This window comes from Haliotis cracherodii, unplaced genomic scaffold (assembly GCF_022045235.1).
Source record: "Haliotis cracherodii isolate W230 unplaced genomic scaffold, xgHalCrac1.p SCAF_15, whole genome shotgun sequence".
Classification (NCBI taxonomy): Eukaryota; Metazoa; Mollusca; class Gastropoda; order Lepetellida; family Haliotidae; genus Haliotis; species Haliotis cracherodii.
Genome location: NW_027266270.1, coordinates 16,282,842 through 16,413,618, shown reverse-complemented (window position 1 = coordinate 16,413,618; position 130,777 = coordinate 16,282,842). Strand labels below are relative to the sequence as shown.

Sequence of the window (130,777 nt, the reverse complement as noted above, 5' to 3'; positions counted from 1 at the left end):
GTATTTCAATTTATACACTGTTTCGTCATACGGTCTGTTTACCAAACACACGAAAATATAATGAATATTCACCATTTGTTGACAGCATACAAATGTTTCTTTTACTTAATAATACTCATGAGCATGCTTAAGCAAGTCTTCAGCAACCCATGCTTGTCATAAAAGGCGACTATGCTTATCTCAAGAGGCGACTAACGGGATCGGGTGGTCAGGCTCGTTTACTTGATTGATGCATGTCATTGTATCCCAATTACGTAGATCGATGCTCGTGGTGTCGATCACTGGATTTTCTGGTCCAGACTCGATTATTTACAGACCGCCCTCATATAGCTGGAATATTGCAGAGTGTGGCGTTAAACAACAGACAATAAAAAAATAAATATGTTATAATTATTTAAGCGACTTTTTACGTGTATGTGGGAATAACTATGATAAAATAATAAGTACATTTGTCATACACCTAACGCCATACACTAGGTGAATGCTCAAAGCGCTACATAAAGCAGGGGGAACTCTGCTGGTACTAGACCACAGATACAAGACAAATAGATGTGGTGTTGATTTTAGATTTGATAAAAGAGTCTGAACAGGATTGTCTTGAGAGTTTCTGCATCTTTCACATGTGAAGGGATATGGTCCCATAGAACTGCAGCATTGTAGGCAAATGACCTCTGCCCGAACCTCGTCAGTTTTGTCATTGGTGTACAAAGGAGATGTTTCTTAGCAGAATGGAGGGATCTAGGTGGTTGATATACCTGGATAAGGTCAGATAAGTTACAGTGGGTGAGTGAGTGAGTTGGGTTTAACGCCGCTTTTATAGATAAGTTAGAAGTGCTCACTGGTTATATCAGTGGTACGTTAAGGTCAGGATCTTGTACTGGACTCGAGCATCGACTGGGAGCCAATGCAGATCGATAAGCTGGGGTGTTATATGTGCTGACCTTATGGGTCTTCACACAATCCTTGGATCCTTGGATCCTTGGATCCTTGGACCCTCCCTGCCCCATTTCCGATAAAATGCTACTGCATGTACTACGTACAACACATCAGGCGTCCTGTCATTCAAATACCAATTTCAATAACTATAGACATCCAATTACTTTTCCAGTATTTCATGATTTATATGTCGTCCATCCATCCATCCATCCATCCATCCATCCATACATACATCCATCCATCCATCCATCCATCCATCCATCCATCCATACATCCATCCATCCATGCATGCATGCATCCATACATACATACATACATCCATACATACATACATACATACATACATACATACATACATACATACATACATACATACATACATACATACATACATACATACATACATACATACATCAGAACACTTGTTAATCCGGACGATATCTTGAGGGCGGTACCTTCTGGATTAAGGGATAGTACATATTGTTCCGAAGAATATAATATAAGCTGTATATAAATAATTTATGAAACCGTTAACATTTACTTAATGGGTACCGTCGAAACAGAAAGGTAAAATGTCCTTTTTCCATATATATTTTAACGACTTATCTATATTTCTACGGTGCATTGATGATCCACTTGGGAGCCTCGTCCACAGTGTGGTTTGTTGACGAGAATACAAGCCATTCTCAATATCAAAGCTACATTTTACCCACACGCTCGCTGCATATTACGAAACGTAAATGATATTCTGAATACATCACTAAAATTGTCACAATATAGCCTACCTGTATTTTCACCACGCGTCCCCTTTAAACTTGAAACAGATCGCCAAAGTTTGAAATTGTTTCACCGTCGTCAATGGACGCCGCCAATCTGCCGTTACGTCAGGTAGCCTCGCATGCCACTGTAACGACGGGCACACCTGATGGTATACACATGGGAACGTTACAGGCATAATGCTGTGTATTATGTGTACCTTCGCAATCACCTCATTATGTCCTATCACAATGTCCCCACAAGTACGCCGAACACATAGACTACCCCTCAATACAAATCAAGCCTTTATGAGTTGATTGCTATACACAATTCAACATTCTTTAGCAATTCGAGAGTACAAAACTTTGGGTTAGAGGCTATGCTTTCTTGAGGAGCTCAAAATTCTCTTTTATTGTGATGAAAGGGAACAAGTCAAGCATGTCGCTCCGTGGCTGGTGTGATAGTATATTGAGATATACAGCAGGTTCGCATTAACATGTCCCCGCTCGTATAAGGTAACAAAGGCGAGAGCACTGATCGGTTGACTAAAGATTCTCACTATCTCTGCACTCGCGTCCAGGAAACAACGGCTCCGCCCACCGCACTAGGCTGCGCTTTAATCGCCCTGAGCGATACATTCAGTCATACCGGCGATGCAAAGAGTGCGTGTACAAAGGGTTTACGACTGATCCTTTGTAGATGATTGTGTTTGTTGTTGACATTAATAATACTAGCATGCCAACGGTGTCGCTTCTTCAGTCACATATTGCCTAGTTCAAAGATTACTGGGGTCACAAGGGGGCGATGAAATAACGGAATGGATATAGAGCGAAAGTAATTGGGGAATTTATTATACTGAATGTTAGTTTTGCTGAGAACCACTCTTCGACTTGTTTGAGAACATTTTATTACATATTTTATCAACTAAAACTGAATGGCGGCACGAATGACCTTAGGTGCACTTTGCTGTGAGGAGTTGTGCCCCTTAGCCATGATAGGATCTACTGATCGCTGTTTGAAATCGATGATTCTCTATTGTTATGATCTTTGTTGTACACCATACCAGAATGAGAAACGACCATGACCTTCACTTGGGGTACTAAAGGTTTTCCTCCCACACCAAGCCACGCCGTGATATAACTGACATACTGATCAATCCAGCGTTAAACCAAATCGACAGCAATAAAAACTGACTACAAAATTTGAGTATTCTGCATCCGCTAGTCACAGTGTCGTGAATGAATATCCAAGATCCAGTGGCTGTGACAGGAGGCAGTTACCATGGGTACCTGGTCTGGATGACCTTGGAAAGACCTGGCGCAGCGCCAGGAAGCACAACCCTCAGCAGTGACCTAGGTCCTAGCTTTATACTGAAACATCGAAACATCTGCGAGAAGCATAACGTCCGTAATAACGAAGTTTAACTGTGTATGCGACTCCAAAGCCTGACACCAAAGTGTGATCGTTGTTGATTGTATTTTGTTTGGTCCATCCCTGAAACAGATGTATTCCTGCATTTAGAAACAGATGTATTCCTTCATTTAGAAACAGATGTATTCCTGCATTTAGAAACAGATGTATCCCATGTATCCCTGAAACAGATGTATCTCCTGCGTCTCTGAAACAGATGTATTTCTTGCGTCCTTGAAACTAATGTAGTCTTGCATCCCTGAAACAGATGTATCTCCTGCGTCTCTGAAACAGATGTATTTCTTGCGTCCTTGAAACTAATGTAGTCTTGCATCCCTGAAACAGATGTATCCCATGTATCCCTGAAACAGATGTATTCTCTGCATCCCTGAAACAGATGTATTCCTCCGTCCCTGAAACAGATGTACCCCATGTATCCTTGAAACAGATGTATTCCTGCGTCCTTGAAACAGATGTATTCATGCATCCCTGAAACAGATGTATTCATGCATCCCTGAAACAGATGTATTCCTGCATTTAGACCTGCATCCCTGAAACAGATGTACTCATACATCCCTGAAACAGATGTATTCCTGCATCCCTGAAACAGATGTACTCCTACATCCCTGAAACAGATGTACTCCTATATCCCTGAAACAGATGTATTCATGCATCCCTGAAACAGATGTATTCATGCATCCCTGAAACAGATGTATTCCCGCATCTTTGAAACAGATGTATTCCTGCATCCCTGAAACAGATGTATTTATGCATCCCTGAAACAGATGTATTCATGCATCCCTGAAACAGATGTATTCCTGCATCCTTGAAACAGATGTATTCATGCATCCCTGAAACAGATGTATTCATGCATCCCTGAAACAGATGTATTCATGCATCCCTGAAACAGATGTATTCCTCCGTCCTTGAAACAGATGTATCCCATGTATCCCTGAAACAGATGTATCCCATGTATCCCTGGAACAGATGTATTCCTGAAACAGATGAAACAGATGTACTCCTACATCCCTGAAACAGGTGTATTCCTGCATCCCTGAAACAGATGTACTCCTACATCCCTGAAACAGATGTACTCCTACATCCCTGAAACAGATGTATTCCTGCATCCCTGAAACTGATTTTCCTTGCAACCTTAAAATAGCTTGGTTTGGATTACACAACGAATAACCTGTCGTATAGAGAACCAGTGTTGGACATCGCTTCCAATACATGATAACGGCTCTTAAACTGTCAAGTTTTGTCTACATTCTGCAGCGTAGGGAAACATCCATTTGACAAATATGGAATTCGTACGTGCCTCCGTATATCTTTACATACCGTAGTCAATGTTGACTGTCGCCTCAAGAATGAAAGTTTATGAAAGACCTGGGCCCCCATCCACAAAGCCTTCGTAGCGCTACGAACATCGTAAAACCCGTCGTAACTTTATGACAAAAATCTTGAGCGATCCACAAAGCTGTCTTACCGAAAATATCTCGTAAAGTTAAGAGAAAAATTATGAGTGGTCAGTACCTATCGTAAATCAAGCATTTCTGTCGTAACTTTAGCATCAAGATGGCGACATATGTTTTGCTTGGCTTATTAGAAGAAAAGGCAACACGGTCACCACCAAGGGTGTACAGCAAACGCATGGCCAGAAGTATTGGGCTGAGAGCAAGTCTCCGATACGAACCCTACTGACTTAAAGGGGGACCAGACTCTGGTCAGTTGGCAGTCCCAGCCAGCTTGATTCAAGACACTTTACAGCTTGTCTGTAAACTCATTATATACTGAACAACAAAAGTTCCCGTGACAATTAATAAGATTTAATGCAGTTATGTTTTTTACCAAATTTGAAACAATTTCGGTTTGCAACAGATACAAGATTCCTGTAAGTGTTCAAATGGTTTAATTTGCCATACTGACTTAAAAATATGCGTGATTTCATAAATAAAACATGAACATGCCAAAACGTCAATCTACAAATCAATAGCGTTTGTGTCCACCTCTGGTTCCGGTGCAAGCAACACATCTTCGTCTGATGGAATGGACCAGGCGTCGCACAAAGACCTGTGTGATATCTGTCCATATCTGCTGGAGCATGTTTCGAAGTTCTTGAAGTGTCCGTGGAACACGTGGTTGACGTCGAAGGCGCCGGTCCATCTCATCCCACATGTGCTCGATTGGTAAGAGATCAGGGGAGCCAGCCGACCAGGGGATGACATTCACGTTGTTTTGTTGAAGGGATTCCTGAACAAGTCAAGCAATATGAGGCCGGGCGTTGTCATGTTGAAAGGTAATGTCTGGGCCATGACGACGCAAAAACGATAGAACAACAGGGCCGATGATCTCGTCACGTCTCCATTGAGATTTCCCTCTACCACTATCAAACGGGTCATCTGTCTTGCTGTAATCCCACCCCATACAATAACGCTACCGCCCACGAACCGATCTTCTTCCATGACACAATGATTGACGTAACGTTCACCTCGACGTCGGTACACTCGAATCCGTTCATCACTGTGGCTGAGGTGAAAACGAGACTCGTCAGTGAATAGAACTTGTCCCCACTGCAGACGCTGTCTGCACCACTGTAGACGTGCTTAACGGTGGTTTCCTGTCAAAATGGGACGTCTGGCGGGGCTTCTGGCGACAATACCGGCACATCTGAGGCGACGACGTACGGTTTGTTAAGATATTGATCGAAGGCCAGGTATGCTTCTTGCAGTCACTGTTGCTGGCTGGAATCGATTTCGTAGGTGTGTTGTTCGAATCCAGTTGTCTTGTCGATTATTGGTTACGCGTGGCCTGCCACTCCGAGGATGGTCTCTGACTGCATTCGTCTGTTGCCAACGTTGCCATAAACACCTAATGGTGTTTCTGTGGGCGTTAAATTGTCTTGCAACATCACGTTGACTCGATCCTGCTTCAAGCATACCAATGGCTCGCAGACGCTCATTTTCGGACAGGCGTGGTATTTCGTAATGTTGAATAATTGCGTAATTTTGTTGTTTTTCTAAGTGGTTGTTGCCAGCTCGATGCTAATCAATGCATATGGAATCCCGTTAACGCAAATGTTTTTATACCCATTCTTGGGTAGTGAAACGCATGGGGCTTGCATAAAAGTCAACCTTTGCATGGAATGCATGCTTTTCTGTAGCAGTTGCGTTTTTGTGACTTGATTCCATACATGTACTACAATATTGAAAACCGAAGTTTACTTGTTTGAAAAATACACTAAAATATTGGTGTCACAGGAACTTTTGTTGTTGAGTATATATTATGTATATTTGGATGGTGGACCAGTCTGCGTTTTTTAAAGATATTCGACACCAAATACAGCTTATTCTATTATATGGCTCTGATGTGTTGGGTACAAACAGATTTGAAAAGATTGAAACTGTCCATGTAATTGCTTGTAAGAAATATTTCAACTTTGGTCCTCGAACACCTAATGCAATTGCATATGGAGAACGTCGTCGATATCCGTTATACATTCTTCAAAGAAAGAAACGCACAGGTAGTATGTAGTCAATTGAACCTGACTTCACAACAAATCTGGTATATAAATTAGATATATGTTTTTGAAACATTTTGGTGGTCTGATATTCGACAAACGGTGCGTCAAAACGCAGCCATTGTCGATTTGCAATGTTTTAAACGGCATTGTTTTCACACTTGTTCAAACATGTCATGGAGGAAAACAGTAAAGCAAAATGCATGTGCAAGTTATGACATTCGTAACATTCGCAAGCATAGGCCAATAATTTGTCATTCAATTGTCAACATTTTTCAAGTTCGAAAATGCCGAGACTCAGCGCTGCCGGTCGGAAAATCGCCATAGGACGTATCCCTGCCTTTCTTACGCCCACGCCCACGCCCACGCCCACGCCCACGCCCCCGCTCCATCCCCCACCCCTTCCCCCCGCACGCACACACGCTAAAAACTGTACAAGGGCTTAAAGTCTGTCGCACAGTCCCTGAAAGAAATATATCCAATACAGCCCATGCAGGTCTGTAATGTTTGGCAAGTCTAGATTGCTGCAGTGTCAGGAAATGAAGAAAGTCTCTGGGCTCCTTTTTATTATATTTTAAAACTACTTATTAAATAACTGTTTTTTTCTGTCAAATATGTTCATTTCAGAGACTATATAAATGTAAGTCTTAACGGCTTACTTACCAACTCGAGAAGAGATATCATCCATACTGCTTCTAAACATTAAGTACAGAAACGACGACTTCCACAAAATGAACACAGCAACCCGACAGATCACAGCAAGGGGTATTCCAGTACAACAGAAACCCTTTACCCTTCACGGGAGCCGCCGGGAGCTAATGTGCCGATCATAATTGCCGACAACAACAAAAAGAGTACAAATGTAAAATGTAAAACCGGACAAATTAATTAATTATCCTGTCATAGTAAATACTGATTAGACAGTGTACTTTGTGTGGGAACTTGACATGTAACGCGAGGACCGTATAGCAGAGCGAAACTCTACCCGGGGTACATAGGGGCGGTGTGTGTGGTTTTGGGGGATTTGGGGTTAGAGAGATAGAGAGAAATTCGATGGAGTGTAAAATAGGAGTGTTTAAACTCCATGTAGATAGGTGCTTCAGAGGGAAGGCATTTGTAGTACATGCAGTTCATGCCATAGACACCGCTAGCTAGTCTGAAGGGAGCTGTTGACAATTTGGATATTAATCATGGTGTAAATACGAATATCGCTCCCGTGTAATACCAATTTTATGACACGAGTGACTAGTTCTGGAATCTGAGGAGCGAAAGCGAGTCTATACCTGAACTATTCACACGTTTCATCAATTGGTATTGCACGGGAGCGAGCTTAGTATTTTATTTATTACTTGCCGTTTATAACTTTTTCTAAATATTTCACTGTCGTGTGTGAATGGGCAGATATTTACGCCATCCACGTCATTAACCATATGAGTTTAACAGAATAATACTTCAAACACGTCAAACATTGTCACGTATTAATTTAATACCATACAACGGTCTACCTTTAGAATTCAGGGGTCCGTTCCACAAAGCTATCGTAGCGCAAAGGTTATCGTAACTCTCATACTTTAACATAGACTTACGACATGCGCTACGATCGCCTTGTGGAACGGGAACTAAGCTGGGCTCCGTCTCTAGTATCACAACATAGGAGCCGGTACAGGCCAGTGAGACCACGCCCATAGGGTGCCGGGAACCAGCTTAGAGCGGGACCCTGCATCACGAAGTTTACAATCACGTCACAATACCCTATGACGTAATTTGCGGATTTGTGTTGCAAGATGCACCGACGAAACAATACCATGTGACGTCAGCCTAGTGACAGGATTGCTGGAGTCATCGAGTGTGGATAAGCTCCTCTCAGTGACCTATCATCTCTACACGCAATGTCGTTGAATAAGACCAGGGATGTTGGGAGTTTTTAATATTTGTTAATGAAATTTGTTCCCTGCAGTAAATAAGCACGCGCTTTGGTATTACACAATGTGTAATACAGCTGTGTGTTTATTAAACAGGTGATCTCTTCACGGGCGAGTAATAAATGTATTAGTTCATTGTGTGTCTTCTCTTATTGCCTACAGTGTTATCAAAACAACTCCATGGTGCAGGGCACATAATAGCAGAACCATCATCCCTATATAATGTAATAAACCTATCCATGCAATACCATTGTGAAAAAACAAGGAATAATTTTAGACTTGTAGCAGACTTGCAGTTTATTTCATATACAGGCTATATTGAGTATACATATAAACAAAACTCTCAACATCGTTGGGCGTATTCAATGACATTGCGCGTAGAGATGATAGATCATTGGGAGGAGCTTATGCACAGTCGATGATCCCTGACGTAACTGGCATTGTTTTGCCGTTGTCACTGGCAACAATATACTACAAATACCATAGGGTATTGTCACGTGTTTGCGTTACTGTATTCTTAAGGTAGGCCGCGAACGCTTCAACCACGAGGCTACCCAACCGCCCCTATGACGTTTATATTTATGTAATGATCATTCGACATCAGCTTCCAAAGCAGCAATAATCTGAGAGCTTCTGACATGCCACACTCCGGCGATGTGGTGATGTAGCGTAGCAAAACGTAGTACATTTTGTAGTAAATTTGAATGTAAATTTCACATAAGGATAAGCATGTTATCTTTATTTTCTGGCGGTTTGAAATATAATGACGTTTGGGATTATCTGCCCTTGAGCAGAGGTGAAGGTTGAAGATTGAAGAAAAAAATATGGCGGCCAAAAAGACAGCGTCTTTTTGTCTGTGGTAGCCAAAATAAATTACACGACGTAGAAGACAGGTCCTACAACGCAACAGTGACCTGGCGGCATGGAACTATGTACGAGCAGAACTGTTTGCATTATTTTCCATTGTGACGTCACTGCATAAACATCGTTCTATTGTCATGTTACTGTTTCTGACGTCACAATGCTTCCGCGCAGTACGTGGATGTTAAATGACGTCATAGTTGTGTCTATGATGTCATCTACTCTTTGGCATCTTTGCATCGTTACGGCCGCGGCATCAAGATGAGCAGCAGGGCGTCTATGTCGCGATCACCGATCGGGGTGATCTCTGAGTCCAGTGAATGTCAGGGGAGTCCGGTGTCTTGGTCTCCTCGCAACGAGACACAGCCTCCCAATGGCAACGACGATGAATACGACACAGACCTCGAGATAGAAGAAGAAACGGAGACCTTTGACGTGACAGGAAGGAATATCTACATCAACGCCTGCAAAAGCCATGGGATAGTTCCTGCTAGTTACTTCCTCCGTCACATGCAGGACGAAGAACTCAACATGCAACACCACGGCCTTGGAGCTGTCGGGGTCAAGGTCATGTCATTTCCGCTACAGACTAACACATCGGTTGTGAGTTTGAACCTGGAGGACAACTGGATGGAGGGGAGAGGGGGGGTGTATGTGTCCGCCATGATGAAAGATAACTGTTTCATTTCAGAGTTGAACATCGCCTGGAACAAGCTAGGTCGACGAGGAGCTCTAGCCGTCTGCGATATGCTAATGTCAAACACCACGCTAGAGGTGCTGGATTTGACAGGGAACCAAATCACTGATGCAGAGGCGCAATACATAGCTGATGCTTTGAAGGAAAACAACCGCGTAAGAATATTAAAACTTGGTCACAACCAGCTCGGGGATGCTTCCGCAGCTTTATTAAGTCCAGCAATTTGCGAAAACGACACGGTTGAAGAAATCGACTTCAGCTGGAACTACTTCCGACCCAAAGGAGCCAAGTACCTTTGTGACGCAATCAAAGTAAACGCCAGACTAAAGATTGTGGATTTTTCTTTCAACGGATTTGGCAACGAAGGAGCAATTGGAGTTTGCGACATTCTGAAGTTGAACCAAGTGCTGACCGATCTGAGACTCAGCTACAACCGAATATCAACCCCCGGAGCACTGCTAATCGCTAAAGGCATGGAGGCAAACGAAATGCTGAAGAAACTGACATTGGATCATAACCCAATTGGAGTGGATGGTACGAAGGCTATTCTAAGAGCCATGATGTCGGAAAAGTGTGCCATCACCCACCTCGACATATCAGGTGTCGAGGTGGACAAGGAATTCATAGCTACAAAGAAGGAGTTCCAGGAGGGCAAAGACGTCACAGTCCTGCACGGGTTGGTTCTTGGGGACTACGTCATCAAGCCACGCCCGAAGAAGTCGGCCATGTTGTTTAGCGTTCCCATTGCGGAGGTAAACGCAGGGAATTTATTCGAACATCTAAAGCGTTATTGCGAGGAGAAAAACGTCAACGTTGTTGACGTTCTGTTGTCGTTGGACAAGCGACGTGAACAACGACTCGCGGCGACAGACGTCATCAGCACCATCGTGACATCGGGACTCCCGATCACGGAGGAACAAGTGAACATCGTTTTGTCGCTGCTCAATGAGATGGAGAATAGCGACGGCTTCGTGGACATCAGCCCCCTCGTCGGTGTCGACAGCTGATACGACTACTACATGGTCACAGTACTTGTAAATGCGTTATATTTGTTGATGTTATTCATAAATTATTGCCTTACAGTAAGCCGATGGTTTAGCAGCAGCGGGAGGAAGTGCTTTTGTTGTTGGTAAAATATGTCCAAAATGGGGGTTGGATGGTCGCGATGGTAACCACCTTTGATAACGACCTTGCAGCCAATGGATCCACTTGTACAAAGCGATCTTAGCGCTACGACTATCGTAAGCATAATTAGCGCTAAGATGGTTTTTCTGTAAGTGGAACCCTGGTCTCTCACATTTCGAACAATGACTAAACCGTACTATTTGTATATTTTATAAATATTATTATAGATTTGACGTTGATGATGGTCACTTCGGTGCCGTTATATTGGCCTTCTGGGGCATGCATTGGCCATTGCGTTGTGACTGAGTGCATTATGCATATTGTATGTTTTCGTGACCTGTACATAAACTGCTCATTATCAACTACGTGCGTACCAACGAAATATGCTTATCTGTTTCTGTTTTGATAATGCCACCGCGCTTACACACACACACACACACACACACACACACACATATATATATATATATATATAACATTGTTAGTACCTGTAAATCATGTCAGTCTGTACATACCGTGTCTTCAGAGTAAATACCCAGACGATTCGTGTTGTGTATATTTCAATAACATGCATAAATAATTATTTCTACTGACTTAGTCTTGTGCTTTTTAGCAGTGGGTGAGCAATATGAAATTATTCAGCACATCACTCTAAAGAGGTGAGGTGAAATGGGGCTTAACGTCGCGTCCAAGATTATTGCACTTATATAGCGACGTGCATGTACGTGTGTGTGTTTGTGTGGCTGCTTGTACTAGTCTGGACTGATGCCGATTTATAGTGCTAGCTCACTGAGATTCCATGCCGTAGTTTAACATGAATACCCCACTCAGACACAGTATACTGACTCCGAGCCATACCAGGTATGACGCTCTACCACTAGACCACGGAGGCGGTCTCTCTATAAAGAAGAATGAATGAGTGTTTAGACTCGGCAATAATATTTTATTATCAATAATAGAGGCAGGTCCCGGGGTAGATAGGTCTTCGGCAACCCATGCTTGCCGGCGACTATGCTTGTAAGAGGCGACTAACGGAATGGATGGTCAGGCTGGATGACTTGGTTGATGCATGTCAATGAGCCCAACTGCGATGCTCATGATATCAATCACTGGATTGTCTGGTCCAGACTTGATTATTAACAGGCCACTGACGTTTAGCTGGAATATTGCCGTGTGCGACATTAAACAACAACAAAAACAGCAAACAAACATATTAATATTCCCAGTACTTGGTTTCCACCCACAAGATACCATACAAAGTTCCAATATATCAATATTGGGGAAAATATTAGTGGGTCCAATTTTAATGGAATCCCTGTATGTTGCGTGGTTCATTGGTGCGTTTAATAACAGTTGAAAAAAGTCGGGTCTGGAACACAAAGTCAATTCACAAGGCTAAAAAATCTGGTTCACTTGGATCAGGATCAACACATGTGCTCCACAAAAGTGGAATTTCAGAAAAATTGGATACAGACTGGGTTAATACTAAAACAATGAATAGCATTAATTAATTGAAGCCCAGGTAAAATATCTCCAAACACATAAACAGCTATCACTCTATAACACTGTATGACCATTTGGTTTTTTCCTTGAAATTGTAAGATACTAACTTGAAATTTGAAGATGCTATGTTGAAATTTGAAGTTACTAAGTTGAAATTTGAAGTTAGTATCTTGAAATTTCAAGAAAAAATAAAAAACAAATGGCCCTGAAAAGCTTTCATAAATTTGTATCCATAGGATGCATGTATTCTCGTCTATGGCACCTTCTACTGCCTGACACTATACACTATAAAACTGACCATGCACACTACTGTGTACAACCTTTTGGTTCTTTGATGCTGGTTCATATTGTTGTATTCCAGATTCAATCTCCTTCACAGAATCAACATAAAATACTTACTTATTTGTCTTCTTTGTCAGAAATATGCCAGCAATATGACAATGGCATGTAAATACTAGTGATCATGTCTGGACAAGACAATCCAGTGTTTGATATTGTGAGCAACAAGTGAGTGAGTGAGTTGTGTTTAAAGCCGCTTTTAACAGTATAACAGTTATATCACGGCTTGTCACCTTAATGTGGGAGGAAAGCCTGAAGTGATGCAGGTCTCAGACGTTTACCACTTCAGTGAAACCAAAGAGAGTGGGCATGGTGCTGACAAACCTAGAAACATAATCAGGGCGAACCGGGATTCGAACCCACAATCATAGCTTTCTGGCGTGCCCAAGGGACGCAACTCTGAACAGCGAATTGCGGCGCCTTAGATGACTGGGCCACCCGTGCCCCCTGTGAGCAAAGATCCATGCTGTCAGGATACATGGACACACAATCCACCAAGTCATTGAGAGTGAGTACCCAGTCCATTTGTTTGCCTCCTACAATCTGCATAGGTTGTTAGCGTCCTATTCTCACATGGAATCCCTATGGGGTAAAACACATCATCCTGAGGCAAGGGAGTTAACTGACCATAAAAGTCCAGTGTCTACCCTTGTCAAGCTAGGCTGGAATTATGGAGTTACATTTTGACTGGACTAATGAGTCCTATGCATAGTCCAATCAAAATCGCTTAGTGAAATCGATACCTCGATTTAGTCAATGCAGTATCTGCAAAGCATGTGTACCACGAACTCAATGTCCACAGAATTATTTCCCAATCTTTTCAAGTTTGTAATCAAGGTACTCACAAGATTTGATTCACTTCACAAATAAAGTCCTGTTTTTTCACAATACAGATATTAATTATCAATCAGATCATCTTGACTGGGTCTGCCATTTTGTTTGAAACAATATCAAGTGATAGGAGAAAAAGGAGGGACATAGAAGGGACATAACTCGTAAAAGCCACTGGTGGCGCATGGATCAATCCCAGAAATCCCAGCCTAGTTCAGCAAGGGTGGAAACTGGACTTTAACAGTCAGTTAATTCCCTTGCCTCATGAAGATGAAACGCCTGATGAAGTGCTAATCCTCGAGTCACTGCACACTTTTATCTAGGATCACACACCTCCTGGGATTGTCTGTCTGTAGGTTAGTTTAGTTCCTGCTGGGACTTTGGTACTGGTGGCCTTGAGGGTAGACTGGGAACCTCGGGGAGCTGGCGCCGTATGCGGGGGTGGGGGATCCCTGGTCGCTACACTACCCCCTGAGGTCAGTTGTGACGGACTCCCACCAGGGTTGGATACAGTCAGTGAACTCCTTTTCGTGGGAAGATGGGAAAAACATTAAATAGATTGATACAAATTCACAACAGAACAATGTCTAATGATACAGTGTTTATTTAATACATGCATATACAATTACATCTTAACAATAACAAGCATGATTATCAATAAAACTGTAACAAAATCAGTGTTCCTCCACAAATCCTGTACTATATGCAGGACTGACTCTCTGTCCATGAACATGTTGAATATATTCACATTGTGTCCACGTATGATGAATCGCGCTATGTTTTCTGTACAGTGCTACTTCATCATGATGTTGTTGACAGCTGATGTTGGCTTCTGCATCCACAGCATCATCCACACCATCACACTCTGTCCATGCTCCCCCACAACACATCAGTGTCACGAGTAGGACTGGCCAGAACTCTCAGATGCCTACCAAAACATAAACAATGAAGTTCTTGACAGAATTACAACATAGCTATTAGTTGATTACTAGTAATTGAAGCAGGGATCTATCAAGGGTCATAACCTAAGCGTCTCAAGTAAACATGGCAAATTAGGAGAAATACCAATACTCATTATTTCGGAAAAGTGGGAATCCTATAAGTTATTATTTTTTTCTAATTTCAGCATGTTTAAAGATATATTAACCCCGCATTTAATGCAACAATAAGACACCTGTGCAAACAATGGCAATGCTAAAAGAATGAGTCACAATTATGACAATCTGAATTGGGGAATAGTAATTCTGGAATGTTTACTGAGATTTCCTCTCAACCTCAGGCCAATGTCGGCCTCATAAAATCAGTGGTAGAAACTAACATTTTTAGTCCACTAGTCCTTACAATAACATGTAGCAAAACCCTTAAAAATGGCAAATTTCTACTAGTACTTATGATACCTTAACTACCATGACTACTGGGCAGTTTGGCAAGGACTATAGGACTAGTGCCAATTTCTAACATGTCTAATGCTGAAAATGCTTCCATAAATCCCTGTGTAAAATATTCCATACCATATGTTCTCAGCTTGAATTGAATGCTGATCGAGGATAAGATATATAATTACTACAACTAAATAAACTTGTGTGTCTTTCAAAGAAAAAGTACATCTATGATCCAAATGACCTGCTTTGTCCAGACAAACCTGTGATTGATAATACAAATAACATCCTACGATATTTTGGTATAATCACATAGCACAAACCAAGTAACCAAGCCTGTCCACATGATCTATTTAGTTGCCTTTCATGACAAGCAAACATTCCTGGTACTTATCCTAACAGGGAACATCTTCACAGAGGCAAGGGAGTACATTCACTATCTGGACGAAGTTACACTGCATCATTACCTTGACAGCACTTGACTCCCGGAGTAACTCTTGAATGACGAGTGCCAGGGCTTCAGGGTTGACACCACCCTCACATAAACGTACACAAGTCGCCAGCGTCTCCCCGTCAAGTCCTGTGTTTAACAGTTTGGAGATCTCCATTAGGGCTGCAACAACAAAAACCCTATTTCAGAACATGACACATATAAAGGGAAAACCTGTATTAGCCATGTAAGACTTATGTGTCAACATGTGGTCAGATCAAGGCTACCTAAGGAGAGATGCATGGTACTGTTATGTTGCCAATACTGATTATGGTAAGTGAAATGAATGTGTATTTTCACATTTGATCATGTCTCATTGTAGACAAAAAGGTGACAGAATAATGGAGAGACATGTAGTTGCCCAGTCCCTCCCATTGATGGCTATCTTGTGCATGTGATGAAAGACTGTAAAAATTCTTAGATTGTGGCAATTCCAGATTAGAAATGATCCTATGCCTGTGCTGGTTGTACAAACGACTTAGAAGATTGGGTGGTCAGACTCGGTGACTTGGTTGATGGCATATCACTGTGCACCAGTGTTGTGGATCATTGTTCATGATATCAATCACTGGATTGTCTGGTCCAGACTCATCATTGTCACATAGCCAGAACACTGAAGTGTATGGCCCTTACTCTATGAAAGTTCATACTCCAATGAACTCACACAAAGTGAAAGTCAATTCTTAAGTTTTGATCAAGCTTATCCTAACCACTATCCTCACTTTGCCTTTGGAACCCCTTTCTAATCAAGCTCCATCTTTTCACATGGCCCAAGTCTAGTTTGAACAGGGTCAGGCAGACCTTCGAAATCAACGGCCTCTTTACAATCATTAGGATTAGTATGTGTACCTTTCCAATCAAATACCCCATTCTGTCCTTTAGGGTAGTTGTGACTTTAGGGAAGAGGTAAGTTATCTGCACATGCATTTAATGAATGCTGATTAAAAAGGTAGCATGAATAATCAGTGATAATGTGTGATAGCTTTAGGTAACGTAAATTTGTAATAATAAACTCATCTGCCATGCCAAACTGGAAACATGAGTTTGATGATCCTCTACCACCAACAATGCTTACTGGAATATGAAAAGGTCCCTCTTCTAAAGTGCTGTACTACCCCAAGTTCACTATTATGTAAATGACATAAGACAAGATCCTGGACTGACGGGTTACTGTTCAAAGAAAACAATGATAAGCAGGTACGTCAGAGTGTTGCTGTCATCAAAATGAGTTTCGCAGTTTTCGAGTTTAACTCATTAGCCTAGCTCATATAACACAACCAGGGGCAGGATATCTGAATGATCCGCTAAGTTGTCTGTGAAGATACTGAATTGCTGAAGATTATCAGACATTAGCAACTTAGCTAGGACAACGTCAGATGGTCAGAATTGTTTTGAACAGCAAGGTTATTCTCCCCAAGCTATGTCCCCAAGTGATTTTGCAGATATGGCGTTAAAACAGGGCTTACTTTCCATGGTTTCTCGAGCAGAGGGAACTCTCGATCTACCAGTGTCCGCCATTTTTCAAACAAGGACTGTACAGCAGTAAATTATTTGTGAAAATAAAATTGACATCTCCATGCGTTGAAGTTTTCATCACTTACACGCAAAAAAATCAAGACAAAATAACGTAATGTTTATAAGTGCCCACAATTGCAGAAACAATTTATTTCAGAATTTATCAACGCAATGTCCCCACACATACTTTTGCAAACCTCATCGATATTCATAAATAACACGTGAACACTTTTCAAATATAAAACTCGTTGTATAACTTAAGCGTTTCTGTGTTTTTTCCTAACTATTTCTTTATCTAGTTTCAATATAGATGAGTATAATCTTAGAACATCAAGTATTGAGGAACCCGGAAGTACAATTTCATTGGCTGCAAAAGCAGCGGCAGTTCAAAATCTGACGGGAACCCTGGAGCAAGTCTGGACAAATTCGCCGTGAATGTTTACAAACGATACGCTTAAATGGTACTTCATTTCAACTCCTGTTTGAACAAATTCACTCTCAATTCTGATGAAATAGTCTATTTGCTGATGATCTGTGATAACCGTGGCATTATCTTCAGTGAAAGTGTAAAACTGAACACGTGAATGGGATTTCTGAAGATCATGCCACAGGTTGAAATGTTCCCCATGTAAACAACTAATATGCTCTACGAAAGGTGACACTCCAAGGTGGAGTTTGGCATGTTATATGTAGATGTTCATGATCATGAAGACAAGAAAACCTAAGTATCATAAATTGTATAATCGTTTTCTGTTTGATCTACCAATAACATTACGATAACAAACATCCACACGTGTGTGATTTATTCGGACTGGAATTGGAACATAGAATTTATTTGTCTTTTCTGGCCACCTATCTACCAACGTGGCAATGTACCATTGTTAGATGCTACTAATTCACTAGTACTGTTGTGGCATGCTATAAGTCTGCTAATAATATTCAACACAATTACAGTAAATTCTACAGACCCAAAATGATAAAAACGTATCCTAAATATATATATATATATATATATATATATATATATATATATATATATATATATATATATATATATATCATCTGAAGGTACTGCTGTACAGAATATTGAAGGGCTATTTAGACTTTTTTTTCAGTGTCATTTCTTATATTGGTAATTGTTCTGCTTTGCCCATCTTATTTTAATTTACGTCCGAGTTTGGTGTGATTAGTCACCGATTCTAATTCTAATATTTTCTGCCATCACCCAACATGCCCAAATGTACTTCAATTTCAATATCTCCAATATATGTAATGAGATACTAAATAGTTACTCAACCATTTTGTCAACTGAACAAGATCTTCATAACTTAATGTATGTAACAAAGTAGTATCACATCTAACACTTAAATCATTCAACCCCCTCAGTGACCTAGCGGTAGAGTATCTGCCGGGGAGAGCAGAAGGTCCAGGGTTCGATCCCCGGCCATGTCATACCAAAAGACGTTAAAAGATGGTACTTGTTGTTACCCTGTCTGTCGCTAGGCATTAAGGGGCTAAAACATGGACTTGTCGGCTCGAAGTCAGTATAGTGTGTCTGAGTGAGGTTTTCATGTTAACATGGTTAAGCTGTGGCGTGGTATCTCAGTGTGCTAGCACCATCAAATTGGAATTAGTCCGGAATAGTACAAGCAGCCACACACACACATATGCACACACATCACTATGTAAGTGCAATAATCTTGGCATGATGTCAATCACTGGATTGTCTGGTCCAGACTCGATTATTTACAGACGGCATCATATAGCTGGAATATTGCTGAGTGGGGCGTTAAACAACAAACCAACCAACCAAGCAATAATCTTGAACACGACATTAAACCCCATTTCACCTTCACCACCTGTTCCAGTTTCCATTGTTTCCAATCTACTGTTATACAGCTAAGAATAGGCATTATCCACTCACCAAGAACATTCCATTTTCAGAGAGAAAGCTTGCGATAATATGGAAACAGAGTCTTGTACCAGTGAAACTTTGGATACCAGATCAATTTTCACCCCTGTGCCCCACTTCGATCTCAACAATGTGACCCCGGACAAGAAAACTGACAGTCCTCACCGAGGATGTCCTGTTCCATTTTCCAAAACACAGGACTCCAACACTCCCAGCACATCTCAAAGAAGTCCAGCCCATGTCAGATTTGGAACCTGTGGACTTCGTTCAGACACATATCTCCGGCATGCACTGTCTAGTCCATATCATAAGACTGCCTCCATGATGGCGGTTCAGACTGACTGCAGCAGCCCGCTCTTGTTCAAGACTCCGATCAGAAACACTGGGTCCACTCCCAGCAGCAGCCGTGCCAAAACTCCCAGTGGTTCCAGGCTGCATCCCGGAGTAACCAATCATCTCACACCTCAGAGTCATGTGATCAGCAACCCCTTTGACATGACAGGTGACCGTGTACATTTCCCAGGATTCAGTCCTGGTTTGTTTACTGTCATGTCTACACCTGCAGGAGAAGATGGAGTAAGTAGCACGTATGAGATGTCATTGATGTTATTAGGCATACCAGGGGCACAGGTGACCCAGTCATCTGAGGTGCAGCAACTCCCTGTGCCCTTGGGCACACCAGACACTTATGACTGTGGGTATGACTGCGGGTTCGAATCCCGGTGAAGTCTGAAAGTATACCCCCCAACTCCCCCTTCAAAGTATACCTGGGGAGATTCTTGGGCCATTTGGAAGGGCGGTCAGGTAGCCTAGTGGTTGAAGCTTTCGCTCGTCATGTCGAAGACCCGCGTTCGATTCCCGACATGGGTACAATGTGTGAAGCCCATTTCTTGTGTCCCTCGCCGTGATATTGCTGGAATATTGCTAAAAGCGGCGTAAAACCATACTCACTCACTCACTGGGGCCGTTTGGAATCGATAACAATTTATTATGATCTACATCTGGGTAGATTCTGGGAACTCCCAGATTATACCCCCTGGGGTAGATTCTGGGAACTCCCAGATTATACCCCCTGGGGCAGATTCTGGGAAAGAGGGGTAGATTCTGGAAAGTCCCCAAAATCTACCCCGGTATACCCTGAAAGGGGGTGGGGAAAGTGGCATAAAACCATACTCACTTAAGGAGGGGGATAGATTTTGGCAGCTTACACTGGTTTTCCCCGATTACGTTTCTAGGTTTGTCAGCCCCATACCCGTGCTCATGGGTTTCACCGAAGTAGTATAATTTGTGAGACCTGCATCACTTCGGACTTTCCTTCTACATTAAGCTGTGATATAACTGGAATATTGTTCAAAGCGGCATTAAACCCAACTCACTCTCTATTATGCATATCGCAACATTTAGAATACACAACACATGTTACAGTTTGAAATTAAACATGAATGTCAACAATGGTCAAGTTGTCCTTGTCATAACCTTCCAGTTAAAAGTTGAAAATTTGGAGGGTTACCAGATTCAGTACTCAATTCAAGGCCCGAGGAGCAGGTCCCCCTTAATTATAAACACACGTCTGTGACAGATTTCTTTACCACAGAACATGCAGAGAAACATACAGAATATAGCTTGTTCCAAGACTTCTGTACCACACAAAAATATTTGCCTTTAACATGTGTAAGCAGAAGAACTTTGTGAAACACCATCAACACTAGGGATTAGGGGGATACACCAACTGTGCTATCCAATACGTATCACGATACCTTTCTCGTGATCCAGTATGTATCATGATACTTGCATGTGCTCTTATCTGTGGTGCATAAGCCATCTTTTTGATAGACAGGATGGTCCAAATACCTGGCACACTAACAATTTACAGTTGTTTCAAGTATGGCGCAATGGATGAAACTATTTATCTTTTCACTAGTAATTAATGTTACATTTATTAAAGAATGCATTTAAGGTAAGAATCAATACTTTTTACTTAGTGTGCGATTGTGATCGATACTTGTATCGAGAAGTAGAAAATCGCGATCCACCAATGCGTCGGTGTTTAGCCCCACTACTAATCAACGCCGTTGTTTTTTATCGAAAATCGTTTTTTGTATGACATGAAATACTAAGCCATAGGATTGGGGGTGTCAGTTCCTTTTTTGGGTCTGATTATTTCCCAGAGCCACAGATAAGCAGCGTATTTGCATAAAATACCCCTAAAAAATATTCAAAACCCTATTTCTTTCAATTACTTGCGTACAGAGACGCATGCATTAAATGAAAAACTCAAACGTATCAAAACAGCACGGGTAAATACCCAATGAAGCTTTTTCAGCATGCGTACAACGGAGCTAATTTCCCAAACAAAATTACCAGGTCATTTACTTTCCGAGGCAAGCCTAGATCTATGTATTTAGAACAGTTATATTATTTCATTTTTTTCAAAATCTTCCAATGTTCACAAATTTGGGGAAAATGCAACAGAGTGATGTATAGATGGGTGAAAAAATATTGGTTACCCAATGAAAAATGTAATTACCCAATTAAAATATAAACCCTAGAGTAAATACTCAATTGCTCAAAAAGTTATCTGAAGCTCTGATTACAAAAATACAGCTATCAGCGGCTATTATGCAATGTTTATAATCATGATGTTTACACACCTCAGCAAAGGAAGCGTCTAGTTAACATGTTTAAAAATCTCAAATTTGCCTACCAATATAAACCTGCAGCCATGCTAGAACAGGTGGAATGGATGCACATTTATGTACGGATGGTGTATCTTTTAGTGCCCGGTTATCATAATTTGTGTCTGGTGATTTTGACACAAAAAGCTGTAAATAGGTTAATGACTTAGACGAAAGACATGAAATAAGTCAATGGCAAAAGTCAATAAGTCATATCAACAAGAATGGTCGAGGAACTATAACAAAGGGATGTAATATGAGGAATATATATACGATCTGGCCAATGAACGTCGTCATATGATAAGTGTTTGACTAAGTCATTATAGTTCCTGACTGCATTTCTCTATGATGCAAAGACATGCTGCTCAGAATTCAATTACATTTTTTGTGTGGCTGTGCATTGTTTTATTAAATCAATACTGTAAGTAGGTCTAATTTACTTATCAATTATGAAATAATGAAACGTGTGTGCATTTCTATAGGTCAAAAGTCCTACTACATGTACTTAAATTGTGGTTGGACTACCGCTAGAGTAGGGTGCGCATTATACATGGGTGCGCACTATACTCGAGAAAATACGGTATATGCCAATGCATCAGTAGATCGCAATTTTTACTGCTCAATACAAGTATCAATCACAGTGGCATGCTAAGTCAAAACTATCCATACATACTTTAAATGTTTGCTTTAATAACTATTGCACCAAACACTATTTAGCATGTTTAATAATGAAAACCTAAATTATATTGTCCATTGTGCCATATTTGACAATACCAACTGTATATTGTCAGTGTGCCAGGTATTTGACAATACTGTCTTTGAAAAGATCATATGTATCCGATCGTGAGCAAATGTATCGTGATACGTATTGAATCACAGTTGGTGTATCGTCGCAGCCCTAGTTATTACTGACATTTCATCCAGACTCGAGGCTGACATAGATAAATCCCTGCATATATGTTTTATTTATTTGTTTGTTGTTTAATGATTCGCTGTGCAGAGTTATGTCCCTTGGGCACCCCAGAAACCAATGATTGTGGGTTTGAATCCCGGTTCACCCCAATTATGTTTCTAGGTTTGTCAGCACCATACCCGTGCTCGTGGGTTTCACCGAAGTGGTAAACGTCTGAGACCTGCATCACTTCGGGCTTTCCTCCCACATTAAGCTGACACGCCGTGATGTAACTGGAATACTGTTAAAAGAGGTTTTAAACCCAACTCACTCACTCAATCCTGTTATCAGTCGCAAGATAACTGGAATAACTTTTAAACCGTTCGATTTTATGGTCATGTTTTCCTATGATCAAACAGTTAGGCCTCAGTTAGGGGACACATTGTTTTCATGGCACAGGAAGTGATTAGTTATGTTAGTTGACAGTTGATCAATGTTTTATGTATATTCTGCAACTGTTGTGTTTCAGAAAACGTTCCGTTGGTCAATAGAACACATTGCTGCCCTGAACCCTGCGAACATCGAGGACATGCCGGAACAGCATGATCACGGGTTAGTGAGTCCGATTACCACACCCAGGAGAATCACATGACCCTCTATATCTTTGCAATATATGTCCCTGGCACTATGTCGTGAAACCAGGTCATTTGAAACCAGGTAATTGACAGTTACATGTTAAGTTTCAAATCAATCTGAATATTTGTCAGACAGACTGCCTGTCTGTCTATAGCTTTTTAAACCATGGCTCCTTTGTCGTGGTCGAACTAACTGAATTGTTAGTCAAACACCACTTGGCAATGACTGAACTTCTTTTTTTCCCTATCATTTATCTTGATGACAGGTGACAATACTCATTGGATAAGCAAGGATATACCTAAATAATCTAGTAACATAAATTGCATCATTGTTTGAATCACAAATAACATGAATAACAAAATTCAAGTAGTTTCCACTAATATACAATTTCAAAGACTAGTGCTATAACTTGTATATGTATTATAATAGTTATTTGATAAAAGATAATTTCAAATGCTTTTGGCTACCTACAATATTGGCTTGACTTCTTGATTTTACTCCTGGCTACCTGGAAAACAATACTTGTAGCCATATGGCTTGGTATAAATTTAAACTTTGAGGCCTGGGTTTAAGTATGTTTGACCACTCGTGGTTTAATTAACCATTTCAACGATTGGACACTAGGTCCTTGTGGTCTAACCTATAAGTAGCACCTCGTGGAGCTGGCTTATTGGAGGTCACATTAGCAGGGTTTATTGTTTCATCATTAGAAGTATCAAAACAGAGATTGTTTTTATTTCTAGCAAGTGTAAGTACTGATTGAAATCGTGAAATGTCTGCACTTATGTAGTAAAACATATCTTTTATTTCAGATATAGTTCATTTTTAAGTATGTGAGGTGAAATAGTTACAATATCCCTTCTGCTGATTTTGTATGGGGTGACATGACAATTCCTGACAGGACAATCATCAAATGATCATTTCTTGTATAAAATTACTTAATGCTGCTGTACATGACAATATACAATTTAAGAATGTGATTGAAGTGATTCAATGCGTTCTTGTTGCATCTTCCCTACAGACTGGACCGAGAGGCGGAGGAGCGAGCACAGCAGGCCATCTCTCACTACTTTGCCTCCCAACTCATCGTGCCCTCCCCCTGGAACGCCCCAGAGAGGAAGTACATCAGCCCCTGCACCCCAGTCACCCAGTCAGGTAGGTCATGTTAGTGCCCCCACAGTCAGTCAGGTAGGTCGTGTTAGTGCCCCCACACCCCAGTCAGGTAGGTCGTGTTAGTTCCCCCACACCCCAGTCAGGTAGGTTGTGTTAGTGCCCCCACACCCAGTCACTCAGTCAGGTAGGTCGTGTTAGTGCCCCCACACCCAGTCAGGTAGGTCGTGTTAGTGCCCCCACACCCAGTCAGGTAGGTCGTGTTAGTGCCCCCACACCCAGTCAGGTAGGTCGTGTTAGTGCCCCCACACCCAGTCAGGTAGGTCGTGTTAGTGCCCCCACACCCAGTCAGGTAGGTCGTGTTAGTGCCCCCACACCCAGTCAGGTAGGTCGTGTTAGTGCCCCCACACCCCAGTCAGGTAGGTCGTGTTAGTGCCCCCACACCCCAGTCAGGTAGGTCAGGTTAGTGCCCCCACACCAAGTCAGGTAGGTCGTGTTAGTGCCCCCACGCTCAGTCAGGTAGGTCGTGTTAGTGCCCCCACGCTCAGTCAGGTAGGTCGTGTTATTGCCCCCACACCAAGTCAGGTAGGTCGTGTTAGTGCCCCCACACCCAGTCAGGTAGGTCCTGTTAGTGCCCCCACACCCAGTCAGGTAGGTCCTGTTAGTGCCCCCACACCCAGTCAGGTAGGTTGTGTTAGTGACCCTGATCTCCTTGATAAAAAACGGAATTTATGGTTCCAGCAATAATAATGTTTTCACCATCACATATGTGTTTCATATTTGAGCTTATTGTTGTGACATTGTGATGCAGGACAGGGTACTTGGGACCTTTTCTGCCCTGAAATCCTCTAATGACCTTCAATAACTGTTGTGACATTGAGATACGGTACAGGGTACTTGGGACCTTTTCTGCCCTGAAATCCTCTAATGACCTTCAATGACTGTTGTGACATTGTGATGCAGGACAGGGTACGTGGGACCTTTTCTGCCCTGAAATCCTCTAATGACCTTCAATAACTGTTGTGACATTTTGATCCGGTACAGGGTACTTGGGACCTTTTCTGCCCTGAAATCCTCTAATGACCTTCAATAACTGTTGTGACATTGTGATGCAGGACAGGGTACGTGGGACCTTTTCTGCCCTGAAATCCTCTAATGACCTTCAATGACTGTTGTGACATTGAGATACGGTACAGGGTACTTGGGACCTTTTCTGCCCTGAAATCCTCTAATGACCTTCAATAACTGTTGTGACATTGTGATGCAGGAGCACACAGACCGATGCAGATATTTCCGGAGGATCTGCAAGGCTCCATACAGAAGGAGCTGAACAAGCTCCGCAAAAGTCAGGAAGGTGAGTGTCTCCCCATCCATAATACCGATGTTACCCTTCTCGCTACAAGGGCCGCCTCTGTGGTCTAGTGGTAGAGCGTCCACCCTGAGAGCGGAAGGTCAGGGGTTTGATCACGAAAAGACATAAAAAGATGGTACTTGTTGTTACGCTTGGCATTGAGGGGCTGAAACAAGGACTGGTTGACTCGGAGATAGTATACTGTGTCTGTGTGGGGTATAGCATTATAAAATCGGCATTAGTCCAGACTAGTACAAGCAGCTACACACACACTCACACACACATGTGCATGCACGTCACCATATATATAAGTGCAATCATCTTGGACACGACATGAAATCTGATCTCACCTCACCTCACCTCACCTCACCTCACCTCACCTCACCTCACCTCACCTCACCTCACCTCACCTCACCTCACCTCACCTCACCTCACCTCACCTCATATACTTACTATAAAGGGCTGAGTTTCAGTAAGGCTTTCGTGAGAGGAAATGGGGGCATGGGTGTCCCAGTTGCCAAAAGCACTGCTATTTGCTGTGTAGAGTTCCATCCCTTAGTAAGGCCTGAAACCTATGATCATGGTTTCAAATCCAAGGTTCATATTTCTATGTGCCTTTTTCTTATTCCAGTGTCTTGTCAAACAACCTTGTCCCTGCCGGTGGACTTTGACATGCAGAGCGTGCTGGGTGAGTCCCTATCTTTCTTTTACGTAAGTTTCAACTCGACCACTGAATTTTAAGTCCTTGAGTATCCAGGGCTGAGAATTTGCTGTGGATCTGCAGAATTCAGTGACGCCAAGGGTCACTTTTGTGGCACATGCTATTACAATATACACATAAATCATATAATCACCCAGAGCCCTTAGCTAACTATCAGTAGGGGTGAAACGATACAGCAAGGTCATGATACGATACATATCATGATACATAGGTCATGATACCATACGTATTGCGATACGCACATTGCATCAGATGCAAACTTCTTGACAATAAATATTTCAGAGCAAGTTCAAAAGGAAAAGCTAGCTGTGGACACATGTTTGTAGCTGCTATTTTTATTAGTGAACGTGAAATGCTAATTACAACACATTTTGCGATATCTGACTGACAAAAACGTCAGGGGTCATTTAACGAGTAGTAAGTAATTTACATCAGCAAGTGTATCATCTTGTATTGATACAGAAAAAAATGGATCGCATATCGTATCGTCACATGAAAACTCACGATGCACCGGTGAACAGATGTATCGTTTCACCCCAAACTTTCAGGATGTGATTACCCAGTGTCGTGGTTCATGGGTCTGAGTAGATGTCAAAATGGAATTGATGATTTAGGATGTGAATTCAAATGAAACAAAAACTAAATAAATTCCAATCTAAGCCCCTCATCATGTACATGCCAGATGTGCATCTATCATGTCTACCGGCCTCCTTAATATAGCTGGAATAGTGCTGACTTAGGCGTAATAGTACATTAGCTCACTCCTTAATAAATGGCTTCAATCATGCATACAACTGACACAAGCATTTGCCACCCAGGAGAGTACATGAACGCTGAAGCGACCGAGGAGACTAATCAGGAAGCTCTCAGCACATCCTCGTTGCGACGGAAACTCTTCTTCCAAGGGGAAACAAGCACAGCTCTAAGTCCTGTCAAGTAGGTTTATTGACCACATTGGTGAACACCTTTCACTTGCACCACTTTTGGCTTTCCTCCCACATTAAGCTGACATGCTGCGATATAACCAAAATATTGTTTCTGTCAGTTCTAAAGTGGAACTGAGGTAAATTTACGTTTTAGTAATTATTTTTAAAAAAAACGTTTAACTAATTTAACAAGATTAAGCTGACATGCTGTGATATAACTGAAATACTGTTCAAAGCAGCGTAAAACACTACTCACCTCACCTAAATTACCTTAATTCTTGCCTTGAATCCTATATGATGGCGTGCTATGTTGTTACCATGGTTACAGGAGTGAAACAAAGCTACTAGAAGAGTCTCCACCATCATCACCTCTAGCGCAGACCACACCAGAATGGGACAAACAGACGTACAGGACGTCATCATCGGTAATATATGCCTCGTGTAGCATATGACTTGTTAGTGATGTCCTGATGATCAAATGTAGTCAATAGTTGGGCAACACCAACCAAGCCATTGATCATAAAATTACATAATTGTTGAGTCAGAAAAAAACAATAGAAAAAGATTTCAGTTTGAAGAGAGAACTTTTTGATTTCCTGTTACTGGTATTTCCACCTATTTTTTTGTTCATATTTCTCGCTTTGTTCGTTACAGGGTCAGTTTTCGTCAAGTCCCATCAAAGGTCCTTCTGAACCATTCTTCAGGAGAACATCATCAGAAGCTGACTTCCTGGCCTCACCAGAGTTATCTCCCATTAACAAAAAGCGCTCAAACAGAGGTAATAATACCATTTTCAGAAATTGTGTATAGATTAAGCGTGTACTCTTTTTGTTTTGGTAACATTTCTGATTCGAAAACTGTGATGTGCTCTTCGTGTTTTTGAAGTGTCAGTTTGAATCACACAATTTAAAGACCCGTGAAGATCTGGGGTAGAATAGGTCTTCAGCAACCCATGCTTACCTCAAAAGGCGACTGTGCTTGTCATAAGAGGCAACTAACAGGATAGGGGGTCAGACTGGCTGACTTGGTTAATGCATGTCATCGTATCCAAATTGCGTGGATCGATGCTCACTGGATTGTCTTGTCCAGACATGATTATTTACAGACCGCCATCATATAGCTGGAATCTTGCTGAGTGGGACGTTAAACAACAAACAAACCATCTTCCTGCGGCAAAGATGTTAAGAAACTGGACTTTCTTATAAAGTCAGTTAACACCTTTGCCGCAGGAAGATGGAAACAAACAAATAAAACAAACCCACAACATTAAGCTAAAACACAGTTCAGATGAGCATTAACTAATTCTTTCTCCATGCTCAGTCACCTCTCTCTTGTTTCCAGGTGCCTTCTGTCGGTCGTCTGGATGTGGAGTGCCAAATGTGGAAGAAAGCTTTTCATTTAACTGTAATACCAAGCGACGGTTGTCTCCCTTGCCAATGCCAGACATGTCCCCTATAGGCTGTGATCCTGATGACGAATATGACATAAAGAGACAGTTATCTCCCTTACCCATGCCGGACATGTCTCCGATTAGTTGTGATCCTAAGGACAGAGGTGATGTGAGACAGAGATTATCTCCCTTACCCATGCCGGACATGTCTCCGATTAGTTGTGAATCTGGGGAGGGAAGTGGCTCACACCGACGTCCATCACCCCTGTCTGTGCCAAACATGTCACCAATCTGCCAAATAGCGAGAGAAACACTGGACGAGCAACACCAGTTGCCAGATGTGTCTCCCATCACATTCAAGCCCGCTTCTGAGGAGGGGGATAATCTGGGTGCTTCATACTTGCCAGGTACAGTAATTAGGGGTTTAATAAATTCTGATTTTTTTTCATAACGGACAGCATATTTTTTCGGTACTTGCTTTGAAACATTCAGTTATTTTCTCTGAAAGCGAGAGCAGAACAATTAAAGTTAATACACAACACAAATTTATTCAGAATATTCAACAATTTTGTTCATGTTTTTTTAAACCTTGAGGAAAATGTATTTTATTCCAGTATTTTCTAGCACAATTTGTGTTGGGTTTTAAACATTTTCAACCCTTGCTAATTGTAGCTTTATCCCTTGGATTGTTATCTGTTGTCAACACTCAGCTCACCTCACCTCACCTCACCTCACCTCACCTCACCTCACCTCACCTCACCTCACCTCACCTCACCTCATTGCTTATGATAGATTTAGATTACCTGGTAACAGACTTCTGAATACATCTAATTTAATTAAAGATTTGTTTTTTGTTAAAGAACCCAGATCCGAGCACCTAGCTGATGAATCGTCAACACCACAAGCGGAAGACTGCAGACAACTGAACAGAATTCCCTCCCTTGGTGCTACAGATCCTGCCACTAGAGGGCCAGTGATGGCTTTCAGGAAATCCATTGCTATGGAAACCGACTCATCCAGTCAGGATGGGTTCTACTTCCAAGTAGACAATAAGACCTACACCTTCAACTATGGTCAGGACATCTCAATTGACGACATGGACACAACTAGCGACTATGCACCCCAGCCTAGTTCAGCCAATCAGGACACAGGATACCAAACTGCAAGTCTCCAAATGACCAATCACGATACAGGACTTCATACAAATCTGACCAGTCAGTTTAGCTCTCTGCCTTTCAAATCCGAGTCCAGTATAGATCAAAATGAGTTGGAGGACAGTGTGACCTCTAAAGATTGTCCACGTGTGTGTTCTGACTTCGATCAGCCCAGTGACAGTGATCTCTTACAAAGTGACTCAGGTCTGGCAGAAGACAGAGTGTTAGAACGTGCACGGAAGATTTTAGCTCGCACCAGTAACCAGTGTCCAACTCAAACATGTGAACTAGACAACAGTGTTAGCCAATCAGCATCGCTTCCAATCCAGCCAATCAGCTCCTCGACACCAACAAAACGATGCAGACGGCGAATAGAAAGAAAAATCGCTGTCATAGATAAGCCATCCAAAGGGAATTGTCAGCTTGCCAGTAAGTAGACCCATCTTGATTCAGTGTATCATTGGTAGATTTCTCCTTGCACATAACATTGTTTAGTTGGTAGAAGTATAAGGCATAAAAGAAGTAAAGAATTGTTTCTCGGGCCATGCAGGCAGTGACTTTTGAAAACATAGTGAGGGCAGCGGTGGTTTTTTTGCATATTCAAACTTAACTAGTATGTAACCAAATAAACAGTTGTGTACCATCAACCTGGGAATGGGCCTCCCTACATAAACAGGCATACAAACTCCTATTGCTGCCATGACCATATTACAAGATGCGCATCAAAGCAGTGCACATGTACAGGGAAGTAACTGCATGCTATATTGGATTGCATAGTTTTTAAATATTAGGATTTTAATTTTTTTGAAAATGGAATAAAAAACAAAATGTGCAGCAGACTTTATGATGATGTGGTCACGGCCTGAGAACCAAAACTATTATTTTTTTAGCCTGAAATGCATTATGTTTTCAACCTCCATATATTGTACATGATCATGATGATACTTAAATGTGTGTATGGCAAAACTGCAACAATATAACATTCAACATGTTCATGACCTGTAAGATTTTCATAGCCATTATTCACTAATACTATAGATCATGGCTAGACATGCCCGCTTGTCCGTTGGTCAGAGACTAGTAACAATCTAGACCGACTCATTTTATCCTAAAATCTAGGTATCTTATTTAACCACTTGTCCCATCTTCCCGAGCTAGTACGAGTTATGTCCCTTCTATATCGCTCCTATTGACCAATCAGATTCCAGTCTGATATCACTTGCAATTGCTTCGAATAAAATACTGGCGCCCAGTGAAGACAGTATGATCAATAATGAAGATCTATCTTGTAATAATTGGGTCTTACATAGCTTAGTGCATCAAATCATGTGAGCGCCTTGATTAGAAACACAAAACGATATGTGAAATATCTGTCCATGCACAGTTGACGGTACACAGGCAGTTTACAAACTGGACTCGTTAGTCCACCCAAAATATAACTCCTTAAGTCCAACCTAGTTTGGCAATGGCGGAAACTGGACTATGATAGTCAGTTTACGCGGGAAGATGACTTCCGAAATGAGCTGCAGACAACCTGGATATGGCCAATGATGTCTACCCTGGTTGACTGATCAATTCTGATTTATCAAGCTGTACTATTTACGATTCCATGTTTTTATGCACTTTAATTCCATGAAAGGTTCCATATTATTGCCATCAACCAGTTTGTGTAATCTTTAGTGATCATGAGTGATCTTCTGGGCCTCTTCCACAAAACTGTCATAGCGCTACAACTGTGGTAACTCTGTTAAAGTGTGAGAGTTATGATGGTCTTAGTGCTATGATCGCTTTGAGCAACGGGGCCCTGGTGATTGTTATCTTTTGTGCTTGCCCTAACCATAATAAAGCTGATTCATATGTAATACCCATTTACCCACAGGTTTAGAAATAACCGATTTCATAGAAATTGTATGTGCACCAGTGCAAATGCTTGTCGTAGAGGCAGCTGACAGGATCGTAAGAGGTGGTCAGGCTCGCTCAATTGGTTGATGCATTTCATTGTATCCCAATTGCATGGATCAATGATCATGATGTCAATCATTGGATTGTCTGGTCCAAGATCGATTATTTACAGACCGCCGTCATATATCTTTAATATTGCTGAGTGTCATTAAAGGGCAAGTTCACACGGAAATGAACCATTTTTTGTTGTATTATTTCCACATTAAAAGTGTTAACATAGACATGATAGAAGTGTCATAGACAAAAATATAAAAACATCATATTTAATTAACATATTTTTTGCACTAAAACGATTTATATTTTTCACATTTACCAAGTGTTCTATTTCCATAACAAAAACACCATGGCTTATGCCCCTTGCAATATGACGTCATTGGTGCCAATTGATAAACATTATGACGTCATCATGCTTTGCCGCTTCACTGGTGTAGGTACAGTTTTGTGATTCTAGCATCTCAGATGCCAGCCAGAATTGTGTTATGCTGAGTCACCACTGCGTCGGAGTACGTCGTAGACCATGTTGTTTTACCGCAAATCAGCAACTTATTTTGAAATTATAAACGGGCATTCCGCCAACCTTGCCAAACTCCACGATGACAGTTACATCATGATCATTTGCCATCACCCTTTCTTTTGGAAGTATCGTGGTATTTTTGAGTCCTATAAAGCTCTCGAACCCACACGACACCAGTTCGCAGGGACTAGATGAATAGTGTTTTTAAATATTTAACTTAAATACCCACATCTGTAAAAACTAGTGGGTAACAGAAATTTGAATACGCAGATAGAATTACTGATACCCAATGATTTTAAAATGCATGGGTAAAATACCCACAACACCAAAGGCTTATCTGGAACTCTGGAATAGACAGGGACCCAGTTGAATTGGCACCAATTACGTCATAATCTAAGGGGGATAACTCAGGCCTATTTCGCTCGTAAAACGAAGGCCTCATAACGTTATATCACTTTCACACTATTGTGAGCTTCCTACTTTCACTGTGAAAAAAAATGAGTGTATATTTTCAAACACAGATACTAACTAATTCTAAAATTGCGTTTTGTTTAGAAAAAGAAAGAAAGTGATTTTTGCGTGTACACTTCCCCTTTAAACAAGAAACAAACAAACATTGTGATCATAAGGATAAAACAGGTTGACCTTTTGTATCTAATGAACTCAACAATGTACATTTTCAGGTGACGTGGCTACAGAGCTGTTGAAACGAGCTGGAGAAGACCTCGCGAAGTATTGCCCTGAAGCGAAGCCCATGTCTGCATCATGACGATGTGTCAGTCATTAGCCACGACATGACGACATGATCAGATGGGACACATTTTGTCTGTTTGTCATGTCACTCACTCACTCACTAACTCAGTTTTGACTCAATTTTCTTGATGACCCACACACATTGTTTAAAGACTGGAATCTCCTCAGCACATGAGTGCTAAAACATATAGCCATATTATTTATACCAAATCATTGCAACAGAGCTCCAGATAACTTTTGGAGCAATTGAGTTTTTACTCAAGGGTTTCTATTTTAATTGGGTTATTACATTTTTCATTGGGTTACCAATATTTTTTCACTCATCTATTCATCATTCTATTGGTTTTTTTCCCCAAATTAGTGAACTTTTTAAGATTTGAAAAAAATGAAAAATGTTTTAGATGTATATAACTGTTCTAAATAAATGGGCTTGACCCAGAAAGTAAATTAGCTCGTAATTGTGTTTCGGAAATTAGCTCCTTTGTACGCATGCTGAAAACGCTTCATTGGGAATTTACACAAGCTATTTTTATACATTTGAGTTTTTCATTTAATGCATGCTTTTTGGTACACAAGTTAATTGAAAGTAATTGGGTTTTGAATATTTGGGGTGGGGGGTAGGGTTATTTTACACAAATATGCTGCTTATCTGTAGCTCTGTTGCAAATGCCAAACCTATTTGCGAAGTTAGTCTGTGATAGAGCATTCAGAATACATCATTAGCTGGAGCTAATCTACTTTTTGTTTGAAAACAGAATCAGGAAGTTTTACAGTGATGAGGTATCCATTTCGCCTTACAATTGGGATCTTTTTCTTCAAGTTTGTAATTGAGAATCTGTATTGATTATTAATATGTAGAGTTATCAATGTTGAACTAACAAGTTAATTATAATATAAAAGCATTAGAATTTACAACTCCATACCTCAATGCATATATGATCTCATAACGGTTAACCCCTTCAATGTGAAAATGGAATCACCCATACTATGTATGGGATGGTCCAAGTTTGACCTGAAGGGGATAATCCACTCATATCAGTGATTGGTTGGTTATCAAGACCCATTTAATTTATTACCCAGTGGATTTTTTCACTTTTGTTTAGCCATTGTATCTGTTTTGTGATAGGCTCCTGCAACCCGTTCAACAAAGCGATCTTAGTGCTAAGTTGGTCGTAACTCCCATACTTCATCATAGGCTTACGATCAACGTAGAACTAAGATCGGTTTGTGGAACAGGGCCCTGAACATTAGACCACACTATTCTTATTTTAAGGTGTACAGACTTTTCCCGATTAGCTGTGGTCATTTGAAATGAAAACACATCTGAAATTTTTTTAGCACATTTTTTTTTTTTTTAATTGTCATAATTAATTTTTTTGGTTTGGCATGTTTAGTGGGCAAAAACATATATGGTATAATTGCTTTAAGTGCAGGATGTTTCGTATTGTGTTTGTTATATACGTACATACCGTTCTTACTTCTGAGAGGATTTTATAAGAAGATTACAGTGGCCAGAGACAACAGACAGTGCATTTGATAAATTATTATATGAAAAAGTTTATATGATTTTTGAAGGTGTATCATGTTATTTTTCTAAGCCATCAAAGATATACTGAAAAAGAAAAGTTAGGGATCATGAGTATTTTGAGGGATTTTTTTATGAAATTGTGCGCTCAGTCTACTCTACAAAAGAATATTTTGTTCAGTATATATTTCAATTATAAGTTTTTCTTTCTGGTTTTGGACCTGTCACTCAATACTGTAAACACTAAAATATGATAGGTTCTGTGTAAAGCACCCTTCTTGGAGGTATATTTAACAAAAGAGTTTGGATAATTATTTATCAGAACCCTTTATTTTCTAGTGTTACTGTAGTGTTGGGGTGTCAGAGTGGTGATAAACACTTACCTACCGTTTGTGGTTTAAACTGTTTGTGGTTTGTGTTGGGGAAATTTAAGATACACGGTACTCTTGCAACACTAATTGAAGCTGTATTGCAGAGACTCTTGGCAAAGGTCAACAGTAGTAGGGTCAATTTTTATATTGTGTTCTCGCTCCGATTGTTGAGTGAAGAATAGGATTGGAAGAATTTACAGTCTCCATTTCCACGTTTTGTTTTGTTCGGTTAGATGTGATAGCACCTTTGATGCAGACCTATGTCATCCATTATGTTCACCATGGAACAGTTTTTCATAATGGTTTCATTTTTATTCATGATTAAGATTCTACCGAGAAGTCGTACATACATAATCATAATAACATGATCACCAGGGTTTGAGATTTATTTTTAAAATATTAATTTCATGTCGACAGTTTTAATTCATAAGGATAAGTCTGTGTTCTATTCACTGAAAAAGAATGGCATTTTTCATGATTTTTAAATGTGCAGGGGTGGAGAAATGTTGCCAGTATATGTCAGTGATTTTGTGTTCATTTTCTTTTTGAATAATGTTGATAATATTGAGACCAAAGCAGGGAGAATTTATTCGGTTTACCGTCAACTTTGACCTTTAACAAAAAATTGTTTTTAAAAATCAATTGTGGAGTATATCAGGTATATAATATATTTTGGACAGTAACTATCTTGAAAATATTGCTCAGTCAAACAACTTCACCATGCTGACTACACTACAACGTAGTCTTGTGTATTTATTCCGTATTTATTGGATGCTAGACTGCCGCAAGTCTCATTAAGTTAGACAATGTATTCAGTAGCATGGCACAGGACCCTAGTACGTTAGCATGATAGATCACACATGATGGAGTAAGGTATACATCATTTAATTCATGAGAAATAGGGCTTTTGGTGTTTCTTAAATTGTAGGCTTTCCCTAAGAACACACCCTTAATGTGACTTTCATCAGAGATAGTGTTTCAACGTAATGTCTCGAGAGGTGCTTTCTTCTTATTTTTAACATATTGTTAACATTTAAACATCACATGGTTTTCATCTTCAATATATTTACAGTTTTTGATGACATAGAAATCATAGAATTGTTCCTTATGAGGATTGTAACTGTTGTCTTCCAAGCTTCACATTTAAACGGAAATTATTACATCTATACTTTGAGATATATAGCTTAATGTCCTGTGGAATTTATTCATATCTCTTCGATAGCTCTCAAGTTTTAATTTCCATGTGTCATCAGATTCTCTGATATTTTCACCCCGTGTTAGATTCTTTTATGTAAATCTTTTAACATGGAAAGTGAATTTGTTTATCAAATTCAGCATTACTGAAAATCATCAATATAAATTTATAAGAAAGATGAGGATTTTTCATGTACTCAAATTTTATTACAAAAGAGTTTAAAATAAAAAAAATTAAGTAAATGAACATTTTACATTCACATTAGTTTATATTTTTAGAACAGACATTTCACCCCAAATGTTCCCAAACAGTAAGAAATATGTATTTTAATAATCCATGGCTGGCTGTATCAGTGGTGTATGACCTGTGCCACATTGTAATTGTAACAATGGTTGGTGTAGCATAGATTGTAGTTCAAGTGCTCAGAAATCCATGGAACTCTGGGTTCCATCCCTTGGATGTATTTTAATTTGTCTGAAGGACAAGTTTCATGGACCATGAAGAAGTCATTATCATTTCTATCAATAAATATACAACATCATGTGTATCATTATTATCATTATTAGTATTGTCTTTATAAGATGGCATTTTGTCCATTTTATGCAAATTTGAGTGAGAGTTGATATATTTATCTTTTGTCTATTATGACCAGAATTGTAACTTTTTGTCATTTTATTTGTAATATATTTTGAAAGATGACAGAGAGAAAAAAATATGAGAGAGGGAGAGAGTTGTACATGCATTCTACATGAGTTTTGTCAAATCAGAATGACACATGCTCGTAATATTATCTCTATTTATTATCCCCCGCCCAACAAAGTTGGCGGGGGATATAGAAACGGGCTCCGTCCGTCACGTTTCATTTCTGGAGCATAACTCAGAAACCATTCAATATGTTTTCATGAAACATTGCACGTCTGTCAAGTACATGCTGAACAGGTGCCTTTTGCTAGTGAGAAATTTTAGACATTTTATTTTTTTACGTTTCCATGGCAACATCATGGACTTAGGTTCCAAACTCTTCTTTTTTTACATTTTCCATGACAAGTTCCACCTTGGATAAAAAAGGTTAGGGTTTGTTTAGATTTAACTATGTCATAAATTCTGCAACAGGGGCGGGGGATATCGCCACGTTAGTGGCAAACTCTTGTTAGAACTAACCGAGTTAAAAAATTTATGTGGACTAGTGGAGATATCACATCTTGTGCACCAGTATATTGTTTCCGGCATCTGGACGGCATTTGAATCTTATTGTCATGTAAGGTCAAAATGACGTCACACTAGAAATTACGTCATAGCTGAAGATCGTTGTCATTTGACAAATTTTGGTGTTCTAGGACAGCTATAATGATCAGTGCATTTTTTCTAAAGGGGAGCTCAAAAGAATTAAGGGGGCACGGGTGGCCCAGTCATCTAAGGCGCCGCGATTCGCTGTGCAGAGTTGCGTCCCTTGGGCACGCCAGAAACCTATGATTGTGGGTTTGAATACCAGTTCGCCTCGATTTGTCAGCACCATACCTGTGCTCGTGGATTTCCCTGAATTGGTAAACATCTGAGACCTGCACCACTTCGGGCTTTCCTCCCACATTAAGCTGTCACATCGTGATATAACTGGAATACTGTTAAAAGCAGCATTAAACCCAATTCACTCACTAACTCTCTCAAAAGAATTAAGACGATGGATAGTAAAGAAATTATTACTCATATGTGTGTCATACTGATTTTACAAAACTCATGTAAGAATTGAAGATTTTTATGTACTCGGTTATTTCTAACGCTATGGGTAATAAATTGGGTTATGATTTTATGCATGTGCATAGTTTACAAAAGGGTGCAATAAGATGTATTTACTGTATGTGCAGTCGGAAGTGAGCTGTGGTATGAATGAGTCCGTCATTGTCCATGTTTAGTTGTGTAGGGACTATTGTGCACCCAGGTCCATCTCGAGTATAAATAACCTGGCGATACTTTGACTTGAGGTAACAGCAGATGAGCAATATTTGCCTGTAGACAAAGTATTATATCCATGTATGCAGTGAAATTTGTGTCACTGACAAAGGATTACTTTTCTGTTAGCAAAGTATTTTTATACTCTGAACAAGGGATAATTTTTTCTAACATTTATGATTATTGTTATGAGGGTCAATAATGGGAAAAGGGTTATATGATGTGGGTAAAGGGTTATTTCCTATGGTCTGAGGGTTACAATACCATGGGCAAAGGATTATTTTAGTTTACAGAGGGTTCTGTGTGTCTTCTTACATCAGACCTGTGAAGATCCAGGGTAGAATAGGTCTTCAGCAACCCATGTTTGCTGTAAAAGGCGACTATGCTTGTTGTCAGAGGCGAGTAACAGGATCGGGTGGTCAGACTCGCTGACTTGGTTGATGCATGTCATCATATCCCAACTGCATGGATCGATGCTCATGATGTCAATCACAGGATTGTGTGGTCCAGACTTGATTCTTTACAGACCGCCGTCATATAGCTTGAATATTGCTGAGTGCGGCATTAAACAACAAACAAACAACCAAACTCTTACATCAGAATGGAATGCTACACAGTGCTTGGTCAGCAAGTTCTGCTCATGTCAACCAGTAGTCATCATATCTTCACTCTTTAGCTCAGCTGAATGTCGCTCAACTCCTGACTAATCCGTCTGTCTGTTTATTTATTTATTTGTGTACATGTACAACAGCAGTATTGACAGATCCATGTCATTTTATTCAACTTTTTTTTCCATGCATTCTCTCACAAAATATGATTTTCAGTTATAACCATGAGTTTGTAAACAGTAAATGTCGTTTTGGTGAAGTCATTCATGTGAGGAATTTAGTTGTGTAATGTTTTATGGTTTTATGTATGGTACAAGATGAAAGAGTGCTGTGTATGTCTCTGATGTGTGAATGTGGACCTGGATGGTGTCTGGACGGACACTCACAAAGTATTCCTCAAAGTATGTATTCCCTGAATCATGTTGATCATGTTTGTGTCATGTCATGTCATGTGTATAATGCAGTGATTGTTCCACCATACTGAAGTTATCAACACTCCTAGTACTAAAGAACTGGTCAATCAGTCATGTGATTGAGAAACTTCAGATGTATATTTTTGCTTTATAATATGAGCAAACTTTGCAGTATTATAAGCTGAAGTTTCTCAAGGTATTGGTAGACTTGGGGTTGTTGATTAAGTTCAGTGTGGCAGTATATGGAGTATGTTATTGAATAAAGGTTGTCAACATTATGCAAAGTCTGTTTTATACTCTTTGGGTCCAGCATGTGTAAAAAGTGTGCTGCAAGGATCCTGTTGTCCTGGGTTTGAATCCCAGGTTTTCCCTGATTGTGATTCTTGGTTTGTTGTCACCATGGCCATTCATCTAAAGTGCTGCAAGGATCCTGTTGTCCTGGGTTTGAATCCCAGGTTTTCCCTGATTGTGATTCATGGTTTGTTGGCACCATGGCCATGAGGTAAACATGAGACCAGTGTCACAATACTAAGCTGGCAGCAGAGATGTTCAAGGGGGACCTCCTTCGTTTCGCTCTTGGATTGCAGTGTATACTGTGATGATGGAATTCTGGGGATATTCTGTCAGAAACTGTTAGGCAGAAGTTCTCATGCCTAAATAGTTTACAGCATTGTGGTAAGATGTTAGCACTAAAGAATGGAACTGTTTGGGAAAATACTGTTATCTCGGGAACCTATCCTTTTCATGAATGACAAGCACTGAGGACTCTCTGGGTGCCCTGATTTATATTCTAACTGTGAAAGCTTCCAAAAATAAAGAAATGAGATGACAGTCAACACAACTTCAGGTCATTGACGTCAAGGGTGCCACGGGTGGCCCAGTCGTCTGAGTCCCTGAATCTGTCAGTGTTAAACCCAACTCACTCATTGACGTCAAGGTGAGCTAATACCAGCGTTAAAAGGAGTGGCTTGGTGTCATGTTACTGAACTACTGTCAAGTAACATTTCACTCACTCATTTGCTCGCTCACCTGCCATTGTACACCAGCAGCATGGGACAGTGCTCATAATGTCAATATAACAGCCAAGATTCTATTTGCCATGTGTTTACATTCTTGCTGTAATGTTGCTGAATGCTGTATTAAAAAACAAACATGATATACTCTGCAAAAAAGAAAAGCAAATGTGATGTTTAGATGTTTATTTTATATATCATAAATAATCAACAAATGGTATTCGATTGTTCAAAATTGGCACACATCATTCTTACTGACCCAGGTTCCATATGGCACACATGGAACAGATTTTCAAGATGAAGGTCATATGTTCTCAATAACTTGTATGGCCACCATTAGAGTCCCATCGTCCACGGGAAGCAATCAGTTCCCGAATTGTTTACCCAATGTTTACCCACTCTGCCTGCAGTGCTTGTGCCAACTGTCGGAGGCTCTGTGGTTGTGGGGCGGTCGGGTAGCCTAGTGGTTAAAGCGTTCGCTCGTCACACCGAAGACCTGGGTTCGATTCCCGACATGGGTACAATGTGTGAAGCCCATTTCTGGTGTCCCCCGCTGGAATATTGCTAAAAGCGGTGTTAAACCATACTCACTCACTCTGACGTTATCTGATCGCAGTCGTTCATCCAGTGCATCCTATAAATGTTCGATTTGGTTTAAAACTGGAGACCTGAAGAGTCATTGCAGGACCTTGATGTTGGGATTTCTGAAAAAGGCTGTTATCAGTCTTGCCGTGTGAGGACCGGCGTTGTCTTGTTGGAAAATGACGTTCACTCATCCATGTAACGCTGTGGCGTTAAATTACCAGAACTTGCACCAAGTCTGTTCTGCCAATGTGGAGATGGCTGCACACATCATCACACTATCACCACCAAATCTGTCCTGTATGCAGTTTCGTGCATAATGTTCGCTGTGACGCCCGCAAATACGAAATCTACCATCCGCACGGTGAAGCATAACCAAACTCGTCATTGACAATAACATTAATTCGTCAACAAACCAAACTTATCTCCATCGCAGTTGTACCCATACTCTGTGACCTTGACACCATTTACGTCGCTGCCGACGTTTAGGTTCGTCGAAATGACACCTCGGAGTGGTCGTTTAGCTCGATTACCTTCAGTGCCTAAACGGTTCCACGTTGTCTGGACTCATATCCCACGCAATCCTGCCTGGTATTGCCATAGTTGTAGAGGCCATAGTAAGTGACGTAGCCGTATGAATAGGTCCCATGTTGTCCATTGTGTCTGATAACGGTTCCAGTCTTGTAATGGTACTTGGTGCTACGTGGAAAAACCTGGCTACAGCTGAAGATTATTCTCCTGTTTGCAGTCGGCCGATGAGTGAGTGAATAAGTGAGTTGGGTTTAGCGCAGCTTTTAACAGTATTCCAGTTATATCACTGCGTGTCAGGTTAATGTGGGAGGAAAGCCTGAAGTGATGCAGGTCTCAGACGTTTACCAGTTCGGTGAAACCCACGAGCACAGGTATGGTGCTGAAAAACCTAGAAACATACTCGGGGCGAACCGGAATTCGAACCAATCATAGGTTTCTGGCGTGCCCAAGGGACGCAACTCTGCGCAGCGAATCGCGGCGCCTTAGACGACTGGGCCACCCGTGCCCCCCAGTCGGCCTATGGCGTTGTTGGGTTGGGCTTTCGTCAGTCGTTGCATGTTTTCGCTGTTCACTTGCTGTAAGATTGTGATGACATCCAAATGAAAACCCAGCGTTTTAAAACCCAATAAGTGATGTTGGACGTGCATGTTATGTTGATTTGTTTCGGCGCTAAGCTCTCACGCGGTTGTTTTTGCGTTGTTTCATCTTTTCGCCAAATTTCTGCAGCACCTCATTCTTTCCACACATATCAACCCCAATCCATGCAGAAATTACCAATTCATTTTTGGTATTAATTTTGTATTGAGGTCGGTAACACGTGTCAGATATTTACGATTTTACTGCTTTTGCGTTTCTTTTTTTTGGAGCGTAATACCCGTGGTCACATTCTAGGCATTTTATGAAAGTCTCATGGATACAACACCGCTGTTACACCTTTAGATGTCTCTCGAAATGCGTCTCCAAAATAAGATTGAAAGTTAAGAATGTAATGGACTTGTCCAGTGAAGACAAACTTAAAGCCTCGTGGTTATGTTCCAGATAAATAGCGACGTATTCATGACACCCGAAACGTGTTCAACGGAGAACGGAGAACGCATATTTTTTTCCTCTACCACAAAACTGGACCGTTACTTACTTCACTTTTCTGTAAGACCCGGGACCCGTTCCACAAAGCGATGTTTAACGTCTCCCTCAGCAATATTCCTGATATATGGTGAGGGTCTGTAAGTAATCGAGTCAATCCAGTGATCGATATTGTGAGCAGCGAACCACGCCCGCGGAGTACGATGACACGCAATCAACCAAGTCACCGAGTCTGACCACCAGAACCATGTACATGGTCGCTTCTTAGGACCAGCAATGGTCGCTTGGAGTATGGTATGGTTGTATGCCGCTTTTAGCAATATTCCAGCAATATCACGGCGGGGGACACCATTGTACCCATGTCGGGAATCGAACCCGGGTCTTCGGCGTGACGAGCGAACAATTTAACCGCTAGGCTACCCGACCGCCACTATGGTCGCTTGGATCCAATTCTAACCTTGAATCCCCAGGGACGTGTGCTCTCTGTAGACATGTAAGACTACTTTTAAAAAATAACATATCTATTGATTTCTTTTTTCTGTTCGGTCTTCTTCCTTCTACTTTACTATATACTGACTGTGGTATCACTTCAAAATAGTGTTTGTTTGAGCTCTTTTAAGATTTTTTAGCTGCTGAACACCATATAATGTTAGGGACAGGCCTATATAGGACCTTACCATTCACCTTACAGTCTTTTGAATAACAAAACAACCTCAACTGAGATTAAAGGGAAAATGCTTACCTTTCTTCAAAGAAACAATCTTATTTCAAACGCACGATGCAGATTACGAATCTCGTTTCAGAAAGATTTCCTACTTTCAATAAGACCGCCTCTTCACTTTCAACCAATCAGATCAAATTAATTTTCGAGCATGCGCGCATCTTGCATATCTAGCAGACGATGGCCTCAAGACGACAGACGTGGGGCAACAGTAAGAATATTTTATGTTTTAACAGCCTGTTAATAATTCAAGGAGCACGACTTCAACAACTGTAAAAATATTTAGCATGCATTATATGTAGCAAATGATGACATTTAGGCTACAACAACGACACGACCATAACAAGCCGTTGGTCCGATAGCACTTAACATTCTCATGTCAAACGTGTCTTTGGCCCAGTTCTCGATCTATGAAAGTATCGACTGGTTGCATGTCTTAATTATCTCTTTTTTCAATCTTTGTGGAAATGAAATATTTTGTCTCAGTCTAGGCCTATTCAAAAGTTTATTCGAAGAAACCAATGGTTATTTGCGTTTCTGTTTTGTCATGCATGTCTCATATGCCTAATTCATTAATTTTGTTGAATTCTTGATAATCTATTTAAATAGGATAGGCTAGACACCACACACACCATAGGAATCAACATGGAACTCGGACGGAGGGAGAGAAAGCAGAAACATTATGTTCGAAAAAGAATAATCACCGAAAATGAAGAATTCTTGGAAGGAACCACCACTGCGAAAATGCATTCTTTTGATGCGAACCACCAGAGTCAACGTTTCGTACAGAATGTGCACAGGAGGAGAAAGGATGCCCAAACAAAGCCGTATTCAAAACAGGAAAAAGTGGACAAGCACTTTAAACAGTCTAAAACAAGTAAACATTGAAAAGATAATAGTTGGTTGACGTATATTGTACTAAAGTAGTAACGGGCATTTGGGTACATATGGCTGTTCTCGACCAGGGTAGCTCTAAATTAAAAGACTAATTGTCAAATTGTCTTCCAGGCTCTGTTGGTTTAGATGTGAATATTAATAAAAATATATTTTCTTCCGGCCATGTAAGGGACAAACATTGAAGTCTTCTGATGCTAGGCCTTGAATTGACCTGCACTAGACCATTAAGCTTAGTTCATTCAGTCAAATAAAATGGTTTTCTGTAGTTCTTTAGAACACATGTAAGCAGGCTTGTTCTATTTCTATTGTAGATTAGTACTTAGTGTTTCTTTTTATATGATAATGAAAAATGAATTTAATACTACAGCCCAAAGGACAGGGATGGCAGGTAGAGAGAGAGGCAGTGTTCTTCAGCCCACTTTCACACTATCACTTGTGGAACCATCACTAGTAGAAAGAAGAAGATTTAACATCAAAACAAAGCTGATCACATCCTCAGATACATGTTTTACTAGGGTAAATATCTGAACCCATGGATACATTTCTCAGAAATTACTGATATAAGTAACAAAAATGGTATACATAGTAGCCAAGATCCTCTACCTAATCAGAAGTTAAAAGGAATTAATTTATGTCATAGTTTGTGGATGGAGTATCAAACATATTTTTTCTTTAATTATGGATTGGTTTTGAGGATGATGTAATATTATTGTTGGGATATCTGCATGTTTTGTGAAGTTTAAATATTTGCCCAAATTTAAAATAAAATGAATATGTTGAAACTATGGACTTGTCTAAAAGTGTCCCGTGCTACACACTGTATAGCTTAACTAGGAGTGTAGGTATTGTGTGTATTTTAAATTCAAATCATGCCTCACTTCCAGCTTGAAGAACAAGAAATAAACCAGAGAGCAGAGGTGTATGCACTGACAACTTTGGCAGAAACTGATTTCTACATCCTACCAGAGAATGTCAACAATGAGGAATCTCATTCCGCCAGTGGTGGAAAGTCCAACATGTCACAAGGAGCAGAATCCACCAAGGAAAGAGCAAAGAGAAAACGCAGATCTTACAGTAATATTGACTGCTTTGTTACACAGTCAAGGAAGGAAGATGGCTGTGGAGATCGTCACTTTCTTCCAGCGGGTATACTATTTTATAACAGTGTACATGGGATTTGATAAAATATGAAACTTGTTATTGATGTATACAGTTCATAATTCTTTTTTTTGTCCTGCATGTCTTTCACATTTTCTACTTGCTATACCTGAAGCAAGTTAAGTTTGATCTATTTTTACAATAATTACCATATTAGTAATAAGTTGTTTGATATTTAGGACAGAAATATATATGATGTTTAAACATTATAAGGTTTTGCAAAATACTGTGAAGGTTAGTTCATCATTAAGCCTAATTCTTAGATTTTTATTCAATTTTTCAAAATACGAGGCAGGAGGCATTTTATTTTACATATTTCTATTTCAAACAAACTGTTCAAGACATCTGACAACTGTCCACTGATGTGACTGATATGTAGCATGATTAAAAAGGGAGATCATTCCATGTTCTATGAATAGACAACTTTATTACAATGAATGTGACGTTTTGGTGAAGATACTGACACTTTTATCAAGCGAGTGCTGTACAGAAATGTCAAGTAGGAAGGTTATATACATGTCATGTGGATAACTGATGTTTAAGTAGGAAGGTGTACTCCCTTGTTCATCAAACCAACTTCTCAAAGCCACTTAAAGAAGTCATGAAGCATGATTTTTTGGAAGGACAAGGATTATAGTGTACTTCATCAAGTAAACAGAAGGGAACACTCACTGGGATTTTCTTTATGTGTAGGTACAATATAATGTTACAAGGCAGGATCTGGGGTAGTAAGATGGGTGGAGATGAAAATCCAAAACTTAATTTCATGTTTTTTTTCCCAATTTGTTATGACAGCGTTAGAAATTGGCACTAGTCCTGTAGTCCTTACCGAACTGCCCAGTAGTAAAGGTATCCTAAGTAGAAATTGGCCCATTTTAAGGGTTTTGCTACATGTTATCATTATAAAGACTAGTGGACAGAAACTGTTAGTTTCTAACCCTGTATGACCTGTTGCTTTTTGTTTCCCCTTTATGTGGATGTTGGCTCATGTTCTAGGTACAAAACTACTGAAACCTCCCAGAAAGCTGGTGGAGCTTGTGGCTGAGGCCATTGATCAGAGTCCAGATGGTCTTTTACAAGTCCAACAGATCTATGCTGTTTTACAGTATGTATTAACCTTGTTCATTTGCACATTTCTGTCCAGCAAAAAGGCATTGCGCATCTTTCTGAGTGTTCCCAAATTTAGACCAATTAATTGATTTCTTTGTAAAAACTAACTACAGACTATTAAATATTTGGTTATGATAAATGATATTGTCCAAAATTATAAAGAATAAATTCATGGACACCCTACTCCTAAGCTGATTTGCCTGCAGCCAAGATAGAGATGGTAACACAGTGGTGTCACAGTCGGGTGAGCTTATAGTCTTCACAAGGCACCTAACCATACCAAAATTTACTTGAATTGCCATGCTTAATATATTTCATTTGTTTCAGCAATGTATCTAAAATTTGTTTAAAAAAGATATGTTTAACCCAACCTTTCCCTGGTCCCACCCAAAATCGGGGATGAATTACACCCATCCAGGATGATTTTGAGAGTTAAATATAATCAGCAATGAAAGATATATACCACAGTTAGAATCAGCAAGTTTAAAAGATCTGTGAAGTATAAAAGTCTTTCCTGTCAGAGATCATATTCATTAGTAATCCCAAAATTATATGATGCATTACCGGTACGTGCTAGCAAGTCAGAGAATGATAATATTTTGATTTAGCTGGCAGATGTCATATCTTCAACATCTTTGTTTCAGAAACAAATTTCCTTACTTCCGGTACATTGATAAACTTGCCATTAACAGTTGGAGGGTAAGTTCTGCATGTTAATATACCTGAACATTATAAACTCTAAAACTGCACCTTAATGAGCACAATGTAATATGCTAGTTGAAAATCATTGGTTGATATCAGTAATAAACAAATTAGCTTCCAGTTACCATCAAACTTATGCAGTTCCTGATAGGTAACAGAGTTCAAACTGTACGTGTACAGTATGTAATTGAACATTTTCTGCTTATGCTTTCTTGAGAGAGTGAGTTTAATTAATGAAACTATTGTGGCACAAAATGCATGTATTGTTTGTTTCCAGAGTTCAATTCGCCATGCTCTGTACCAGAAGTGGTTCCGAAAGATTCGCTTTTCAACAGAAGCGATAAGCACAAAAGGTTGTTTCTGGGCCATAAACCGCTCCCTTGCTCCCAATGAATGGATTGTACCCTACAACCCAGGTTAGTCATTTCTTTAGGAGTACTAAAGTTCCTTTTTTTATAATGAATATAGGTATATTATTTGATTCTCAATACATTGAGATATACACTTCATTTGACATTAGTTTTGTATATTTACCAGACCATTACATGATATCTCGAACACCCAAGCCCAAATCCACTACACCTTTTTTGGACATGCTGCAAGAACCAAGTGTTGAAGATGAACATCTCAAGGTAAATGTTTGCAACATAATTTCATTAAATTCTTGGCACAGCAAAGTGAAGTTGGCAACAGCAGAATAGATCTTGAAAACAATTACCACAGTTCCTGAGTTGTTGTCATGTATGTTAATGTTATTGTTACAAATTTTGGAAAAACAATCTGTGCAAAAACATTCAGTAGACTGTAACTTGTTAATAAAGCAACTATTATTGGCTGAGCCTACCAAGTCACTCAAATCTCAGACTTATATCTATATAACAGGCTGATCATAAAGGATATTTTTAGGTTCTTATACATAGAGCTGTTATGTTCACCTGCAATAATGTAGTTGAGATTGTCTTCCTCAAGAGCAAAGTGAATTATTGTTATTGTTACTTAAATAAGTGAGTTAGTTGAGTTATATGTAGAGATTTGAACAGCTAAACTTGTGAGAAAAGCCAAATGTGATGCATTGTGTAGTTGTTTACCACTTTGAGCTCGAGCACTGTGCTGAAACCAAGTATCATAATCAGGGTGATTCAAATCCATAACCAGCCTATCCTGGCATAAGTGAGGGATGTACCTAGTGAACTCAAATGCTTTGAAACATGTAGGACAGTGAAAAGATCCATCTTTCTCCAACAGGATGTAATTCAGATAGCCAAGGAATATGGTATCAGCTTCCCGGAGTGTATTGCAGAGGCCAAAGGCGAGTTCCAGTCTCTCCAGGTTCTCAATGTCCCTTCCCCTGTCCGAGATCCGGACCCAATCTTGGTGGCATGTGTACCAGAGAGATCAGCTAACACGCCCAAGGCTGTAACATTCCCAGCATGCTTTGATACTGATGAAGGTAAGCCTCAGTTCTCTGGTCACCAGATTTATGGACACTTGTATCACTGGTGTTTTGAACTTTTATTAATACACAGTGCAGCAATAATCTATTACCAAGCACAAATATTTGGGTTAAAACCTTTACGTATTAAGAAGGCTGGGGAAAGATGTACCTGGATACTGACCCCTTATGACTATGCGATCAGTTTCCGACTGCATCGCTATACTAGAATGTGGTGTTTTCTTGATATATCTTGAATGAAACACTTCCAAAAATAGATCACAGGGCTGACAATGAAGTTATCAAAAACTAAAAACAAGTTCTCTCATGAGTTCTTTCATGAGTTCTTTTCTCAATCATTATATTCAACATTTTATTAAATGCCTGATGTCAACAATGACAGGATTTGATGAACTGCCCTTGAAATTGACTCCTCTGAAGATAAGCCCAGTGACTGGCAACACCTCCGACGGCAACACCAACTCATGCTGCACATCCCCCAATGACAGCTCTCTACTTGCCTGGACTTCCCTCAGTTTTGATGACCTGCCAAACCTCTTCTCTCCATCATTCAGCAACCACCCCTATGGCATGCCAGTCTTCCCTGATCATTAAATCTAGATCAATCTATCACAAAATAAGTTGCAGTCATATCTAGTACTGTATCACACCTCGATAGATTGACTTAACATTCAATCAAATGTGGCCATGTGTGAGCTACACACACTATATTTTACTTCATGTAATTATCAATATGAAATAAATGTCATCCTAAACATTTCTTTCTAGAGCAGAGAGAGTATTATAGTGTCATATGCTTGTCATTGCTGGACACTTTTTATCACTTGAGTGGAGCCAATATGTCTTATCATCAACAACACTGCCAATTAATATGTCAGATGGCATGCTCTCTTGAAATGAAAATGTATATATCAAAGCGATTCTTACTAATGTGTGATGATGTTGGTTTTCAGTTAATTCCGAATGTATTTTTTCCCATCCATCCGTATCTTTGCCAAGACAATTGATCATTATATACATAGGTGAGCTCTTATTTTATACATGCATGTGTATGTATGTTATTTGGGAGTCATTATTTTTTCTGTATCTAAATTAGAAGTAAAATGGTCATCAAATGTATTTTTTTAAATATATTTTTTTATGTAGGCAGTGCCTGAGAAACATGAATATATTTTGGTAGCTTTGCATGTTTTACAAAATTACCAAGTAAAAAATGGTCCATGCCAATGAAAATTTTATATGAATTCCATGTGCTCCATGTAATCTAATGCATTACTGAAGAATATTATCAATGAAGTGTAATAACTTCATGAATCTAATGATATTTTTCTTGCATTTCTCTTTGTGTTGTGTATTGATTATTTTCATAATACATGTACATGCATATTTCTTAGTCATAATAAGTTTGACATTTTTTAAAAATAAACTTTCCTTATACCTGTATACTGAGTTTCGAAAGTGTCATTACATGTATTTTGCTTGGAAAAACAAAAACAAAAACAGGGTCTATCAAAATATTTTAATAAACAGTGATATAGAAAACGTTAATCATAGATAATGCTGCAGCTGTCGTAGAGCAAGAATTTTGCTTGACATTGACATAATTATCATTGTGGACAAATATATTAGCTATCCAGATGCTTTTGGACGACTATGACCATGTGGTTCCTAAAAATGTTTACTCAATAACAAATAACAGATCCATCAACATATCAACGCCATGATCGATTCTTAATGAAGACAACACACAGGCTCACAACACAGTATCAGAAGCAATCAGATGGTGCCAAGATTTCATATCACTGATACTGTGGCATTCATATGGTCCACTGCACGCTCTCATGTATCACAAATTTGTTAGGCCTTCTCCAAGATAACAGTGATTCCCTGCCCACCTCCAATACAGGCACTTCCAAGAGCAAACCTTGCATTTTTCCTCCTGTAATTAAAGAATAAATTTATAAAACCTAAACATGTCAACACTCCTGTTTACCACATCATACTTAACACTACATTGGACTATCCTTTTCTTAACCTAAATTTACAAATATTGAATCAACATCATCAAGATTGCTCTGAATTGTAAATTGTGGACTTTAATGTGTAGACAAGGGATTTTTTGCCCCAGTAAGTTCTAGGTCACCAAGTGATACAATTTTTACTCTCACCCTTAAAATATGTTTGAAAAGACTATCAAATATTTGTACATGGCAGTCTTACATCACTATTTTGGAATTTCCTAACTGGACCATTAACATTTAAACCTTATGGCAAACTTTCAAGGATATTAATCTGTTATATATAGTAAATTTTTGAAGTTGTAGATTTATACACTTATCCTATCTCACACTATACATTTCTTCTTTCTAATTTCAATTTTTATGTGGAGAACGTGCTTGAACAAAGTTTCCAGCTTCTAGTTCTAAAAAAATTCACCCGAACACATCTCAGTATCACCATGGTCACCACCCAAACTGTGTCATGCACTGTAATCCCATGCCACATGATCACGTGACTACCCCTGTCACTTCATTCTCTTGCCTGGAGATGACAGGCTATCGGAGCTGACATGCAGTGATAGTCGGGAGGGCATATAGCATGTGACATAGGATAAGTATCTAATATACAATTTAATGAAATATTTACAAATTCTTAAACTTATCCTAGCACACAGTATGCATTTATCCCACGTTTGGACAGTGGGGCACAGATACCCTAGCCTGTAACAACTGAGACAAACACACAGAAGCTGGTGCTTAACAGTGATACGAATATAATAATAATCTATAACACTGCCTCGTGTCAAAAAGACAAGAACTTTAGTGGGTAAAATTACCATAACAGGCAAAGTGATCCCGTAACACTAGTCAGAAAGTGGTATGAAGAGTCTTTTCCGGGCACACTGAAGTGTTCATGTGCCCTTGACCTTGAGGTAGATGCGGAGAGCACTAACTGGGCACAGCGAGATGTCTTCATGTTCATCTGGGCTCAGGATGGATGCCAGCGAGGGGATGGTGAACAAACGGTCTGGCTCTCCTGGAAGCTGATTCTTCGCTATGAAGGCCAAGAAAACCTGTCTGTCCTGTCATATCTTAAACTGGACCCTGGTAACATCATGTGCATGGATCTCACTTACTCTAGTTGCTGTGGCAAGGACCAGGAGAAAAAAACGCAATCGATACCACTGATCAGCAAGCTTGAAGGACCAAATGAGGCACTGTAGTTCAGCAGCCGTGGAGATCTTTGATCTGGTTGTAGTGGAGAAGACTTAGTCTGTATGATGGTAAGACTGGGGGCGGAAGTTCCCCGTCACATAGATGATGCAAGTCACTTAGAGTATGAGTCGCCTAGCTTGGCTGACTCACCAATGTCCATGGAAGCAGTGAAGGTGACAGAACGCATGGTTGAAGACTTGTAACCATGTTAGCTATGATGACCATGGCCTCGGCCATGAAAAGATCTCGGCACCTCCTGGAAGTCTTGCTGTGAGGGAAAGAACTGTGGTCGACTTCACTCCCTCTTTTGTTGGTCCTCCAGGTGCGGTCTCTGAAGCCAGAGTAGGTCCATGGATACCTGGAGATGTGTGTCCCCCTTAACACCCAGGACAACTTCCTGAATCCTGTCAGCAAACAGGTACTGGGTAGACAAAGGAAGCTGCTATAAACTTGGCTTGAAGTGGTCGTCCCACTGACAGTGGTGGAGGAGACACCTACGGCGGAGAGCTGTGATGTGGTGATACCCTTAAACTTCTCTTGTATCAGTGTAACGGAACCTCTAGTTAATGCGTCTTCTGAGAAATTGGCAGGGGACGTAGACGTAATGACGGCTTCTGTTGCCAACAGGATGTTAGAAATAAGCGTGAACATGAGAGCCAGTATCGTCTAAGTTGAATCAAAGAGTTTGAAGTCAATCTCGGAAACATAGGAAAGTATAGAGAAGGCCTTGTCCAAATGGATGAGCCTGGGAGGTAGTGTGATGGCTGAAGAACTGGCGTTGGGTACGACGATAGCTGGTCATCCGTTAAGTACTGTGCTGAAAGTTGATCAACAATCTAAGGTAGGAAAATCACTAGATTGGCGTTGTCGAAGCTCCCTGTAGATGTCAATGGGGAAGGCTGTTGATCCAAGATGACATCTGGCGATGCAGTAAAAGTATCCAGGTTGAACAGAATTAGTGGATCAAGGAGGAGTGAACGAGGGAGTCGAAGCGGCATGTTAAGGCACTATCATAACGGTGCTGTAGAGCAGAAGTCGTGTCCAGAGACGAAGTACGAGTCTGGTCATGATGGTCCCATGAGGTAGACAAAGGCAGAGTAGGTGGAGCCAACACAGCCAAGGTCACTTGCGCAGGAACCGAAGATGGAGATGGCTATGTGGATCTACTGGGAGAATGTTGATCCATACGAGTGTCTCCTTCAGATGAGCTTTGATGTGAAAGAGTGGGTCGACAATCCTCTTGTCGACCGTGACCCATGGACCAATCGCTGGGAGGTGCGAAACCATAGAAGTCGGCCCAAGAGTGATAGTCAGGATAAGGGTAGACAAGCATAGGATGATACAGATCCAGATGGGGGGGGGGGGGGGGGGGGGGGAGGAGGATCCAAGCCATGTAGACTATCCTCGTACGTATTCACTTAGTCAAAGATGATCCCAGGATGAAGGCGGAAAGTCTTGTCGCTCAGGGTTTGAGTCATAGGAGCGGAAACGATCCTGAAGATTCTGACGATCCGAATAACTTGTAGAAGGAGAGCAATACTGAGCTGATGATCGATCTGCGTTATAGGAATAATCTTTCGAATGATGGCAATCATCAGGAGTGGTGTGTGACAAATCAGTAGCACCATTGTGATGTCGATTGGTAGAGCAACAATCCCGAGAAAGTCAATCTCAAACAGTGATCCGTAGATCTGGAACATTGAACCTCCGATGGGTGATCAGGAGAGCGTCAATACCGACTCTTAGAGGAAGCCAGCTGATCTTTATCAGAGGCACAAGGTTCTTAGAGAGAACCATGCAAATGTCAGAGCTGCTCGTTGCTCCAACGGAGGCATAAACACGGGCGCAGTGGGGACAGACAGCTGGGCGGACTTGGCGGGAACATCGTCAGTGAGGAAGCTGTCTGAAACACCAATAGCTTACACTGACAAGGAGGGTATGGTTGACGCTGGAGGAGGTTTCATGACGGACCTGATGGAGGGTACAGCTGGCTTGGTGTCCCATTTGGGCTTCATAGCAGAGAAAGGCCCGTGCTCCATGTCATTGGACTTTGACCGGCACACAGCAGAGATCATGAGGATCCGCAGTGGAGAAAGTATGGCGGCATTTTAGACAAGCCGGGTGTTGATCACGTTCTGTACCCATCCTCTGTCAAATTAGTGTTGTAAATGTATTTACAATCAGGAGGTAGCCTTTGCAAAAACACAGGGAAATGTATTCTCTAAAACTCAATACACTTCTCCACAGTTTGGTGATGAGAAAAAGAATTAGGTTGCAGGGGTAGTAGGTGATCGTATCGTGTAAAGTCACAACGCACGGGATTACAGTGCGTGACCCAATTGATGGGGTGGTGACCATGGTGATGCTGAGATGTGTTATGGTGAAATGTTATTAGAAGCTGGAAACTTTGTTCAAGCATGTTTCCAAATGATGATCAAAAGAAGGAAGAAATACATTGTTTGAGATAGGATAAGTTTAAAAATTTGATACATGTCAGTTATCAAACATGATAACAATAACTTGTCCACTTCTACATGCATAATAGCCTGGCGATATCACTTTGCATGCTGTCTTGTTACATAAGATCTTCCCTTAACTAGAAAACTTTTCTTCCTATCTTTATTTATCACTTCTGATTCAATCAAATATATTGAAGGCTTGCTCGGATGAGGCTGTCTATAGATTTTGCAATGAGAAGGGGGCGTTTCATTGATTGTTGATTACAAGCTAAGATGGTGATAAGAGAGACAGAAATGATGACATCACTTTCGAAACAAAGCGATGATGGCATATGGGTCCAAATATATACCGGTACATATATTCAAATAAAATGGAGACATGACACACATTAAAATTGAGGATAAAGACTGTCACACAGCTTACCCCAACTCATGTGCAAGATGAGCTGTTATCCTGGCTCCAGAGGCTCCAAGAGGGTGTCCCAGGGCTATAGCTCCACCACAAGCATTGGTGATCTCAGGGTTCAAGCCCAACTCTTTTATCACAGCCAGGGACTGGGCAGCAAAGGCTTCATTCACCTGAATCAAGAAAGTTACACTATAACAGTCTGTGCAAGCCCAAACTGTAGAATTTGGTGTATCATAAGGTAAGGTGAGGTGAGGTGAAATGGGGCTTAACGTCGCGTCCGAGATTATTACACTTATAGAGCAACGTGCATGCATGCGTGCATGTACGAGTTTCGACTGATGCCGATTTATAGTGCTAGCCCACTGAGATACCATGCCTCAGTATAACATGAATACCCAACTCAGACACAGTATACTGACTACCAACGACAACGTGCATCATGAATAATGCCACTATTTGCAAATACGAACAGAACAGAGATAACTTCAGATTGTAGGTGTGGTGAAATGGGGTTACAGATTATTTCCCCTTATATAGCGATGTGCATACGTGTGTATGTGTGTGTGTGTGTGTGTGTGTGTGTGTGGTTGCTTGTTTTAGTCCGAACTTATGCCAACTGAGATACCATGACATAGTTTAACATGGACACCACACTCTGACACATTATACTGACTCTGTACTATGAATGCCAGGCAGGATAACAACCATCTTTTAATGTCTATTCGTATGAGGACAGATTGTAATAGGGTAACCTCACTTTCACAATATGAACCACCAATAATACGTTTTTGCCGGTGTCAACATAACAGACACTCTCAAAATGTCTGGGCATCAAATACTCATGAACACAATACACCAAAACCATGATGTCCACAAAAGGCACACTATCAGTAACATATAGCATGTATAGTCACTAGTCTCGCAGCCTGACAACCGATCCAATAACAAACAGTGTTGAAACTTAATTCGTCTCTTACAACCAGCTAAGCTTCGCTTTGGACTTATTCCAACCCAGATTGCCCGCAGGGATTTTCTGGCATGTGTACATGTTTGAACTTACCTCAGTGAGATCCATGTCTTTCAATTCCTTCCCTGCAGCCTTGAGAGCAGCCTTAGAGGATGGAACAGGACCTATACCCATAATATTGGGGTCACAACCTGCAACAGAACTCTTCACGCTCACACCCAAACTAATAACATGTACAAACTAGGACGAAGTGTCCGCATTGTTGGGTTCAACACACGCTTTGGACTTGCTTTACAACACATATCTGTTAAAATCTCACGTTTACAGTTCAAATATTTGCAGGGGACAATGCAATTCAATTCACTGTGCTGAGTTGCATCCCTTAGCTGTGCCAGGATCTGTTGATCACAAGTTGAAATCCCAGATTACCCATGATCCTTTGTCTGTACAATACCCATGATTTTCGTTGTCATATAGTGAATACATGTCTACAACCTATATCACTTTGGGTTTTCAAACATTCAGTTGACATAACTGAAGTACTTTTAAAAGCATTGTTTATATATTATGAATACGCTACTCTAGGGGGCGTGGCCTAAATGCAAATGTCCGATTGGGATTTTAAATTTTCCGGACCCCTGATTAAAAGTGCTGATAAAACCAACCCACTACTTGAATGATGCAGTAGAGGGGTATATACGTTTGTGGAAATAGAAATCACATGAAGTGAAACATGGGGTCATGGATTAAACAATATTGACTGATGATGTATTCTGCAATGTTACAGCTGTGTAAAAACAGCCAATAGGACTGCACCAGACACAAAGTCGGTAGCATGATAATCAATCTACACCATCGAGGTACAATGATGCAGTTTGACAGGTCACAACAACTATATCTCATTTCTGGAGAGCATATTCAACAAGCATGGTGTATTAGCCATCTACTTTGTGAAGCAATCTAAAAAGAGTCCATAGCCAGTGTACTTGAAATCAGTCCAGTGCAAAACTGGCTAAGATCCTATGAAGTTTTTGTTTGTTTGTTTACTTGTTTGTTGTTTAACGCTGCACTCATATTCCAGCTATATAACGGCGGTCTGTAAATAATTGATTCGGGACCAGACAATCCAGTGATTGACATCATGAGCATCAATATACACAGTAGAGAAACGATGACGCGCATCAACCAAGTCAACAAGCCTGACCACACTTTAGTCACCTCTTACAACAAGCATAGTTGCTTTTTACAGCAAGCATGGGTTGCCGAAGACCTATTCTACCCCAAATCTTCATGGGTCTCCTATGAAGTACGGAGATCTACCGAGTACCTGAGATACCGTAGGACACAAGGCGAGCCAGTGGGGTGAGGTTGTGTTTCTTCACAGCTGCCTCGCTTGCCAGGATCAGAGCTGCTGCTCCATCACACACACCCTGTAAGGAGAGCATACTGTCAGACCAGCCTCCACAACGAGCATTACCATAACGACTATGTGTAAATATAAGATAGCTACACGATAAATCACAAAGAAGAAATAAATCACAATGATTTGTTTGGTTGGTTTTTTTGTTGTTTAACGCCGCACTCAGCAATATTCCATCTATTTGACAGCGGTCTGTAAATAATCAAGTCTGGACCAGACAATCCAGTGATTGATATGACCATCGATCCACGCAACTGGGATCGATGACATGCATCAACCAAGTCAGCGAGCCTGACCACCCGATCCTGTTAGTTGCCTTTTACAACAAGCATAGTCACCTTTTACAACAAGCATGGGTTGCTGAAGGCCGGAATCTTCACGGGTCTAAATCACAATGAAGAACGAAGAAAGGTTCATTTCATGATAAAACACTGTTCTATCGTGACATCATTTCTGGAGATTTGAACATGCGCTTGCAACTTGATGGTGTCAAAATTTGGACAACATTATTTTTGAGAGGGAGGTGTTGGGTGAGTTCTTCAGCATAGATGTAGCAGGGCAACGTAGATAAAGGCAATGGCTGAACGATTGCATCCTAAAGTGGAAAAATAGGTCAATCGGTATTGGGAGAAAAGGTACTGATAATCGACGTGCAAATTATGAGAATATGCAAGAAAGACCAAATTTAACCCCCCTGTTCATGAAATAGACTTGTCTGACATTGCCGAGGACAGATTCTATTTAGGGAGTTATCATTATTAAAATACGGGTAAATATTTTTAAAGTTTGTACAATTTATTATCATCCTTAAAGAGGCCATTCATAATATTGATATTTCATATAAGAAATAAACATCACGTGGAAGTTGTTTATCATACAATAAAACACTGCAGGGAAAATAAGCCACAAGGGGCATGCATAAAAGATCTCCAGAAAAGTGTTGCAGTACTTGCAAAAAGAAAAGCAGCTCTTTCAATGACATTTTCTCAATGCTCCTTGAAATCTTTACCTACAACCATCCACTTCCATTCACTTTGAATTTGAGGAAACAAATGCCCACTACAGCACAAGCTCTAACCTAAAATAACATGTCTGCAATTGGCTCCATAAGGAATGTAAAAACTTGATTAAAACTCACAGATGCATTTCCTGCAGATACTGTTCCATTCTTCTTGAAAACTGGAGGTAGTTTAGCAAGTGCAGCTGCAGGAGCGAGACGTGGGTGTTCATCTCGCTCAAATATCTCCTCACCTGTGAGGACCAGAAGAAAATTAACTGATGTGTAAACATGGTCTGAGATCATTCAGACCAATTTTCAAATATACAAGGCAATAGTCAACGATAAATTTGTTTTATATCATTCATATCTTACCACCTTACGGCCCTGCTCCAATAAGTGCCTCATCCTGTCCAGAAAAGAAAGATTCTGGTGTCCTTCAAATAACAAGTGTAGTAAAATCTAGATATTTTCTATATATTTATACTTATCCCGCATTACTCCTTCATGCATTTACTGATTGTTCTTGACAGAAAAGAGCTGTGTGAGGTCTTGCTGAAGAGGAAGTTGCTCCAACTGGTTGAGTGGGTAACCCTACATACCCATCACTGAATACACTAAATTCAGCACAAGATTTTTGTTATGACCAGTCACCAAGTAATCACCTTTCTTTCCTTTCACTTTCATCGGAACAGTTTCAGCCTTGAAGGCGCCCTCTTCAAAAGCTGAAAGAATCATCACATCAGTTATGCAATGGTTAGTGAGTGAGTGAGTGAGCGAGTGAGTGAGCGAGTTGGGTTTAACCTCTTTTAACAGTATTCCAGTTATATCACTTCGTGTCAGCTGATTATGGGAAGAAAGCCCAAAGTGATGCAGGTCTCAGACGTTTACCACTTCGGTGAAACCCACAAGCACAGGTATGAGGCTGACAAACCTAGAAACATAATCAGGGGGAACCGGGATTTGAACCCACAATCATAGGTTTCTGGCACGTGTGTGTGTGGCTGCTTGTACTAGTCCGGACTGATGACGATTTATAGTGCTAGCACACTGAGATACCATGCCGCAGTTTAACATGAATACCCCACTCAGACACAGTATACTGACTCCGTGCCGACCAGTCCTTGTTTTAGCCCCTTAATGCCGAGCGCCAGACAGGGTAACAACAAGTACCATCTTTTAACGTCTTTTGGTATGATGCGGTCTGGGATCGAACCCCGGACCTTCCGCTCTCCGGGCAGACGCTCTACCACTAGACCACGGAGGAGGTCCCAACCCCATACGACTTGTGATTTGGGTAAAATAAATCTCTTATGCAACAAGTGAAAAAATAATGGCCTAATACTCAGTGAACAGCCTCTTATTTTGGAACAAGATATTCCACTACCACCCACCCTTCTGCCAGCGTGTCTGTGAGGCGAGAGCGAAGTTGTCACAGTCCTCCCTGGAGATGTTGTACTTGACCGCCAGGTTCTCAGCCGTGATGCCCATGGGGGTCTTGATGTGCATGTCGGTCAGGCCTGCCCACAGCGTGTCCTCCAGCTGTGGAGGGAAATTAGCTTCTTCTCATGGGGACAGACTTACTCCAACATGGGGACATTTCTTCATCAATATGCTAACAAGTATGAGGAAAAAAGATGAAATAAATATTGTCAGTATTGATTAGGGCATCTTCCCGAGGCAAGAAAGTTAACTGACTGTAAAAGTCCAGTTTCCACCTTTGCCGAACTAGGCTGGTATCATGGAGTTACATTTTGGCTGAACTAATGAGTCTATGCATTGTCCAATCAAAATCGTGCAACGAAATCGGAATCTGGTTTGTAAACCGTCAGGCAAAGTTTGGTCGATTTCAGGATTTGCAAAGCATGTGCACCGCCAACTCATTGTCAACAGATATTTTCCAAATCTTTTCATGTTTTTAATCAAGGTGCACAAATGATCTGATGCACTTCGCAAGGTAACAACCGTTTTATCACAATATAGATCTTGATTGTCGATCAGATCATCTTGACTGGGTGCCGCCATTTTGCTTGAGGCGAATGCAAGTGATACGAGAGGTGGAATCTGATTGGTCCATAGGCGAGGCATAGAAGGGGCATAACTCCTAACAGCCATTGGCGGTGCTACAATCGAGCCCAGGAATACCAGTCTAGTTTGGCAAGGTTGGAAACTGGACTTTTGAAGTCAGTTAACTCTCTTGCCACCGGAAGATGTGATTAGGGTTGTTTTTTCCCTATAAGACTTGAAATAACAAATTGAGCAAAAATTCTTACATGAATTGTTCTTGAACATCTGTAATATTAGACTATAAAGATCCGTCTGCTCACCTTGATGTCTGAGCCAAGTTTGGTGCCGAAGCGGATGTTGCGTACAGCATACGGAGCCTGCGTCATGTTCTCGGATCCCCCGACCAGCACAATGCTGCTCTCTCCCAGCTCTATCTCCTGTACAGAGAACAGGTACACTGACGTCAGTAACACAGTATTACAGACTTTGGCTTACACTGTCATCCATTCTTACAAGTGTGTGCACAGATTTATCCTCAATTTTTATGTTCCATCTGTGAATAAGATTGAACAAGCCCTACCATTCCAGCATTTTTATGTTTTTTCAGCCTTTTCAAGGGGTTTGTTTATTGAGGTTTTCTGACATCTCAAGGTACACCCTCCTCCAAACTGTCTGATACAGATGCATTAAAATATAATAAGAGACAAGTAAAAAATTTAGTAAAATCTAAATATTTTTTCCATTCGTATACTTATCCTGCATTACTGCCTCTAAGGGCCCACCTATAGCAGACCTGCCTCCCCAGAATAGCTTCAGAAACCTTTGTTTGATAAAGTAATATGATTTGATGTGACGTCACATTCAGTCACATGACAGTGGCGAGGGTCCTACAAAAAGCAGACTTAAGATGAAAGCAGCCTTTTCTTTTTACACCAAGAAACATCGCTAGGTGCTGTCTCTTTTCTTGTACATGTTGTAAGGTAAGCAGTAAGTGCATTCAGGCGTAATGCAGGATAAATAAAATATTATATGTATAATGTAATTCAGATGGCGTATCATGTTCTCGTTTTATTAGTTATTTTTTACAAAGTTCTTATTGAGTGCTAATGTGCACTTCAGGCTGTAAACATTTAAACACAGAACTTGTCATCCAAATCACTGAATCACACCTGTAGCCGCCTTGTCACGCTGTTCAGCGGTGTACACACATACTGCTACAATTGTTTGGCGTAACAGTTATTAAAGTAAACATTAAAGATAAGAATCAACATTTTTTTCTTGGTGTGTGACTGTGATCAATACTAGTATCAGGAAGTAAAAAATCTCAATCCATCGTTACACCAGTGTACAGTAAACTACAGTTATAACAAACTCATAGGGACCACTAATTTTAGTTCGTTATAACGTTTGTTATTGGCATATATACAGCAAATGGACGAGACCAAACAGTTTGTCTATCCGTTAGTTCGTTATAAGCATGTTCATTATAAAGGTAGTTTACAGTATATCGTCCTACCACTGGCAACTATACCTGAGCTCCGTTAACGACAGCCTGGAAGCCAGACCCACACAGTCTGTTGACGGTCAGGGCCGGCACCTCCAGGGGCACACCGACTCGCAGCCCGATATGACGGGCGATATACGCTGCATCTGCTGAAGACTGCAACCAAATCACAAAGTCATTAACTTTCTTATGTATAATAGAATATCAAGTACATCAAGTGAAGAAAGAAAGGCGATATGATTTTTAAAGACTGCAGAGTGTTTTATAATGAGTGAGTATGGTTTAGTGCCATTTTTAGCAATATTCCAGCAATATCACAGCGGGGGACACCGGAAAATGGGCTTGACACGTAATACCCATGTGAGGAATTGAACCCCGGTCCTCGGCTAGACGAGCCAACGCATTAACCACTAGGCTTCCCCACCGCCTCTGTTTTATAATGAGGCAGTATATGGTGCCACTTGTTCCCTATTATCTAAAAGTGTGGAAGTCCTTTTTCTAAAACTACTTACATGTAAGTAAATATTATTATATTCATGTAAATATAAAGCTGTGAAGAATTATTTTTATATTTAGGATTCTTTTCATCCGACACAAAACACAACTTCTAGAAAAGCTATCAGTCTGTGAAAAATTAGAGTGAGTGTGTGAGTTGGGTTTAACACCTATTTTTACATTACCGTATTCGACGTAATAAGCGCCTAGGGCGCTCTCAAAATTAGAAATAGGGGGCTCTTATCAAAACATTATTTTGTCGAAAAAAACAGTTGACAGTTGAATTTCGAGGTTTATGCTGACAGCCTGGAACGTTTATATACGAGAGAGATATTTTTCCAGAATTTAATTGCACATAATTAAGGGTGCATATAACACACGAGCGCGAACAAATAAGTATTGTGTACATTGATCAATCGAAAAGGGTGCTAATTTTAATTGTTCACGAGCCAATATATTAGCAAATATATTAGCGCTTATTACGTCGAATACGGTATTCCAGTTTTATCACGGCGTGTTGGTTTAATGTGGGAGGAAAGCCTGAAGTGATGCAGGTCTCCGACATTTACCTCTTCGGTGAAACCCACAAGCCCGGGCATAGTGTCTGCAAACCTAGAAACATAATCGGGGCGAACCAGGATTCAAACCCACGATCATAGGTTTCTGGCATGCCAAAGGGATGCAACTCTGCACAGCAAACCACAGCCCTGTGCCCCCGTATAAAATTAGAAGTATCCACAGCAGATCTACTCATCTTCACCAGCGGTTCATTCAAGTCACTTTCTAGTGTACATAAGTTAGTTATCAAGAAAATTTTATGTTTTACTGCAATCATTCTTGTAAGTGTGACGCAATAAGCCTGTCCAAATACTCTTTCAAGTTGCCACAACATTCGATTTTAATAAAACAATGCAAAGCAATAAAAAAATAATTAAAATTTAGAGCAGCGCATTGTACTTTCTGTATCACCGGGAAACGCTGTTAGGAGCTGTAGTGACTTAGCCAAGTGCTTTTCTTATCACGTCATTCAATGGTCACATCATATATATATTTATCCAATCACAAACGGTATTGCATTGATTTGTTGTTACGGTTCATCTTTTCTAATCTTTCAGATTTATTGACCATATTGACTTTTGCCATCGACCTGTTCACAGATTTATTCATGTGTCAAAATCATTGCACTTGGCTGCCCAAACATACTAAGAAATAAGATTTTTCACAAATAAAGTACCTGTATAACATTTCCAAAGACAACAGAGTTGATGAGTTCAGGATTGACTCCGCCGGCTTCCAGAGCTCCCTGGGCTGCGATTGTGCCGAGGTCGGTGGACGTGAAGTCCTTCAGTTTCCCTCCATATGTCCCGAAGGCTGTTCTCCTGGCAGCAACAATGAACACGCCCGACACACCTGCACATACCAAGGTGAGGGCAAATCATGATATTGACAAAAACTTCTGTGGGATGGGGATTCGTCAACCAAGAGTGAACACAAAAACAGATTCTTACATCACTTAACAGTATATCTACTGAAGTTCAGAACCTCTCAAAATGTTTGTCAACTGTTTTCACAATACTCCACAACGACAACAACAAAACAACAACAAAATGCACACGATGTTTGTTATCAGGAAATCACCCAATCATATTTTATCATATTGAGTATTTCAGTAATTTCAGGGCATGACTGCTTATTGTGGGAGGAAAGCCCAAACTGGTGTGGATCTCAGGGGAAGGGGAGGTAACTTTTGGTGGACTATTTGGCGATGTCTTTTATCATGGTTGAGAGAGTCCAGTCGTTACATTATACCATCAGTGCTTAAGGAAAAATGTTTTGAAATTGATAGCAACCATGAACTACAGGGTAACAGAAGCATGCATAATAGCCAGTGGGATATTTTCAGGAACTTTTATCAAGTTTAAATATGGGTCAAATGAAAAATTGATGGTAAATTGAAGTTAATTGTGGACAACACAGTTCTAACTGGGACTATATCATTGTCAAAGGCCTAAGACACATTATGTGGGTGGAAACTCAGGTCATTACTTGGGACAAGTTCCATAAATTACATAAAAAGGAAACCCAACCCATTTCCATTAGTGGTCTGCAGAAGTTATGACTTTTGCACAGTTACTTCCCTTTGCTGCTGGTTGACCAAAATCCTTCCCACCGCATGACGTCTTGGTTACACTCTCGGTAACATCAGTGTGGGAGCGGACATTACCAGAATCTTGAAATTTGCACTTTAACCCCAAATGTAGTGACATTTATACTTTTGTTTATGTCTTTGGGAATACCATCAAAGTTCATTTCTAGAAAGGTTACGACTAACCATATTTCCCAGATGAATTTAACATTTGGTTTGTTTGATCAGATTGGTTCGAGATAATAGACAAACAGAAAATCACCCATCTTCCCCTTTACATTTTTACAATACCAATTACATGATAATAGAAATGAAGTAGAATTCAAACTGACAAACAAAGAAAATAATTTAGCTATGCCATTAAATCACCAGAGAATAAAACATATGGGTCAGTTATTCTCTAACAAAAAAGTAAAGACACTGGACAATGATGACCACACGATGCCAAATGGTGACAGATTCCGGACAATTAAAGGCGATGGGAGTGGCGCGGTCACTAGACCGTGACTTGACTGGGTTTACAACCCGGTGACAAGAATATTGACAATACAGATGTCAAAGGTAACTGCATCGCAGTATAGGCTGTATCATCAAGGTTATTATGAAAGCAACAAGAGTTTGCCACTAACATGGCTATATCCCCCGCCCCTGTTGCAGAATTTATGACATAATTAAATCTTAACAAACTCTAAGCTTTTTTAACCGAGGTGGAACTTGTCATGGAAATTGTAAAAAAAAGAAGAGTTTGGAACCTAAGTCCATCTTGCTGCCATGGAAACGTAAAGAAATAAAAATTTCTAAAATTTCTAAATAGCAAAAGGCACCAGTTCAGCATGTACCTGACAGACCTGCAAAGTTTGATGAAAAAATATTGAACGTTTTATGAGTTATGCCCCGGAAATGAAACGTGACGGACGGACGTACGGACAGATGTAAGGACAGCCGGACGGGCGGATGTAAGGATGGATGGACGGACGGATCCCGTTTCTATATTTTTGTTGCGCGGGGATGAAAACCAACTCCCTTCCTTGTACAGGGGGCAAGCATAAGTTGGGGTGGAGGTACACCTCTTTTACTTCAAGCAGTGTCTAGAAAAAGATGATTCTGGGTATGATTCCTAACTCCAGCCATTCAACCTTTAGTATCCTTGTAGAACCAAGTTTATATCTAATGTTGGTTGGTCGGTTTGTTGTTTAACGCCGCACTCAGCAATATTCCAGCTATATGATGCCTTTCTGTAAATAATCAAGTCTGGACGAAACAATCCAGTGATTGATATCATGAGCATCGTTTCATGCAATTGGGATCGATGACATGCATCAACCAAGTCAGCAAGCCTGACCACCCGATCCCGTTAGTCGCCTTGTACACGCATAGTCACCTTTTACGGCAAGCATGGGTTGCTGAAGACCAATTCTACCCAGGACTCTTCACGGGCCTTATATCTAATGAGTCAGGACACAACACCTGTGAGAATGCACGGGCCGGTGTGAGGTCATCACCTTGGGACAGGTGTTAGGTAATTACCTCAGGTAATAGGCCGTTTCATACATGCATGACAACACACGAATACTTTCTAAGTTTATCATCATTTTACCTGTAAAAGTACATTTTAAGGGTAATCAAAATGCCAGTAAGGACAGGCTAGATTAGGTCAATTTGCGTTTAATATTTTGATATAAGATCTTTTCATAGTCGTATGACTCATATTTATTAAATGAAGCGATTAGGTCAATTTGCGTTATTTTGATATATGATCTTTTCATAGTCGTATGACTCATATTTATTAAATGAAGCGATCAGGTCAATTTGCGTTATTTTGATATATGATCTTTTCATAGTCCTATGACTCATATTTATTAAATGAAGCGATTAGGTCAATTTGCGTTATTTTGATATATGATCTTTTCATAGTCATATGACTCATATTTATTAAATGAAGCCAGAAAAGGAGTTTTCTAGCATTTCTGACAGTATTTCAGTTTGGCAAGGATGGAAACTGGAATTTTAAACTGGCATATTGAAGTTTTTGTCATTACTGTAAGTTATATTCCTTATGGCCGGATTAGATTGTTTTGACATACAAGTGAGCATGCACAATGAGAATGAGAAACCAGTCAAAAAGGTGACCTTTGTACCATGCAGGGTTGTTGAGGTGGCTGGTTGTGCTACAAATGTTAATTACTGACCACTGGACCACCATTATCTAATTTTACAGGTCCTTAAGATTATTTACCAGACTCGGACCAGCGGACCAGTGTTAATTGTTGAACACTGCTCAGGAGTAACCGTCAAGTGTGGTTCTCCCGAAAACATTCATGACTTTTGCTTTCAATCTCTCTCCCGAGCAGAAGAAAACTTTTCTGTATTTTTTCACACAAGTTTTGATCTGTTTTTAAACGATATTTTCTGCATAAAAAAAATCAGCTATGGTTCAAGTAGAAGGAAAAACTGTGTGACTTGTTGCTGGAAGGAAATTTTAACACTGTGGTTTAATTCCAACATCTATTGTTCAGTGTGCTTGGGATATTCTTACGAGTTAGGTCACTGACGGTCATTCTGTTTGATGTTTGATGAACCTAAATACACACTTACTTGGGTTGTCATAATTTATGACACCTTCTATAGTGCTTCAAATGCTACTGTCTAGCGACCAGTCATCAGCAAAGACCATTTATCGTCTACTCCTTGTTATAGCACACATATGATCACATCTCATTTTAATTTTGCACATTTTCAGCAGAAGAAAAAAATATTTATCCGAAAATTAACAACAAAACAGACTCTAGTGAGGAAAAAACACATCATATAATCACCTAGCTCAAATACAACTTTAGCAAAGACATGCTGATAGTGTCACATGACTAATTCATGCTAATATAAATTTCAAACAACACATTGATGTACTTTCAGTTCTGTCTTTGCATACTGTCTGTCTGTCATTTCTTCCCCAAAATACAATTCTAAAAGCTATTTGAGACATTTTTCCAAAAATGCATAACCTCCCATTCAGATGATTTACGACGAGAAAGTTGTAAAAATCGCCAGCGCCAGACTTATGAGCGTCTGTTCCACCAGTCAACAGGTTCCCCACTACAGCCAAAAATAATCCAGACAGACTTTGAAGTTGCAGCTATTGTCATCTTAACAAGGTCGTCCAGAGAGCCCATCCGAACATTTTTGCCTTCATCAAAATGATCCAGAGACTAGAGAAGGCGGAAAGAAACAAGCTTGCTCAGTATCTCCATGGCGCCCGTCCACCACCCGACAAGAGAATCTACCTAGAGATCAACCAGAGACTAGAAAGGCTACAGGAGCAGTTTTGACTTGGTATCAAGTCTCCTCTCCTGTTCCTTGATGCAGCTGGAGGTGTTGTAAAACTGGGCTAACAAAGCAACTAGTTTGTGCAACTTTGTGACACATGTAATATGATAAATGAAAATGAATGATACATATGGATGATGTATGAGATGATATATGATGAATGTAAGTCTGATATGTATATAATGTTCATGACATATGATAAATGAAACTGAATGAAATGTATATATGGATAATGTAAGATGTGTGATAAAATGGGAGAGTGAATGTGATGTTTGAATCATGTACATGAAATATGCAACTATGGATGATGTATGATATATCAGAAGAAATGTATGAATAAAGAAAAACCACTAAATATCATTTGCTAGTGTTTGTCATTTGTCACTGTAGGCAACAGTACACTAAAATGGGCCAGTTCAACTCTGCAGAGAGGTAGCAGGGTATCACGTGTAAAACCACTGAAGCATATAAATGTTTGTTTTAGACTGTAGGCATTTTTCACTGTAGGCATTAGTGGACTCCTCCCCTGTATATATCGCGAAATCCCTTCAACATGAAGTGTTAAGGACAAGCATGTGTAGTGAGCGAGTGATTTGGGTTTAACGCCCCTTTCAACAGTATTCCAGTTATATCAGGGCGTGTCACCTTAATGTGGGAGGAAAGCCCGAAGTGATGCAAGTCTCAGACGTTTACCACTTCAGTGAAACCCACGAGCACGGGTATGGTGCTGACAAACCTAGAAACATAATTTGGGCGAACCAGGATTCGAACCCACAACCAGAGGTTTCTGGCGTCCAAGGGACGCAACTCTGCACAGCGAATCACGGCGCCTTAGACAACTGGGCCACCCGTGCCCCCAACAAGCATGTGTAGATCGGATTTGGGGAATATTGATTTATGTATGCCTGCAGAGGATAAATTGATAATAGCATTTCTTGTTAATTTTGATGAATAACAACATTGAGTGCGATACCCGAGATACTAAAAATTGTAATTTGTTTCACTGAAGCAGTGCGCGTGATCACCAGGCACATGCTGTAGTGACGAAGGGGATAGTTATTGGTACAGTAAGACCATGGGAAGGTTCTATATCCACTGTTTTGATTCTCTATACAGAAATCTACTGAAACTTATTCCACGGATAGAAATAAGCGCATTTGCTCATAGTTTCACAAAAATCAAAGCCAACTTTGAACACAGAATATGTCATAAATAAAATGAAAAAGTGGCGATAACTGGTCGAGTATATCATGGTATAACGTATTATAGATCTTTATCAACAACATTTGAAATTTTTTTATTTCACAAATTAGCTGAGCAATGTTTAGACTAACATTTAGTCTCTGAAATCTTATATTACACAATATCCTTCTTGACTCTAAAAATAATTTTTTTAAATTCCCTATGCTGATTTCATAGAGCTAGCTAGAGCTGGCTAGACTTGCTTTTGTATGCGTTTCTAGATAAATTTTTTTCGTAAAATAAATGAATTCCAGTAATGGTGCAGGACTAAGCAATGCTAAACATAACCTCGAATAATGGATAATACGTGAATAAGAGTGACAGTCTGTCTACACTAGACTTAGGCCCATAACAGAGGACAAGGAGTATAGAGCGCATGCACAGTGCTGATACTGACACTTTGGACTGACAGACAGTCGAAGTGCAAAGTCCAACCTGCAGAACCGTCAGTATTTGAGCTTTTATTTACAGGTGATAGGAAAAAAACCTATTTCGTTTAATTGAAACACAAGTTGCAACTTTTCAAAAAGCATATTGTTAGTGAAAATAATATTGATTTATGTATGTTTGCAGAGGACAAAATGATAATAGCATTTCTTGTTAATTTTGATGAATAACAACATTGAGTGCGATATCCGAGATACTAAAAATTGTAATTTGTGCGAGTGATCACCAGGCACATGCTGTAGTGATGATGGGGATAATTATTGGTACAGTAAGTCTATGGGAAGGTTCTATATCCACTGTTTTGATTCCCTATACAGAAATCTACTGAAACTTATTCCACGGACAGAAATAAGCGTATTTGCTCATAGTTTCACAAAAATCAAAGTTATTGATACAGCCAAATATGAACACGGAATATGTTAAAAATAAAATGAAAAAGTGGCGATAACTGGTCGAGTATATAGTATTATAGATCTTTATCAACAACATTTAAAAAATGTTTATTTCACAAATTAGCTGAGCAATGCTTAGACTATAATTTAATCTCTGAAATCTTATATTACACAACATTTGCTCAATATCCTATTGACTATTAATTTTTTTTTTTGAAATTCCCTATGCTGATTTCATAGAGCTAGCTATGCTATCTAGACTTGCTTTTGTATGTTTCTGGATACAATTTTTTTCGCAAAATAAATGAATTCCACAGTCATGGTGCAGGACTAAGCAATGCCAAACATAACTTCGAATAATGGATAATACGTGAATAAGAGTGACAGTCTGTCTACACCAGACTTAGGCCCATAACAGAGGACAAGGAGTATAGAGCGCATGCACAGTGCTGATACTGACACTTTGGACTGACAGACAGTCGAAGTGCAAAGTCCAACCTGCAGAACCGTCAGTATTTGAGCTTTTATTTACAGGTGATAGGAAAAAAAACCTATTTCGTTTAATTGAAACACAAGTTGCAACACTTCAAAAAGCATATTGTTAGTGAAAAGAAAGCACATGTTTAAGTGACATATTATCAATGAAATGCTCGAATGTCGAGAGCATGTTTTACGTGTTGCTTACCCCTGGACAGCGCCATGATGAACTTTGAACTCCAAGATTGTTCCATAGAGTTATGTCCCCTTGTGAAGTACACCGTGAACGCCTTTCGTTTGTCGGTAACACAGACCTAATACAATTATACCATACATTTCTCTTGTAAAACTGTGACAGTTTGGCATAAACATATTTTTTTCAGCTACATCTGCTGCAAAATAATATATTTTTTAAAATTAAAACCATGAGCCTAAATATCTTTTATTTTAAAGAAAAACACTTTGCGACTACATTTTCTGGCAATTGTTTTTTTCATGTCATGACACATTTTTATTAAACTTCAGGAACATTTTGTTTTCATCAAATTCCCCACCCCAAGCATATATAATTATTTTAAAAATTATTCATATATTATGCACTGAGAGATTGCTTCTGTAATCTGGTTAATTCATAAACTGCTACTTGTATACATTAACACATTTGACACACACCATGGAATTGAATTGCTTGAAAGAAGCTTGCTGTTCCTGCCTCATAATGTCAAATAACAAATAAGAGGAAACCAGACTGTCCTAGACCAGCGAAACTGTCGGGGGGACTTACAGTGTGAGTGAGTATGGTTGTACGCCGCTTTGAATAATATTCCAACAACATCACGGCGTACTCCAGAAATGGGATTCGCACATTGTACCCATGCGGGGAAGCGAACCCGGTCTTTGGCGTGACGAGCAAACGCTTTAACCACAATGCCACCATATACCGCTACAGATCAGGATTTTCAAGTATCACGGTTGACCATCAATGTATGTGTAGATCTAAGATAGTGAGAATTCCATTTCAATACAGAACGGCGAAATAGTGGAAGGCCCAAGTATCACCAACTCGGTGATCCAGTCGAACACGGGTATCGTGCCAAAAAAACAAGGATTGTAACTGTGGCGAATCCTGCCTCGGGGTAAGGGACGCAACTCTGCTTCACGGTGAAATACAGCGTTAATTCACTTGGCTACCCAGACTTTGGGCGTGTCATCAATACTATCTCATCCTCGATGATCCAGTTAAAACGACCCATGAAGATCCGGGGTAGAATAAATAGCATAAATAGGCGACTATGCTTGTTGTAACTGGTGACTAATGGGATCGGGTAGTCAGTCTCGCTGACTTGGTCGATGCATATCATCGTATCCCAATTGTGCAGATCGCTGATGATTATGTCAATCACTGGATTGTCTGGTCCTCGATTATTTCCAGACCGCCGTCATAAAGCTGGAATATTGCTGAGTGCGGCGTTAAAAAACAAACAAACAGTTAAAACTATTATGACTCCATCAAATTCTGCTCAGCAACGTCGAGTCATTCGCTAACGTAACGTATTGTATGTGACGTCCATTTCCCGAAGACCGCCTACGTGGTCTAGTGGTCGGAGAGCGGAAGGTCCGGGGTTCGATCCCCGACAGCGTCATACCAAAATACGTTAAAAGATGGTACTTGTTGTTACCCTGTCTGGCGCTCGACATTCAGGGGCTAAAACAAGGACTGGTCGGCTCGGAGTCAGTATTCTGTTTTTGAGTTGGGTGTTCATGTTAAACTGCGGCATGGTATCTCATTTGGCTTGCACTATGAAATCGGCATCAGTCCGGACTAGTACAAGCAGCCACACACACATACAAACACGTCGCTATATAAGTGCAATAATCTTGGACGCGACGTTAAACCCCATTTTACTTCCATCTCCCGTATCAGTAACCTCCATTTGTTACTACTCAAAAGAATTTAAAGACAAATCCTAACCCTGGCAGTGGTTTTATATATATATGTCATTCGCTACATAAACGCCACATGCAATACGTAACGGTATCGAATGAGCCCATACATATTATTCTTCAGCATGTTCTACTTAGGGTCTGCTATCCTGTGTTAAACTTTTATGTATAATTAGTGATTACGATAGCTTAAATGTAGTTCATGTGTCCTTCATGTTGTAAGCCTATAATCTATCCAAACCATGACATACTCAACCGATTGGCCAAGCTAACCCTCTACAGATATGCTTTGTCTCACTGCATGTACTCGTTCTGCATCGACAACTTGTCAGCAAACCAGTATAATCAGGTTATTTTACTATGTTTATGCTGTAATGTATGTTATTGCATTTAAATGTTGCAGGTGAAACCATTATATATTTTCCTCAATCTCATTAAAATCATATCTAAGTTCTCGCTGCCGATAGCGAGAACCAAGATCTGATTTTAATGAGACTGATATTTTACTTTACCAAACAAATCAGCATGTTATCATGGTAGGCAATACGCATACAAAATGTCAGAAGATGGAATAAAAAAGTGGGGAAGGGGTTCAGAGAAACACTGACAACTCGTGTGACCAGTTTCTTACGAATCGGAATCAAAATAAGTAACGAATAAAATCTAAGCTATGGAAGCGAATAGTCCATGGTATTTATCAAATTTACACTGGATATCAGAGACGGTATTAAAAGAGTATGTTATGGTCTCTGTGGATACGTACCGAAATGAAAAGATTAAAATATTGATATTATACATTGGATTATGAGTGAGTGAGTGAGTTGGGTTTAACGCCGCTTTTAACAGTATTCCAGTTATATCACGGCGTGTCAGCTTAATGTGGGAGGAAGGCCCGAAGTGATGCAGGTATCGGACGTTTACCACTTCGGTGAAACCCACGAGCAAGGGTATGGTGCTGACAAACCTAGAAACATAATCGGGGCGAATCGGGATTCGAACCCACAATCATAGGTTTCTGGCGTGCCCAAGGGACGCAACTCTGCACAGCGAATCGCGGCGCCTTAGACGACTGGGCCACCCGTGCCCCCTTGGATTGTGAAGGATGAACTTAAGGTATACTTCATGACACAATGCTATTATTGTAGTCCCTGAACATCGATGTAGTCACTGACGGATCCAGACGGGTTCGGGAGTGCGCTCCCCAATCTAATTCAAATAAGATCTTAGTTCTCGTTACCGCTAAACAAAGATGTTCGGACGCCACTGCCTCGGACTCTCTGTTCCCATGGGACACATTACGTCAACATGTAAAACACGACAACACTACTGGCTCTTCCAAAACGCATCCATACACGACTGCATGTATCAGGTCTTGTATGTGCATGCCTATCCAACCAGGTCAGATCTCACATTTAGTTGGCCATTTGAAAACTGCCACGCCTTGGCGATGTGAAGAGGAACCAGGCTATTGTCAAGGAGAGGCAACAGAGATTTGGCCATGGCAGCCGGAGTTGCCGTACTATATGTACAGTGACTCTGTCTGAAGGCAACACCAGAGATATAGGACATGATGTTTGGATTTGCATGCGACCACCTGTAAAATGACAGTATCTGAAGGCAACAACAGATATATATAGGACATGATGGCTGGGGTTGCATGACTATCTGTACAGTGACACTGTCTGAAGGCAACAACAGATATATAGGACATGATGGCTGGGTTGCATGACAATCTGTACAGTCACACTGTCTAAAGGCAACAACAGATATATAGGACATGATGGCTGGGGTTGCTGGACTATCTGTACAGTGACACTGTCTGAAGGCAACAACAGATATATATAGGACATGATGGCTGGGGTTGCATGACTATCTGTACAGTGACACTGTCTGAAGGCAACAACAGATATATAGGACATGATGGCTGGGGTTGCATGACAATCTGTACAGTGACACTGTCTGAAGGCAACAACAGATATATAGGACATGATGGCTGGGGTTGCCGGACTATCTGTACAGTGACACTGTCTGAAGGCAACAACAGATATATAGGACATGATGGCTGGGGTTGCATGACTATCTGTACAGTGACACTGTCTGAAGGCAACACCAGAGATATAGGACATGATGGCTGGGGTTGCATGACTATCTGTACAGTCACACTGTCTAAAGGCAACAACAGATATATATAGGACATGATGGCTTGGGTTGCTGGACTATCTGTACAGTGACACTGTCTAAAGGCAACAACAGGTATATAGGACATGATGGCTGGTGTTGCATGACTATCTGTACTGTGACACTGTCTAAAGGCAGCAGCAGAGATATAGGTGAGGTGAGGGGAAATGGGGTTTAACGTCGCGTCCAAGATTATTGCACTTATATAGCGACGTGCATGCACGTGTATGTGTGTGGCTGCTTGTACTAATCCGAACTGATGCCGATTTATAGTGCTAGCCCACTGAGATACCCTGCCGCAGTTTAACATGAATACCGCACTCAGACACAGTATACTGACTCCGAGCCGACCAGTCCTTGTTTTAGCCCCTTAGTGCCGAGCGCCAGACAGGGTAACAAGTACCATCTTTTAACGTCTTTAGGTATGACGCGGCTGGGGATCGAACCCCGGACCTTCCGCTCTCCGGGTGGACGCTCTACCATTAGACCACGGAGGCGGTCAGCAGAGATATAGGACATGATGTCTGGATTTGCATGAAACCACCTCTACAGTGACATCACAGACCTGTTTGTTGGATGATGTCCCATGCTTGTCATAAGAGGTGACTATGCTTGTTGTAAATGGTGACTGGGATCAGGTGGTCAGGCTTGCTGTCTTGGTTGGTGCATGACATCATGATCCAATTGCAAAGATTGATTCTCATGATGTCAATCACTAGATTGTCTAGTTCAGACTCGATTATTGACAGTCTACTGTCATATACCTGGAACATTGCTGAGTGCTGCGTGACACAAAACAGATGAAGATGTCCATCATTTATAACAAAGTGACATTCAGTATTTCAGTATATTTTTATTTCATTCATTCAGTTTTAAATATTTTATAGATAAAGATTTGAGCAACAAAACCCTTGAAACAATCATCATATAACCAAGTACTGGAATGCACAGCGGAATTCAGTAAGTACATATGACCAATCCAAACACATCCAATGCCACTAAAAGCATCTGGAATCCTACTGCACGTGAATCAACACTTTGACCATCCTTACCATCGTTTCATCCACATCAATGCTCCTCTCAAGTGTAATAACAGAAACATAATATTGGCTATTGGGGACAGAATGACTTCAAGTCTATTTGACATGAAATAGCTATTTTCACACAGATACGTGATGCAGGTACTTATCCATTAATACTAGAAGTGGTTAACATATATGGATTAACACAGGTTGAAGGGGATCATATTCACACAAGGGTAAGTAAATATTTCTTTTTATCTGCAGTGTGTGGTCACAGTATAATCATTAGTACAGAAAGAAGACTTATTTTCTTATTTGTCACATTTGTTCAGATGTCAGTCGAGAGATTTTTTTTTATTTAAAAAAAATAAAAATACAGTATTTTACTGTCAAAGCTATCACATGTCATAAGTGTGAGACCTGTCAGCTTTACTTCAAGGACAAAAGGAGTTACCTTTAGCATATTTGATATGTCAAGGACTGGGGTCGAAACTCAATAATGCCGGAATTGGTTACCACAGCAATTTAGTACTCTGTGAAAAGATGGTTCTAAAAACACTTAGGTAGGTAATAAGTTATCTTTGTGTTGGTCGGTGGAAGAAATAGTAATTTGGAAAAACAGTTCTTTCCATTTTTGATGAAAATAGGTTAGGCAGAGAGACCCAGCAAAATTGGCTTAATATTGAGTTCTTTCCCTGTACTTTATCTATGTGAGTACAGTTTGCTGCATACTCCAAGAACAACCACACTGACTTGGGTGTCCTCATTCTTGTCTGATTGCCTACAGGGTTGCTCGCAAGTTCTAGGAATCAAATTAGAACGGTAAATTGCTCGCAAGTTCTAGGAATCAAATTAGAACGGTAAACCGATTTTACTGTTAAGGTTTCAAGGGATTAGTTCATGAAAAATTATGGATCAGATGTTGACCTCAGCTGGGTTTATATCCTTTCATGAAATTAGGACTTGAACTTGAGTCTTAAGAAAACAGAATTCACATAAGTTATGCTGTACTCAACAGATGCACCTTCTCCGTATTACACACGAAAGGGTGCATGGTATGCAGCGAATATAAAGAGAATCAGCACCTTGGGGTTGTACTGGGCAGGGTGCTGACACAGAAAGCACCCTAGTAGATACCACTTCTAGACTGGAATGAATGAATAAATATCACTTTATGCCACATCAGCAAATTTACAGCTATTCACAACAGTCACAATGCTGGAAGATATTCAACCTGTTCCTGCATCAAATGAAGATCTGGCAAACATATGACCAACATCAGGACAATGTGTCCACTAACAAGCTCATTCTACTGCCTATTTACAAGTCCAACCATACTAAGACGTCTAATTACCTGGAATCTGGAGCTACTTACTATTTGGGCCAGACCAAATTAATAACTTGTTCCACAGATTTTTAAACCAAAAATACTTAAACATTGTGGAAGGCAAGGGCAAATAAAATAAATCAAATTCACTTTTTAAAAATAATATTTAATGTAAAAAAAATCACTGATAAATGGAATTAAATCAAAATATATTACAGTAAACTACGTTTATTACGAACACACTTATAACGAACTGACCGATATAACAAACTTATTTTTTAGTCCTGGTCATTTGTTGTATATATGCTGTATGTATATGTTTATAACAAATTACAGTTATTGCTAACTAAAATTAGCGGTCCCTTTGAGTTCAATATAACCATAGTTTGCTGTACTTTAACTGTGGTCTTTACCATATTTCTATATACACAAACCTTTTGGGGTTACTGGTAACCATTCACTTCACTTCAATACTGATTGGGAGATCTGTAAATTAAATTGGTCTGGCCAAATTAGAATTTGTTGTGAAAGCCATACCAGGCAAGTTTGGCATAGTTACCATTGTAGCTGGTATTGATGGCGGTTAAGTAACAGCCGATCTCGAACAAGTCATGTCACAAAAACACCTATATGAGACAACTGCTTACATATTGATCAACAATTTACATGAAACTGTCTTGATATGAATTCAAACCATCCTCTCTCTCGCCTCCTGATGGAGACTGACAATATAACAACGCTAACAAATTTAGCTGGTCATGATTTTAAAAAAAGCTGTTGACCCTTTGAACATTGTGTTTCTTAATACTGAACAAGAAAATACATCATTCGTCAATAAATAAAAACCACAGCAGTTTGAGAAATACTTGAACACAACGTTGTTTTGGCATGGCCAAAGAAGCTAATTGTTTATGATGATTAAGGCACAATACTGAAAGTATATTGTGAGGTAAGTGAAAACTGATAGTGTGGGGTTGGATGAATTTATCTTCAGAACATCCTTTCTGGAGCATACATATTTGTTTTGTTGTCCTTGAAACACAGGCATGAGAGAACAGGCAGTAGGATAATTTGTACCTTTACTGCATCTAAAGGACAACTGCTTTTCTCCGTAAACGCCACATTTTGTAATATCTGTTTTGTATATTTGATGATATTTAAGAAGATTGTAAAATGAAATATTTACTGCTTAGCAAATGGTCAGACAGGATGAAAAATACAAACTGGAGAGAGATCAAAACATTGTTAAAACATGACCTATCCATTCCTTGAAAAAACATATTGGCCATATCCTCCAGCAGTCGAATTTCATCTGATACAAGTTTTGGTTTGACGGAAGAAATGATTCCCTGAAACAGATGAAGCGGACATACCGTATTCGACGTAATAAGCGCCCAGGGCGCTCTCAAAATTAGAAATACGGGGCCCTTATAAGAGTATTATTTTGGTTGAAAAAACAGAGTTGAAAGATAAATTTCGTGGTTAATGCCGACGGCCTGACTGTTTATATACGACAGATATATTTTTCCAGAATTTAATTGCCCATAATTTGGGGTGCATATAACACACGAGTGCGTATTATACACGAATGAATAAGTCTTGTGTACATTGATCAATCGGAAGGGTTGCTAATTGGGATTCTTCACTTGCTAATATATTAGTAAATATTGCCTTGGGCGCTTATCAGAGCGGGGCGCTTATTACGGCGAATACGGTAGTTCAAAATATGCACAGTTTGTTTGTGAATTGAACACTTCTTATATTGTTTTACATCCTTGCAGAAAAATATCTTGCGTTCATACAGAAGAGTACTCAAAAGAAAGATAACATCTTGATGCTATTTAATAATACATCTCTTATATATCACCTTCCCGAGGAAAGGGTGTTAACTGACTGTAAAAGTCCACCCTTGCCGAACTAGGCTGCAATTATGGAGTTATATTTTGGCTGGACTAACGAGTCCATGAATAGCGAAATTAAACTCACGTAACGAAATCGACATCCCCTTCGTAAACAACATTGATTTCAATGTGCAGATTTCGGTAGACAACAGGATTTGCAAAAGATATGTACATTGTACTGTCAACTGGGCAATGACACAGATTTTCCAAATCTTTAAATGTTTTAAATCAAGGTGTTCATACGATTTGATGCACTTCGCAAGGTAAAACTCATTTTATTACAAAATATGTCTAAATCATCGATCAGATCGTCTTGATTGTGCGTGGCCATTTTGTTTGAGGCAAATGCAAGCGATATGAGAGTTGGAATCTAATTGGTCAAGAAGAGGGGCATGGCGATACGATCGAGCCCAGAAAGTTCGGCAAGGGTGGAAACGGAACTTTTAGAGTCAGTTAACTCCCTTGCCTTGGGAAGATGCATATACAATTTCATTCACTACTAGGAAATAATACCTGAAAAACGGAAATATAATGTGCTCATGTTTTGAACATGAAATATTCAATGATATACCCCGGGTATTTCAATATATCAGGAAGTTATAATCTCATCATATCCAGCAAATTTTGAGGCTCATTCAGTACAAGTTTCAGTGCTAACTAGAGTAAGCAGATGGCACCTGTAGGACACTTACATTGCCTCAAAGAATCTGATAGGCCTGTTGCTGGGTTGTAAAGCAACCTGTTTAAGATATCATCACATGCTTCTCACATCAAAACTGATCCTGTCCGTGCTTTGCATTACCATAGTGAAAGTCCAATCTCAAGATAGATGTTCAGGTCACAGAAACATATTTACCAAAAAACAATCTGTTATTTGTGATCAGAATTTTATGACCTGGGCCCCGTTCCACAAAGCGATCGTAGCGCTAAGACGATCGTAACTCCCATACTTTAACAAAGACTTACATCAGTCTTAGCGCTAAGATGGCTTTGTGGAACGAGCCCCTGGAAGCCTATTTGGCTTGAAAATCCTGTTCACCTCTCAAGTTACACATTCAACTCATTGCCTGGGTATACAACACTGCTGCTACATCCAGGTCAACTGTAGTTCAACACAGTATCACAGCAGGACTGGAAAGTGCAAAAACAAAATCACCTCGCAGATCAGAGTTTGTCTGTCTGTCTGTAGTTTAACACCACACTCAGCAATATTCTAGCTGAATGACTGCAGTCTGGAAATAAACTCTAGACCAGTCATAATCAGTGATTGATATTATAAGTCACCTCCCATGCTGTCGAGGTACAATGGGTGAGTGAGTGAGTATGGTTTTACGCCTCTTTTAGCAATATTCCAGCAATATCACGACAGGGGACACCAGAAATGGGCTTCACACATTGTACCCATGTCGGGAATCGAACCCAGGTCTTCGGCGTGACAAGCAAACGCTTTAACCACTAGGCTACCCGACCGCCCCCGAGGTAAATGACACACAAGTCACTAAGTGTGACCATCTGATTCGTTTAGTTGCCTCGTACAAGTATAGATTACTTCTAACCTCAGAATTCCACCGGAATCATATGGAGTATACACACGAAGCTTTGAGTTACCCATACATTACACCCAACAGTAGAAGAAATCGATCAGCACTTCTCCGGCAGGAACCGCAGGCATATCTTGGAGGAAGTAGATTGCTATTCCTGCTGAGTGTGCTTGGCCTTGACTGACAGGCTGGCCTGACAATAATTTTACCACAGACCTTATTCTCTGAAAATTCATTTTGTTTTGATTGAGGGGTGTCCATTAACTTGCAGTAGGTAAAATCAAATACACTTTCTAATGACTTCATAATCACTTCTGACCAATGAAGATCCGGGTTAGTATTGGTTTCAGTAACACATGCATGTTAAAAGTGGCAACTACGCTTGTCGTAAGAGGCAACTAACAGGATCGGGTGTTCAGGCTAGCTTGCTTGGTTGATGCATGGCATCGTATCCCAACAGTGTAGATCGATACTCATGATGTCAATCACTGGGTTGACTCAATTATTTACAGACCGCCGTCATATAGCAGGAATATTGCCATGTGTGTTTGTTGTTTAATGCCAAACTAAATCACTTCTAAATGCCAGTAATATTCTGTGTTAAATCTAGGTCATGACACATAACAAAACAATGAGCCTGGGACAAGAGGACAAACATAATGCTGGTAGACAGACACGGATGACTTGATTGACGAATACTGGGAGGACAGAAGGATAACATGGGAAGGTTCTGCACATACTGGTCTGGAGAAACACTTGAACACACAGCTGCTGGTGTCAGGGTATTAACACAGAGGGTAACATACACAATAATGTGTACAGAGAAACCCTGTTAATACAAACCCTGTTAATCTGGACACTACCTTACGGAGAGCTACTGTTGGGAAGATACATACAAAGGGACATCACTCCATACCCACAATGTTTTTATCAGATTTGTTCCAGATTGGATTAAAAGGGTTTCACTGTACTGGAGTTATTGGATTAAAAGGGTTTCACTGTACTGGAGTACTCCAATAACAACACAGGCTGTAAATAAGGTAGACACATTACTCTGAAAGTTCAGAAACATGATGCTCTGGATGGATGTGAACATTCAGGTCGAGTCCCATGTTTATCACTGTCTGTTAGTATCACAGTTGGATGTAATTATTGAAGCTGGTCATCCTCCCCCAACAGATGTCCCATCACATCATCACTCTCATCACTGCACATATATCTCAGCAGTGTTCAAAGGACAACCCACTACGAAGTTGAACTGAGAACCTTCAGCAGTACTGACACTCTTTTTCATCTCACTTTGCCTCACCACTATTGATATTTTGCCCGAGTTTTGAACACTCGTCTGAGGCAGAGGCAATTACACCAGCAACGCCTGATGAAGTGCAAATCCTCGAGTCACTGCACACTTTTATCTAGGATCACACACCTCCTGGGATTGTCTGTCTGTAGGTTAGTTTAGTTCCTGCTAGGACTTTGGTACTGGTGGCCTTGAGGGTAGACTGGGAACCTCGGGGAGCTGGCGCCGTATGCGGGGGTGGGGGATTCCTGGCCGCGCTACACTACCCCCCGAGGTCGGGGGTGACGGACTTCCACCAGGGTTGGACATTGTTCGTATGACAGGGGGAGGTAACCCAGTGGCTGTCGTCACTACATTCATCTCACTCTTCCTGTAACAAATAGCACAGGAAATTTAATAAAGTTTTTGAAAGGCACTTAGAAGTGATACACAAAAGGAATAGAATTTAAGGATGTCAGCTTCTTTATTATGAAGGAGAATGAAGGAGTAAGCATATTCTCCGAAACATTGTGTTCCTCATAAAAAAGAAGTTGACATCCATAAATTCTCTTCCTTAGGACATTTAATGACAAAAACTTGTGAAGATATCAAAGGCGATACTTTTTGAAAAACAACACCACTTGTACCGAAACCTGTACTCAAGCATGAAGGGTGCATATTTTATTCAAATGCATATTTTACACACGAAAATACCTACTGTGGATAAATCTCAAACAACTAACCTTGCTGCCAGCTTGCCTGACAGGGGTGGAGTAGGCAGTTGTCTGCCGTTTGTCATAAGGGCAGCTGGTACTGGACTTTGGCTTCGTCGTGACTTTAACCTGAGACTAGGGCTGGGGGACCTCCGATGTGACCTCATAACAACTTCCTCCTCTTCTTCCGCTTCAAATGACTCATCATGCTTCAGCCCCAAATTAGGAGCTCGAAACTTATGTTGCGAGTACACTACACTGTCCTCACTTCCAATATGTGTCCCGAAATCTCCATCTGCAGTGTCGTCCTCATCACTGTCAGTGAATGAGCTGTCCGAGAGCCCATCTGTTGGCTCCATGTGGTCCACCACGAGAACCTGGGGAGCTCTCTCCTTCTCCAGCTCTGCCATACGTCTGTTGCAACACAATAACACATTCTGAATTTGTGCTAATATTAGTGAGTGAGTGAGTGAGGGGAACCACAAATTGGCATCACACCATGTACCCATGTGGGGAATCAAACCCAGGCCTTCAGTGTGACGAGCAAACACTTTAACTACTAGGCTACCCGACCACCCGTGATAATAATAACAACAATAATGATAATAATGATAATAATAATAGAATGTTTATATCGTAGCATATGAATTCTCTGATGCATGCTCATGATGTGACAAGTTACAACCCTGACTCATGGATCAGTGTGCACCCAAAAGTTATTCTCAGCTCCCTGGGGAGGATACAACCCAAGCTGCCTTTTAGACACTGGAAGGCTTTCACTCACATTACATATCATCCAACCAGGTCCCCATTCACTGCTGCAAGAACAGAGGTTTATTTGGAACAAAGTCATTTCATCAATAACCAGTGATTCACTGTGAACTGATTAGTGATTAGTGACTAATTAGAGTATGGACACTGAGTGACCATGTGTGATTAGGAAAACAGGAGATGAGGGATTATTTGTTGAATCATGTACTGGCTGGTTTGACAGTGTGTGGAAGTGAGTGATAGAAATAGGACTCCTTACGTCTTTTGTTTGTTGTTGGTCTGCAAAATTAACTGTGTCATAAGATTATTGCGAGTATGTCACTTGCAGTTTTCGCAGTACTTTCCTGCTCGCAAAACTTTCCTGGTTTACAGTACGGGTGGTGAGGTGAAATTGGGTTTAACGTTGCGTCCAAGATTATTGCACTTATATAGCGACGTGCATGTACAAGTGTGTGTGGCTGCTTGTACTAGTCCGGACTAATCCAATTTATAGCGCTAGCTCACTGAGATACCATGCCGCAGTTTAACATGAATACCCCACTCAGACACAGTATACTGACTCCGTGCCGACCAGTCCTTGTTTTAGCCCCTTAATGCCGAGCGCCAGACAGGGTAGCAACAAGTACCATCTTCTAACGTCTTTTGGTATGATCCGGACCTTCCGATCCCCGGGCGGACACTCTACCACTAGACCAGGGAGGCAGTCTGGTTTACAGTACACACTGGACTCATCTGCCACATTAGCCTCATTTGGTGGCCAGCTTGAATGATATGGCACGGAGAGTAATCATATTACACTGCTCTTTTGTGATATAAATACGCAAAATACAATATCAGTACTCTACTTCGTGTTTTGCTTGCAAATAGAATGTTTTGTAGGATAAGGGCCTCCCTGCCTCGTGTTAGTACTCAGGAAGACATCTGTTCCAGCTAAACACTTACATGTATTTATTACAGTCTATGATTCGTTTAATACACTGAGGGCTTGTCTGGATGAGGCAGCCATTTGAATTCTGTTACTATACCAGTCTCGTCTTCAGAAGTATTGTGATTGGGTATTGATTTCAGGTTCATGGGGGTGACAAATTCTGTGTTAAGTCAGTGATAAGAGAGATGGAGCTGGTGACGTTGCTTCCAAGATGAACTAATGGTGGCGAATGGGTTCGGAAGTTTATCAAACATTGTATGCCACACAGTGGGATAGGTTCATCCCCCTCTTGAAATTAATATGTGGACTCAAGTTCCTCAAATCCCCTTACATACCTCCCATTATTAAAACACTTGTGCACATGATGCTGTCTAATGTCAAGTGTACCGCAGTATGAAATAAAAATGAAAATGCTTGGTGTGAATTTTTGGAAACTAAATAACAGATATCAGAGCTCCAGCTCCTTGTTGGTATTTTACCCATGCATTTTAAAATCATTGGGTATCAGTAATTCTATCTGGGTATTCAAATTTCTGTTACCCACTAGTTTTTACACATGTGGGTATTTGAGTTAAATATTTAAAAACACTATTCATCTAGGCCCTGCAAACTGGTGTCGTGTGGGTTCGAGAGCTTTATAGGACTAAAAAATACCATGATACTTCCACAAGAAAGTGTGATGGCAAATGATCATGATGTAACTGTCATCATGGAGTTTGGCAAGGTTGACGGAATGCCCGTTCATAATTTCAAAATAAGTTGCTGATTTGCTAATCGAATACGCAGGGTTACTTCACAATATTTTGATGATACGCGCAAGTTTTATTTTTGTTGCGTATCTGTAATGTTCGTTGCGTATTTGATACGCTTGGATTTTATTTTACTGCGTATTTCTGCATTTCTGATGCGTATTTTACACAGATACGCAGCTTATCTGGAGATCTGCAGATATTGTTGCAACTATGGGTAAGATTACATACCTATCGTGGTGACTGCGCCACTCTGAGATCTCCTGTCGAACTTCTGGATCCAGCTCACTGTCCCCTGTAGAGATGGAGGTAGTCCGAGACTCCGCTAACGCTATGTGGTGACCAGACTGCGGAAACATTGACAGTAGTACAGTACAGCTACAGGGATATGACGATCACGGCCAACATTTTGTTCATCACATATACTACACTACTGCAACACTTGCCTGACTGTTCCATCTTTCATGGAACAATTTGTTTTTCACAAAAATAAAAAATAGATTAAAGTAACTATCAGGTATCATATCAGTGTATAAGATCTGAACTTAATGAGACTGATTGATGCGTAACAGGCTTTATTATATACTTCAGGGAGAAAGACTGAGTTTTCTGAAGTTGAGAAATGTGACATTTTCATTGCAGTGAATATAACAGATGATATTTCACTGCAGTGAACATAACACTTGATATTTCACTGCAGTAAACATAACACTTGATATTTCACTGCAGTAAACATAACACTTGATATTTCACTGCAGTAAACATAACACTTGATATTTCACCGCAGTAAACATAACACTTGATATTTCACCGCAGTAAACATAACACTTGATATTTCACTGCAGTAAACATAACACTTGATATTTCACTGCAGTAAACATAACACTTGATATTTCACTGCAGTAAACATAACACTTGATATTTCACTGCAGTAAACATAACACTTGATATTTCACTGCAGTAAACATAACACTTGATATTTCACTGCAGTAAACATAACACTTGATATTTCACTGCAGTAAACATAACACTTGATATTTCACTGCAGTAAACATAACACTTGATATTTCACTGCAGTAAACATAACACTTGATATTTCACCGCAGTAAACATAACACTTGATATTTCACTGCAGTAAACATAACACTTGATATTTCACCGCAGTAAACATAACACTTGATATTTCACTGCTGTGACGTCCTTTTTACATTAGTTCCACATTAACAAGGCAAAATTATGACAGATGGTCAGTCATGAAGTTAATATCACTTCTTGTTGTTTGTTATTCTCTTGAAAATATTTCGTTTTATATTTCTCATGCAAATTGTCAATCGAGACTGTTCATTTTCGCACAGCGACATTTTTGTTACTTGACCAGCATGTACTCGTTCGCTTCTAACAGCAGTCTCGTAGTTTTAAAGAATATTTTTTGCTAAAGTTGATTTTGTATATAATCATATGTAAATGTATGGTAGAGAATTTTCGGGACCCTAAATATTTTTTGACACACCAGTTTCAAACTGGCAACTTCCATTACAGACTATGCTTTTAAAGTATTTTGTAACAGTCATACAGCCCTAACCGTAGTTTTGTCTTAAGCTTTAGAGGTTGCACGATCATAAAACATATTCTGCAAACAATGTAACCTAACTATATGAATATTTCATTTTTCATTTTTATTACGTGTTTGTATCGTTACCTATCGTGAAGTTGTCACATTTTCAATCACGAAAGCTGACACAACTTTATTTCGTTTATCCAACATTCTCGTTAATCTGACATAATCATATGCAACCAACCATGTCGGATTAACAAGACTTGACTGTATATATCTAGAGGCCTAGAAACGCATGTTCAACAGTAAACAGAGCTAGAACATTCTCCTATGATGAACAGTTTGAAGACCATGATGTGGACTGAGTATGGAGCATCTCACCTCTGCTATCAGCCTCTGCTTGTCCTTCTCCAGCTCCTCCTCAGATGACCTCCGAACTTTCCTCCTGTTTTTAAGGGCTCGAGAAGGGTTCCCACATATGACGTTCCCCAGAGTTAGATCACTTGTTGCATCCACTTCCACTGAATCTGATTCAAATCATCAATTAGAAACTATTTTAATATGTGGGGTAGGATGAACAAGTTGTCTGATTCTGTATTCAATGAGCATACCTACTACCCAGTTGTAACTCAGGGTTCAGGGTTTGCACAGAGATAGTCTCAAACATCAAGACTTTCAAGGCTCATTCCCAAAATTCAAGGCCACAAAGATTTACACCAATGTGTACGTATTGTTTTCTTGGAATTTTTAAACAGTTTTAGATATCAAACAATATAAAGATATATAAAGATATTAGGTAGTTTAGTTGAGATGAGACTGAATAGGAAAATTCAAGGTTTTCTAAAGGCACATTATACATTTTCAAGGCCTTAAATATTGCAGAATATATCCCAGTGTTATGGGTTTTCGGAGGGCTTAAGAAACTTTCATAGTTTTCCTGCTAAGGTCAAGAACAGCTGAACAACCTGTCACTCACTTATAAAGGATGACTTTATCTTAAAAACAGGTCATATCTACAATGTCTGTGTGACGCCACACCCCTTGTTATAGCATGAGTAATTGTGAAAAACATGTACGTCCGAAAACATATGATGTTCGAAAACCTATGATTCACCGGTAATCCAGGAATTCTTGGGTAGAAACGAAATAGATACAAGCACCCATTTCTTGTTGAAGGCTGAGACATAGTGTGAATGTTGTGAGAGTAGCCTTAGGCAATGTGCAATCTCAGCATGGCAGTCGTGCAGTCTCCTGGTACAGTATTGTGCACATAGCAAGTGTGCATAATGCACATGTGCCCTGCATAGAGAGGTAATCTACATGTCTTACATCGGCTTCCACTAGCAGCAACACTATTGTACATGCCAGTATCTCAGACTGATGCGTGTGGGTTGTCAATCCTTTCACACTGGTCATAGCACCTGTACCACTTAGGCATTCAGGGTTAGAATAGGTCCCTAGCAATTCTGTAATAATAATAATAATAATGATGATGATGATGATGATGATTGAATATTGCAGGGTACAGAGTTACACATCAAACACAGCAGCTGTACAATGCCTGACGTACTGACATATTCTCACCACTAGAACTTGGTCTGGCGGTGGTTGGCCTTGCACTGGTGGCTGGACGGGCTGAGGTTGCTGGACGGGCTGAGGTCGCTGGACGGGCTGAGGACACTGGTCGGCTGGCAACTGATGGGGAGTGACCACTTGTTGGACGGAAGGCTGTGGTCGGTCTCCTGAGGGCTGTGCCAGGCCGGTAGGCTGTAGCTGGGCGAAGTGCTGCTGTACCGGGACGGGAACCTTGACACAACAGTTAATGTTTCAGCATCAGTTCACACTATTTCAGCACTGGTCAAAGTTCAAAGGAAGGTCACATGTAAAACAGAGTAAAAAAATAAAATCGAACTCACATACTTGATCAAAATGACAATGATATCAGCAGAAGACAGTGAGTGATAGGAAAAAATGACATCAATACAGCTGGTTTCAATATCTATGGTTTGAATTGGATTTGAATTCTGTGAGCAAGCTTTTGAGACATCTTTGCTCAAAATGTGCAATGCCTCTTCCGTTCAAATGTTTATCCAACTGAAGCGAGAGATAGACGATAATTTAGACGGAATCAGTCATACGGGTTATAACTGTCGTATGGAATACCCCGTGTTAACGTTTTTGAGGTTGCAGAATCAGAAAACACATTCCGACTATCCCTTTCATGATCTGGTAGGCAATGCTTTGATTGGTTGGATGAAAGGTCTTTCTGACGTGACCCATAATGGGATGTCCTCAGATCTTTGCTTATAGCGATAGCGAGAAGTAAGATCTTATTTTAATGAGATTGATAGATGATTAACATTAGACCAATGTTTGAGTATGGTGTATTATCGTGGCCAATATCGTGGAAATTGTTCAGATTCAAATAGCACCATGTCTCCCTGTCTGATGGTGCTCACCTGCCTCAGTGCCGATGTTGACTGTATCAACCAGGGACTCCATCAACAAGGCATCTTTCTGCAACTCCTCCAGGTACGCCCAGTCATCCTCAAAAGCGTTGGGCTTACGATCTGTGGCTGACCCGTCCAGTAGTGGCTCCTCGTCCAGAACTTGTAGGTTGGGCAAGACTTTCTTCACATACTCCCTGTAGTTGTAGTCAGTCTACAATAGGGATGGGTATTGGAGGTTTAAAGTGTATCGCCATATTTTGTGATGCACAAGGCCGATTGCGATACCTATCACAATATATTGTATTATTCTAAATTTGGAATTCAGAAAAACCTGAAACATCAATGTATGGTTGGAAGTTCACAAATAGAACCAAAAAGGATGCTGGTACAAGAAAATGTTAACTCATCTGATAAAAAAGCAGCAATCTTGGGGGCTATGGATGCACGCTCCGGGGCAGTGAAGGTATTTGGCAAGTGTATAACATAAAACACATGATAAAAGTTGCTATTTCAAATCCCCCGATATACTGAGCATGAAAAAATAATATTGTGACACGTATTGAGGAAAGAATGAACCTGAACTTACCGGTAATACCGTGCACCCTTAGTCTACAAACATATCAATATTTATCAAACATAGGAAACTTTCTTCAGTTTTACCTGAAATGATGTGTAGTGATGGATAATGGTGTATGGTCAAGGGGAGATAAGTCTAATTACCCGAAGTGCAATGATTTAACAAGAGACACCCCACCTGCTGTGATTCTGGGTGGGGCATGAGACAGACAGGGTTGCCCTCCAGGGACAGACTCTTCAGACTCTGACACATGGCTAGGTACTGGATCTGGCTGACATCATCAATGTAGTTTCTGAAGAACAAACACACCAAAAGGATTCAGCAACATGTCAGATTTGACCAAATTCAGATTGCCAGGTCAACCACTCCCACATTAAACCAAACCTTTATAATCCAGGTGCTCATTTCATAATTCAAAGATTTAATTTCAAGAGTGTGATGTGTGATGTGTGAATGGTGATGTGTGATGTGTGATGTGATGTGATGTGATGTGATGTGTGATGTGATGTGATGTGATGTGATGTGATGTGATGTGATGTGATGTGATGTGATGTGATGTGATGTGATGTGATGTGATGTGATTTGATTTGATGTGCAATGCTTCTTGAGAAGGAATAAGAGGAGAGGGAGTGTTGGGTTACAAGAAAGTAAGAAGCATTCTAACTGTATCGTGACAATTGGAAAATAATCAATTCTTGGCCTTTGGATGATTACACAGGTTACATGACACACAATCACTCTAACTACTTTATCCTAATTCTTGTCAGCACTTACAAGGTACTGGGGTCGTATTTGATACTAGAATGTAAACAGGTGTTAGTTGACACAATCAATTGTTTTATTTAATCAATCATGTTATCATAGAGACTGCACTATGTCTGAACTATGTCTTGACCATGCCTGGAGCATGACTGAACTATGACTGAATTGGACACTGAACTGGACACTGCCCGGACAATCCATGACCACACTGCACCTACCCCTCCAGGTCCAGGATCTCTAACGTGTCGATCATGCTGATGGGGCTGATGTCTGATATTTCATTGTACGAGAGGTAGAGCTCCTTGAGACTGGTCAAAGAGGCTACTCCGTCCAGTTCGCTCAACCCGCACCGACACATCCACAAGACCCGCAGACCTCGTAGGGATGACCCAATGTCTCTGCAAACCATGAAACATCATTGAACAGTTCGACTCCCATATGTCATCATTTCAAAGAAGACTGATCTTCGCTATGGCTGTCAATTTAATACAAAAATACTAAGCAGGTGAGTTGGGACTAAAGTTGCTTTTAACAGTAATTCAGTAATATCCCATCCTTTCACAATCAGATTTCAATCAACACCAACAATTTGATCCTGATACTGGTAAGGGGCATATCTCTGCAGAGTGAACTGCCACTGGGCCCCCTCATGCTTCCCAATACAAGGAGAAACAAGAGTTATCAGAAGATGACAAATCCCCCCGGCAGCCACGATAGCAAAAGGCACCACTTCAGCCCCTGGTTAATACATGCACCAAGTTTGGATGAAAACCAGATGGTGACTATATCCATCCACATTATATCATATGCCGGGAGGAAAAAAATGAAACACTAAAAATTAATGAGAATCCTTTTGGTCACGCAGTGTTTCCTACCACCTCTATGGTTAATGACAGGTCTCTAACAGGGGTGCAAATTAATATTTGAACTATGGTAGGTGTCATCAGGCAAGCCAAATTCGTCCCGTGTACCTGATTCCTGAGATGACACTGTCAGACAGCTTGAGTTGGCGGAGGTTGGGCAGCAGTCCCCCGAAGTTGCCCAGGCTGGTCTCAGTGGTGTCCACCTTCATCTCCAGAGAGTGCACCTCATCCAGGTTCTCCACGCCCGTCAGGAGCCGCTGCAACAGAAACAATATCACACATCACACACATCACACACAATGCACCTCGTCCAGGTTCTCCACACCTGTCAGGAGCCGCTGCAACAAAAACAATATCACACATCACACAGACAGGTGCCAATATTTTTGGTTTAGAGATGTTTTTTCAAGTAATGTCTGCTGGACCCGTGTGGTCTGAGATGGACTGGAATTGATATGGAGTGAGTGAGTTGGGTTGGGTTGGGCTGGGTTTAGACAGTGAATGAGAGAAAGAGTGAGTGAGAGTGAAGGAGAGAGTGTGTATGGTTTTATGCTGCTTTTAGCAATATTCCAGTAACATCATGGCGGGGAACACCACAAATAGTGGTTGAGGTTTAGAACAGCATTTCAGATCTCTAAGAATTGACTGACTTACTGTGAGATCATAGAGCGGGGACCAAACTGTAGTGATGTGGGAACGTGCATGTACATTATTTAGTACCTTTACACTCAAAGCCATATAGCAACCAGCTGTATCTTGGATTAATACATTTTCTTAAAAAGAAAAAAGAAAGAAAAGATTATATGTGTGGAGTATATGTATGCTCAAAATGCCCTGCGATCACACCTTAACCCTCAACATATTTAGATTCATCATTGCTGAATTTGCCAATCATATGATTATCCAGATATGCTGACTACGTGCTGAAGCAAATTGATAGATTGCTGCAGGCTGCTGTCGACTGTCAGTCCATACAAAAGAATCAGCGTTTTAGTTTTCATGCCTTCAAATTGTTCAATAAGATGGGTCGTAGTGATCCCTTCCCAATGCAAAGGTTGTGTATTTATCCATGTTATTAAATTCCCAGGCCGTTCCCCAGGAATGTAGAAGTATCTGTCGGTGTTCATATTACTCCTAGAATAACGTCATGGAAACATTATGCCATCTTGCGTTGTTCATAAACTTATCAAAGTCAGTTTCAGTCATGTTCCTCTCGTTCAAAGGAAAGTTAAAATGTTTTTATGAAATTTCTATTACTTACCATGCTTACAGACACTAGTATCTTTACATCAACTTTATTACTTTGTCGTAGAAATAATTTTGGAGACCATTTCAATACCTGTCAATTCTCAGTTGACAAAAGACTTGAGCAGCCTTAGAAGTCCTATAGTCCTTGCCAACTGCCCAAGTGTTAAGGTAACGTAAAGACTAGTAGAAATATCTCCTTTTCTAGGGTTTTGCTATATATGTAAATTTAATATTTTAGCTTGTGCGGCCATAACAGGTACTCTCTACGTATTACAATACACTGCAACGTTACTGTCCATCTCAACATATTCTTAACATTATGCCGTCCATACCTTATTCTACCCTAATGCGTGTCATTGCTGTACGGCACTTTCCATGCCGTACCCCATATTCGTGGTAAACATATCCCACCATGCATCACGATTCGCTTATTCTGCGCATGTCTCTTCCTCAGTCTCTGCATCGTTTTTTATGCTGGTAGCAAGTTGCCATCGTCACAAAGAAATCTTTGCACAAATGCGCCATTCTGCATCCTAAATATTTCCTAGCCGCCGTGATACCGTTACGCTATGGATCAACAGCCAGGTGCAACATCCAGCGGTCGGATTACGCGTAGCCATGCCAAATCTGTACCTCCGACCTCAACCTCTAACCCCGGCCGCCATGTTGCCAACACAGCCAGGTCACGACTCGACGACACGACTCCGTATTTGACAGTTGCTCAACTTCGGCAGAAGTTAGCAGACTTCGGAACAGTCATACCCACCTCATGGTCTCGTAAAACGATTTACCAACTCTACCAGGAAAATTTGAATAACAGACGGGGAATTCGCACGAGACGAGCGTCAGCCACTGTGACGTCACCAGACCACAGTTCACAGGAAACGGTCGTGATACAGCCAGACTCCGGGGTCGAACAGGTCCAAGATCAACCTGACATTTCACAATCGTTGGATACAGTTACCAGGAATATCATTTCCGCCTCAGACAGAGAATATGACAGGGATCCACATTACGACCACATTCCCACCGTTGGCATGATGGCCATGCGCAATGCACCAACAAGTGTGACTTCCCCTTCCGCCAGTGTCCCGCGACGCGAATTTGATGAACTGAAAGAACTTGTGCATTCAGTGCATTCATGCCTTCAGCGAATGACACAGCCCGGCAGTCAACCCGCTAACTTTACCGTGCCTACATCGAGTTTTTGTCCGAGGGGAAGTGCCGGCGAAGCCGTTTCATCGAATTCTCTCCCCTACATCGATACAGTACCTGCCGCCCTGGTGAAGAAAATTCAAAAAGGTGAATACATAAATCTCGCACTCTTGCTTCAAGATCAAGACATAGGCGAACCTCGCAATGGTTCATCCTCCTCGCGTCTCAATCGGCAGTTAAACCTGAGGGAATTCATGGAGGCGTTTGACATTTATCGAAATATACTGTGTGGCTCCAATTACACTCTCAGAGTACAACTGGACAAACATCAAAGAAATGTGTTGGACCTCGCCAAGCTCTACAGCAACACGTCTGCCTTTTACAATTACCATGTCATGTTCGCTCGTAGAATCGCAGCCTATGCAGAAGCAGGTACACCAGTTGATTGGGGGGAACGAGATTTGAGGTTATTAAACATTTGCACATCCGGACTGCGGGCTCGAGCATGTTCACTCTGCCACAGCGTCGCTCATGCCACCGACAATTGTCCCAACGTCGCCGATCCAGATTATTCTGCCCACAGACAACGCCCCAATCTCAACAAACACAAGAATATATCATCATCTGATTTTCGAGGCAGGCCACGTGTTCGTCACGAGGGTCGCGAACTCTGTAATAATTGAGTTTGGCTGTTCAAAGTCAAATTGCCCATTCCTCCATTTGTGTCTTCAATGTAAGGGGAAACATAGCCAACAACACTGCTCAAACTCCAACATTTCTCATCAGTGACTCGCAACCCTCACCCCCATCGATGTTAATGTTATGGCTCATGAGCTAGCATGGCATCCAGATGCAGCATTCACAGAGTTCGTCAATATGGGCCTTCGTCAAGGATTTGACCCCAAACTTTCTTCAGTCCCATCTCAACCTTTTCTGTGCACCAACAATGCCAGTGCTAAAACCGAACCCGACATTGTCGCTAACCTAATCCGTGAAGAGGTGCAGAAAGGCTATGTTATCGGACCTTTGCCAAAATCTCCATACCCAGTGTACAGAGTCAGCCCATTAGAGTTGGCTACAGGGAAATACAGCCTAAAGAAGAGATTAATCCTTGACCTGTCTGCACCTCACGACAACGACACAGTTCCCAGCATCAACAGTCTCATCAACAAGGATGATTGTTCTCTCTGCTATGTTTCGGTTGATCAAGCTATCAAACAAATTAAGGAATCGGGAACAGGTGCCCTCATGTGCAAAGTAGACATAACCGACGCCTTCAAGCAAATTCCTATACATCCTGAATTTTGGCCGCTGTTTGGTTTCAAATGGCAAGGACAGTTTTATTTCTACAAACGACTGGCATTTGGGTGTCGCTCCAGCCCAGTAATCTTTGATGCAATATCAACTGCAATATGCTGGATCTTACACAACAATCACAATGTTCAGTTCATTCTACATCTCCTTGACGATTTTCTGACCATAGACAAACCATCATACGACGCTCGACACACCATGTCCACTCTTCTAAAAGTGTTTGCGTCACTAAAAATCCCATTGGCTATGCACAAAACAGTTGGACCAGTTACTGAGATCGAGTACTTGGGCATCATATTGAACTCAGTCACCATGACTGCCCGACTACCTCAGAACAAGCTTACCAGGATCGCCGATATCCTGCTGAACTTTGCAGACAGGAGATCATGCACAAAACGAGAACTGTTGTCCCTCCTAGGTCATTTAAATTATGCTTGCAGAGTCATCATTCCCGGCAGATCATTCATCTCCTACCTGATTGAACTGTCTAAAACTGTTAGCAAACTGCATCATCACGTGAAGATATCCAAGGCATGTCGACAAGATCTAGCTATGTGGGAACTTTTCCTCAGGAAATGGAACGGTGTTTCCTTCTTTCATGATGACCAGGTTACTTCAGCTCCATCCATCAACTTGTACACAGACGCATCCTCCACTGTCGGATTCGGGGCATACTACGATGGCGCATGGTTTACAGGAATTTGGCCAGACACCATTCAAAGAAATCTCCAATCCGAAACTTCCATGGCCTTTCTTGAACTGTACCCGATTGTTGCGGCAGCAGTGGCAAGGGGCCACAATTGGGGATCAAAACGTGTCCTTTTTCACTGCGACAATTTAGCTACGGTGCACATCATAAAAAAGGGCAGGTCTAAATGCATTCAACTCATGTCTCTCATGCGAACCCTTACCTGGAATGCTGCAACTCATAATTTTCTCTTCTCAGCAACGCATGTGCCTGGTAAAACTAACAATGTAGCAGATGCTCTTTCTCGTTTGCAGATGTCAAGATTCCGCGCCCTGGCACCCCTCGCGGATCAGAACCCAACACCATGCCCTCACAGCTCAGCGGTAATGTGGTGTTAAACGCTCACTTACACAACATGTGGTCCGCTGCTATCGGCCAAAACACCAGAGCTACGTACATCACTGGATTAAACTGTTATGTGAGCTTCCTTATCAGCTTTAACATCATTACAAACATGTGCCACGACACCCGGTCTATTCCCCTTACGGAACAGCTTCTCCAATATTTTATTGCCTTCTGCTTCAGCACACTTCACCTCAGATATGCGACAGTCAAAACATATCTTGCAGGCCTTAGATTTGCCTTCCTTGAAGCAGGAGTTCCCAGTGTTTTCGACAGCTCTGCCTCAGGATCCATGACCAGACTACAAACTCTCCTGCGAGGCTACAAAAAACTCCAGGGTCCTGACAGCAGCAATAAGAGATTGCCCATCACCTTCTCCGTCCTCACTAAACTCGTGTGCCAATTACGTGCAAATATTCTGGGACCCTACCACGACATGCTCATGGAATGTATGTGTTCTATGGCCTTTTTCGGATTCCTACGTTGTGGAGAATTTACGTGTAGTGCTGGATTTGATCAAGAAACAAACTTGTGCATAAGAAACATCTCAGTGGACACAGAGCGACACAGATTCATCTTACACCTAAAGGCATCTAAAACAGACCCTTTCAGACAGGGGATAGACATACCCATTCATGCCACTAAGAATTATGTCTGCCCCTACAAGTCTATGCTAAAGCTCCTACATGTCCGGACTGTACATGGTGCACGTCAAGATGATCCTTTGTTCGTTGATGCAGCCGGACGTCCGGTCTCTAGGGCACAGTTCTTGTCCTGGCTTACCATAACACTGAGACGCGCAGGGCTGCGTCCCACGGACTACTCTGGCCACTCCTTCCGGATCGGGGCCGCCACATCCGCAGCTAGCGCTAAAGTGGAGGACCATTTGATCAAAACCCTCGGCAGATGGAACTCGGATTGTTACAATCGTTATATACGGACACCAGAAATAGCACTACAAAGAGCACAACTAGCCATGTGTATAACAGAATAATTGAACAATATACTCAAGATGTTGTGTTACATAGTGGCGGCCGTGTATACGTCGTTCACCAGCAGGGACGACCTGCATATAGTCACAAGTTTTGTCTAGTCTCACATAATGTGAAATCCTAACTGATTATATTCATTTATGTTTATCATATGTCTTCACGTTCCTGTATATATTTCAACATACTCATAACCACACTCATGATGTTGTGTCAGCATAGTTAGACTTGCCATGGCCGTGTATACTTTGTTCTCCATTAGGGACGGCTTGCTTACAGGCACAACGCTTGGTCTAGTCTCATATAATGTGATATACTAACTGATCATGTTTCATTTATGCTATGTCTCCACGTACCTGTATATATTAAAACATACTCATATTTCTTGGGGGCTCTCGGTCGATTCTCAACCTCATTTGGCCTTACTGCCCCCAATCCATAGGAAAGGACACCATATCAAGGGATAGTCCGGGTCACGAGACCCCAGGACCGGCAGATCCCTCAGTCCGGGTCGGCATGACGCCAGGACACCAAAACATGGGATAGTCCGGGTCACGAGACCCCAGGACCGGCAGATCCCTCAGTCCAGGTCGGCATGACCTCAGGACATCATTTATAACATGGTTCCTCCTTCTCTCATAACATAAGGGTCATCAACCCACTCATTCCATCCTGCGACCGAGCCAGCCCCCGTTTCTGTGCCAAATATATAATAAATCATTTATCTTATATATTCGTGTTTTGTTGTGGTTGCACAAAATGTAAATTTAATATTTTAGTTTGTGCGGCCATAACAGGTACTCTCTACGTATTACAATACACTGCAACGTTACTGTCCATCTCAACATATTCTTAACATTATGCCGTCCATACCTTATTCTACCCTAATGCGTGTCATTGCTGTACGGCACTTTCCATGCCGTACCCCATATTCGTGGTAAACATATCCCACCATGCATCACGATTCGCTTATTCTGCGCATGTCTCTTCCTCAGTCTCTGCATCGTTTTTTATGCTGGTAGCAAGTTGCCACCCTCCATCCCCGACCATCACCTTGGGGCTGGTTCTGTCGCCTTGTCTATCATTTATTACACATGGTGGGCCCTTACTGCCCCCAATCCATAGGAAAGGACACCATATCAAGGGATAGTCCGGGTCACGAGACCCCAGGACCGGCAGATCCCTCAGTCCGGGTCGGCATGACGCCAGGACACCAAAACATGGGATAGTCCGGGTCACGAGACCCCAGGACCGGCAGATCCCTCAGTCCAGGTCGGCATGACCTCAGGACATCATTTATAACATGGTTCCTCCTTCTCTCATAACATAAGGGTCATCAACCCACTCATTCCATCCTGCGACCGAGCCAGCCCCCGTTTCTGTGCCAAATATATAATAAATCATTTATCTTATATATTCGTGTTTTGTTGTGGTTGCACAAAGTTATCATTATAATAAAACTCACTCTCTCAAGCAATGCCACTGTCACCTCTCACCTAATAGCTCAAAAGGACTTCTTAAAACATTTTGCTTTAAATTTGTGCTGATTGCCTTGTTACTCACCACAACTGCCATACTGCTTTTGTCTTTATTTCTATAACTACATTTCTATAAAATGGTTATGATCTTTTTTTTGTCTGGGACAGCCCGCGATCCTCCACCTGTACCTCAGCGGGGCCTGGAATCACTGGAACCTTGCTAATATACATCTCACTCAACCTCTAGGGTTGGCAGCTCAATACTATTCTTTCTTGAGGTCTACCACAGGTTTACTTTAACCTGTGACACTCTCTCTGTGACAATACATCTAATCCCTTGCCCTGATCAGAGCGATAGGGATATACATAATGGATGTAGTTCAATAGATTCTGTTGAGATTGCCACCTCAACTTGACAATCACTAGTCATAATCTCACTAAAACAGGCAGTTGAATAGGTTATGGTGAGAAAAAAATTGTATTAACAGGTCAGGTTATTTTGAGTTTGTGTTTTATAGGTAAGTTGGCTGAATAAACCAAATAATAATAATCCAGACTTTGTCATGTCTGTAGCCTACAAGAATATATCTAGTTCGTGAGTGACTTTAATGCCGCTTTTAGTCATATCACGGCGTGTCAGCTTAATGTGGGAGGAAAGCCAGAAGTGATGCAGGTCTTAGACGTTTACCACTTCGATGAAACCCACGAGCATGCGTATGGTGCTGGAATATATCTAAACACCATAGGCACTTGGATCCCCCTTAATTTCGAACACTGTATTCATAATATGGTGGCAACCGGTCACAAAACAACTTGGGTTTCATAAACCCCCAGGGAGCTGAGAATGACCCATACTGACCCACTGACCTGGGTAATAATGTTATCGCCTTGACCATGCACCGTGATTTCCTTTCCCAAAATAAACATCAGTAACACAACCGAGGTATCATTGTTGTTTGTGTTCGCTGCGGTAGTTTTAAACATCTTCGTTACCTGGCACTTCTCAACTACCTAAGATGGCCTCCTTGGTTTAGTGGTAGAGCGTCCGCCCAAAGAGCGGAAGGTTGGAGGTTCGATCCCTGGACGTGTCATTCCAAAATATGTTAAAAGATGGTACTATTTGTTACCCTGCCTGGCACTCGGCATTAAGGGACTAAAACAAGGACTGGTCGGGTCCGAGTCAGTGGGGTCTTGATGCTATGCTGCGGCATGGTATCTCAGTGGGCTAGCACTATAAAATTGACAATAGTCCGGACTAGTACAAGCAGGCAGGCAGGCAGCAGGCACGCAGGCACAGACAGACAGACAGAGACACACACACATACATCCCTATATAAGTGCAATAATCTTGGACGCAACGTTGACCCTATTTCCCTATGACCACCTGAGGTTTACTATTTGGTGGATACTTTAAGCACAGGTATTTGTGCTGACAAACTAAGGATCATAATCAGTATGACAACTCCAACTGACAGCAGTGTATTTCGATAATGTTTCTAGACACGCTCTCTGATTGGCTTAGAGTACCATGCAGCCAATTGAGCAACTGATTGTAAGCTGCCATGGAAGGTCGCACTGGCTGCTAAGTTTGATTATGGCCATGAACAAATACATTATTTGTGGTGAGGAAAAGACCCTGGAAATACAAAAACTGATTCATCAATGTCAAAATGAAAATCTCTGTCAGTAAAAGGCTGTGAGTCTGAAAGACATGTGAACAAAATGTCCGAAATACTGGCTTCAAGTTTCCAGAAACTACAAAGCAGATAACAATAACATTGCCATCAGGTGGAACTAACAGATTCCTCCTCTACGTACAGAATATCGCTTGAAATCAACAACCAATCAACATGCTTCTTCAGAATGGACATTGGAATGAGTTAGCTTAGTTTTTTTACATGTTGCTACACAGAGCTAGAGGCTGTTCCATTGTGTTTTTGTAATAGATGTCCAATTTGGGACATATCGCACTAACAACACCGCCATAATGTACATGAATCGTAGTCCCACGAAAACTACAACGCTATTCATTCCTAAAACATCTGACTTCAAAGATGTGTACTTATATTTTTGATCTTGCAAATTTCTATATGGTTGAAACCATAGAGAAGGTAGGATTTGGGTTGCCTCTGCAGCGTTAGAAATTGGCAATAGTCCTATAGCTCTTGCCAAACTGCCCAATGGTTAAGGTATCATAAGGACTAGTGGATTAAAACTGTTAGTTTCTAATAACTGCTTTGCTCAGTGCATAAGCGGATAGATATATTGTGTCACGACTTTAAATATAAGTACTTGTACTTGAAGGTAAGCGTCTTAGGTAGGGGATCCTGTTGCATCACTTTCTTATAGAATAATATTATAAAGTGGGATGCAGATTTGTATCTGGGATCCATATAAGGAAAAAACTATGAGACAGCCCGCAGCTCTGTGTAGCAACAAGTCAATATCAAAATTGTTTATAAGGAGAAGCAAAGAGACACGTTACCACAGCTACGAACAGGGCGATATATATAATCCAATGAGGAGACTGCTAATAGGAATTGTTTGTTAGAAAGTTGTTTTTATGACTGATATGACAGGAGGGAATTCCAAAAGCAATTCTTGCCAGACCAGAATGACGCCCTGGTAGTGATTGAGTTCAGAGTTCAGAGTATATCAGGACAGAATGGAGATATGATACGCTGGAACATTGATCTCAGGCTTGGTGGTACGATTTGTCACAGATCCCGCGATCTGCCGGTTACTGAGACACACTCACTCTCAGTGTTCAAAACCATGCACGCACGCACACACGGACACAGAGTAAACGTCGGTTATAACAAACTCAAAGGGACAACTAATTTTAGTTTGTAATAACCGTAGTTCCTATAAGCATATACTGTAAATCTTGAAATTAACGCGAGCGTGAATTAAATGTGAAAAATGGGAGTGGTCTTTGCTCGCATTTTTAAACATCGCATTTATATCAACAATAAGACATTTTGGATAGCTAAAATACCAACTTAGACATACGCTGATGTATTCCACACCACTGTTTATTGAGCAGCACTTGTATATAAAGTATATAAACAATGTCATTTAAACACAAATTACATCCTGTGAATTGTCACTGCTGGGGTCAAGACAAGAGTTCTACTCACTTATGTCATCACTGATCACACCTGCAAGTCCAGACAGACGCCACCCTTTGTTCTTAGCGACTGCGCCAAAGGCAGCGCGCATGTATTGTTTTGGCGCAAGTACATTACTCAGCGCTAATAAGCGGTGCTATTTGGTGTGTTATTGGATTAATGTAAGGTTGGATAAGGTGAGATTCTAAACCTGACCGAGGACATCTTTAGATAGAAATCCACTGATGCTTGAGAGGAGGGGGTGTCGCATTCATATTGAGTCGCATTTTTGGCTAGGGTCCAGTGGACGCATTCTTTTGGAAACACATTAATTTCACGATTTACAGTATACCATATATATCCAACAAATCGGCCAGATTAAAAAATAAGTTTCTTATATCGGTCAGTTTGTTATAACCATGTTATAAACTTAGTTTACTCTATATCAATTTCTAAACATGCTTCAGGGAGGTTGGTGGACATGGTTTAGGTTGTGTTGGAAGCATATTTGCATAGTTCTAATACAGTGAAGTGTGTGTAACTAAATGTAGTTTGATGATAATACAAATACTGCAACAAAACATGGTCCTACCTCTGATAACATTTCTGCATGTGGGCCTGCATGACTAGCACTGTCAATGTTCTGAAGTTAGAAATAATATCACAGGGTTAAAGTCTACCCCCTCTACAACAGGAGTAATTGGGGTGGGAGAAACACCTCAGAAATTAGAATTTGCCCATGTTAAAGATGTCTGCTAGTCGAGTATTAATTTTTTAAGAAAAGGAAACAGTTCATATTTAAAAAAACTACTGTCCAAATGAAGAAAGGATATTGCGAAAGGCATACTTACGCACTATTGTGCCAAATTCACAGTTTTGTATGACATGTATACATGCTAGTATTAACTTTTCAACACAGTGACACGGATAAAACTTTTGTCTATAACAAAAATTATGATATCCATGATCTTCCCAAGGCAAGGGAGATAACTGACAAGAAAAGTCCAGTTTCCACCCTTGCCGAACTTAGCTGCAATTATGGACTAGCAAGTTTATGCATAGTCCAATCAAAATCGCGTAATAAAATCGACATCAGGTTATTAAACCACAGTGCTGATTTCATTTGATTGCATGACTTGAAAAGCTTGTGCACAGCCAACTTGGCATTAAGAGAGATTTTCCAAATCTTTTCATGTTTTTAATCAAGGTGTTCAAGTGATTTTGATCACTTCGCAAAGTAAGATCCATTTTATTTCTATATAGATTTTGATATCAATCAGATTGTCCTGACTGGGGGCCGCAATTTTGTTTGAAGGAATTGCAACTGATATGATATGATATCTGATTGGTCAACAGGATGGGCACAGAAGGGACAGCTACTGGTGGCGCTACGATCGAGCCCAGTAAAATCCAGCCTAGTTCTGCTTGGGTAGAAACCGGACTTAAAAGTGAGTCAACCTCCTTGCCTCGGGAAAGATGACTATCCATACATTGTGCCCTATTTCTTTAATTTTTTTTATAAAAATGTGCACAATTTTTTAATTTTCTTCATTTTCTTGGGAAGATTGCAACATTCCACTGGTAGCGTCTTTAGGTGCCATGACATCATGCAAAGACGTTACATTGCAGTTCTGTCATAGTTTAAAGAACGCTGCAGCACTACTATCAGGCTTTGTCATTATAAAGCAATGTGACACATGTTGAAATGTGAGAATTAATTACCAAATCTTACCAGCAGACATCCTTAAGAATAATGTTTTTAGTCGCAATAGGTAGAATGAATCGTCCTATGAAAAGGAGAGTTAGGTGGTGCTACTGACTACGTCAGAATGACTCCACTATGACATACTAGTAGTCCATGTAGGCCCATGTGATAATATAAAACGTTCATGAACATTCTCAAATAAACAGTAACGATTTAAAATTAGGAAACTGATTTTTTTAACTCTTTCGACATCATTTCTTTGTCATCTTTTTCTGAATGTACACCCCCTTGTATTCTTGTATCAGCAGCAAGGTGGAACATGTGAAGAACATGGCGCAAATATACTTCCAACATCTACATCTTCATGTGACTGTTTGTTTTTTGTTTACTGTTTAGTTTGTTTGTTTGTTTGTTGTTTAACGCCGCACTCAGCAATATCTCAGCTATATACCAGTGGTCTGTAAATAATCGAGTCTGGACTAGACAATCCAGTGATTGACATCATAAGCATCAATCCATGCAATTGGGATACAATGACATTCATCAACCAAGTCAGCGAGCCTGACCACCCAAACCTGTTAGTCGCCTCTTACGACAAGCATAGTCGCTTTTTACGGCAAGCATGGGTTGCTGTTGGCCTATTCTAACCTGGATCTTCACAGGTCTGTTGTTTAATGACACACATGGAAATAAAATGTAAATAATCAAGTCTGGACCAACCAATCCTATGATTGATATTATGAACAACAATTCATGCCACCAGGGTACAATGACACGCAATCAACCAAGTCTGACCACCTGATCCATTATGTCGTCTCTTACAACAAGCATAGGCTGCTGGAGCCAACTCTGCACATAAAATTGTGGCATCTAAGATGAGTGGGTCACCATAACCAATGTACAACCAAAAGCAGTGTTTGAAATAATTTTAAAACTCAACAAGACAGTCAGGCAGGGGACCCATCTTCAAAGTTACCTGTCCACATTCAGACATTATAAATATTGAAAAATCATGAAAAATAGGAGATAAAGCATGTCTTGATTCAGTTGAGATAATGCAAACAATTACTTGAGAATCTACAAGGTGAGGTGAGGTGAAATGGGGTTTAACGTTGCGTCCAAGATTATTGCACTTATATAGCGACGTGCATTCACGTGTATGTGTGTGTGGCTGCTTGTAAACAAATACATTACTGTCCCTGGAGTGTGTGAGTATTTCATTGATATCAATGTATCTGTGGGCTGTGAGGCTGACTACCTCTGTTGTGAATGGCAACATCCTTGCTTCTGCAGAGCTCCAGATAAGCTTTTGGTGTTGTGGGTATTTTACCCATGCATTTAAAAATCATTGGGTATCAGTAATTCTATCTGGGTATTCAAATTTCTGTTACCCACTTGTTTTTACACATGTGGGTATTTAAGTTAAATATTTAAAAACATTATTCATCTAGGCCCTTCAAACTGGTTTCGTGGGTTCGAGAGCTTTATAGCCTAAAAAATACCACGGTACTTCCACAAGAAAGTGTGATGGCAAATGATCATGATGTAACTGTCATCGTGGAGTTCGGCAAGGTTGACGGAATGCCCGTTCATAATTTCAAAATAAGTTGCTGATTTGCTAATCGAATATGCAGGGTTACTCCACAATATTTTGATGTAATATTCGTTGCAAATTTGATTCGCTTGGATTTTATTTTACTGCGTATTTCTGCATTTCTGATGCATATTTTACGCAGATACGCAGCTTATCTGGAGCTCTGTTCTGTAGCATAGCAGTGTCTAGGGTAGACAGTATTTCAGTGATGTCTGTCAGCTTCGATGGGATGAAATGCTAGAGCATGGATTTGGTGCTGACAGATCAAGGATCTGTGTGAATCCAGGGTTCAAACCCTAACTAGCAGCTGCTGGCCACTTATGAACCCCATTCTTCCCCAACAAAAAAAAGACAACGGTTGAAATGCCAGTGTATACATGTTGTTGTGTGGCTTGACATAATGTTCATGTGGTTGGTTGTAAGAAGCAGTCAGTTAATGGATCAGGCACTTATAAACTTGGAAAGACAAGTACAAAAGAGACACTGACCAGCTTGGTGGGAGACAGGGAGAGGGGAGCCACTGACCAGCTTGGTGGGAGATAGGGAGACACTGACCAGCTTGGTGGGAGACAGGAAGCCACTGACCAGCTTGGTGGGAGATAGGGAGAGGGAGACACTGACCAGCTTGGTGGGAGACAGGGAGAGGGGAGACACTGACCAGCTTGGTGGGAGACAGGGTGAGGGGAGACACTGACCAGCTTGGTGGGAGATAGGGAGAGGGGAGACACTGACCAGCTTGGTGGGAGACAGGGAGAGGGGAGACACTGACCAGCTTGGTGGAAGACAGGGAGAGGGGAGACACTGACCAGCTTGGTGGAAGACAGGGAGAGGGGAGACACTGACCAGCTTGGTGGAAGACAGGGAGAGGGGAGACACTGACCAGCTTGGTGGAAGACAGGGAGAGGGGAGACACTGACCAGCTTGGTGGGAGACAGGGTGAGGGGAGACACTGACCAGCTTGGTGGGAGATAGGGAGAGGGGAGACACTGACCAGCTTGGTGGAAGACAGGGAGAGGGGAGACACTGACCAGCTTGGTGGAAGACAGGGAGAGGGGAGACACTGACCAGCTTGGTGGAAGACAGGGAGAGGGGAGACACTGACCAGCTTGGTGGGAGATAGGGAGAGGGGAGACACTGACCAGCTTGCCGGAAGACAGGGTGAGGGGAGACACTGACCAGCTTGGTGGGAGATAGGGAGAGGGGAGACACTGACCAGCTTGGTGGGAGACAGGGAGAGGGGAGACACTGACCAGCTTGGTGGAAGACAGGGAGAGGGGAGACACTGACCAGCTTGGTGGGAGATAGGGAGAGGGGAGACACTGACCAGCTTGCCGGAAGACAGGGAGACACTGACCAGCTTGGTGGGAGACAGACACACTGAGCTGCGGACAAGTTGGATATTGTGTCTACCCCTGACATCTTGGTGGACGCAGAAAGAGGGCAGACAGGAAGAAAGGAGACAAATAATGCGAGACACTAACCAGCTTTGTTGGAGACAGGTACTGCTCTAGGAGATAGTCGGACTCCTCCAGACTGACCGGCTCCGGGTTGGTCCGAGACTCCTCCATCTGAGTGATGTGCACACCTCGAGCCAACCCAGACCTTGGACGCTCATAGTTGGGATCCATGTTTGGTATTCTGGAACAATGGGAGGGAGACCTTTAATTTCAATGTGACCTCATTTATGTACAGGTCTACTCGAGACAAAGTGTGTACCTACATAACAGGGTATATTACATGAGACCTTACAGTTCTGGTGTACACTCAGAAAATCAACACATTTTTGCCCAACTTCTGTAGTTGGTGTTGAATCAATTCCAAAGAGTTATATCACGGCTTGTCATCTTCACGTGGGAGGAAACCCCAAAGTGATGCAGGTTTTAGACGTTTACCACTTCGGGGAAACCCAAGAGCACGGGTATGGTGCTGACAAGCCTAGAAACATAATCGGGGCGAACCGGGATTCGAAGCCACAATTATAGGTTTCTGGCGTGTCCAAGGGACGCAACTCTGCATGGCAAACTCTGACGCCTTAGTCAACTGGGCCACCCCTCGTATTTGGATGATGTTTGATATCATCAGAGCTCCTTGTTGACCCACCAGCGTGAGAAGCTAACATGTTTAGTCCACTAGTCCTTATAATTATAACATAAAGCAAAACCCTTAAAAATGGCAAATTCCTACTAGTCCCAATGATACCTTAACAACTTGAAAACTTTAAATTTTAAAGTTGTGGAAACCATATTCAAATGGCTGACAAGCCTTTTTTCCCTTACAACTGCAAGATTTGGACTTCTGACATGTTCAAGGAGATGAGCATGACTAAAATAAGTGAAAAAGGCAGATTTTGAAAAAGTACTATGTATGAGCAAGTCTGTGAGCCAAGATGAATTACTTTTACTACGTTCGTAATGTTTGTATGTATCATCTTCAATGAAAATCTGCTTGTGTCAAAGAGTAGCTCATGTACAAATATTAACAATGCATCATGAAACCTCTACAATGTGCCTTTTAGACATACTGTATCCTCACCCATGCATTTAGCATTGTTTATTGTTGTCCTAAACATGCAATTTTTGAAAGAAATAAGTTTAGATGTCATTCACATATCTGATGATCTTCATAAGAATACTGCCGTGAAGATCCGGGGTAGAATAGGTCTTCAGCAACCCATGCTTGTCGTAAGAAGTGGTTTATGGTATCGGGTGGTCAGACTCGCTGACTTGGTTGATGCACATCATCATATCACAATTGCGTGGATCGATGCTCATAATGTCAATCACTGGATTGTCTGGTCCAGGCTCGATTATTTACACACCATCTTCATATAGCTGTAATATTGCTGAGTGCGGAATTAAACAACAAACAAACAAACAAATCATAACAACTACCCATGTATACGATAACAAATGCCCTGATCCTACCTTGTCCTCAGTAAAATACATAAGACCTCTTGACATCAAGTGACATTACTTCTAACTGGGGCCAATCTCACCTGGTAAGGTGTGCAGCATTCTGGGCTACGGCCATTTGCCTGACAGCACCTTCTACAGATCACAACGCTCCACAGGACCCTGCAAGAGGAAACACAAAAATGAAACATATTTGTCCAGTGGCCTGTACAAGAACACATTCATCATAGTGAGACCATGCACGAGCTCATCCAAGTTTAATGGTAACCGATATCCTACGCTGCCTGAATCTACTTACTGTCTATCATTTGAGGTCACTCAAGTCATGTCAGTCATCATGTTTCTCTGATTGAATCAAGTTATGGATAAATCAATCTCAGCACGACTATCTCTGTGTTATACATGTATAAGGAGAGTCTTGACAGCCACAGACATCAGATTGCTTTGAAGAAAATAGACCCTAGTCATCAATCTTAAGAAACAAAAGCCAATGCTTGTCTTACTCGAAATGGTTTAATCAATACTTCAAATTTACTTGTTCATGGTCTTTCCTTGACCTAAAAGGAATTAAAAATTAAAGGAAATTTGGTTTGTACCCTTCAGATATATCAAAAGACATTTTCAATTCAATAGAATAGACTCAATCCTTTTTTTCATTAAGTTCCCTGCAACTGACCATCAGTGTTTGACACAATTGTTTGTTTGTTGTTTAACGCCTCACTCAGCAATTATCCTGTAAATAATCAAGGATGGACCAGACTATCCTGTGATTGACATCATGAGCATCGATCCACACAATTAAGATATGATGATGTGCATCAACCAAGTCAGCGAGTCTGACCACCCGATCCATAGTCGCCTCTTACGACAAGCATAGTCACCTTTTACGACAAGCATAGTCAGCTTTAACAGCAAGCATAGGTTGCTGAAGACCTATTCTACCCCAGATCTTCACAGGTCAAAAGGAATGTAGCTCATGGAGAAATGACATTTGCCAGGGGTGAAAGATGGATTAAAAGTGTGAGTATTGTTCTTGTGGCACACTTAAATGTCAAAGGACACTTCTAAACATCTTTATGAGAGGCACACTTGACAGAAAATACATTTCCATCCTTGAACACTGACCTTTACACAATCCCGACCATCTAAAGCTCCTCACATAGCATGAATATTAAGCTAGAAAATCTTTAAAACAAGAATTAAACCAGTCCTTGCCTCACAGTAATGGAGATATATTCAAATGCTAGCTTACCCAGGTTTATATAAGATCTACTTATCTTCAATAATTACTTACGTTAGGTGTCACTTAAACTTAAGAATTAAGAACAGATTTATGACAAGAACTATCACGTCTCTGAAATAAAAACATGTAAGTTTGATCCAGAAATCAATTCATATTTCATTATCAACCAAAAGCTAAATGTCATTACTAAACAGTCAACTAAGGAAACATACTCCTCATACTAAGAGAGTGATAACTTCAAAACACACAACATCAAATATTGCTGTCCTTGCTATAATTTTTACTCAACTGCCCACTAAAAGGCCAATGTTTGCAAAGGTCAAAGTATCATAATGAAATAAGAAGAATGGTAAGTGGCCTGACGGTTGTGATGATGTTAAAGGGAGGTAGCATCTGGTTATTTGGCAGTCCCCGCAACATGGATACAAGTACCTCATAAAACCTGGTCTTCTAGTTGTGGGACAATACACAGATGTATTGTTTGATAAGCATGACAGGAGCAGTCAACATTCGCCACCACAAGCCATCAATCAGCAGAGATCAAGGCTATTTCATCCCATCCGCCAACTATGAACTCCTCAAGCAATAATCACTTATCCTGTTTAATTGGCTTCATGACCCATTGGCTTCCACCTATGTATTCTCTGTCCATCGGGTTGTGACAGTATTATCCTTCTGTTGTCAACACTTACACATGTTTTCCTACTCATGTTAGTCTGTCTTACAGACCCTGATACAAATATATATCAAATACAGCCCATGCAAGTCTATAATGTTTGGCAAGTCTAGATTACTGCAGTATCTGAAAATGAAGAGAGTCACTGGGCTCCCTTTTATTATATTTTTATGAAGATAACTGAACAACTGTTTTTTCTGTACGAAATGTTCATTTCAGAGACTAGATGTTAGTCTACACTCATGTATGCAATTATTGTTACTGTTAATCCTCCACCTATGTATATTCTGTACAATGTCCCTCATTCAGTCTTGATTGACAACGGTAAAAGGATCTATACCATAACGCAGCGTTAGAAATTGGCACTAGTCCTGTAGTCCTTACCAATTTGCCCAATAGTAAAGGTATCCTAAGGACTAGTAGAAATTGATCCATTTTAGGGGTTTTCCTCCATGTTATCATTGTAAGGACTAGTTGACAAAAACTGTTAGTTTCTAACCCTGAAACGTCGCTTTTTACAGAATTAAAGAAGTTTGTTATCCATAAAATTGTGTCTACTTTGCAATACACTGACACATATCACGTCACACACTACGTAAAGAATATTGATTTTAACCTTAAGTGTTTGCTTCAATAACTGTTTCACCAAACACTAATTAGAAGTGAAAACTGTAAATTGTCAGTGTGCCAGGTATTAAGCCATCCTGTCTGTGGAAGCGATGGGTTACGCACCACAGGTAAGAGCACAAGCAAGTATGTGTATCGTGATACGTATCGGATCGTGAGCAAGGTATCGTGATATGTACCGGAGCGCACCGTTGGTGTATCGCCCCATCCCCGCCATATAAAAATATGTCTCCTAGACACAGATTTACTGGATCTATCTTATTTGAGTCGAGGTTCAAAATAATAACTTTTTTGGTGGTCCAAGGCATGAACATGAGATCCCAGATAGGCAACATGTGGAATGCTTTGCTTGATTCCCATGAATTTTATTGATGTCATATTATTGTACATGCTCCTAGGCCTAGTACAGATAGGGATGTCAGGGTTAGACTGAAGAAAATCTACCATTGACATCCTGAAGTTTGAGAGTTTTAATATTTATTACTAGGAATGATTGTCAGTTATATATAACAAGAGTCATCAGAATATGACAAATCTACCCCACCCCAACAAACTCGAAAGAACCAATCATCTGACTGTTTACCCGATCCCGTTAGTCGCCTCTTACGACAAGCATAGTCGACTTTTACGGCAAGCATGGGTTGCTGAAGACCTATTCTAACCCGGATCTTCACAGGTCGAGTCATCAGAAGAAGACAAATCACCCAGTCCCCACAAATTTTGAAAGAAGAAATCATCTGACAGTTACTTTAAGTCCAACTTGATGAGAGAATTTCTATCTAATCTGTCTGTCCATATACAAGAGTAGTTATTGAGCTATCAAAACAATACCATGGAACTGGGATTCTGAAATTTCTCTGTCAGGTACACACCACTATGAACAGAGTCAAATTCAAACTTGTTACCATGGAAACAGGAAAAATATTTTTTTATATAAAATTACTAAATAGCAAAAGGCACCACTTCAGCACCTGGTGAATACTTGTACCAAAAAAATGTTGAAAAGTTTTTTAGTTCTGCTCTGGCAACGACACCTACCTCCGTTTCAGCTGCCTAACTTGTTTCCATGGAAACAGGGAAAAATCAATTTTGAAAAATTCCTAAATAGCAGTGAGTGAGTGAGTATGGTTTTACAGCGTTTTTAGCAATATTCCAGCAATATCACGGCAGGGGACACCAGAAATTGGCTTCATACATTGTAGCCATGTAGGGAATTGAACCTGGGTATTCGGCATGAGTGAGTTGGGTTTAATGCCTCTTTTAACAGTATTACAGTTATATCGCAGCGTGTCAGCTTAATGTGGGAGGAAAGCTCCAAGTGAGGGTTTTCGGCATGACGAGCGAACGCTTTAACCACTAGGCTACCCGACCGCCCTAAAAAGCAAATGTCACCACTTCAGCCCTTGGTTAATACATGTACCAGGTTTGGATGGAAAGTCTTTCACGGTTTCAAGTTGTGTTCCGGAAACAACACCTACCCTTCCCCACTTTTGAGTCTAAGTACAAATTGTTTCCATGGAAATGAAGAAAAATAAAAATGCCCAAAATCTGTAAATAGCAAAAGGCACCACTTCAGGATCTGTTTGATATATTTGACAATTTTCGTTGAAAGTTATTGAACGGTTTTCAAATTGTGCTCTGAAAACGAAAAGATTACAGCAGTCAGAAGGAATTTTTATAAATTAAACAGTGTTAGAAATTGGCAGTAGTCCTGTAGTCCGTGCCAAACTGCCCAATAGTTAAGGTATCATAAGGACGAGTAGAAATTTGCAATTTTTCAGGGTTTTGAGCAGCTAAACATTATCATTATAAGGACTAGTGGACTAAATGTGTTAGTTTCTAGCACTGTTAAATGATTAAAACAACCACACATTTTCTGTGTCCCACAAGAATCTGAATGATGTAAATTAACTGCATCTATTCTCAGTTTGTTGGAGTATAGGATGCTATGTTTTGTGTGTAGCGAAACCCTGACCAGTGTCGATGTTATAATTTACATCAATTTAGAAGTACTAGTAATTGATTTCTGCAGGGGCAACGTCTCACTTTCACACAGTCTAGAACAAAACAGAAAATGGGAAACGGTGCATAAGGCAGTGATAGAAACTAACAGTTTTGGCCCACTAGTCCTTATAATGATAACATATAGGAAAACCCTTAAAATGGGCAAATTTCTACTGTTCCTTATTATACCTTAACTATTGGCAGTTTGGCAAGGACTACAGGACTAGTGCCAATTTCTAACGTTGCATGAAGCATATTGACTTTCAGCCAGGTGTGCTAAACTATTTAATTTATTCCATCTACTAAACAAGGTAATGACTTTGTGCATTATTCACTGCAGTAAAGTTCATTCAAATCAATCAATAAATAAATACAGATAAGCAAACGGAAAAGGTTACACTTGGCAATTACAGACGTTATTGTTAAACTATTTGGTACTCACATTCCGATGCCGACAATCCAAAATTAATTGGGTAATGGAGATTCAATTTACGTATTTAAAGCAGATACACAGCTTACTATTTGGAGCATGGCTTTCCCCAACAGCTTATGAAACAATTCATACATCTTGGGTTGCATATTTCAGATAGTATCAGGAATGTAACTGGTACATATTGAAAATTGATATGATAATGCCAATCATTATGAAGCTATCCTGAAAATACTTTGTTGGGCAAAGAAACGAGTTATCAGAAAGTTTAGTTTGGTTTGTTGTTTTACGCCGCACTTAGCAAAATTCCAGCTTTATGACGACAGTCTGTAAATGATCAAGTTTGGACCAGGCAATCCAGTGACTGACGTCATAAGCATAGATCCAAGCAATTGGGATCGATGACATGCTCCAACCAGGTCAGAGAGCCTGACCACCCGATCCCGTTAGTCGCCTCTTACGACAAGTATAGTCGCCTTTTACGGCAAGCATGGGTTGCTGAAGACCTATGCTAACCCGGATCTTCACAGGTCGAGTCATCAGAAGAAGACAAATCACCCAGTCCCCACAAATTTTGAAAGAAGAAATCATCTGACAGTTACTTTAGGTCCAACTTGATGAGAGAATTTCTATCTAATCTGTCTGTCCATATACAAGAGTAGTTATTGAGCTATCAAAACAATACAATGGAATTAGGATTCGCAACTTTGAAGTATCTATGTCAAGTACACACCACTATGAACAGAATCAAAATCAAAGCATTCCTGAAAAGCTTACCAGGTTTGGAGGAAAAATCTTTCACAGTTTTCAAGTTGTGCTTCTGTAATGACACCTACTCCTCCCTTTTGAAACCAAGTCCAAATTATTTCCAAGGAAATCGAGAAAAATAAACATGCCAAAAATCTGCAAATAGCAAAATGCACCACTTCAGGATCTGTTTGATACATATACCATGTTTTATTGAAAAATATTGAACATTTTTCGTGTAAGGCTCCGGAAACATAATGATTACGGATGGACGGACAGACGAAGTATCGACTATATCCCACAGCATTATATGCCGGGGAGATAAAAAGCTACACTCAAGACAGGTTATCATGGAAACAGGAGAGAGATACGCCCACATCCTGCCACAAAGCTCCAATATTTATTGAAGAGTTATATTCTTCAGCTCTGGATTGTGGCATTGCAGCATCAGATTCTATGAGAAGGGTTTGCAACAAAATCACCAGCAGACCAATCACCACCATTTCCTGAATGTCCAAAAAATTCCAATCAGAAATCAGATGGTGCCAAATCTGGTGAATATGGAGTATGTTCAATGAGTTGAAAGCCAATGTCATTCAGTGCAGCTATGGCGACAACACATTTGTGCACATGTGCATTGTCCAGCCGGAACAACACATCCTTAGCGATGTTTAGCCTTGACATTCACAGAGAGCTGCCAGAGCAAATTTGCATAATACTGGTTATTAACGGTCTGACCTTCTGGAGGTAGTCCACCAGTAGGAATCCTTTGGAATCACGGAAAATCAATGCTGTCACCTTGCTAGCTGATTGAACAGACTTCGAAGGAGAAGAAGTTAAATAGCCCCGGGCTAGCAGGCTAGTGTTAATTTCTAATTTCTAGGGTTGATAGATCGTAAGGGGGATCCAAAGGCAAGGATAGAGTTCGGGTAATCTAATAGCCACTAAACAGGTACCTAACCCTAATTATCGTAAAGCTAGGATTGATAGATGATAAGGGGGATCCATGGGCAAGGATAGAGTTTGGGTAATCTAATAGCCACTAAACAGGTACCTAACCCTAATTATATTAACGGGGTGATTGATCATAAAGAGGATCCAATGGCTAAGGATAGAGTTTGGGGTAACCTACCCTAACACTGGCGACATTTAGATGTGTTCAGTGCCAATATAATATACCTAATAAATTGCACTGCTGTGCATAATGATGAAAATTAATGAAACTAACAAATAATATATAATATTAGTTCCCATTTACAATCATTTTAGCCACTAGAATTATGAAAAAAAACGAAATAAAAAATATGTTGAAAATATATAGTGCTTTCATAAACTGGCCACAAACTATTAAAAAATTTCAACATTGCTGGACTTATTCAACGACATTGCGTGTAGAGATGATAGATAACTGAGAGGAGCATATGCACACTCAATGATTAAAGGGGCACTGATCTAACGCCATTCCCCGGACTGGTTGTTGCCTTTGTTATTGTTTTTTCCCCCGTGAGTACCCGGATGATACGCAGCGCAACTGAGCGTGACCAGAGACTGGGGTACCGTCTGCAAGGACAGCTAAATAAACTTGGAGGCAATATTTGTTTTACGCATTTTTGCATAAACACTGATTGGTTAACTGTGATCTATAAAGATTCGACAAAGGGCGCATGTTAAAAAAATTCTTCAGCCTAAACAAACAGACAAAAAGAACGGCGGAGCTCATCGGAAGTCGTCATTTGGAAAAAAAACCAGATGGTTATAGTTTAATACTAAAAAAAGTATCCATGCAGTGAAAGCATTTTCGGATTTCGGATTGTGTAATACGATTACTACTCCCTTGTTGTCATACACGTTTTCTCGTATAACCCTACACTTGTGTATTTGTCGTCATTCACTTGATGCTCAGTTAATGAATTTATTACAGGTACAATTAGTGGTAGCACCACTTAGATTACCTGACAAAGGTTCTCATTTGGCATTTATTGTGTCTGGGGTAATTATTCAATCTAAATCCAGGTTTGAAGTGAGGTTATGTAATATGCACGTGGCAACCCAGCAAGAGATGAATGATCAGTTGATTTACTTTTTTTTGTAAATCAACGGATCGTTCCTAGTCATCAAAGGATTAACAGAAAATACGTTGATTGATTAATCACTGTTATCTTGCACAGTGGATATGTCAAAAGTGAGTGTTTACATGTCTAGGTTTACTAAAACAAAGGGAATACACTCATATCATGGCGTGAAGTGCCGATGTAAAAACAACATACAATTTGTTCAAAGGGTTAACTCGTGTGCGAAACACGCTGTAGTCGGCAAGCGCACGTTAAATCTTCTATATCAGTCTGTCAGTCAACTGATAATGCGTTGATTGGTTGCTCATTGTTATCAAACTCAATGGATTTTTTAGGAACCGTCGACGTAATGAAAATAGTTGTCACGTGGCCTTTCTCAGCCGACCCTTGAGACTTGACACCCGAAACGATATATATCTTTTAGAATATTTGATAGTTACAGAGACACGTGACATCGAATAAGTTATTTTGTATAGCTGCAGACGAGTGGGATATTATTCCTTTATGTGGATATTCACGGATACATTCCTCGAATAAGGAAGCTGCCTATTTATACACATAAATTTGGTAAGTTGTAATTATGGTATTTGCATTTTGTTTTCCTTCATTTGAACCGATTCGTTCTTGTTTTTCTACGTCTTGGTTGGGAAATTCTTCAATGCGCGATAGACGTTGTTTTCACAGGTCATTTCCTTTGTAAGCGTGTATAGATTACCGTCAATTTGTAAAATGTGATTCTCTCAGGCAATTTTTCAAATGTGTAAATATTTCAGTCATTTTGACTAAAAAATCTGTCCAGATTGATTAAGACGATCAAAAGGGCCTACAGACATCACAACAGATTATTATGTAGGATTAGAAGCCAAACAACATAGAAATGTACTTTCAACGTAACATTTTCAGTCTCTTGGTGATGACATTAAACATCAAAATGTTTGGAATTCGTTATCATGATAATACAGATGGAAATGTTTTTCAGTCACTTTGTAAAATAACTGAATATTTAGACGTTTAATAAATATGTTACACATTTTGACAGTAAAAAAATATACACACTATAAAAAAAGCAATGCTCAGGTGAAATATTTACTTTGTGTTGCAAGTCAAAATAGTGTAAACGAAAATCGCAAAATTACCAAGCAAGTGACTTATCAAAACTTCGTCACGATTACCGATGCTACCCACAAAGATGCCTACATTTCCTTATTATCTCGAAAACTGTATTTATTTTGTTGATCAATGTGGCCATACGCTCTTATTACTACCGGTATCCATAAAAGTGACTAATGCGCTTACGAATGGCGCAACAGAGGTCGCGAGCTAGTCTAGATTTCTGCTCTACATCCGGGTACTCACTGGGAAAAAACAATAACAAAGGCAACAACCAGTCCCGGGGAATTGCGTTAGATCAGTGCCCCTTTAAGTCTGTCCCGAATTCTTCAGATCTATCACTGTGATAAATCTCACTTAAACATGTTATACATCTTTGATACATATTATTTACGCTTTAACACTTTGATTAAAAAGTATATGTCAATATGTATTGAATTCATGGCTTTTCAAGCTTGTTTGGTGCTTTTCAAGGCTTTTCAAGATAGACACTGAAAATCAAGGCTTTTCAAGAGACACCTTAAAATTCAAGGCTTTTCCAAGCTTGAACTGACATGGATCTGTAGGAATATCAGCAATATCCTTCAAACTCACTTGGCCCAAGACACATCATAATACAGCTGGCTTATGGAATAATCTTGTCAGGTGCTTTCTACGAGATCTAGTAACCTTTATCTCAAATCAAAAGGTTTGTAAGTCCTGTCACACAAAACAGAGTATTCCATCGATAAAAATGGTACATCAGTTAGTTCTAAAGACATCAATAATTCCGACACATTTATTTACGTATCAGTATTAGGTTACGATGTAAAATTGATACGGACATATTATCAAAGTTTTATAACACCAACTCCCGAGTCCATAACAACGGCCAATTATCAAACGACACATGGAAAAGTCAGTTACCAATTGCTGAATAGGTGCAGAGAGATGTCGATGTATCACGTTCCAATTAGTTTCTTCAACAATCATAACGTATACACAGGCTGTTTTCAGATATTCAACAAGAATTCTGCCCTGTCTGTCGCAAAGGACGCAACACCGCCATTTTGGAATGCAAGGTACAGACATGCGCAAAAGAATATCCGGTCGGAAATGACGTGTATCAATAGCGCGGGAAGTTGTGTCATTTTAATGTTTACAAAATCGCATGTGTGAATTTGTATCCCAGTTTAACACATTCCATTAGCTCGTTAAAGAGGGAGTCATCCATGCCTCCAAAACGCAGACAAAAATCTGGTAAGACGCTGTTTAATTTTCAACAGGAACGCACGGGATATGCAAAATCTCTTGCAGAATTTATTGCTTGTCATAGCTGAACGACAAATTTGGATTGGGTTTGGATAATTGATTGCATGTCAATGTACCTGGTTGTAATGTTACTCATAATGTCACGCACTAGTTTGTCAAGCCGAGGATGGGTAGTCAGTTATTTACTAGCTGCAGTGCTATATAGCAGTGGAATATAGATGACTGTTTTTTCTCTCAAAACAATAACAGTCCAGTTTCCACCCTTGCCGAAATAGGCTGGAGTTACATTTTGGGCGGACTAACGAGTCTATACTTAGTCTAATCAAAATTGTGCAACAATCCCCGCATCCCGTTTATAAACAGCAGCGACTCTAGTATTTGCAGAGCATGTGCTGTTAACTGTGCATCGCCAGATATTTTCCAGATCTTTAATGTCTTTAAGGTGCTCAGGGGATTTGATGCTCTTCGCATGAGTTTTATTATGACAAAGATCTTGATTATCAATCAGATCGTCTTGACTGGGCGCTGCCATATTGTTTGATGCAAATGATATGATAGGTGGAATCTGATTGGTCAGGAGGAGGGACATAGAAGGGACATAACTCTTAATAGCCACTGCATGGTGGCGCTACCATCAATCGACGAAAATTCCAGCCTAGTTCGGCAAGGGTGGAAACTGGACTTTTACAGTCAGTTAACTCCCTTGCATTGGAAGATAGGACTATGAAGCTTTGAATAACATTTGGTAAGCAGTAAAACTTCCACCCGTATCCCGTCTCAAAAATGTATATCATTTAAAGGATTGAGCAGCAATGCATGGGGCCTATAACTCTTGGAGGGTGGATACGGGCGGAAGTCTTGCCACAAATGAGATTGTTTCATGGTGGAATTTTCCTTGCATCACATTTTTAAATGTGCAGCAAAGGATTATTATCTTGGCTTTCGTAAACTATGTTTTATTTTGGAGATTTTCTTTCAGAAGTAAACTAAAACAAATAGGAAATCTGTTCTAAAGGTGTTAAGCATTGTTTCGTTATCCATCCCAGAGAATGAGAAGCCGAAGAAGTCCAAGTCAGAAAGTGCACCACCAGAAGTCTTCACTCATTGGTTGATGAAGTCGGAGCCGGAGACCCGCATGGAGAAAGGAGTTGACATGAAGGTCAGGGTCACACATTCAGAAAGGGGTTGTCATGAAGGTCAGGGTCACACATTCAGAAAGGGGTTGCCATAAAGGTCAGGGTCACACATTCAGACCATGAAGGTCAGGGTCACACATTCAGAAAGAAGTTGCCATGAATGTCAGGGTCACACATTCAGAAAGGGTTGCCATGAATGTCAGGGTCACACATTCAGAAAGGGTTGCCATGAATGTCAGGGTCACACATTCAGAAAGGGTTGCCATGAATGTCAGGGTCACACATTCAGAAAGGGTTGCCATGAATGTTTGGGTCACACATTCAGAAAGGGGTTGTCATGAAGGTCAGGGTCACACATTCAGAAAGAGGTTGCCATGAAGGTCAGGGTCACACATTCAGAAAGGGGTTGTCATGAAGGTCAGGGTCACACATTCAGAAAGGGGTTGCCATGAATGTCAGGGTCACACATTCAGAAAGGGGTTACCATGAAGTTAGGGTTAAATATGGAGAAAGAAGGTGACATGAAAATAATGGTCACAAATGGAGGTATGAGTGGATGTCAAAGTTGGATTACATATGGGGAATGCTGTGAAAATTTGGTCTTCAGCAACCCATGCTTGTAACAATTGTAAGAAGCCACTATGCTGGTCGTAAGAGGCGACTAATGGGATTGGATGGTCAGACTTGCTGACTTTGTTGATGCATGTCATTGTATTTCAGTTGTGTAGATCGATGCTCATGATGTCAATCACTGGATTGTCTGCCCCAGACTTGATTATTTTCAGACTGCCGTCTTTGAACTCGAAAATCGCTGTCAGGTAATGGCAGGTCACTAGACATGATATAGAGAAAGGAGATGATGTGATGGTTAGGGTCATGCCTAAAGGAGTTGGTATGATCTCATTATCTTCAGATCTTTAACTCTGATATGATACCTCTCTGTATGAATACTGTAAATCTTGAAATTAAAGAGATTGTGAATTAAATATGAAAAAAAAGAGTGGTCTTTGTTCGCATTAATGAAACTTCACATTTATGTCTCCAAATGACTATCAACAATAAGACGGCCTCACTGCACACTTTGGAAAGCTGAAATACCAACTTGAATATAAACACAAACCCAGTTTATTGAGCAGCAAGTATATAACAATGTCATTCAACGAATAGGAATTCATATCAATATAAGAAAATAGAAATCATATCAATGCAAAAACAGAAATTATGTGAACACCGAAATCACAATAGATATGTGTACCCTTCTCACACACAGGAGTCCCAAAGAGGGACAGGTCAGCTGAAATTGCCTAGGCAGAAGGCGACCTCTTAAACACCTAATGCAACAACAACGAATAGGAATTACACAATAAGCATCTGGTGAGTTATCACAGCTGGGGTCAAGAGTTCTACCCACTCGTGTCAAACTAGGCATCATTGACTACTCCAAACAGTGAACTGTTATTTTATTGCCTTTAAACTTCCTTCATGCCAGAATTCAGTTGAAATACTGCAAACAATTACTTGAGAATCTACGAGGAGATATGATAAAACTGAATGCGTAAGTAGTTTTAAAATTATCTGCCAGACATAGGAAGTGATGAAAATTTCATGCAGCCTGACAGAAAAGTCACCAGCCGCAAGCAGACAGTTATTTTGGGTACTTGTCTTGAGCCACTGAATACAAGAAACTTGAACAGAGTGTTGGCTGTCGGTTGGGTTTTTTTCATCTGTCATTGGCTATATTTGTTTTGATCTTACAGATCATTTGTCATATTATTGATTACCGACACTCGCCCATCTTCCCGGGGCAAGGGAGTTACCTCAGGGCCCCGGATAAAGGCTGTAAAATGAAAATATGCATGATACGGTGGGGATAATTTCGAAAACGTATCAGATACGCTTCACAGCATACATGTACGGTCTAACACTCATTTACAGACCTATTTCCCAAAATTTATTCTGATTTCCAAGCAGGGTATGTTCTTAAACCTGGTATGTTCTTAAACCTGGTGCGCTCTTTTTTCCCCCAAAAAACGCTGTGTAGATGGCAGCGTTAGAAATTGGCCAATAGTAAAGGTATCCTATAAAGGACTAGTAGAAATTGGCCAATTTTAAAGGTTTTACTATATGTTATCATTATTAGGACTAGTGGACAAAAACTGTTAGTTTCTAACCCTGCAGATGGGGTGCTCATTATACAGGCCATTATGGGTTCTGATGTTTTTTCCCTAAAGCAAAGGACCGCCTCCGTGGTCTTGTGGTAGAGCGTCCGCCCGGAGAGCGGAAGGTCCGGGGTTCGATCCCCGGCCGCGTCATACCAAAAGACGTTAAAAGATGGTACTTGTTGTTACCCTGTCTGGCGCTCGGCATTAAGGGGCTAAAACAAGGACTGGTCGGCTCGGAGTCAGTATACTGTGTCTGAGTGGGATATTCATGTTATAATGCGGCATGGTATCTCAGTGATCTTGCACTATAAATCGGCATCAGTCCGGACTAGTACAAGCAGCCACACAAACACACACACGTACATGCACGTCGCTATATAAGTGCAATAATCTTGGACGCGACGTTAAACCCAATTTCACCTCACCTAACCCTAAAGCAAAGACGTTGCCTTGAGCATGTAACACCAGAAATACCTTGTCAACAAATGCGTACATTAATCATGTAATATTATTACACTGACAGGTTACAAAAAGTGTTCATTGTATATCTGGACTAAAGTTTGTAACCTATTTTATTAATTTTACTCCAGATTTCATTCAATATTGTTTCATTAATTTCGTCGAAATCGTGTGAAGTGATCAATAGATCACATTACACACCATGATTTACAGCAACCACAGTCAGATTACCGTTATTGACGCCTCGAAACGACATTTAGTTGACAGAAGAGAATAGATACATACATCATTTGCTTCCAACAAAATGCGGCGCTCAGTCCAACGATCTGATTGATAATCAAAATCTATGATAATGGGTCTTACTTCGCCAAGTGCATCAAATCAAGTGAGCAACTTGATTAAAAACATGAAAAGATTGGGAAAATATCTAGTGACGCTGTGTTGGCAGTATACATGCTTTGCAAATCCTGCAGTTGACCGAAATCTGTACGTCATGACCATGACTGACATGTTTTCAGTTTGGCCTGGAGGACCTGAAGAAATGCCCTGACCAGACTGCATGCTGGGATGAAGTGAGAAACTATCAGGTGAGTCAGAGAGGTGTTAACAGCGTTATAATGTTGGTAATGATTGATTGCTACCTGATACGGGTCGGTCGGGTAGCCTTGTGGTTGAAGCGTTTGCTTGTCACGCCGAAGACCCGGGTTTGATTCCTGACATGGGTACAATGTGTGAAGCCCATTTCTGGTGTCCCCAGCCGTGATATTGCTGGAATATTGCTAAATGCGGCGTCAAACCAAACTCACTCACTCACTATTCAACATGATGACTAAATTGCACGTGTTCCCCAAGTTGGCACTATGTTATGCTCATGTTGGCATCTACGTAGAACTGACCCAGTCAGGATTCTGGGTCAGAATAGGTGTACCTGACTGTTTGTTAACATGAAAGCCGGTACCTGGAGTTGTTACTCCGACTGGGAACGAAGTTCTCTCGCAAATTTGTGTGTCAGTTTTATTATATTCCTGTATTTATATTCAGGCCCGGAACTTCATGCGAGACCAGATGCGTGAGGGGCAGTCTGCCTTCTTTTACCACAGCAACTGTAAGGAGCCTGGCATTGCCGGAGTGATGCAGGTAGGAGGATAGTCGTCTGGGAATAGACCTGAAGTGTATTTGTTTAGACCTGAAATGTATTTGTTTAGGGAGCCTGGCATTGCCGGAGTGTTGCAGGTAGGAGGATAGTTGTCTGGGAATAGACCTGAAGTGTATTTGTTTAGGGAGCCTGGCATTGCCGGAGTGATGCAGGTAGGAGGATAGTCGTCTGGGAATAGACCTGAAGTGTATTTGTTTAGGGAGCCTGGCATTGCCGGAGTGATGCAGGTAGGAGGATAGTTGTCTGGGAATAGACCTGAAGTGTATTTGTTTAGGGAGCCTGGCATTGCCGGAGTGTTGCAGGTAGGAGGATAGTTGTCTGGGAATAGACCTGAAGTGTATTTGTTTAGGGAGCCTGGCATTGCCGGAGTGATGCAGGTAGGAGGATAGTCGTCTGGGAATAGACCTGAAGTGTATTTGTTTGGGGAGCCTGGCATTGCCGGAGTGATGCAGGTAGGAGGATAGTCGTCTGGGAATGGACCTGAAGTGTATTTGTTTAGGGAGCCTGGCATCGCCGGAGTGATGCAGGTAGGAGGATAGTTGTCTGGTAATAGACCTGAAGTGTATTTGTTTAGGGAGCCTGGCATCGCCGGAGTGATGCAGGTAGGAGGATAGTCGTCTGGGAATAGACCTGAAGTGTATTTGTTTAGGGAGCCTGGCATTGCCGGAGTGATGCAGGTAGGAGGATAGTCGTCTGGGAATGGACCTGAAGTGTATTTGTTTAGGGAGCCTGGCATCGCCGGAGTGATGCAGGTAGGAGGATAGTCGTCTGGGAATAGACCTGAAGTGTATTTGTTTAGGGAGCCTGGCATTGCCGGAGTGATGCAGGAAGGAGGATAGTTGTCTGGGAAAAGACCTGAAGTGTATTTGTTTAGGGAGCCTGGCATTGCCGGAGTGATGCAGGTAGGAGGATAGTTGTCTGGGAATAGACCTGAAGTGTATTTGTTTAGGGAGCCTGGCATTGCCGGAGTGATGCAGGTAGGAGGATAGTCGTCTGGGAATAGACCTGAAGTGTATTTGTTTAGGGAGGCTGGCATTGCCGCAGTGATGCAGGTAGGAGGATAGTCGTCTGGGAATAGACCTGAAGTGTATTTGTTTAGGGAGCCTGGCATTGCCGGAGTGATGCAGGTAGGAGGATAGTCGTCTGGGAATAGACCTGAAGTGTATTTGTCTAGGGAGCCTGGCATTGCCGGAGTGATGCAGGAAGGAGGATAGTTGTCTGGGAATAGACCTGAAGTGTATTTGTTTAGGGAGCCTGGCATTGCCGGAGTGATGCAGGTAGGATAGTTGTCTGGGAATAGACCTGAAGTGTATTTGTTTAGGGAGCCTGGCATTGCCGGAGTGATGCAGGTAGGAGGATAGTTGTCTGGGAATAGACCTGAAGTGTATTTGTTTAGGGAGCCTGGCATTGCCGGAGTGATGCAGGTAGGAGGATAGTTGTCTGGGAATAGACCTGAAGTGTATTTGTTTAGGGAGTTTATGTTGCTTATTGACTGGATAATTGTTGGGTTTAAATGACTGGATAATTGTTGGGTTAAATTGACTGGATAATTGTTTGGTTAAATTGACTGGATAAGTGGTGGGTTTCATTGACTGGATATATGGTGTGTTTAGTTGACTGGATAAGTTGTTGGTTTATTTGACTGGACAAGTGGTGGGTTTAACTGACTGGATAAGTGGTAGGCTTAGTTGACTGGATAAGTGGTGGGTTTAATTGACTGGATAAGTGGTGGGTTTAATTGACTGGATAATTGGTGGGTTTAACTGACTGGATAAGTGGTGGGTTTAACTGACTGGATAAGTGGTGGTTTTAATTGACTGGATAAGTGGTGGGGTTAATTAACTGGATAATTGGTGGGTTTAACTGACTGGATAAGTGGTGGGTTTAATTGACTGGATAATTGTTTGGTTAAATTGACTGGATAAGTGGTGGGTTTCATTGACTGGATATATGGTGTGTTTAGTTGACTGGATAAGTGGTAGGCTTAGTTGACTGGATAAGTGGCGGGTTTAACTGACTGGATATGTGGTGGGTTTAATTGACTGGATAAGTGGTGGTTTTAATTGACTGGATAAGTGGTGGGTTTAACTGACTGGTAACCGGTGGGTTTACCTGACTTGATAAGTGGTGGGTTTAACTGACTGGATAAGTGGTGGGTTTAACTGAATGGATAAGTGGTGGGTTTAATTGACTGGATAAGTGGTGGGTTTAATTAACTGGATAATTGGTGGGTTTAACTGACTGGATAAGTGGTGGGTTTAATTGACTGGATAAGTGGTGGGTTTAATTAACTGGATAATTGGTGGGTTTAACTGACTGGATAAGTGGTGGGTTTAATTGACTGGATAAGTGGTGGGTTTAACTGGCTGGATAAGTGGTGGGTTTAATTAACTGGATAATTGGTGGGTTTACCTGACTTGATAAGTGGTGGGTTTACCTGACTTGATAAGTGGTGGGTTTAACTGAATGGATATGGGGTGGGTTTAACTGACTGGATAAGTGGTGGGTTTAATTGACTGGATAAGTGGTGGGTTTAATTGACTGGATAAGTGGTGGGTTTAATTAACTGGATAATTGGTGGGTTTAACTGACTGGATAAGTGGTGGGTTTAATTGACTGGATAAGTGGTGGGTTTAATTAACTGGATAATTGGTGGGTTTAACTGACTGGATAAGTGGTGGGTTTAATTGACTGGATAAGTGGTGGGTTTAACTGGCTGGATAAGTGGTGGGTTTAATTGACTTGATAAGTGGTGGGTTTAATTGACTGGATAAGTGGTGGGTTTTCAAGATGCAGTGTGGAGCTGCTTCTTATGGTGGCCCTGATCTGTTGGCAGATAGTGAGGGAGAGCTACCCGGACCACACCCAGTTTGATAAAAAGGACGTCCACTACGACAGGTGAGGAGGAGCTGGTAGGGTGGGAAATGTTTGGACATGAACTTGGTTAGAGGTTAGAGATTAGAGACTTGGTGCATCAGTAGAGGCCAATCTCATTAAAATCAGATCTTAGTTCTCGCTATCGCTAAACAAAGATCTGACATCCCATTAGGGGTCACGTCAGAATGACCTTTCATCCAACCAATCAGAGCATCGTTTACCAGATCATGAAAGTGACAGTCAGAATGTGTTTTCTAATCATGCAACCACAATATATTTAACACAGGGTATTCCGAACGACAGGTTTTATGATTATATCCATACAATCTGTGCCATCTATAAGCCATTCCTGAATGTTCTTCTTATCAGTTTTAAAATCGTTTATCGAGAATACGTCACAATATGTTTCGAAGCGTAGCCGCCAGTTTGAAACTAGTGTCGTAAAGCTCGAGAAAGCTGCCTTCTGATTGGCCAATATCAATTTCTTGTCAGTCATTTCATTAGTCGGTCAAAATTCGCGAAAGGTCGTTCTGACGTGACCCGTAATGGGATGTCCTCAGATCTTTGTTTAGCGGCAGCGAGAACTAAGATCTGATTTTTATGAGATTGGTGTAGAGGCTGTACCTGTCAGCATCTGTCATGAACTATGTCGTCAAAGTATGATGTTGTGTACTCGTGGGACTACTCCTTGTACATTCAACATTCAACATTCCACCATTACTGCATCTTTGAATATAACTTAAAGCATCAGCTTATCACACTCTTGGCCCAGGTTTTGACCCCCATGAAGATTCGGGGTAGAATAGGTCTTCAGCAACCCATGCTTGCTGTAAGAGGCGACTAACGGGATCGGGTGGTCAGTCTCGCTGATTTTGTTGATGCATGTCATCGTATCCCAATTGATCCCGATTTGTCAAACAAACAGAATGCGTGATGCTCATTTTTGGCATCCCTAATAACTGATGCTTGTTGAAAGAAGTAACTGAACAAACTGGCTAAATTACTTTGTTGATTGCGTGTCTGGCACCCCAAAGGCATTGGACATAACTCCCAACAATAGTCACTGGTTTGTCTGGTCCAGGTTTGATTGCTTCACAGAACCCTGTGATATAGCTGGCATTATGTTTACTGTAGCCTAAAACAAAAAAAATGATGGCGATGATAGTTGGCATGTAAGATGTGTTCGTGTTTTAGGGGCGATAGGGTAGCCTTGTGGTTAAAGCGTTTGCTCATCACGTCGAAGATCCAGGCTCGATTCCCGATATGGGTACAATGTGTGAAGCCCAATTTCTAGTGTCCCCCGGCGTGATATTGTGGGAATATTGCAGCTGAAACCTCACTCACTCACTCACTCACTCACTCACTCACTCACTCACTCACTCACTCACTCACTCACTCACTCACTCACCCACCCACCCACCCACACCCACTCACTCACTCACTCGTGAAGATTCCGGGGTAGAATAGGTCTTCAGCAACCCATGCTTGCCGTAAAAGGCGATTATGCTTGTCATAAAAGGCAACTAACGGGATCGGGTGGTCAGGCTCGCTGACTTGGTTGATTCATGTCATCGATCCCAATTGTGTGGATCGATGCTCATGATGTCAATCACTGGATTGTCTTGTCCAGACTCAATTATTTTACAGACTGCCGTCATATAGCTGGAGTATTGCTGGGTGTGGCATTAAACAACAAACACTCACTCACTCACTCACTCAAACCCATCCACCTGCCCACTCACTCACTCACTCACTCACTCAAACCCACCCACCCACTCACTGACTGACTGACTGACTGACTCACTCACTCACTGTTCCACAGCAAGGCCAGCACAGATGACCCTCGCTGGTTCATGGTGGACGTGAAGTACAACAGGGCCCTGAAGAGATTCATCTCACTGGCTGAGCTGAAGGCCATACACCAGGAACACAAGCAGACTGGGGGGCCACTTCGGGACGTAGCTCTCTTCACCAGAGCCAGACTGTCAGTGCAACCTCTGAGAGAAGGTACGACCCAATCATCTCTGTATTCCCAGTCATCCACCTTCATAACATGATCTACTCTTGTCTCTCACACAGACCCTGAAACAAGTAAATCGGAAACGTTCCAATGAAGCCCGCAACAGACATTGTGGCGTGGCAATTTATATTTAGATGTTCAAACATGTTTTTATTATCAGTAACAGGATACATTCATCCAAACTTCTGTTCATGTTTGTCCAAATAAGTTCTCTATATCTTAAATTTTCTCCACAATATGGTCCTGCCAGTTCTGTATGTTAAGCTGGTTCTGTATATATGTAAAGCCAGTTCTGCATGTATAGCCAGTTCTGCATGCATGTATACCCGGTTCTGCATGTATGTATAGCCATTTCTGTATGTTAAGCTGGTTCTGTATATATGTAAAGCCAGTTCTGCATGTATAGCCAGTTCTGCATGCATGTATACCTGGTTCTGCATGTATGTATAGCCAGTTCTGTATGTTAAGCTGGTTCTGTATATATGTAAAGCCAGTTCTGCATGTATAGACAGTTCTGCATGCATGTATACCCTGTTCTGCATGGATGTATAGCCAGTTCTGTATGTTAAGCTGGTTCTGTATATATGTAAAGCCAGTTCTGCATGCATGTATACCCGGTTCTGCATGTATGTATAGCCAGTTCTGCACGTAGGTACAGCCACTTCTGCATGTAGGTATAGCTTGTTCTGCATGTAGGTATAGCCAGGTCTGCATGTAGTTGTAGTAAGTTCTGCATGTAGGTATAGCCAATTCTTCATGTAGGTAAAGCCAGTTCTGCTTGTTGGTCTAGCCAGTTCTGCATGTAGGTATAGCCAGTTCTGTATGTTTAGCTGGTTCTGCATGTAGGTATAGTCAGTTCTGCATGTATGTATAGCCAATTCTGCATGTAGGTATAGCCAGTTTTGTATGTATGTATAGCCAGTTCTGCATGTAGGTACAGCCAGTTATGTATGTACGTATAGCCAGTTCTGCACATAGGTACAGCCAGTTCTGCATGTATCATGGTGTATAGCCAGTTCTGCATGTGCCAGTATGTATTTTTGTGGTGGTGGTTCTTCAGAAACTGCTATTTCTTGTTTCTTTTGCAAGGATCCGATCGAATATATTAATCCAGAAAAGCTAGCTACAGAGCTCTAATTGTTTTATTCAAGTCCCAGATTTTCTCATATTATGATCCCAGGTGTGTCAGTCCCCAGCCTCCACCCATCCACACTTTAAACCATCCATCCACCCACCCAACCATCCATCCATCCACCCACCCACCCATCCATCCACCCACCCGACCATCCATCCATCCATCCATCCACCCGACCATCCATCCACCCACCCACCCGACCATCCATCCATCCATCCATCCATCCACCCACCCGACCATCCATCCATCCATCCACCCACCCACCCATCCATCCACCCACCCGACCATCCATCCATCCATCCATCCACCCGACCATCCATCCACCCACCCACCCGACCATCCATCCATCCATCCATCCATCCACCCACCCGACCATCCATCCATCCATCCACCCACCCGACCATCCATCCATCCATCCACCCACCCGACCATCCATCCATCCACCCACCCGACCATCCATCCACCCACCCGACCATCCATCCATCCACCCATCCACCCACCCGACCATCCATCCACCCACCCATCCATCCACCCATCCATCCATCCACCCACCCATCCATCCATCCACCCACCCATCCATCCATCCATCCATCCACCCGACCATCCATCCACCCACCCACCCGACCATCCATCCATCCATCCATCCACCCACCCGACCATCCATCCATCCACCCACCCGACCATCCATCCACCCACCCACCCATCCACCCACCCGACCATCCATCCATCCACCCACCCGACCATCAATCCACCCACCCATCCATCCATCCACCCACCCGACCATCCATCCATCCACCCACCCGACCATCCATCCATCCACCCACCCACCCATCCATCCACCCACCCGACCATCCATTCATCCATCCATCCACCCGACCATCCATTCATCCATCCATCCATCCATCCATCCACCCACCCGACCATCCATCCATCCATCCAACCAACAACCCACCCACCCACCCATCCATCCATCCACCAACCCACCCAAGCCTGCAGACTTCAGCAAGGTGCAAAACGTACAACCTGTACCACTTAATTTCCTTCCACATTTACATGATCAAGCTGACACACCCTGATCTACAAGGGAAACCCTCTCACGCTGCACCTGTGTTCTGTTGGCAGAGGAGTGGCAGTTCATTCTTTCACTGGAAGACCAGGAGGAAGGGAGCTAACTCTTGTCAGCTCTGTCACCTGACAGCCGGCTGGGAAACCAAGGCAAAACCAACTGCCGAGTCAAGCAGTGTCTCCTCAACAGTTCAAGAGGAACTATGCTAAGACTGAGAATGCTCAGTCCAGACATTGTAAAATCTGTAAGTAAAAGGCGACTATGCTTGTCGAAGGAGGCGACTAACGGGCTAGGCTGGTCAGGCTCCCCTACTTTGGTGATGCATGTCATCGCAACGTTAGAAATTGGCACTAGTCCTATAGTCCTTGCCAAACTGCCCAGTGCTTAACGTATCATGAGGACTAGTAAAAATTTGCCCTTTTTAAGGGTTTTGCTATGTGTTATCATTATAAGGACTAGTGGACGAAAACTGTTAGTTTTTACCTCTGCATCGTATCCCAATTACATAGATCGATGCTAATGAGATCAATCTCTTGATTGTGTGGTCCAGACTCAGTTATTTATGGTCACCGTCTTTTATCTGGAATATTAAGCAACAAACAAACAAAGAAAAAAGTCCTGAACCCATGTGCCTTGTGGAAATATCTGCCTAATATAAATACGACAATGATCATGTTGATACTCCGGGTGGCTGCAGGTAGTGTTTGTTTGTTTGTTGTTTAATGCCTCACTCAGCAATATTACAGCTATGTGACTGCAGTCGGTAAATAATCAAGTCTGGACCAGAAAATCCTGTGATTGACATCTTGAGCATTGATCCACGCATTTACGATACCATCCCATGCATCAACCAAGTCAGCAAGCCTGACCACCTGATCCCGTCAGCCGCCTCTTATGACAAGCATAGTAGCCTTTTGAGCAAGAATGGGATAATGAAAACCTATTCTAACCCGGATCTTCACTGGTTGCAAGGAGCCAGTTGGAGCACCTGAAAATTAAAAAGCTATTGCTATGGAACAAATACAAAATATGTCATGACATTACCAAATTTGGTATGTAACTGTATAGCATTGTAAGCAAAACAGATGTGTTAGGAATTTACAGGTCACAGTTTAAGACAATGGCAAATTATGTTGAAATGTATAGTAATGTTTATTTAATTTTTTTACAGCTGTATGCATTGTATATTACTCAAAACAAGTTTAGGATCACCCTTATTTTAAGACATTAGTAAAGTCAATCTGTCATGCCATTCCTGAAGAACCCATGCTTGTCGTAAGATGCGACTAACAGGATTGCATGGTCAGGCTCGCTGACTTGGTTGATGCATTTAATAGTATTCCATTTGCATGGATCAATGCTCA

The 130,777-nt window shown here is 41.0% G+C and overlaps 7 protein-coding genes across 7 annotated transcripts; 4 read left to right on the top strand and 3 right to left on the bottom strand.

Annotated features, from left to right (window-relative positions):
- The first annotated feature begins 9,663 nt into the window (after positions 1 to 9,663).
- Positions 9,664 to 11,106, top strand: LOC139462319 (leucine-rich repeat-containing protein 74B-like). Its single transcript, XM_071243954.1, has one exon. It carries the CDS (start codon positions 9,664 to 9,666, stop codon positions 11,104 to 11,106), a length of 1,443 nt encoding a protein of 480 aa, XP_071100055.1.
- A 3,379-nt stretch (positions 11,107 to 14,485) lies between these two features.
- Positions 14,486 to 17,302, bottom strand: LOC139462321 (mitotic-spindle organizing protein 1-like). The gene is made up of 3 exons (XM_071243956.1): positions 17,233 to 17,302; positions 15,744 to 15,889; positions 14,486 to 14,825 (listed from the first exon to the last, which is right to left on the bottom strand). Exons 1-3 carry the CDS (start codon positions 17,282 to 17,284, stop codon positions 14,793 to 14,795), a joined length of 231 nt encoding a protein of 76 aa, XP_071100057.1. The 5' UTR covers positions 17,285 to 17,302; the 3' UTR covers positions 14,486 to 14,792.
- Positions 17,303 to 17,686: 384 nt separating this feature from the next.
- Positions 17,687 to 33,293, top strand: LOC139462316 (uncharacterized). Its single transcript, XM_071243952.1, has 12 exons — positions 17,687 to 17,742; positions 19,226 to 19,769; positions 23,290 to 23,372; positions 24,418 to 24,551; positions 25,774 to 25,860; positions 26,489 to 26,545; positions 27,397 to 27,514; positions 27,833 to 27,929; positions 28,159 to 28,282; positions 28,846 to 29,301; positions 29,755 to 30,477; positions 33,208 to 33,293. The coding sequence occupies exons 2-12, from the start codon at positions 19,245 to 19,247 to the stop codon at positions 33,291 to 33,293; spliced, it is 2,490 nt and encodes an 829-aa protein (XP_071100053.1). The 5' UTR covers positions 17,687 to 17,742; positions 19,226 to 19,244.
- A 10,102-nt stretch (positions 33,294 to 43,395) lies between these two features.
- Positions 43,396 to 49,263, top strand: LOC139462317 (uncharacterized). Its single transcript, XM_071243953.1, has 10 exons — positions 43,396 to 43,477; positions 43,876 to 44,143; positions 44,531 to 44,679; positions 45,048 to 45,309; positions 46,318 to 46,426; positions 47,076 to 47,130; positions 47,411 to 47,549; positions 47,671 to 47,765; positions 48,379 to 48,583; positions 48,969 to 49,263. The coding sequence occupies exons 1-10, from the start codon at positions 43,418 to 43,420 to the stop codon at positions 49,178 to 49,180; spliced, it is 1,554 nt and encodes a 517-aa protein (XP_071100054.1). The 5' UTR covers positions 43,396 to 43,417; the 3' UTR covers positions 49,181 to 49,263.
- Positions 49,264 to 50,090: 827 nt separating this feature from the next.
- On the bottom strand, positions 50,091 to 70,341 carry LOC139462320 (3-ketoacyl-CoA thiolase, mitochondrial-like). Its single transcript, XM_071243955.1, has 11 exons — positions 70,296 to 70,341; positions 63,294 to 63,469; positions 61,592 to 61,720; positions 60,381 to 60,497; positions 59,448 to 59,595; positions 58,719 to 58,778; positions 58,195 to 58,307; positions 56,964 to 57,066; positions 55,730 to 55,827; positions 54,685 to 54,839; positions 50,091 to 50,525 (listed from the first exon to the last, which is right to left on the bottom strand). Exons 1-11 carry the CDS (start codon positions 70,339 to 70,341, stop codon positions 50,444 to 50,446), a joined length of 1,227 nt encoding a protein of 408 aa, XP_071100056.1. The 3' UTR covers positions 50,091 to 50,443.
- A 4,748-nt stretch (positions 70,342 to 75,089) lies between these two features.
- On the bottom strand, positions 75,090 to 107,398 carry LOC139462323 (leucine-rich repeat- and IQ domain-containing protein 1-like). Its single transcript, XM_071243959.1, has 12 exons — positions 107,326 to 107,398; positions 105,812 to 105,968; positions 101,624 to 101,674; positions 90,756 to 90,904; positions 90,003 to 90,182; positions 89,200 to 89,314; positions 88,455 to 88,656; positions 87,580 to 87,801; positions 86,377 to 86,522; positions 84,672 to 84,787; positions 82,023 to 82,406; positions 75,090 to 81,670 (listed from the first exon to the last, which is right to left on the bottom strand). Exons 1-12 carry the CDS (start codon positions 107,358 to 107,360, stop codon positions 81,469 to 81,471), a joined length of 1,959 nt encoding a protein of 652 aa, XP_071100060.1. The 5' UTR covers positions 107,361 to 107,398; the 3' UTR covers positions 75,090 to 81,468.
- Positions 107,399 to 117,277: 9,879 nt separating this feature from the next.
- LOC139462324 (thymocyte nuclear protein 1-like) lies at positions 117,278 to 130,146 on the top strand. The gene is made up of 7 exons (XM_071243960.1): positions 117,278 to 117,390; positions 118,449 to 118,561; positions 121,678 to 121,746; positions 122,201 to 122,296; positions 125,152 to 125,213; positions 127,015 to 127,199; positions 129,470 to 130,146. Exons 1-7 carry the CDS (start codon positions 117,363 to 117,365, stop codon positions 129,517 to 129,519), a joined length of 603 nt encoding a protein of 200 aa, XP_071100061.1. The 5' UTR covers positions 117,278 to 117,362; the 3' UTR covers positions 129,520 to 130,146.
- The last annotated feature ends 631 nt before the right edge of the window (positions 130,147 to 130,777 follow it).

Bases quoted from the DNA above. Each gene is read 5' to 3' on its own strand.
- LOC139462319 (XM_071243954.1), top strand. From the start codon at position 9,664: ATGAGCAGCAGGGCGTCTATGTCGCGATCACCGATCGGGGTGATCTCT.
- LOC139462321 (XM_071243956.1), bottom strand. From the start codon at position 17,284: ATGGCGGACACTGGTAGATCGAGAGTTCCCTCTGCTCGAGAAACCATG. The intron at 15,890-17,232 runs GTAAGCCCTGTT...TTGTTGTTGCAG, and splicing joins TGCTCGAGAAACCATGGAAA to CCCTAATGGAGATCTCCAAA. The intron at 14,826-15,743 runs GTAATGATGCAG...ATGTTTTGGTAG, and splicing joins GGGAGTCAAGTGCTGTCAAG to GCATCTGAGAGTTCTGGCCA.
- LOC139462316 (XM_071243952.1), top strand. From the start codon at position 19,245: ATGGAAACAGAGTCTTGTACCAGTGAAACTTTGGATACCAGATCAATT. The intron at 28,283-28,845 runs GTAATAATACCA...TCTTGTTTCCAG, and splicing joins CAAAAAGCGCTCAAACAGAG to GTGCCTTCTGTCGGTCGTCT. The intron at 29,302-29,754 runs GTACAGTAATTA...TTTTTGTTAAAG, and splicing joins GGGTGCTTCATACTTGCCAG to AACCCAGATCCGAGCACCTA.
- LOC139462317 (XM_071243953.1), top strand. From the start codon at position 43,418: ATGCGCGCATCTTGCATATCTAGCAGACGATGGCCTCAAGACGACAGA. The intron at 43,478-43,875 runs GTAAGAATATTT...CTATTTAAATAG, and splicing joins ACGACAGACGTGGGGCAACA to GATAGGCTAGACACCACACA. The intron at 47,550-47,670 runs GTTAGTCATTTC...TATATTTACCAG, and splicing joins GATTGTACCCTACAACCCAG to ACCATTACATGATATCTCGA.
- LOC139462320 (XM_071243955.1), bottom strand. From the start codon at position 70,341: ATGGAACAATCTTGGAGTTCAAAGTTCATCATGGCGCTGTCCAGGG. The intron at 63,470-70,295 runs GTAAGCAACACG...TGGTATGTGCAG, and splicing joins CATCATGGCGCTGTCCAGGG to GTGTGTCGGGCGTGTTCATT. The intron at 55,828-56,963 runs GTACTCGGTAGA...GTTCTGTTGCAG, and splicing joins TGTGTCCTACGGTATCTCAG to GTTGTGACCCCAATATTATG.
- LOC139462323 (XM_071243959.1), bottom strand. From the start codon at position 107,360: ATGGCCGTAGCCCAGAATGCTGCACACCTTACCAG. The intron at 101,675-105,811 runs GTTAGTGTCTCG...TTCTAACTTCAG, and splicing joins ACCTGTCTCCAACAAAGCTG to AACATTGACAGTGCTAGTCA. The intron at 84,788-86,376 runs GTGAGATGCTCC...ATGTTTCCGCAG, and splicing joins AGCAGAGGCTGATAGCAGAG to TCTGGTCACCACATAGCGTT.
- LOC139462324 (XM_071243960.1), top strand. From the start codon at position 117,363: ATGCCTCCAAAACGCAGACAAAAATCTG. The intron at 117,391-118,448 runs GTAAGACGCTGT...TATCCATCCCAG, and splicing joins AAAACGCAGACAAAAATCTG to AGAATGAGAAGCCGAAGAAG. The intron at 122,297-125,151 runs GTAGGAGGATAG...ATCTGTTGGCAG, and splicing joins GCATTGCCGGAGTGATGCAG to ATAGTGAGGGAGAGCTACCC.